Raw genomic sequence first — 144,179 nt, forward strand, 5'->3', positions numbered from 1 at the left:
CTGGACCTTTGAGGTCAGAAGACACACACTTTGAAATAGATATTGAGACTGGAAGTTATACCTTTAATCTAGGCCACACCTTCTCTAAGAAGCTTATCTAACGACAGGGAAGAAATGAAGCTTTTGCTCCTTGCCTGCTTGTGGGTTCACTTCCTTACTAGCACATCCATTCCTTCACTAGCACTGAAGCCTACTTCTTTGGGATTCCAGTATATACTGAAGATCAGCTAAGATATCCAACATTGTGGACAGAGTAATAACTGGATGTTTGGATTTTCTGTTCACTGCTAGCCATTGATGGATTAGCTGTACAGCAGCCTGTAAATTATTCCAACAAATTCCATATATATATATATATGTATATATATGTATGTATGTATATATATGTGTGTATGTATGTATATATATGTGTGTGTGTGTGTTGAGAGAGAGAGAGAGAGAGAGAGAGAGAGAGAGAGAGAGAGAGAGAGATTCATTCTATAAGTTCTGTTACTATAAAGAAACCTGACTGACTGTACAGATTTTGGAACCAGAAGTGGCTCTAGAAAAACAGAAGTATAAGGATGAATCCTTTAAGTATCTGGAATAGGCTTCTCAATTTACCAGTACATTCAGAATACTGGAGGCTCTGTAGTCACTCCCTTTTCTGTGAGCATGGTAAGTACTGCAAGCCCATGGTATGAATTATATTAGAAAGTTAAGGACATAAATGCATTTATTATCCTGATTCACCCATTGTGAGTAGTAATGTATTTGGGGACCCTGTATATGAAACTTTATGACTGGGGAGAAAATAAGGGAAATGATGCTGTTGGTTGGTTGCTCTTAGCATTTCTGGGTAAGTTAATGAAGGATAGGTATGTGTTCCATCATAAAACTAACCAACTTCTATCATTCAGAAAACTGTGAAGAACAACAAAGAACTTAGTAATAAAATTGTCTGGCTTCAGATGCAAATAAACAGTTTAAAGTTTTCTAAGTGTATCCTGGGAGAGAATCTTCTCTTCAGCAACCAACAAACTCAAGATGCAGAAAATAAGACTGAAGCCCTCATTATAAGGTGGGCTGGATTACAGCAAAAGTTCAAGTTCCATCCTCAGAGACTTTAGGCGGTTAAGTCAGGGCGTTAACTGTAACGAATGGTGTCCTATCACTTGGGGTGAGGATGTGGGGGAAGACTCCATTATGGCTGACAACTTGAATCATCAGACTGTCAAGGGTTCAATCTCACCTGAGGAAGTGGTACCATGAGCCTCATCCCTTTTCCACATTTGACTGAGGAAAATAAATCCTTCATTGTCTGCTAAACCAGAAGTGACTTTCTCTGAAGGATATTCCAGCCAAGATAATATTGATGTTCCTCAGGGACCAGCAGTAGTTGCCTGTAGACCTGTTACCAGACACAAGGCAATATAGACTCCTAGAGGAGCTGGAGAAAGTGTAGTCCATGAGGATGTGTGCTACACTACTAAGGGGCTTAATGATTTTTTCCTAATTAATTCTAGCATAAGTCTGGGGAATACGTCTGGGTGTAGCATGATCCTAATTAGTCTTAATAAAAAACCCTGAAGTCAGATATTGGTGTAAAAGCTGAAAGGTCAGAGAAGTAAAGGAACAACTACAGTCACCTCTTACCTCTCTAATTTCTTACACTGAATAGGGTCAAGCTCCTTTCTCCACCTTGCCTCATCACTTCCTCTCCACCCAGCCACATCATGTCCTGTCTGTCTGTATAGACCTCCAGAGCCCTATGGTTGACTAGTGGCTAGCTCTATCATCTAATCTCTGGGCAAGCTTTATTTGTCAGAAAACAAACAAAATATCACTACATCCCCCCCTTTTTGTATAAAATGGTAAGAGGTTATAACTAACATAGAAAAACTATATACAATGAGTACAATAACTATATAAAATATTATACAGGCAAGAATTATATTAACAATGTCTACTCCATTAGCATTTGACAAATTCAGAGAAAATACTCCATTATTTACTCTGTTTAGGTGAGTCCAAAATATTGTACTTAATTCACTTTCTATCTTAACTTGTATTACCAACCCCAAACAGTGTTTTTATGTCTATCAATCTTATATACTTTACATCCCTTATCTGAGTGTCTTATCTGAATTTGTTAACAAGGAAAACTATAACTATCAAATCCTTATCTCCCTCAGAGACCCAAGAAGGAAATAATATTACCTGAGTAAGCAGGAAGTGCAAGCAAGCGACTTCCAAAAAATGTGGGAAATGACAGAATCAGCTAGCTGCCTGGACAATCACTCAAATTTCCTCTGTAATTTTGGGGTATCATCTTTGACCTACTGGCTTAGTATATCTGACAGACTTTTCTGTGAAGCAGGATATTCTAAAGGGCTGTTCTATCTTTTCTTGGCAAAGTTTGGCAGTCACTTTCTTTTGTGTCCTCCTTGGCCAATTTGGACAGCACACTGTCAGCAGTCGAAGGAAGGACAGTTTCTTGCCCAGTGGCTAACTTTTGCCACAAAGAAAGTAAACTCCATATGGATTTTCTTCAATTCCCATCATCTTCTCTGTAGTAGATTGGTGCTGCCAGGTGCAAACATGACTCATTGTCATAAAAAAAGAACCTATGTTATTAAAACATCTTAAAGGCCATATTCTGTGGATCTCTGAAGTGTTTGAGACCATTTGTCTACCTAAAATATATTTCTGTTTGACCTTGAAAACATATCTAATATGACTACAAGTTTAATTATAATGGTAACTACTAATCTGCATTTCTTTATATCCTCAATAGTTTTTAATTTTAAATTTCAAGGACTACAAATTCGCATTACATTGTTAAATGAGCTGTATAGGTACAATATTTTGAACAAGATTAGAAATGTATGCAGTATCTTCTAACAAAAATAACCTTAAATTTGTATCAATATACAAAACTCCATATCGATGTAAAATATTTAAAATTAATAGTTCCTTTTTTGGTTTAAAAGTAGATTCAATAATCTACCTTTTTATACTATCATTTCTTTAACATATATAGTATAACAAAAATAACTTCACCTTTGTATCAATATACAAAAATCCAAGCCAACGTAAAATATTTAAACCAGTAGTGCTTTTTTGGTTTAAAAGCAGATTCAATAATTATATCCTATCATATCTATGTCTTCCCTTTTCTCTTTAGAATGAGAATCCAGAATCTAATTTCATTTTTTTCAGCTTTTTCCTGACCATTACCAATAACAACTTGTAACCAACCCTCCTAAACAATGACAAATACCCATAACACATTGAATGACCAATAACCACCCACCTCACCTCTTGGGAATGAGGGCATTGTGTTTTTAAAATTACTTCCTTCTGATTAGGGTGATAGCATCTTTAAGGGAACCTGAAAAAGTGGGTTAGTTTTCAGATCCTGGGAGAGCTGCTGTATCATTTGTCATCCAGTTCTGCGTCATGGGAAAAGTGCAAGGCTTATCTCAAGTCCTGGCTCGAGTAGTGTGAGACTGGACCATCTCAGCCAGCCACCTTGAATTTTTCCTGAGCAGTTTGGAGTCCAAAGCCAACTTTTAGGTGGTATTTTTCTGTTAGTGGCATTATCATAGTTCTGGTGGAATTGTCACTGTGGAGCCTCATCCTCCTTTTGGAGACTTCAAAGTCACTATTAGGCATGGTTGTGGTTCACTGCAGAAACTTAAACATTGTAAATGTTATATGCAGCAGATCTCAAAGAGGTTGAAGGATCAGTATTTGTTATGTACATCCAGAGCACAAAAACTTAATTCCTAGTTGCTTGATAGAAACTCAAACCTGAAATCATGTACAGGAAGCTAGATGAAGTCTTTTTCTTGAATTAGTTAGTACTCTAAATGACCTTTAATATCATGACAAAAAGTTAAAATATATATATATATATATATATATATATATATATATTAATCTTATAAATTTTGAGATAATATTCATACCTATGAAAAAGTTTCAAAGAGTCAAAATAAAAGCCAAAGGATTATGAGATTAGTGGCAAAAAATATAGTCTCTAAATTTTGGTTTTTCTTTTTACCCATACCCAGGTGGCTCTTCTGACATGAGATTGAGATTTTGCATTTTACTTTAACAAGCATGCTTGGGTTTAGAAAAGGAGAGAGCCATGCTCCAACTTCAAAGCCAGCTTTAATTTGTAATTTGACTGGGATTACAAAAGGGCCATTTGCAATGTGTCTGTAGAGACCTACAGAAACAAACATCTGGAAGATTTATGAAATTTTATCCTGTTTTAGATGTTATATACCAATAGGACAATTTACTCTTTTTCTTGGGACATATTTTGGATAATCTGTCCTTTTTCTTCACATGTCTCTGTAATGCCGGAGTGTGAGCACCCCCTCCCTCCACCTCCAACAAGACCACCAAGGAGCCAATTTCCAATGTAAGAACAAAAGGTTTCGTTTATTCCGGCCTAGGCAGGGACCTTCCAACACCATTTTATAGTAGGTGAAAAGAGGGAAGGTGCAGAGCACTCACTTTAAGGGGGTTATATAGGAAAGGTTCACATGCAGAATGTTACATATCTTGGGGGCTAGGGATGAGGTAAGCATAAGGTTGCTAATTTCTAACATGATTCAGGGTATCTATAGAGACATACATTTTTATTCCCTATGTCCTGTTTTTGTTGACACATTCAGATTTATTGTTGCAGTCCTACACTCTCTTTTGAGTTTAACTGCTGGTAAATCAAGTCCATTACTCTTTCTGTCTTGTTTTGCCAAGTCTAGGATACACAGATTTATTGTCCCAGCCTTATCTTTCCCACAGGTTCAACTTTTGGTCAGTTCAAAAAATGCTGGTCAGTAAATACCTTTGGAGGAAAAAGGGAGAAGGGGAAGGAATGTCTTTTAAGATGGCTACTAATTTCTCCCTTTCAGTCTCATTTGTCCAATGGTCTTCAGATTCCTTATCTGGAAGTCTTCATTCTCTTGAAAAGACAAAAAACAAAACCCTATCCCAAACCTAACTTTGGGAAGCTTCCCTTTTGGCAAGTTATATCTGATCAAATGAGAAGCATTTGTTATTCCTATTAGTTAGCTTAGATTGAATGGTCACGTTACAATGTTTGATAAACTATGGCCCTGGGTTTTTAATTGCTCTGGGAAGGACTTTCCTCCATGGTGACAGGAAGGGACTGAACCAAATTTCTAATGGGGGCCTCTTACATGCCCCTCAAGGCATTTCTCAATGGCAAAGAGTTACCTTCACTGTCCTTTGTTGATCTTCATTCATTGGTCCAATGCCTGCCTTTGTCATACCTTTTGCATAATACAGATATGAAAGGCATTCTGTTTTGGCTACACTTAGAAAAAGCATTGTTTCTAGGAACACACTGTTTACAATGCCTTTTTAGGTGACCTTGTTTACTGCAATTGAAACACTTAACAAATATATTTTTATTTAAAACTCTGAAAATCACCTCTCCTATATAAGAATCATCATAGTTCTGACACTCAATATTGATTGTAGGGCTGGAGAGATCGCTCAGAGGTTAAGAGTACCGACTGCTCTTCCAGAGGTCCTGAGTTCAATTCCCAGCAAACACATGGTGGCTCACAACTATCTGTAATGAGGTCTGGTGCCCTCTTCTGTATGCATAGTAAATAATTAAATCTTTTAAAAAATATTGATTGTATTTCAGATCTTGTTTAACAGCCTGATAACATTTTTGCATTGTGCATTACCATTCTTAAAAGCCAGAGATTCAATTAATATTTGAGTACCTTCTGAATTTAGTGTCATTTTACTTACTGCTGAACTCAATCTTCGTAAGAAATCAGTGTAAGTTTCCTTTGGGCCACATATAACTTCAGTAAATGTCTTAATTTTCTTTCCTACTTCAGTTTTGTCCCAAGCATTCAAAATGCTTCAGGGAATAGAGCCAAGGTATGGTCATGATATATAGACTGTCTTCGTACATCAGCATATGCTCCATCTCTAAAAAGTTAGTCTTGGGAGATTTCCACACCTCTAGCCCTACTTAATTGTTCAGTAGTATTAGCCTCATCTTTCCACCAGGTCCTCCATTGTAATTGAGGACCAGGCTCCAAGATTGCTATAACCAAGTCTGTCCAGTCTTGAGAGATAAATCTATTACAAGTTGTCAAGATGTTTAATATCTGCTTCACAAAAGGTGAATGCAGGCTGTATGAGACTATTGCTTCCTTGTATCTACTTAAATCTAACATTTCCAAAGAAGTCCAATCAGTTCTTATACTTGGGAATACCTATAATTTGACAATCTATAAGGTTACTGGATAAATTAAAGTCAGTTGTTTGAAAACCTTAGGCTGTTTCTCTATAAACTTACTATGCAATGCTGATATTCGTTCTCCTTTAAATACCTGTGTCTTGGTCTGACTATCTGTATGATCTGTTTTAATAAGTTTTTCTAAAATTTATATCCTAGCACTCATATCAACCAACATTTTAGTGATAAATCAAAAATGATAAAAATGACAATGCTTATAATTGACGTTGCACAAATCCCATCTACATTAATTATCCTCTCATTAAATTGCTCCATTTTCAACCATCCAGCACATTACCATACAGAGACCTAACTCCTTCCATCACAATAGTGTTTCCCATTTTTTAACATGGAAAAAACTCTCTCTTTCAACTAATTGCTCCCTTAAAGAACTCCCAATTGTCTCACCAAATCTGCTGAGAATGGTGATCAGATGAAGGTGAAATGTGAAGCTGACTGCTGCTGCTGTGTAGAACAGTAGACACCTGAGAAAGTTTCAAGGCAGCTAGAGGAGGGGGTTCAGGGAAAGCCCACAACCCGCCTGGAGAGAAGGCAAAGACGCAGACCTCTGCACAGGCAATGTGTGAAAGCAGCTAAGACTTGTGGCATGTGGAGCCCAAATGCCTGTGGAGTTTGCTACAGAGAGGCTCTGACAGAAAAATCCCAACCTCGCTCAGGCGGGTCCTGTGAGCCTTTCCCTTTCCTAGATTGTTTGTGGTCTAGTGTGAGGTCAATGCAGTTGCCTCCCCTTATTTCCTTTCCAACTTCCCTTCCTCAATGTTCCCAGAGCCATAGATGGGATGTTGTAACTGATGTTTTCAGGGCTGGAACCACATATCTTACTCATTTTCTACATCTGGGACAGCAAGAATCTCTGCATTCACCACTGCATTAAAAGTGTTTCTCTATATTTTATGTAAATGTACCTTTAGCATTAGTCTAAAAAAAGAACTTGTTTGAGTTAGTAAAATAACAAGGCCACCATCTAGTGGTGACAGCAGTACAGCTAGGCATGAACTCAGTCCACTGACTTCTGGAGACACCTATTTCTATTCAAAATCCAAGTTCCTGAAATGTCTCTCCCCAAGGCACAATTGCAGTATTTTGTTTTTGCTTGTCATGTTTGTGTTAGCGATGGGACGCTGGCATCTGAATTTAGCATGTTATCGTTTGTGTAGGTATGTATGTGGCCCAGGAGTCATGTAGTCAAGTTGAGGTTAGGCTGCCTGTCTTTTTCTTTTTCTTTTTTCTTTTTTCTTTTTTTTTCTTTCTTTCTTTCTTTCTTTCTTTCTTTCTTTCTTTCTTTCTTTCTTTCTTTCTTTCTCTCTCTCTCTCTCTCTCTCTCTCTCCCTCCCTCCCTCCCTCCCTCCCTCCTTCCTGTCTCTCTCTCTCTCTCTCTCTTTCTTTCTTTCTTTTTTTTTTCGTTTTTCGAGACAGGGTTTCTCTGTAGCTTTGGAGCCTGTACTGGACTAGCTCTTTAGAGATCCCTTGCCTCTGCCTCCCAAGTGCTGGGAATACAGGCGTGCGCCACCACCGCCCGGCGCTGCCTGTCTTTTTTGTCTGAAGGGTTCAGACTCACTTGGGGGTCAGATACCGAGGTACAGCCTCCTAGGTGCAGTTCTGGTCCAGGCTGGCAGCAAGCATGTGGGGAGGCTGTGCAGAGCGGGTCCAGGGCAGCTGACAGCTGGAGCTGTGTGGAAGGCAGCCTGAGACCCAGTGGGAGGGACGGTCCCCGATGGGCGGGGCCACTCACCCGGAAACAGTAGCTGAGAGGATGCAGCGCATTGGCTGGATGTAGGGGAAGAGCGGAGCGAGGGCGGGGTTAAGAAGTGACGTAAACGGAAGCTGGGACACAAAGTGAGCACAGTGGGGTAGGTGAGTACCCGATGTCAGCAGTGAAGAGTGCCCGTTCCCTGTCATTGCTCAGGGGAGGAACCGCGTGGTGCAGACCTGGGTGCGGAGGACACGGCGGGGTGTCGCGGGGACACGAAATCTCCCGGAGCCGCAGTCTCCGCGCGGGCGGCCTGGGAAAGTCACAGTCACAGCGCAGTGGCGGGAACCGCAGCCCGGCGGCCCTGGAACCTCCCAGGTCAGAGGAGCTGCGGGGCTGGGACGCGGGAGGGAAGGACGGGGTGCGAGCAGTTTCTCTGCTGTTCCTAAGGAAGCCGGCTCCGAAACTCTGCTGTGAATGTCTTTCCCTTGGTGTATGGAACAAGCCTGTTTTTTGTTTTTGTTTTTGTTTTTTGTTTTTTTTTTGTTTTTTTAATTGATCTTCTGATTACCAAAAGTCTTGTAAGAATAATATAACCGAATATTTGAATTTATCTGTTGAGATTTGAAAACACGATTCTCTTTGCTACGATGGAAATGACAAAACTGTTGAAATTTACAAATATCCATACTAACTTTCGTGTTATACCGATTCCCGATTCAAGAGCGTGAATATTTACCTGGAGACTTGGAATCTCCGAGAGCTTTTGGATAATAGTCATGAAAGGAACGCCTGCAAGTTTCATTGAATCTAAAACTGTATTTTTTTTTTTTTTTGCGAGTTCCACAGTATACTTATAAACATTTCCTTTTAAAAGTAAACCGTTGTCTACAATTAATCATCCATCTGAGACATGTGCACACTGGGATGTAAATACAGCATTCTGAAATGTGTCTGGTGGCAGAGGCCTTTAATCCCAACACTCGGAAGAGTCAGGTGGGTTGCATTTTGTTAAAGGCTGGCAAGGTGTACATGGTGAATTCAAGGACAAAAACCCTGTTTCAGGGGAAAATAGAAAATGACAAAAGACATTTAAATGCATTATAGTATAGAGTAATTTTAGAAAGCATCTTTTGAATAATTACAATAACTCATCTACATCAGAAAAATGTCTGCAATAGTCTTTTGTCTCCTTAGTCCAAGAAAAGCACTCTGACCCTGGACACATGACCAAACTGTTATTTTTGGTTCTGGTGTTTGCTGTGTTTGAGACCTGAACTCACTGTGTTGCTGTATCTGCCCCAAACTCACCATGTAAACCAACCAAGCTGGACTGGAAAACACAGAATTCCACCCACCTGTTTCTCCCAAGTGCTAGGATTATATGTGTGCACCAACAAGACGATTCAAACTGTTGTTTTTTTCTTTTGTGGTCTGTTGACAGCCAGTAGTGTGACTGTGGACGTCTCTTGGAGTGGCAATGCCTGGACTCATGCCTGAGGACTTTGTACTGGCACTGGATGTTGCAGAATTGCAGCAGAATAGTTTCTGTGGCTAAGAATTGCTTGCTTCCTGTCTTCCTTGTTCCTCCTCAGTATTTCTTGACAAACTAGTCTGCCACTGTGTGAACTTTATATGAATTAGTCGCACATCCCACAGAATAAAGTGAAATCTTCAGAGGAAAAAAGAAAATTTTCTTCATGTGTGTTCCTTAGGGAGATATAAGACTTTATCACTATTGGTCCATGATCAGTTCAGAACCTCACTAGTGTATAACATTCTCTTCCCAATCATTCAGTACAGTTTCTGCCCCTGAGCTGTGACTGGAAGTGGGATTCAAGATACAATAACTAAAAATGCTTTCTAATTATTTTCAGTTATCTGATCCTTCAGGACAGTTGGGGAATCATTTTATAATCCTGTATTTACTTTTCTCTTTATCTCCTGAGCACAATACTGTGTTAGAAATCCAGGTGTTTCCTGAACAATCTCTTTCTCATGTGCAGGGCTAACTGACCATCCAGACCTGCTCACCTGTGCAGCAGAACAAAGTGGCCTGGAAGAAGAGAGGAGACAGTAGCTAAGCGTCCAGGTATGGTGGAAACATTGGTGAAGGAGTAGAAAGGGGATCAAGAGAATGTGAAGTGGGACATGAAATCAGTTTTGCCACATTTTGTTTCACTAGAAATAATTCTGGAGACACCCACTGAGAAAAATCTCCTTAGGATTATAATGTAGTCATGAGAAGGCTTTCTTCAGAAGAATTAATAATGGAGCCGGGTGGTGGTGGCACACACCTTTAATCCCAGCACTCGGGAGGCAGAGCCAGGCAGACCTCTGTGAGTTCCAGGCCAGCCTAGTCTACAAAGCGAGTTCCAGGAAAGGCACAAAACTACACAGAGAAACCCTCTTTAAAAACCAAAAAAAAAAAAAAAAAGAATTAATAATGGAGTCAAATAAAATTCTATTTGACTATGCACATGGGTGATGCTGTCCTTATTTATTCACATCATGGATCATGTTTTCATACCATTATTAAGTCATTTACATTTCTTTGAATATAATCTGTTATAAAAATGATGAAAATTAATACATCTAGGTTTATTTATTGTTTTCAGAATTTTTGAGTTTTGATATTCTAACACATTCTCTACCTTTTAGTGTTTTTGTCTCCATTCCTGAATATAATGCCAATGAAGTTTTGAAAAGAATCAAGTATATTGACAGCCTGCTACACTCTATACTGTCTCCTATTACCTGTTAGATATTAGGATAAATATTTAGAATGCACTAGGAGTTAATGCTGATTTAGTAAAGTACTGGTTGTAGGTTCTCCTCCAAGATCCATGCCTTTACTAGCCCTGGTGATACAGGGTAGGTTTCCAGTACCAGGCATGTCTTCCCTCTTGTTGAAAGGGTCTTAATCCAGTTAGAAGCTGTTGGTTACAACCTAATTATGTGTGCCACTCTTGCACCCTTAGGGCTGTCAACAAGTGCAGATCATTGTTGTGGTTCATTAGGTGTCATAGCTAGGCAGGGCTGTTGATTGGCTCCTCCTTTGGAAGGTTGTATGTCACCTTGTGATAATATGAAAGCTAGTCCCCAGGGAGGAGGCTTTAAGGTCAGTTTCATCTTGAGTCCTCTAGGATTTGTGTCTGAAGTGTGTGGCTTCTTCAACACTAGACACTCAACTTCTGCCTCTAGGAGGGAACCATGGGCAACAGCATTACTGTGTAAAGTTTGGAAGTCACTTGAATACCTCTGAACAACAACTTTAAAGCAGGCTTCTTATACCTGGTCTTGGTCATTTTGTTAGAAATTCTGTGGCTCTTGTGAGGAGCATCATCAGTCCAGTTGGGAATTTTTCATTTACACTCTAAATGTATATGTTTACAGAGACTTAGATGTATTATAGGAGGGTTTTTTTTTTTTTTTTTTGATGGATGGATAACAGTCAAGAAATAAATGGATACCGTATGACATCCTTACTGTTATTTTATCTTTCTTCTTCTGTGTTCATATCTGTCCCTTCTCCATAGTTAAATCATTATCCCTGTGTGGTTGTATTGTGTTCCCCAAAATATTGTGCACTCCAATAAACTTGTCTGGGGTCAGAGGACAGAACAGCCACTAGATAGACACAGAGGCCAGATAATTGTGGCACACACGCCTTTAATCTTAACACTTGGGAGGCAGAGATCCATCTAGATCTCTGTGAGTTTAAAGCCACACTGGAAACAGCTAGGCATGGTGACACATGCCTTTAATCCCAAGAAGTGATGTCAGAAAGCAGAAAGGTATATAAAGTGTGAAAACCAGGAACTGGAAGCTTTTGGCTTGGTTAAGCTTTTAGGCTTTTGAGCAGCACAGTTCAGCTGAGATCCATTCTGAATGAGGATTCAGAGGCTTTCAGTGTGAGGAAACAGGATCAGCTGAGGAACTGGTGAGGTGACGTAGCTGTAGCTTGTTCTGCTTCTCTGATCATCCAATGTTCCTCCTAATACCTGGCTCCAAGTTTGAATTTTTTTTAATAAGACCTGTTAAGATTTATGCTACACCCCTGTGTTCCCATTTCCCTCTTCAGATCACTTGTTCTCTGTTACTCCATCTATTACTACCCCCACATCACACTGTAATCTCTTTTTACTTTTCTGGTTACTACAGTCACTCCAGGTTGTGTACTTATATCTGAAGATTTGGAACTAAGAACTTCCTATGAGAGAACATGCAATGTCTATCTTTCTGGATCCAGGTTACCTCACTCAGTATGATCTTTTCTAGGTCCATCCATTTACCTGCAATGCTCATTATTTCAATTTTGTTTACAAGAATAGTATTCCATAATGTTTATGTACCAAACTTTCACTATCCAATTGTCAGTTGAAGGACATTTAGGTTGTTTCCAGTTTCTGGGTAAGCAAGTGGCTGTGTAGTAGGAAGTCAAATCCCTTGAGTATATACCAAGGAAAGGAACATCTGGGTCGGTCATGTGCTGAATTTATTTAACTTGAGGGTTTGTTTGTTTAATTGAGGATTCTCTATTTTGATTTTCAGCATGGCTAGTTTTTTTTTTTTTTTTTTCCATTGAGTTTTTATTTCCTCTGCTTTGTTTTTATTGTTGCTGGTTGGATTTTTGGTAGTATTCTTCCTTCTTTTTGAGAAATAGTGGTTTGCTGTCTTGCCCATGGATGATTATTCTCCTGTTCTCCCATATTTCTCTATTCTTCACACGAAATAGGTTATTTCCCATGTTCTCATGAATGATTCCTCTGACTGTCCTATGTATGTTTTGCCTCTAATTTATTATCTGCACTGCTGCTTTAGTGAAATCAGTTGTTTTAATTGCTGACTATCTTGACATGCACTTAATTGTCTATACATTTTAAGAGAGTAGTGTAGACGACTACAGAGTATTTTTCTTTGTGCAGCAAGATACTTGATGGTAATTTTCTCTTCAAGTTTCAAATCTTTCCATGCTCTCCTGCTTTGAGATCATAGACTAGACACCTGGTAGAATTCTGTTGCTTGTGTCATTTCATGTGGTTTGACATTGTTCTCTGACAACTTTCAGTATTAATTTTCACTCTTCCTTTTTGACCCCTTGATTTAAAAGGGAAGTGACCATCTATTCATTGTTCCTGAAAGAGAAACTCAAAGAACAGAAACAGTAGGAAATGGCTGATTCTCCAGTAAACATGTCGCAGGTCAGTGGTCCTTTCCATTCTTTATCTAAATATGTTACAGTTTCATGTATTAAAAGCCTTTAATTTTCTGCTTCTGATAATTTTTTTAAAATTTTATTATGAGCTATTCTGCAAACAGGGAAACAACAAAATCACACACTTAATTTAAGTTAAGCAGACCCAAAGACTATACAACTCATTGTACTTTTATACAGTTAGAGTCATCATAGGGAAGAGAAGCTCTGGAGCCTCACATGTGATTTTATATTTTCACAATCAAATATATTTTGATTTACTTATTTACCACCAAAACCCAAAAACCTTTGACAAAGTTAGAACTAGAAAACAGTTATAGCTTTTTCATAACTGGTGTCCATTACCTCCATCAGTCCTTGATTATTTAAACTTCCCTGTTCTCTTTTCTCAATGTTATATGTACATTGCTTCTATATACATATATTATTGGGTAGGTTCTGCATATGAGGAAAAACTTTGTGTCTTCTTTCTGAATGTATGAATGAAGTGTGTGACTGCACTTAATGTTACACATTTTGAGTCCCTCCGTTTTCCTGCAAATTTTTATTTTATTTTCGCTACAGCTGAATTGTCCTCCATTTTATACAATTTTCATTATCCATTCTTCTGTTGATAGATAATTAGTTTGATTCCAGTACTTTTCCTTTGGTGATTAAAACAGTAGTAATAATGGGATATAAATATCTCTGTAGTGAAGTGTGTAGTTCTCTGGGTCTATGGCCAGGAGTGAAAGAGCTGAGTCATATTTTATTTCTCTCTTCAATTTCTTCAATAATCTCCAAACTAATTCCCACAATTGCTATATTCATTTGCAACCTCCCTTCCATCAACTGTGAATAAGGCTTCCTTTCTCTCCATATCCCCTCAAACATTTGTTGTCAGGTTAGTTGATGATAGTCATTCTGCCTGGGGTGAGACAGTATTTCCAAGTAGTTTTGACTTCTATTTCCATGGTGGCCTTTTTTGGGATCCCTCTTTTTCAATGTTTATTGGTCATTTGAGTTTCTGTCCTTGAAAAGTGTCTATTTAGTTCATTTGCCCATTTTGTGTTTATAGTTTTATTTCCTTGGTATTTAATTAACTTAATTTTTGGTATGTTCTTGCTATGAGCCTTATCCAAAGTGTCACTGGTACAGATTATCTTAGCTATACCTTAAACATTTTTTGGTGTGTTTTTGGACTTCCCTCAATTTTTAATCTCTTTGGTAGTGAAGTGAAGTATTCTTCAAAACTTCTGGAATTGCTGTTTGTCGTTTGTTGGCTTATGCATATTCTTAGGAAAATCTTGAATCATATCAATATGACTGGTGCCGATTTTTCTGTCTGTTCACAGTAGCACACATGTACTCATAAAATTAATTCCATAGACTACTGATCTCATATGTTAGTGTTAAAATTGACAGTACGTAGTGCTGTTACAATCCTTGCTACTATGGAAAAACCAAAAATCTCTCTATAAAACCAGTCGTAGATTCTGTCTTCCATACCTACCATTTTGCTATTTAGTGGTGTGGCATTGGACCTAGAGTTTAAACTTTCCACCTGAGCCTGTTACAGTAGAGTAATATAAGGCCCCATACAAACAGGATTGATCTGTGTCTGTATTTTACCATGATCTAAAGGAACAGCATTTAAAGCACATTTCCTCATCCTAAATTTTCGTTCTGAAACCTGTCTGCTGTGATCCTGTGTAACATAAACACAGAATCCATAAATGATAAACATGACTGTCCAGACCTTAATTGTATTTCTTGTTTCATATATACTGCTTTTAAGACTATTGTTTCATGATAGAATGTGACTGTATTGGAAATCTTCATTTTGAATAATTATCTTCGCTCATCTACATTCCATGTCCTTATATCTGGGAAAGCACTTCCAAGTAGCATGTGGTCAAACCATACTTTTTGTTTTCAGGGTCTGTTGACATTCAGGGATGTAGCTGTGGACTTCCCCCAGGAGGAGTGGGAATGCCTGGACTCAGCTCAGAGAGCTTTGTACATTGATGTGATGTTGGAGAATTACAACAACCTGGTCTTTGTGGGTGAGAACATTTTGCTTGTAGAATTCCTAACCTGTCATTGTTTATTCAGATATTATAGAATGTAAAATCTGTTAAGCTGTCTTGAAAAACCAACAGGAGACAAGGCAAAGTTTAGTAGTGAGAAAGAACTTTTTCATCCTATTTAGTTCTCTCTTTCCATTTTCTATTTCAGAGGTTCTTCCACCCTTCATCTTGGTTCCAGGATTCATCCATAAACTCAGTAGCATATAATATTTCCACTCATATCTTAAAGCCGCATGTTTGTTATTGCTATTGACATGGTTTTAAGTGTGAGAAAAGTTCAAGATATACAAACTGAAAATAGTAAATATAGTGAAGAATTTTACAAGAAATTCCTAGAAATCTTAAATTCCTCTGCTTTTCTAGAAATCTTAAATTCCTCTGCTTTTTCTTTTCATGTACTGAGTGTAGTACTGTGTTAGACTTCTGTATTCTTTCTAAAAGGTCTAGCATGGTTCATGGGTTACCTGAAAGAACATGTGGATTATGTATGCAATTTAGGCCTGATCACCTGTCTGGAAAGAGTGAGATTGCCCTGAAATGTGGAGAGTAGAGAAGAGCCATAACCAGGTTGGACTAGTGAATGAGCAAGAGAATACTGAAGGCTTCAAGTGAAGGAGAAACCAAGAACTGAGAATATTTTTGTGATGTGGAATTCTACTTGAAAGGATTCTTAATCTTTTAACTTAGTATAGTATTCTACCCCAGGATGCATCCTGTCTGTTGAAGTAACTGTTAGAAGGCATTGTGTCTTATTGGACCTGAATGATGGTGAATTAATACTAATACAAGATGCAGTTTTATTTGACTATTGAAATCAAATTGGAATGATTTCACAATATTTTAAGTCTAACATGAGTCCATGAAGTAGGATTATGCTGTAATTGCCTTCGTTGTATTCATATCTTCTTATTACTTCCTTCATTTTCTTCCCAGTGAGAATACATGGATACCCTTCTGGGAAATAATCTCAGAAGTCAGTGTACAGAGTGGACTTGAGAAAAACCCTATGAGAAAAGTTAAGAACCACAGCAGTGTGTAGAGCTCAGACAGTGGAGAATAGAAATAAGCAATTGGTGCCCATGAGAGCCTGCCTCAAATAATCTAGAGTCTCTGATGTCTGGCAGAATACAGTCTTTGCATCCATAACTTTGTAGAATCTAATGTGTTTTTGTATAGAGAAAAATAAACCTTGTAAGTAAGACTATAATCTTGAAATGAATTGGGTCTTCTGAACGTTATTCTTCTTTGTCTCTCACTTAGTGAGTATAAATACTGTGAGCCTGGGATTGGATTAAACTTTTCTTTGTCAATTTCCAAGAAAACATATTTAAGAATTGAAACAAGTATTCTAAATATAACCAAATAATCAGTGTGCTTGATTCCAAATCCAATTCATGGTTGTCAATTATTTTTTCCATCATTTTCCCAATTATTGCTTTTTGAAAAAGATGAGATATGTTATAAATCATTGACCTTTGAAGGCTGTTATGCTGTTTTTGTGAGAATCCATATAATTAGAGTAAATGAAAACTGTTCATTACTGAGAGGTCTAATCTAAAGAGCCCTAGGTTCACTTACCTTAAAAGAGAACTTAGGGAGACAGTCATTTATCACATGTTCGTTATTGGAACTAGCCCTATTAATCTGAATTGTACTCATTTTCAGAGAACTATTGCAAATGTGATCCTGTCGATCAACACGTGAAGACTGAAAAGGAGTCTTGTCAGTGTAATGAGCTTGGCAAAGTGCTTCATGACCCCTCCACACTTGCACTTTATAGAACAAGTGAAACTACAGAAAACTCTAATAACTACACATGCAGTAACCACAGGGATGCCTCTATTGACTCTTCAAACCTACATAGACATGAAAACATGAACACTAGAGAAGATTCTTGCAAATCTGAAGATTGTGAGAAATCTTTAAATTTGTGTCCCATCATTAATCAAGATCAGGGACTCGATACTACAAAGAAAGAGCATAGGCAGAATAAATATGATGACTATTTCCGCTCTGTATCCAGTCTTTTGCAACAATCAGTCTACATTGGAGAGAAACCACACAAGTGTGCGAAATGCGGGAAATGCTTCAGTACTGGCTCAAGCCTCACTGTACATGAGAGAATTCATACTGGAATTAAACCCTACAAGTGCAATGTTTGTGAAAAATCCTTTACCCAACTTTCAAGTCTTAAAACACATCAAAGACTTCATACTGGGGAGAAACCTTACAAATGTCAAGAATGTGAGAAGTCATTTCCTCAGTTGTCAGCATTTCGTAGCCATCAGAAAAGGCATACAGGAGAGAAACCTTACAAATGTAAGGACTGTGACAAATCCTTTGCCCACTGTTCCACTCTCAAGAGTCATCAGAAAGTGCATACTGCTGGGAAACATTATAGTTGTCCAAAATGTGGCATCATCTTTCATATGCATTCACACTTTAAAACCCATTACAGACTCCATAGAGTAGAGAAGCTCTACAAGTGCAGTGACTGTGACAGAGCCTTCCCTCACTATTCATTATTGAGTAGCCATAGGAAAACTCATTCTCTAGTGAAGGTTCACACATGCAAAGAATGTGGTAAGTCCTTCCCTAAATTATCACGTCTTAACAGGCATTACAGAATCCATACTGGTGAAAAGCCTTACAAATGTGAGGTATGTGACAAATCCTTTACCTTAAAGTCAACCCTTAGAAGACATCAGAAAATTCATACTGGGGAGAAACCTTACAAATGTAAGGAATGTGGCAAATCCTTTATCGAACACTCAGATCTTAGAATACATCAGAGTGTTCATACTGGAGAGAAACATTACAAATGTAAGGAATGTGACAAATCTTTTGCCCAATCTTGTGGTTTAAGAAATCATCTGAAATTTCATACTGGAGAGAAGAAATTTCACATATGTGAAGACTGTGACATATCCTTTGTCCGCTATTCTCATCTTAGAAGACATCAGAAAGTTCATACTGGAGATAGACCTTACAATTGTAAGGAATGTGACAAATCCTTTTCCAGTTGCTCACATCTTATAAGACATCAGAGAATTCATACTGGAGAAAGACCTTACAGTTGTAAGGAATGTGACAAATCCTTCTCCAGTTGCTCAAATCTTAGAAGACATCAGAATGTTCACACTGGGGAGAAACCCTTCAAATGTATGGAATGTGACAAGTTCTTTACCCGTGAATCACATCTTAGAACACATCAGAGAGTTCATACTAGAGAGAGACCTTACAGTTGTCAGGAATGTGACAAATCTTTTGCCTACTCTTCTAGTTTAAGGTGTCATCAGAAAATCCATAATGGAGATAAACCATACAAATGCAAAAACTGATGCATCCTTTATCCAGATTTCCAAGCTTAGGAGACATTAGAAAATTCATACTGGAGAGAAACATAGAATTTATATAATGTTATTTTCCACTATCCTCTGCTTACAAATCACAACAGTATACATAATATGAACATAAAGATCAAAAACTTGTAAGAGTCTTTAATGAAGGTTTAAATTTTAAGCAATAGCCTAGAGTTTGTATTAAAATGCTATAAATGTAACAGTGGGAAAAGCTTTTTATTTCCTTTAATGTGTATGTGTGCTTTCCCTGCAAGTATGTCTGTGTACTACATGTATGCTTGGTGCAGCTGGAGGACAGGAGTCATCAGATCCCCTGAATGTGTACTTACAGACCATTGTGAACTGCCATGCCTGTGTTGGTAATTGAACCCTGCTCCTCTACAAGAGCAACCACTGCTCTTAACAACTAAGCCATGTCTCCAGCCCCTGGTTAAAAATGTAAAAAAATATGTTTATCTTGTTCAACATCCAGAAATTCATAGTAATGCCAGGTGTGGTAATACACTCCTTTATTCCCCTCACTCAAGAGTCAGAGGACATTATCTTCTACATACTGAATTCTAGGACAGCCAGGACAATAGAAACTCTTTGTCAAAAACAAAAAAAACAACAGCAAAAATATCCTAATAGTGTAACTTCAAAAGTTTTGCAAAACCTTTACTTTTTCCTCTAATTGTGCTGTACATCACAAAATTCATACTTCTGAGGTTCCATATAAAGGTAGAGAGTATATACTCCCTATGTCTTTTTGTCCATTGGAAATTATACCTCCCCAAAAGCATTGCGTTTGTCAAACCCTTTAATTAGTGCTGAAATTGAAGAGATAATAGAAAATTTTTTCACTAAAGGAAACACTGAGACATTCTTTTATTCACCTTCAAAGTCTTCGTACTAGAGTCAAACCATACAAACAGCAACAATAGAACTGTGAAGAGATAGGCTGTGAATGTGACATTGGAATGCTGACATATAATTTTGAAATCCCCGACGTGTAGGGATGTGGTGACACACAGCTTTAAACCCAGTTCTCTGGAGGTAGAGAAAGATCTGTCCATGTGAGTTCTATTCTAGCATTATCTACATTGCATGTTCTAATGGCTATACAGGAAAACTCTCCCTGCGAAAACCAAAACAATAAGAAAAATAAGCCTTGAGGACATGCAGGAATTCATTTTGAAGTCCTTAAGGAAAATATGAAACTGTAAGAAAATGATATAGCTTTCATTAATTGCTAGTACACCTTCAGTAAGGTACACATCCCACCCTCAGTCATGATGAAATGGTAATTGCCCCAATATAACACAGTTGCTTGTTCTTAGTTTTTGAACAGTTACGAGTCTATGCATTACAAACTATCTACTATTAGGAGACTTCTTTTACCAACATGGAGAGAAGTTCAAAGTGATAATTTTAAAAATGAATATTTAGATGGCAGATTAATGTTCATGATCATTATCAAAACATCAATAGGTTTTGCCATACAACCTATAGTTCACATGTCGTGGGTTTTTTTTTGTTATTTTTGTTTTGTTTTACCATGGAATGAGTTCCTCTCTGTGGAGCATGCTTAAAATACAATGAAGAGAGTATGTTTATGTCCATAAAGTGGTGCCAGTTTTGCACCAGTACACACATCTTGACAAGCAGATTGGTAATGTAAGATGCATGGCCCAGGGGTAAGTAAGACCATTGACATCATTTCTCTGAGAACGCTGCACTGGACCTTACATTGCTACAAAAGCTGATGATCAGGAAGAGTTGCTTGATAAGTTCTACATTGCTCTCTGTATATCTTGCAACCAAAGTGGTGTCTTCAGCTACTCCATGTACATATGGTAGCCAAGCAAGAGCACTGGTAATGACTTGTTTTGCTTAGGGTGACGATGGGTTCTCTATTGCCAGTAAGTCTAGGCTGATAACCAGTACCAGGTACAAAGAGTTCAATTGTATTGCTGGGGTGCCTGGGCCATTAATTATGCAAGTGGGACACCTTTTTTTTTTTTTTCAAAGATTTTAAAGTCATATTTACTATTAATTTGTAAGATGAGATTTCATAATGCTTCTTTACAAATCTTTACTTTTGGTTGACACAACCACTCTTTATCCCTTCTCCCTGCACCATCCCCAGTTAAACATTTAGCACACATCATCCAATGCCCCATTCTCTTATAATGTGGCCTACTATCCTATATAAAATACTATATTGTATTTTTTACTTGGGTTGAAAAATGATGGGTTCCCATGATCCTTGTTCACAGACATCTTATTCATGATGATCTTTCAGCAGCCCCCTTCACTACATATTTGAACCATTCTGCCCCCAGGATTCCCACCTTCTAATTTCATATCATCTAGATTCTACTATCTAGTCTCAATTCTTCCATCTCCCCACTAATGGTCCATTTCTAGATTCCTGGCTTCTACATGTAGTCTTACTTGAACACAAAAACAAAGTTTGTAGCTTAGACATACATATGTGAGAGAACATCTGATGTTTGACTTTTGGGGCCTAGGTATCTGAACTCATTATTTCCATTAACCTACATGTACATCTAGAGCTCACACTTTCATTTTTATTTACACCTGAATAACATTATGGGTTATATAGAAAAGTATCACATTTTCATTTACTTATGTTTAAATTCATGGACATCAAGGTTGATTCCATTTCCTAGATACAGTGAGTAAAACATCAGTGAATTTGATGGGCAAGTGCTCATTGGTAAAATGGCAAGTCCTCGTTGGTAAAATGGCAAGTCTTTGGAGTTCACGCCCAGCAATGGTTATTGTGTGTCAGTTTCCTCTGAGAGTAAATCTTTCCATCGGTGGAGGAATTTCCTCAAAACACAGGGCATGAAAGGAAAGGTCAAGGAACAGGATAGTCTAAGGCAGTGGTTTTCAATCTTCCCAATGCTGCATCCATTTAATGCAGTTTCTCATGTTGTGGTGAGCCTCATCCATAAAATTATTTTGTTGTTATTTCCTAGTGGTAATTTTGCTACTATTAAGAATTGTATTTTAAATGTATCACATGCAAGATTCTTGAAATGAGATCCCAAAGGGATCATGACATGAGGGTTGAGAGATACTGCTCTAAGGTGAGGTGATGCATTCAGTCCTGCAGAGAAGCTCTTAAGCTCAGAAATTGAAATTTTCATAGCTTTGGGAAGGCACATAAACTGGCAAGTTTCACTAGTGCCCTCCTCCCTCAAGCATATATAACTGATAAGGACTGCTGATACTATCAGACAAGCTGAACTGCACAGAAGATGCTCAGACCAGCCATGAAGCAGACACAGTCCAGCTGCCTGGACCAAACAAGATAAAGCAGAAGAAGCTGACCGAGTATCTTAAAAGACAGTTCCACCCTCCCTTGAACTGCCTGCAGGCTGAGCCATGCTCCCCAGGTTTTCAGATTTATTAGCCATCACCCTCATAGGATGATGCAGCTGTCATTCAGGCCTTTGTGCTTCTATGAATAACACGTCACCCACAGTCCTACAAGTCACCCCAGTAAAACTCACTGGTCCACTAAGATTCACAGATGACTGACTGGTTTGGAGTACTGTCTGCTCTTTCAGACACTCACTTTGAATTCCCAGCACTCTTATATGGACATTCAATATGTATGCTCACTTCCGGGCATCCAGTGATCCCTGATTGCCTCATGGGGCACAAGGAACACACATTGCATGCAGACATACATACAAACAAACCCCATTGGTTCATCAAGTTAGACTTCACTGGTTTCCTAATGATGATTTGTCTGTTATAAGAAGATGTTCGTCATTGTTTCCACGGGAATAATGCCATGTTCTGTAATTGGCTCACACAGGAGTTCTGTGTTGTTTTTTTTCTTTCATTTTAATTATTCATTTATTTGAGAACATATACACTGATTTCAAAAGTTCATTTTCGGGCTGGAGAGATGGCTCAGAGGTTAAGAGCACTGACTGCTCTTCCAGAGGTCCTGAGTTCAATTCCCAGCAACCACATGGTGGTTCACAACCATCTGTAATGAGATCTGGCGCCCTCTTCTGTATGCATAATAAGTAAATAAATCTTAAAAAAAAAAAAAAAAAAAGGTTGATTCTCTACTCCTTAACCCCACAGAAGCATATGACCTTCTTTACTCATATTGATGCCAATGTTAGTTATCATTCTATTCCTGAAGATGGCCATTGTAGCTAGGGCATCATGGAAGCTTAAAGGAGTCCTAGTCTACATTTCCTTATTGGTATATGACCGTTTTGCTTGTTTTAATTTTCCTTTGAATTTGTTGTTGTTTGTTCCTTTATTTTATGTTTTGCTTTTTTTTTTAACTTTAAAATTTTTGACATTCAAGGTTGGCACCACCTCAGAGGGTGCCTGTACCAGTCTACTCTGGTGACCTGCCTATCAAATAACCTAGCTGTCATCTTAGAGCCTTTTGTCCAGTGACTGATGGAGGCAGATACAGAGATAGACAGCCAGGCACCAGGCTGAGCTCTTGGAATCCAATTGATGAGAGAGAGAGGAGAGATACTGCATACAAGGGATATCAAGATCATGATGGGAGGACGTGCAGAGATGATCGGCCACACTAATAGAAGCCCATGAACTGTGGGCTGGTGGTTGTGGAACCCCCATGGGACTGGACTAGGCCCTCTAGATATGGAAGATTGTTGTTGGGCTCGAACTGTTTGAGGGGTACCCAGGCAAGGGGATCGGGATCTGTCCCTGGTCTATGGGCAGAATTCTGGAATCCGGTGCCTGTGGTGTGACACTTTGTACAGGCTTGGTGCAGTGGAAAGGGGCTTGGACCTGCCTAGGCTCAATGTGCTGGGCTCTGCTGACTCCCCATGGGAGACCTCAATTTGGGGGATGTGGGGGTGGCTTGGTAAAGAGGGCTGGAGGTGGAAGGAGGGAGGAGGGGGAATCTGTGGATAGTATATGGAGTGAGTAGAAAATTTCTTAATAAAGAAAAATGAAAAAAAAAGTCCCCCCAAAACATTTTTTGACATTATAATTACATGTCTCCTTTCCCTTTCCACTGCCAAGTCTTCCCTTATATTCTTCCCTGCTCTCTTTTAAATTTATGCCACTTATTTCTGTAACTGTTATTGCATAAATATATGTATGTTCATGTATATATGTATTCCTGTAGGTCTGTTGTGGCACACAACTTTATCCTAGCTCTTGGGAGGAGGGAAGGTAGAAGTCTGAGTACAAGAAAAGCTTAGTCTACAGACTGAATTCTATTGTGGGATGACTAATCCTTAGCAGGCTTGAGACCCAGCCAAGTAAAAGATACTTTCTGAGAGCCAATCTGGGTCTGCCTAAGAGCCTTAGCAACAGCAGCTGAAACATGATCTGCAGATGACTTGGACCAATGAGAGATAGTTATGTCACACCAGTTGATGCATATTCATCAGACTCCCCCCAGGGAGGGCTGGAGGGTATATAAGACTTGCCTCTAACTGAATCAACTGAGCTTGTTATTTTGACATTCTCCCAGAGTCTGTGTGGTTTGACTCTAAACCTACTTGGCCCCCACACCGAAAGGGAACAACAGCAAAGGACCCTGCTATATTCTATGACAGCAAGGAATCAGTAGAATTGAACTGAAGACCCTGACATGAATCCACACACCTATGAACACACAATCTTTAACAAAAAAATAAATCAAAATTGTACAATGGGGGAAAAAAAGCATCTTCAACAAATGGTACAGGCATAACTGGATGTCAGCATGTAGAGAATGCAAATAGATCCATGTTTATCACTATGCATAAAACTCAAGTCCAAGTGGATCAAAAAACTCAACATAAACACACTGAACCTGATAGAAGAGAAAGTGGGGAGTAGTCTTGAACTTATTGGCACAGGAGACCACTTTGGAAATATAATAACAGTAGCACAGACTCTAAGATCAACAATTAATAATGGGACCTCCTGAATCTGAGAAGCTTCTGTAAGGCTCCTGTCAATAAGACAAAATGGCAGTCCACAGAATGGGGCTTCACCCACCCCACATCTGACAAAGGGCTGATCTCCAGAATATATAAAGAACTCAAGAAACTAGATATCAAAAAAACAAAACAATTCAAATTTAAAAATGACCTACAGATCTAGACAGAGATGTCTCAACAGAAGAATTACAAATGGCTGACATACACTTAAAGAATTGTTCAACATCCTTAGCGATCAGGGAAATGCAAATCAAAACAACTTTGAGATACCATGGGGTTTTTTTGTTTTTTGTTTTGTTTTTTGAGACAGGGTTTCTTTGTGTAGCTTTGCGTCTTTCCTGGAACTCACTCTGTAGTCCAGGTTGGCCTCAAACTCACAGAGATCCGCCTGGCTCTGTATCTCGAGTGCTGGGATTAAAGTCTAAAGGCGTGTGCCACCACCACCCGAGATCACATGTTACACCTGTCAGAATATGTAAGATCTAAAACACTGATGACAACTTGTGTTGGAGAAGATGTGGAGAAAGGGCAATACTCCTCCACCCCTGGTGGGAGTGCAATCTTTACAGCAACTTGGGAAATCAGTATGGCAGTTTTTCAGAAAATTAGGAATCAATATACCTCAAGACATAGCAATAACAATCTTGACCATATACCCAAAGGATGCAAATTCATACTACAAGGACATTTACTCAACTATGTTCATAGCTGGATTATTCATAATAGCCAGAACCTAGAAACAACCTAGATGTCCCTTAACTGAAGATTGGATAATGAAAATGTTGTACATTTACACAATGGAGTATTTCTCAGTGGTAAAAAATAATAACATCATGAAATTTGCAGACAAATAGAAGTAAAAAAATTTATCTTGAGTGAGGTAATCCAGGCCCAGAAAGACAAACATGGTATATGCCTACGCATAAGTGGAAATTAGATGTAAAACAAAGGACAGCCAGGCTATAATCCACAACCTCAGAGAAGCTAGTGGTACCCACTTGGAAGTTGTAGAGTTGATGAGGTAAGGTGGCTTTCCCTTTTTCCCTGATCTCTAAGGCTTTCATCTCCATATTTGGCTCTGTTTTTTCTTATTTAATAAGACCATTTAGAAATTGTCTACAAGCTAGGAAAAAAATGACTCTCAGAATGACACACATTCATTTTCCCTGGAAGTGTAAATGTTTAAGATCTCCTGGGTAAAGTGCTGTGGGATAATGCCCTTGTACACTGGTTAAATAAAACATTGATTTGCCGGTAGCCAGGCAGGAAGTATAGGTGGGGTGGAGCAGACAAGGAGAATTCTGGGAAGAGGAAGGAGTGAGTCAGAAGTCACCAAGCAGACACAGAGGAAGCAAGATGACAAGGCAGAACTGAGAAAAGGTACTAAGCCATGTGGCTAAACATAGATAAGAATTATGGGTTAATTTAAGTGTAAGAGCTAGTCAGTAATAAGCCTGAGCTAATGGCTGAGCAGTTATAATTAATATAAGTTTCTGAGTGATTATTTTATAAGTGGGCCATGGGACTGTGGAGGCCTGGCAGGACTGGACAAACCTTCTAACTACAGTAAACCAGGAGAGGGAAGTGGAAGACAGGGGATGGGAATGGGAACCTGAGAGGTTGAGATGGTCAAGTTGGGGGAAGGATGGAGAGGGAGAGCAATGAAAGAGATAACTTTTTTTTTTTGAGCTGAGGATCAAACCCAGGGCCTTGTGCTTGCTAGGCAAGCACTCTACCACTGAACTAAATCCCCAACCCCAAAAGAGATATCTTAAGAGGGTGAGCCATTATAGGATTAGGGAGAGACCCAGTGCTGGGGAAATCCCCAGGAACCTACAGGGATGTCCCCAACTAATACTCCTATCAGTGGTGGAGAGGGCGCCTGAACTAGCCTTTCCCTATAATCATATTGGTGACTACCCTATTGTCATCATAGAGCCTACATCCAATGACTGATCAAAGCAGATGCAGAGATCCACAGCCAAACACTTGGCTGAGCTCCTAGAGTTCAGTTGAAGAAAGGGAGGAGGGATTATAGGAGGAAGGGAAAGGTCAAGATCATCATGGAGTAAACCATAGAAACAAGAAGATCTGAGTTAATGGGAGCTTATGGAAGGTGGACTGACAGCTGAGGAGTCTGCATGGGACCAAATGTAGCCCTATGAATGTGGGTGACAGTTGTGTGTCTTGATCTATTAGTGGGTCCCCTAACAATGGGACCAGGACTTATCCTGTGTTCATGAGCTGGCTTTCTACAGCCCATTGTCTATGGTGGGATGCCTTATTCAGTCTTGATGGAGGAAGAAGGGGCTTGATCGTGCCCCATATTGGTATGCCAGCCTTTGTTGACTACTCAAGGGAGGCCTTACCCACTATGAGGAGTAGATGGAGATGGGGTGGGAGGAAGGTGAGCAGGAGAATGCCCCGGCCAGCGGGGTTCCAACGGGGGGGGGGGGGGGAGGCGACCCACCTGTGGGAGCGAATGAAAGGGAAGGGTGACTCGAGAGATGACAGAAAGACAGAATTCTGATCAAGCCGCCAGTCTTTATTTTTCTCCCCATGGCTTATATAGCATAAGAGGGGAAGGGGCAGGAAGGAGGGAAGGGGAAGGGATGTGGAAGGGGTGCAGAACGTGGTAGACATGCAGGTCGTGCAACTGCAAGAAGTCTGCTAAGGTCACTGGTCAAGGGCCATTTGTTCTGTTGCTAGGCTACCTGACCATGGAGTGCTCTTTATATTTGGTTGCCATGGCACCTGACTGTGGAATGTTCTTATCTTTGGGAGCCTCCGGTTAGCAAACAGGTGTTACTGCTCTGGGGAAGGGCAGTGGGCTTATGACTTGTTCTCTGGCTTAGCTAGTACTTTCCATGGTTCATGTTTGGTTCCTGAAATCTTGGTCCCTAACATCTCCCCCTTCTATACATATAGACGAAACAGTGGTTGGTATGGAAAATGAAAAAAAAAAAACTTAAATAAATATAAAAATAATATAATGCATGGCTCTTTTTTCTTTCCTACTACCAAATCATCCCCTATACCCTCCCCTGCTCTTTTTAATTCATGCCCACTTATTTCAATAACTGTTTTTGCATACACATATGTGTTTTCATATACGATATATATATATCCCGATAGGTCTGTGGTGGCACATACCTTTATTCAAGCACTTGGGAGGAGGGCAGGAAGATCTCTGAGTTCAAGACAAGCCTGGTCTACAGACCAAGTTCTATGACAGTGAGGGCAACACAGATAAACTCTGTCTCTAAAACAAAAACAAAGAATCAATGTTCCTAAATACAATCTTCTTTGTTTATATCATGTTGCTTGTATGTATGTTTCCAAGGCTATGATATAGGGTAACCAAATGATGTGCTCTTCCTGAGGGGAGATGATGTCTCCTGCTCTCAGCATTCTCCAGTTGCCTGTAGTTCTCTGTGTTGGGTTGAGCTTTGTAGGCTCTTCCCCATGCACTTTGACATGCCCATTGCACTTGTGGCTTCTTGCTCACACTATGTGTGCATGTTAGTGAGATTTTTAGAGCTTTAGTTTCTGGCATTACTAGTTGTGATGGTTATTCTTGGTTGTCAACTTGACTACATCTGTAATGAACTACAATTCAGAAATGAAGGGCATACCTGTGAGAAATTATTTCTACTTAGTTTAAAATGGGATGAATCCACTTGTACTCAAGATCTGTGAGGCTGGAGACACACATTTCTGACAATGATCTTGATGGTGGAAGTTACACCTTTCATCTATGCCACACCTTCTCCTGGGAGCTGATATATGGATAGTTAAGAATGAAGCTTTCACATTTTGCCTGCTTGTGGGCTCATTTCCTTGCTAGCATATCCATTCCTTCACTGGTTTTGAAGCCCACTTCTTTGGGATTCCAGCATATCCCAAAGACCAGTCAAGACATCCAGCATTGTGGAGGGGGCAATGACTGGATTTATGGATTTTCTGTTCAAAGCTAGTCATTGATGGATCAGCTAGACAGTGGCCTATAAATCATTTCAACCAATTACACACACACACACACACACACACACACACACACACACACACACACAGAGAGAGAGAGAGAGAGAGAGAGAGAGAGAGAGAGAGAGAGAGATTGAGATTCATTCTATTAGTTCTGTTACTTTAAAGAACCCTGTCTATACAGATTTTGGTACGGAAGTAACTCTAAAACAATGGAAGTATAAGGATGAATTCCTTAAGTATCTGGAATAGGCTTCTCCATTTACCAGCACTTTCAGGTACTGAAGCCTCTCCAGTCATTACATCTTCTGGGAGCTTGGAGAGTACTGAAAGACCATAGTGTGAACTATATTGCAAAGTTAAGGAGATAAATACATTTTATTACCCTGATTCACCAATTGTGAGTAGCAATGTACCCAGGGATCTGGTATGTGCAACTTTTGAAGATTTGAGGGAAAATGTTTTGGTAGTGCTCGTGCTACCACCACCCATTTACCATGTCCGAGCGAGGGGCTGTGGATTGAAAAACAGAGACAAAAGACAGAGGGTCATTCGTGCCAGGGGATGCTGAATGCCGTTTATTGAGGAAGGGAGGAAACCTTAAATACAGGCTTACAGCACAATGGAGGAACCCCGGAAGGCAGAAGTTCTCTACTGAAGGTTCTACATTCTTGCATCTAAGCTGTTTACACCAAATGCAGGAAACACAAACAAGGAACTTCCCTTAAGCATTCAGGAGGGTGGAGACCAGCAGGGAATCAGCATAGGGAGGACATCAAGGTCAAGGTCAGCAAGCAGGGCACAGTTACCCAACTTGGGAGTTCCAGGGCCCTACAGGAAAATAAGGGAAATGATGCCATTTCCTGGTTAATCTAAGCATCTCTGGATAAATTGATAAAGGAAAAGGATGAGCTCAGTGATAAAACTAACCAACTTCTAGCATTTCAGAATACTGTGAAGAACCACAAAGAACTATGTGATAAAACTGACTGGCTCCAGATGCAAATAAAAAGGAGTGTAAAATTTTCTAAGTGTGCCCTGGAAGAGAATCTTCTCTCCAACAGCCACAGAGCTCAAGTTTAGAAAATCAAACTGAATACTTCACAATGAGTTGAACTGAATTACAGCAAAAAATCAAGTCCCAGCCTCAGACAGTGTAGGCAGTAGAATTAAGGGAATTAAATGGTAATAGAATGGGATCCAATAACTTGGGGTGGGGATGTGTGCAAGGACCCCATACAGCTGAGAACTCAAATCCTCAGATTCTTAAGGGTTTATCTCAAATGAGGAAGTAGTACCATGAGTCCTACCCTTGAAATATTGCCTTTCCCACATTTGATAAGGTCACTAATCCTTCATTGTCTGCTAAACCAGAAGCAATTTCTCTGAAGAAAATGCCAGGTACAATAACACTAATGTTCCTCAGTGTCCACCAATAATTGCCTCTAGACCTATAAACAAATTTATATAAGAGCAGGCTCTTGGTGGGGCAGTAGAAAGTGTAGTCCATTAGGAGGTGTGCTTCACTACTAAAGGACTTAATGATTTTGCTGATTAATTCTAGCATCAGTCTGGGAATGTGTGGGAATGGGTTTTAATGGTGTGGGATAATGGAAGAAGGAACATAAAACAAGATAGGACTGAATTTATTGATGTCCCTCTAAGTGGAGATTCTTGGTTTAAAACAGAAGCTCACACAGTTAAACATTGATTGGAATGGTTGGCTGAAGCATGTGTCAACAGATGCCTTACTGAAAGGGGGTTGGAGATGCCTGACATCCCTTGGTTTAGGGTTAAAGAAGGCATTTTACGGCTCAGGGAAACTGCAGTGCTGGAGAGGGTATGCTGTGTAAAACCTAATTCTCAACAATGGGAAGGCCCAGAAGAAATGACTTCACTAATCCTTTAAGATGCAAAATGGTGAGGGGGACGCGGCACATTTGAAGTGTTTCTTTTAAAGTTTATTTAATTAGCATTTTAATTTTATTTTACATACTGACCACAGTTTCCCCTCCATTCTCTCCTCCTGTTACCACCCTCTGACTCCTAGCTACCCCCTCACCATCCACTTCTTCATCTCCATCAGAAAGAGGTAGGCCTCTCATGGACTTCAACAAAGCATGGCACATTAAGTTGAGGTAGGATCAAATTCTTCCCCCTGCATCAAGCGAGGTAATACAGCATGGGGAACAGGTTCCCCAAATCCAGCTAAACACCAGGAATGGGTCCTGATCTCCCTGCTAGGAATTGTAAAAACAGACCAAGCTACACAACTGTCACACTTGTGTAGAAGGCTTAGGTCAGTCCCATGTAGGCTCCCTAACTGTTGATTCAGAGTCCATGTACTCCCATGAGCTCAGGTCAACTGTCTCTATGTGTTTTTTCATCATGACTCTGACCATTCTGGCTCATACAATTCTTCCTTCCTTTCTTCAGCTGGCCTCACTGAGCTTGGCCCAGTACTTAGCTGTGCATCCTGGTATCTGCTTCCATCAATTCCTGGAAAATGGCTCTCTTATGACAATTAGAGTTGCCACCAATCTTATTTCAGGAGATGGCCAGTTCAAGTACCCTCTCCACTATTTCTAGGAGTCTTAGCTGGGGCCATCCTGTGAATACCTGGGAGTTTCCCTGGTACCAGGTTTCTTCCTCACCCTGAAATGCCCCCATGAAGATGCCTCTTTTATTACTCCCCCCTCCATCCATCCCCCAACTATAGTGATATTTTATTTGTACTGAAGTTGCCTCAGAGCAAGCCAGAGCAGAAGCTGGGTAGTGGTGGTGCACACCTTTAATCCCAGCACTTGGGAGGCAGAGCTAGGCGGATCTGTGCATGTTCAAGGATACAGCCAGTATGGCAACACATGCCTTTAATCTCAATACGGACCATAGAAGACCTGGAGGTCTGTACATCAGGCAGTGATGAGGAGGTCATGTGGCTGGGTTTACAACCAATGAGAAGGCAGAACAGAAAGTCTATATAAAAGACAGGACACAGGAAATAGGTCTCTTGCAGAGAGGAAAGACAGAGCAGCAGTGAAGGGTAAGGTTTTCAGCTCTCAGCTATTGCTCTGACCTCTTGGCTTTTAACTCTGCAATAGGTTCTGTGTTTCTTATTTAACAAGACAGTTACATCTACATTTGGTGCCCAACGTGGCAAGAATTAGTTAAAAAAAACCACTTGGCTTGGCAGTGAGTCCGGCTTCCCATCTGGGCAGGCCTGGCTCCCTAGCTCGGGCCTAGCTCAGGACTAGCTCAGGCCTACCTCGGGCCTAGCTCGGCTTAGGACTCAGGCCCAACCTGCCTTAGCTACAAGTGGTTACCGCCACAGCTGGCATTACTTGCTTAAAAAGCTGATGCTATGAACAACTCAGGCCTGCAGTAGTTAGCAGTAGCTACATGCAACTGCAGATAGGCTGCTTTTGGCTGAAACACCAGTGCACGTGGTCGATCGGAGCTTAAGGAAGCCAGAGCCCAGGCTCAACTCGGCTCAAGCGGGAACACGTAGTTGGATTCAAGCTTTTAGTCAGAACATGGCTACTCTTTCTTACTCTCTCTCTCGTTCTCTGGATTCCCACCTCGGATGCTAGGTAGCTGTTTTGAAATTCCCTCGGATTTCTACTGTTCTATGCAGAATTGGTAAGTCAATTATATCAGATATTTTAAAGGAAACTATTTAAAAGATAATTTTTCCCACATTTTAAAAAAATGGGTTTTATGTGTACATTGGAAGAAAATTGGGCTTTGTTTGAAATTTTAGGCAGTCTGACAATGGAACAACTATATTAGAAGATTAATGTTGATCAAATTATGTACATTATTATTCTTCTTATCCTCATTTTACAATTTAAAAAGATAGTCAATTTAAGTGCCAGGATAAAAATTTTAGAAAAACCTGTTAAAATGAATTATAGAGAAATTCAGATTCAGACAGAAGAAATTAACAGTGTAGTTGTTTCAGGATTGGATTATAAGGTTACAGAAAGAAAGCCTGTTTTCACACAATCACCCTTATTTTATCCGTTAACCATAAAACAGCTACCTGGTCAAGTGAATACACAAAATATTTGGACTCCAGTTGAAATGTTAGACTTACAAAGGTTTAAGGAGGCAATAGTATCTTATGGCATGCATTCCCTGTATGTAAAGCAAATGTTAAACTCCTGGTCAACTTATAATATGATTATACCACAGGACTGGCAGGAGCTGGCACAGGCTGTTCTGGAACCTGGACAACAGCTCCAGTGGCAAATGTGGTTCAAAGAGGAAGCTAAAAACATAGCAAAAACAATGTAGGGATAAAGGTATACAAGTCTTCCAGGATCAGCTTTTTGGAGAAGGACAACATGCTGCAGCACAAACACAATGTTTATATGATATCCAAACCCTAATTCTATGTTGAATGGCAGCCTTGAATCCATGGGACAGAGTTGAGGAACCAGGAAAGAAAACTGAGCCATTTACAAAGGTTATACAGGGCCCAAAAGAATCTTTCACAGATTTCTTACAAAGACTGACTTCAGCAATAAATAGAATGGTCCCAAATTCAGAAGCTAGCCAGATAATAATAGAACCTTTGGCTTTTGAGAAAGCAAATGCAGCATGCAAGAGAATAATCAGGCCGTTAAAGGCAAGATCTGTACCCTTGGAAGATTGGATTGGCCGTTCAGCTCTTTATTAGATCAACCAGGTATTTTCGACAGGCAATGTAACAGAGCTTCACAGAGTGAAACATATTCAACATAAAAGAATGCAACACATCATTGCATCTTTAGCCAAGTGTTCCACAGCATGAACAAATGTAACACATCTTAAAATAATAACCCATTACAATCTGTGGACTTACAGAATGCCTTATCTACTGTCAAAGTATTCCACACAGTATTGCTTCTGACCAAGGAACTCACTTCACAGCACAAAAGTGAAAAAATGTACCATGATCATGGAATCCACTGGTCTTACCATATTCACCACCATCTTGAAGTAGCTGGCCATATAGAAAGAAGGAATTGGTTTTAAAAGAAACAGTTACAGGGCCAAATAGGTGACACCTAATTGGAGGGTTATGGCAGGGTTCTCCAGAAGGCAGTATATGCTTAGAATCAGTGTCCAATATATTATATGGTTTCTCCCATATCGAGGATCCAGGTGTCCCAGGATTCAAAAGGAAGAAATGTGAATAGTTCCACTTACTATTATCCCTAATGGCCCAATGGGAAATTTTTGCTTCCCATTCCCTCAACATTAAGTTCTGCTACTCTAGAATTCTTGGATCCAAAAACGAGAGTATTCCTGCCAGGAACTGAAACAATATCCTATTAAAATGGAAGCTCAGACTCCCCTTGGTCACTTTGGGCTTCTAATGCCCTTAAACCAAAAAGCTGAGAAAGGAATAACTGTGGAATATTCCTTTACACTGAGTGAATATGTGTTACTGTGATTGGGTTAATAAACAAGCTGCCTGACCAATAGCTGAAGAGGAAGAATCTGCTGGGGCTTGCAGACAAAAAGAAAAAAGAAAAGAAAGCATGATGAAGAAGTGAATGAGTCTCTTGGAATTGCAAGGAGATGACCTTGCCATATTGAGAAAAGGTCTGAAGCCACATAGCAGAGCATAGATAAGAAATATAGGTTACTTTGAAATATAAGAGTTAACTAAGGGCTGAGGGAAAAAAAGAGTTAACTAGTAGCAAGCCTGAGGTTTTGGCCAATCATTTACAATTAATATAAGCCTCTTTATTGTTATTTGGGAGCAGCTGTTGAGACACTGTAAAACTCTGCCGACAACAACTAACAACTCTTAACAATGTTAGGAGGGGAGATTAATCCACATTACCATGGGAAAACTGGATTGCCTCTCCACAATGTAGATTAGAGGGATTACGTCTGCAGTGCAGGAGAGCCTTTAGGGTGTCTCTAAGTGCTACCAGGTCCTGTGATTAAAGTCAATAGGAAACAACAGCAGCCTAATCTAGGAAGGATGACAAAGGGCACAGACACATCAGGGATGAAGGAATTGGTCACTTTCCAGGAAAGGAGCCAAGACCTGCTGATCATGGAGGATATAGAGAGGGGGTAGTGTAGAAAGATAGTTACAAATACTTATTAAGGCCATGTGATCAGTAACAGAAGGGAAGATTATAGCTGACATCAGTGTTTCTATTGTAATTTCCTAAGAATGTTTTTGTACAGATATTTGTGTTTTCTTTCAATTTCTTTATCAAGTGATATAACATCAATTAAGAGAATATTAATGGATATCATATCTAAATTTGAGATACTAATAAAGTCTTGTCCACAAGAGACATTGACACCTATTCTAAATTTATGTGTTAGCTGTTGTTTGACAGTGGGTTATATCATGTTAGGTCTAATTATAGCATAGTTAAATACATAATTCATTTGCAATTGTATTTGTTATAATTATATTATGTTTGGCTGTTGTTATGACCTATTTATTGTCTTTAATTGGAGATTAATCATAACATAAGGAGATATGATTGTGTGTCAAGTTGACAAGGGATGATGTACTTTTGATGGCTACTCTTACTTGTCTATTTACTACATCTGGAATGAACTACAATCCAGAAACTTAGGGCACACCTGTGAGAGATTATTTTTGCTTGGTTTGAATTGTGTGAATCCACTATTAGTTCAGATCTCTGAGGTAGGAAGACAAAGCCTTTAATCCATATCTTGAGGTGCGAGGACACAGGTGTGTGAAAAGGATCATGAGGCTGGAAGATATGACTTTGTTCTAGGCCACACCTTCTGCTGGAATTCTATAAACAACATGGAAAAATGAAGCCTTTGCTCCTTGTCTACTTGCCCTAGACTTATTAGAACAAGCATTCCTTCACTGGTATTAAAGCCCACTTCTTTGGGATTCCAGCATTTACTAAAGACCAGCTGAGACACCCAGCCTTGAGGACTGACTACTAGACTCTTGTGCTTTCTGTTCACAGCTAGCCATTGTTGGATTAGCTGGACAGTAGGTTGTAAGTTAGAGAGAGAGAGAGAGAGAGAGAGAGAGAGAGAGAGAGAGAGAGAGATTCTATCAGTTCTGTTGCTCTAGAGAACTGTGACTAATACACAGGTAGGCAAAATCTCTCAGTAAACTTACTGATCCTCTTACAACCTTTATATTCCCTTCTGCAAACATTTTCCTTGAGCCCTATATTTAGGAGTGTTTTATATATGTATCCATTCGGCCTGGCAACTACAACTCTGCATTTTGATTAGTTGTGGTTTATTTGTAGTGTTCTTTGTCTGTTGCAAAGAAAAGTTTCCTTGACAACAGGCAAAGAATAGACTTATCTGTGGGTATAAGGAAAATGTTTAGATTTTTATTAAGGATTATGATGGTTTAGTAAAGTGGTGGTTGTTGATTCTCCATCAAGATTCATGACTTTACCTGAACTGAGTAGTTAACCTGATTTCCAGTACCAGTCATGGTTTCTCTTTTGTTAACAATTTCTTAAGTCCAATTTGAGAGCTGTTGGTTACCATCAAGGTATGCTTGCCCCTACTGCACTCAGGGTTACTGTACCGTGATGATCCCTGGTGTGTTTCATACAAATGTAGATGGAAGTTTCTGTTTGGCCAACAACTCCCAAATACCCAGCAGCTACTTCCCAAATTACCATACAGATGCTTATGTTAATTTTAACTGACTGGCCATTAGTTCAGGCTTATTATTGACTAGCTCTTACACTTAAATTAACCCATAATTCTAATCTAAGTTTAGCCACATGACTTAGCACCTTTTCTCAGTTTGGCATTTTCATCTTGCTTCCTCTACATCTGGCTGGTGACTTCTGACTCCACCCTTCCTCTTCCCAGCATTCTCCTAGTCTGGTCTCATCACCTATACTTTCTGCCTGGCTACTGGCCAATTAGCATTTTATTAAACCAAATTGAGTGACAAATCTTTACAGTATACAAGAACTTTATCCCACAGCATTTCCCCTTTTTCGTTTAATTACAAAGGGAAGTTTTAACATTAATATAGTAAAACAAAAACAGTTATTAAGTAAGAATTATAGCAACAATATACAATCCATTTGCATTTGCATAAGAAAATACCTAGTTATCTACCTTACCTGGGTGAATCTGAAGTTTTGTATCTAATTTTCTTTTATTATATCTAGAGAAAACTATAACTATCTAGTCTTCAACTCCACCAAAGACTCCAGAGGAATGTAATGTTACATAATGACAGAGACATCAGGCTGCCTGGACACTCACCCAAAGTTCCTCTGCAACACTGGGACATCCAACTTCAGCCTACAGGCCTAACGTATCTGACAGAATTATCTGTAAATCAGGATTTTTAAAGTTCTGTCCCAACTTCTCTTGGCAAAATTCTTCAGTCATTTTCTTCTGTGTCCTGCTTGTCCAATTTGTATAGCATGCCCCTTCTCCCTGCTCTTTTTAAGAGGTCACATGCAATGGCAGGAAGCACTGCCTCCTTTGGGGCTTATAGCCCAAGCTCATGAGTGGAGCAAATACTACCACAGGCATCATCATATCTGGATAAGACTGGCCATTGGCTTCCACTTTGGGAAGCTTGAATGGTGCTTCTGGTACTATGAAAGCTATTCTTCAGGGAGAAGTTTTCTTTGTCTTGAGACAAGGACTCTCTGTTTATTACCAGTTGTGCTAGACTCAGTATGTAGACCAGGCTGGCTGTGACCTCACACTTTGCCCTGCCCCTCCCCCTGAGTGCTGGGACTAAAGGCTTGCATAACCTTGCAAACCAGACATAACTTTTTAATACCATGTCATGACAGCCGACTTGATAGATATGAGTAAACAATGGATCTTATTTCTACTGATATTGAAGACCTCTATTCCACTGGATTGGAAACTCTAATCAAAATATAGATGAGTTCCCAGATCCACATAACATGTGAAATTGTGAAATTGTTTCTCTCTCCATTTGGTTATATATTTAAGACACAGTGTATGTAGATAAGTGTGTGTGTGTGTGTGCCTCAAATGTTGTCCATTTTCACTTCCTACCTCTTTACTATCCTGGCCCAACAAATCTCTGTTGTGTTCATCTCCAGTCACTTTGCTTGGGACCCACTGAGATTAACCAGAGCCACGTGTGGGACTGTGGGTTTGGAGCTGTGTGTTGCAGCCTGGTGGGCTCAGCAGAGGACTACAGCTAAAGGCAGTGATTCTTCTACAATCCATCCATAGTCAACACTTGAGAGGTAAAGGTGGCCCTGTGAGCCTTTCCCTTCCCTAGACTGATTGTGGTCTAGTGTGAGGTCCAGGCAGGTCAGTACAGTTGCTGTTGGTTACTGATTACAACAGCTGTGTGCAGTCTAGAGGATGGCATGTCTTAGTCCTTCCTCCTTTTTCCCTTCTTGTTCCTTTTCCTCCTCCTCTTCCTCAGTGTTCCAGGAGCTATAGATGGGAGGGTGTAACTGACGTTTTCAGGATTGCGACCATATACCTTACTCATTTTCTGCATTTGGGACAGCCAAGAGTCTCTGCATTCGCCACTGCATTAAAATTTTTTTTTTCTATATTTTATCTAAAAGCATCTTTAGCAGGAGTCACAAAACAAACACTTGTTCCATAGTAAAATGACAAGACCACCATCTAGTGGTGAGAGCGGTACAGCGCGGGATGAACTCAGCACTGGACTGTTGGGATAGGCTGACCACTGACTTCTTGAGACACCTATTTCTTTTTCAAAATACAAGTTCCTGAAATGTCTCTTCCCAAGCTACAGTTGCAGTATTTGGTTTTGGCTTATCATGTTTGTGTTAACGATGAGACGCTGGCATCTGAATTTAGCGTGTTATCATTTGGTGTAAGTATGTAGCCAGGGAGGCTGGTAATCAAGTCGAGGTTTGGCTACCTGTCTTTTATCTGAAGGTTTCAGAACCTAGGCTGGTGGTCAGATACCGGGGTGCAGCGTCCTCCTAGGTGCAGTTCTGGTCCAGGCTGGCAGCAAGCATGTGGGGAGGCTGTGCAGAGCGGGTCCAGGGCAGCCTGACAGCTGGAGCTGTGTGGAAGGCAGCCTGAGACCCAGTGGGAGGGACGGTCCCCGATGGGCGGGGCCGCCTGGCTAATCAGAGGATATTAGAGGGAAAGAATCAGTGGGGTGGTCTTGGGAAACTAATAAAAAAGAAAAAAGAAAGAAAAAAAAGAAAAGAAAGCCCGGGGTAGGTGGTTTTGCAGCAGGTCCTTGACCGGAAATGGATTTTGTAGTGGGAGGGTCCAGGAGGAGTCTGTTCAAGGAACCAGGCTGAAGTTACAGGAAATCCCACCATTCCGTGTAGGACATCAGGATCTTTGGTGTCCGGAACTGCACGAGGAAGATCCGGCCGGGTCCTCGGGACCTGAAGTCTCCCGGAGCCGCAGTCTCTGCGCGGGCGGCCTGGGAAAGTCACAGTCACAGCGCAGTGGCGGGAACCGCAGCCCGGCGGCCCTGGAACCTCCCAGGTCAGAGGAGCTGCGGGGCTGGGACGCGGGAGGGAAGGACGGGGTGCGAGCAGTTTCTCTGCTGTTCCTAAGGAAGCTGGCTCCGAAATTCTGCTGTGGATGTCTTCCCTTGGTGTATTTTAGATCATATGGAATAAGATGATTCTTTTTCAATTGCTCTTCTGATTGCCAAAATATTCTTGTAAGAATATCGGGGCTGGAGAGATGGCTCAGTGGTTAAGGGCATTGACTGCTCTTCCAGAGGACCCAGGTTCAATTCCCAGTACCCACATGGCAGATTACAAGTGTCTGTAATTCCAGTTCCAGGGGACCTGACATCCTTGGGAAAACACCAATTTAAAAAAAAAAAAAAAAAAAAAAAAAAAAAGAAGAAGAAGAAGAAGAATATCAAATACTTGAATTTACCTGTTGAGATGTGCAAACACGATTCTCTTTGCTGTGGTTGAAACGACAAAGCTCTGGAATTTACCATCAATACAAACTTCCTTATTATACCGCTTCCTTATTTAAGAGAGTGGTACATTTACCTGGAGACTTGGATTCGCCGAGAGCTTTTAGATTATAGTCATGAAAGGAACGCCTGCAGATTTCACTGAATCTGAAAGTATATTATTTTGCGAGTTCCACAGTTTACTTGTCAACATTGCCTTTTAAAAATAAACTTTTTTGTTTGTTTGTTTGTTTTTCGAGACAGGGTTTCTCTGTGTAGCTTTGAGCCTTTCCTGGAACTCACTTGGTAGCCCAGGCTGGCCTCGAACTCACAGAGATCCGCCTGGCTCTGCCTCCCAAGTGCTGGGATTAAAGGCGTGTACCACCAACGCCTGGCGAAAGTAAACTTTTATCCACCATTAATCTTCCATTTGGGACACATGCACACTGCAATATAAATACAGCATACTGAATTGTCTTTGCCAGGCCTGGTGGCACAGGCCCTTAATCCCAACACTCAGAAGGCAGAGGCAGGTGGACTGCAGATGTTGGAGGCTGGCAAGGGATACATAGTGACTTAAAGGACAACCAGAACTACACAGAAAAACTCTGCTTCAGGCAAAAACAGAAAAGGAAAAAATAAATTAAATACATTATAGTATAGAATGATATTAGAAAGCATCTTTTGAATAATTACGATAATTCACCTATATAAAAAATGTCTTTTGTCTGTTATGCCCAGATCGTGGGGACCCCCAAAAGACCACCACGGAAACCTAATCCCATAGGTAGAAGCAAAGAACCTCTATTTTAAAGCTCTGAGCTTGGTCTCTCTGTCTGTCCAATGCAGCCTGAGAGCAGAGAGCCTTGAGCCCAGGCAGGGTAGAGTTTTTAATCATAGCAGAGGTTGGGGTGAAGAGATTTCCAAAGTTCAGCACCCTGATTGGCTGACATTTGTCCAGGGGTAGCTGTAAAACAGAATACAGGTGTGTGCTAGACTCAGAGACATCTGGCCATCTTATCTAACCTATCTAAGGATTGGGATGTTTGGGATGTTCTTAGATGTAGGCCCTCCCTGGGTGGAGTATGGGGTGTTTACTCACCAACCCCGAAGTTCCCCAAAGTTTTCTTGAGTGAGAGAAGCAGGAAATATTAGATAGAAGGATTTAGAATGTGGAAATAAACAGATAGAAAATACAGGATAGCCTTGAGAGGGCCTGGAACCTATGATAGAGATTACATGTCCACACGGTTGGGCTTGCCCGGCGGACCGCCTAACTATTTCCGGTTCAGAATAGCCATCTCCGGGTCAGACATCTCACAGGACCGGGACTCTGTGGCTTTACGTGGTTGTGTAAAGTGCGCACGCAGCCATGTAATGTACGCGCATGCGTGGAGTACCCACAGGAGTCCCTGTACGCATGCGCGGCCCAACCTTTAAAAAGCTGGCGCCATCTTGCATGAGCCCCCTTATCTCCTCACCCACGTGTTTCATGCAGGCCTGTCACCTCTATCCTCTTTAATAAAACTCTTCTGTGGTTTTGTCATGTTCGGGACGTGTTCCTAGTGCCGCTTAAATACTAACAACCTATTCCAAAGGGCCCTGGCTGTCGTTGCCTTAAGGTATTTATAGAAAAGCCAAGGGGTGGAGCAAAAGACCTCTCCTCAGCACAGCCAAGTGCAGAACTTCTCAGGTACCTGCACTGAGGCCCAGTGGTCCAATCATCCTCTCTGTGTGGACCTGCTGGGTAAAGCCAAGAGGAACTTGAAAACCGGCTCCCACAGTAGGGTCAGTTTATGGCTTTTCCTGGGTCTGGGTGTTGCCTGCCAGTAAGCCTATACAAAAGCTGTGTCTGAACCACTAAGCCTGTCATGGCAGCTGTGTGGTCAAGCTGTTTTAGGCCCCCTACAGGCTCCTTGGACCAAGAAAACACCCTGTCCATGGACACATGACCAAACTGTTAATTTTTTTTGGTTCTGCTGTTTGCTGTGTTTGAGACCTGAACTCACACAGTGTTGCTCTATCTGGCCCAGAACTCAGGCTAGATTGAAAAACACAGAGTTCTAATCTCCCAAGTGCTAGGATTAAAGGTGTGCATCAGCAGGGCAATTCAAACTTATTTTTCACTTTGTGGTCTGTTGCCTGGACCCTGCTCTGGAGGGCTTTGTGCTGGGACTATGTTGTAGTGTGGTAGGAATTTAGCAGAGTCACTGTTTTCTTGGGTAAACATTAAATTGAACAACCATTGACCTTTGAAGAATCCTTGTGGAAACAGTGAATGTATCACGTGATCTGTAGAATTGTTTCTGTTGAGGGGGCATTGTAGCCATCCTGAGACTTTGGTCACAAGATGCCACACCTGAGGCTTTTGTTTTGTTGTATATTGCAAAGGATACATAATAAAGGACTAAAGTCATGGGGGCATGTGGTGCTTTCCTCTAGTAAAACATGTAAATTAGATTAGGAAGCTTGGTTTGAAGAAATACTTTGTATAACTTTCAATAAATACACCTTTGTATGGGTGTTCCGGATTCAGTTCATCAGACTTTGGACCTTCTTGATGTCACATAGACCTTAAAACTTCATCTTGGAGTGCCCTCTTTCTTCAAGCAACCCCTGCTACACTGTACACCCTGACATTACAGAATTACAGCAGTATACCTGGACAGTGGTGGTGTATGACTTTAATTCCAGCACAGGGGAGGTAGAGACAAGTGGATCTCTGTGAGTTAAAGTCCTGCCTAGTCCACTGAGCTACTTCCAGGACAACTAGGGCTGATACACACACAACAACAACAAAGAAAAAAGAAAGGAAAAAAATGCAGCTGTCTGGTTTCTGTGGCTGAGAATTGTTCGCTTGCAGTCTCCCTTTTTCCTCAGTATTTCTTGACGAACTACTCTGCCAGTGTGTGTGGTTTCCGTGAGTGAGTCTCAGTCCCACAGAATAAAATGAAATCCACAAAGGAAAAAAGGAAATTTTTATGAAATGTTCTCTCTTCTTCCTGTGTGTCCCTTTGGGAGGTTTAGGACTTCATCATTATTGGTCCATGATCAATTCAGAACCTCACTAGTGTATAATATTCTCTCCCCAAATCATTCAGTTCCATTTCTGCCCCTGAGTTTTGACTGAGCTGTGATTGGAAGTGGTATTCCAGTTACCATAACTAAAAATGCTTTCTAATTGTTTTCAGGATTCTGACCCTGCAGGACAGTTGGGAATCATTTTATAATCCTGTATTTACTTTTCTCTTCATCTCTTGAGCACAGTCCTGTGTTAGATATACCCATGTTTACTGAACAATCTCTTTCTCATGTGCAGGGCTCACTGACCACCCAGACCTGCTCACTTGTGCAGCAGAACAAAGTGGCCTGGAAGGAGAGAGGAGACAGGAGCTAAGGGTCCAGGTATGGTGGAGACATTGGTGAAGGAGTGGAAAGGGGATCAAGAGAATGTGGAGTGGGACATGAAATCAGTTTTACCACATTCTGTTTCACTAGAAATAATTCTGGAGACTCCCATTGAGAAACATCTCAGGATAATCCTAATGTAGATGTGAGAAGACTTTCTACAGAAGAATTGATAATGGAGTCAAATAAAATTTTATTTGACTCTGCATGTGAGTGCTGCTGTCCTTATTTAGTCACATCATGTTTTCAAACCATTATTAAGTCATTTTCATTTCTTTGATTTTAATGTATTATGAAAATGATTAAGGTTAATATCTCTAGGTTTACTTATTTTCAAAATTTTGGAGCATTGGCATTCTAGCACATTCGCTACCTTTTTTTTAAATGTCTCTGTATTTGATAATAATGCCAACAGAGTTTTCATAAGGAACTATATTTACACCTTGCTACACTCTATCTATACTGTCTCCCATTGCCTGTTGGAAATTAGGATAAATATTTAGAATGTACTAGGAATTAATGCTGATTTAGTAAAGTACTGGTTGTAGGTTCTCCTCCAAGATCCATGCCTTTACTAGTCCTGGGGAAACAGGCAAAGTTTCCAGTACCAGGCATGCCTTCCCTCTTGTTAAGAGGGTCTTAATCCAATTAGAAGCTGTTATTACAACCTAATTATGTATGACACTCTTGCACCCTTAGGGCTATCATGCAGTGCAGATCATTGTTGTGGTTCATAGGTGTCATAGCTGGGTATCATTGTTGATTGGCTCCCTCCTTGGGAAGGTTACATGTTGCCTTCTGATACCATGAAAGCTAGTCCCCAGGGAGGAGGCTTTAAGGTCAGTTCCATCTGGAGCCCTCTAGGATTGGTGTCTGAAGTGTGTGGCTTCTTCAACACTCAACTTCTGTCTCTAGTAGGCAACCGTAGGTAACAGCAGTACCTTGAAATGTTTGGGAGTCTCTTGGACAACTCTGACCAACAACTTCAAAGCAGTCTTCTTACACCTGGTGTCGCTCATTTTGTTAGAAATTTTGTGGCTTTTGTGAGGAGCATCATCGGGGCAGTTGGGAAATTATCATTTACACTCGACCTTTATGTAGTATAGGAGTTTTTTGATGGATGGGTAATAGTCAAGGAATAGTTGGATTTCTTATGAATTTTCCAGACAGCCTTACAGTTCTTTTGCCCTCCTTCTTCTCTTTATTTCTGTCCCTTCTCCATAGTTAAATCCTCACACACCCTTTTTTCCCCTTCCCCCTTCAGACACTTGTTCCCTGTTACTCCATCTCTGTTACGTCCCCACAGCCCACAGTGATCTCTACTTTCCTGGTTACTGCAGTCACTCCAGGTTGTGGACTCACATCTGAAGATTTGGAACTAAGAACTTCCTATGAGAGAGAACATGCAGTATCTATCTTTCTAGGTCCAGGTTACCTCACTTAATATGACTTTTTTCTAAGTCCATCCATTTAGCTGCAAAGCTTATTATTTCAATTTTCTTTACATGAATAGTATTCCATAATGTATATGTATCACAGTTTCATTATCCAATGAAGGACATTTAGGTTGTTTCCATTTTGTAAATGTTGTGAGTAGAACAGCAATGAAATTGGGTGAGCAAGTGTCTATGGAGTAGGATGTTGAGAGTCCCTTGAGCTTATACCAAGGAAAGGAACAGCAGTCATGCGCTGAATTTATTTAACTTCAGGATTTGTCTATTTAGTTGAGGATTCTCTATTTTTATTTTTAGTGTGGCTAGGTTTTTTTTTTAATGGCATTTTTATTTCCTATGGTCTTGTTTATGTTGTTACATTATTGGTAGTATTCTTCCTCCTTTTTGAGAAATAGTAGTTTGCTGTCTTGCTCAAGGATGATTACTTCCCAGTTCTCCTGTATTTTTCTATTCTTCACATGAAATTTATTATTGCTCTTGTTCTCATGGATGATTCTCTGACTCTCCTGTGTATATTTTGCCTCGAATTTATTATCTGCAGTGCTGCTTTATGAAATCTATTGTGTTAATTGCTGACTATCTTGAAATGCACTTACATCTCCATCAATTTTAAGAGAGTAGTTTTCTTTGTGCAACATGGTACTTGATGATGATTTTTCTCTTCAAGCTTCAAATGTCTTTCCATGCTCTCCTGTCTTTGAGATCGTTGACTAGACACCTGGTAGAATTCTATTGCTTGGGTCTTTCCATGTGGTTTGACATTGTTCTCTAACAGCTTTTAGTATTAATTTTAACTCTTCCATTTTGACCCCTTGATTTGAAAGGGAAGCAACCATGTATTCATTGTTCCTGAAAGAGAAATTCAAAGAAGAGAAACAGTAGGAAATGGCTGATTCTCCAGTAAATATGTCGCAGGTCAGTAGTCTTTCCTACTCTTTATCCTAAAATGTTATACCTTGATGTATTAAACCCTTTAATTATCTGCTTCTGATAATTTTTGGAAATTTTATTATGAGCAATTCTTCAAACAGAGAAACAACAAAATCACATGTTGAAATTAAGCAGATCCAAAGACTGTACAACTTTTATCAGTTAGAGTCATCATAGGGAAGAGACTCTCTGGAGCCTCATATGAGATTTTTATATTTTTCACAATCATATATATATATATATATATATAATTTTTTTGTTTTGTTTTGTTTTTCGAGACAGGGTTTCTCTGTAGCTTTGAGCCTGTCCTGGAACTTGCTTTGTAGACCAGGCTGGCCTCGAACTCACAGAGATCCACCTGCTTCTGCCTCCCAAGTGCTGGGATTACAGGTATGCACCACCACCGCCTGGCACAATCAAATATATTTTGATTTCCTTATCTTCCACCAAAACCCCAAAAACCTTTGACAGAATTAGAACTTGAGAAGCCCTTAGCTTTGTATCCTTTTTCATAACTGGTGTCCATTACCTGCATTCAATCCCTCATAATTTAACTTTTCCTATTCTCTTCTCCATGTTAAATTGTGCCCACATATACATTGTTTCTGTATACATATATTACTGGGTAGATTCTGCATATGAGCAAAAACATTGTGTCTTTTTTAAAAGTGTGTGACTGCACTTAATATTACATATTTTACATATTTTGTGTCCCTTCATTTTCCTGCAAATGTTTATTTTATTTTTCTCTATGGCTGAGTTGTCTTCCATCTTATACAATTTTAATTATCCATTCATCTGTTGATGGATAATAAGTTAATTCCAATACCATTCCTTTGGTGATCAAAACAACAGTAAGCACGAGGTATAAATATCTCTGTAGTGGGGTGTGTTGTTCTCTGGGTATATGGCCACGAGTGAAAGATCTGGGTCATATGTAACTTTTCTCTTCAGTTTTTTTCAATAATCTCCAAACTGATTCCCACTATGGCTGTATTAATTTGCACCCTCCCTTCCATCAACAGTGAGTAAGGCTTCCTTTCTCTCCATATTCCCTCAAACATTTGTTGTGAGCTTAGTTGATGGCAGCCATTCTCCTGGGGTGAGGCAGTATTTCTAAGAAGTTTTCATTTGTTCTCCCATGGTGGCCTTTTTGAAATCCTGAATGCTTTTACAATGTTTATTGGCCATTTGAGTTTCTGTCTTTGAAAGTGTCTATTTAGTTCATTGCCATTTGTTGATCTGCAACTTTATTTCCTTGGTATTTATTTTTTGTAAATTCTTGCAATATGCCTTATCTAAAATGTCACCGGTACAAATTCTTTTAGCTATACCTTCTACATTTTTTTGTGTTTTTGGACTTCTCTCAATTTTTATTACTATTTGGGTGTGAAGTAAAATACCCTTCCAAACTTCTGAAATTGTTATTTGTCTCTGTTGGCTTATGTATTATCTTAGGGAAAATTTTGAATTATATCAAATATGACTGATGCATATTTTTCTGTCTGTTCATAGTGACCCACATATTCTCATAAAATTAATCGCTATACTTCTTATCTTAGGTGTTAATGTTAAAATGACAGTATGTAATGCTGTTACAATCCTTGCTACTGTGGAAAAAAAAAAACACCAAAACTCTTTATCTACAAAATCATTCATACATTGTATCTTCTGTACCTACCTCTTTGTTGTTTAATGGTGTGGAATTGTACCTACAATTTAAACATCCTGACTAAGCCTGTTAGAATAGAGTTATGTAAGGCCCCGGTTCACAAAGGATTGATTTACATCAGTGTTTTAGCATGATATATAGCATTTAAAGCTCATTCTGTATCATGAATTTTCCTTCTGAGACATGTGTTAATATGTTTAACATTAACCATAATGTGTTTCTTGTTTCATGTATACTGAATATAAGACTGTTGTTGTTTAATCCTGTTTTCACAGAGTTAGAATATTCATGAGAGAATGTGACCGTATTAGAAATCTTCTCTTTGAGTAATTATCTTTGCTCATCTACATTCTTCTCATTATATCCAGGAAAGCACTTCCAGGTAGCACGAGCTGAAACCATATGCTTTTGTTTCAGGGTCCTTTGACATTCAGGGATGTAGCGGTGGACTTTCCCCAGGAGGAGTGGGAATGCCTGGACTCTGCTCAGAGGGCTTTGCACATTGATGTGATGTTGGAGAATTACAACAACCTGGTCTTTGTGGGTGAGAACATTTTGCTTGTAGAATTCCTAACTCTTTTTTTTTTTGTTCTGTTTTCATAGGATGTAAAATCTGTTAGGCTGTCCTGAAAAAAATCAATGGAAGACAAGGCAAAGTTTAGTAATAGGAAAGAACTTTTTCATGCTATTTAGCTTTCTCTTTCCATTTTCCACTTCAGAGATGTCATCTACCCTTCATTTTGCTTCCAAGATTCATCCATAAACTCAGTAGCATATAATATTTCCACTCATATCTTAAACCTCCATGTCCATTATTGCAATGATATGGTTTTATTTGTGAGACAAATTCAAGATATACAGACTGAAAATGCTAAATATACTTTGGTATTTGATTACAAATATCAATCAAGAATTCTTGCCTAAATTCCTCTGCTTTGTGTTTTTAATTACTGAGTTCAGTGCTGTCTTAGACTCCTGTACTCTTTCTGAAAGTTCTAGCATGGGTCTTGGGCTGCCTCAAAAGAACATGTGGATTATGTATGCAAAGTAGCTGTGATCACCTGTACAGAAAGAATGAGATTGCCCTTGAGTGTAGGAGTAGAGATTAGTTTCTACTAGGGTGGGCTAATGAATGAGCAAGAAAATAGTAAATACTTCAAGTGAAGGAGAAAGCAAGAATTGAGAATGTTTTTGCCATGTTCTATTTCACTTGAAAGTATTTGTGATCATTTAACTTAGTGTAGTATGCTGCCCCAGGATGCATCCTATCTGTTGAAATATCTGTTAGAAGGCATTGTGTCTTATTAGTCCTGAATGATGATGACTTAATACTGGTACAAAATAAAATTTTATTTAACTATGCTGAAATCAGATTGGAATAATTTTACAAATTTTAAGTCTAATGTGAGTCCATGTAGTAGGACTTATTCTGTAATTGCCATCCTTGTATGTATATCTTCATATTACATCCTTCATTTTCTTCCCAGTGGAGAATACACAGACACCCTTCTGGGAAATAATCCCAGGAGTCTGTGTACACAGTGGACTTGAGAATAACCCTGTGAGGAAAGTTAAGAAACACAGCAGTGTGTGGAGCTCAGACAGTGGAGGATAGAAATAAGCAATAGCTGCCCATGAGAGTCCTGCCTCAAATAATCTAGAGCCTCTGATGCCTAGCAGAATACTGTCTTTGCATCCATTACTTTTGAAGAATCTACCCTGTGATGCTTTTAAGGAATTCTTTAATCTTAAAGGAATGGGTCTTTGAATAGTCTTCTTCATTGCCTATCACTTAGTGTAAATACTGGGACTTAGTGTAAAGAACTTGGGATTGGATTAAATTCATCTTCATCGATTTCTGAGAGGACATATTTAAGATAGAGACATATATTCTAAATATAACCACTCAGTTAGCTCTATCCCAAAGCTAATTCATGGCCGTAATTATTTTTCTATCTTTTTCCCACTTAGATAATTTTGACAAAGATGAGATATCTGTTAAAATCTTTGACCCTTGAAGGCTTTCATGCTATTTTTGTGGGTATCCATACAATTACAGTGAATGAAAAATGTGCGTTACTGGAAGTTCTAATCTAAGTATTTCTGGGTTCACTTATCTTAAAAGAGAACTTGGGGAGACAGTCATTTATCACATGCTTATCATTGGAACAAGCCCTATTAATCTGAATTGTGCTCATTTTCAGAGAACTATCAACATCTGAAGACTGCAAAGGAATCTTGTCAGTGTACTGACCTTGGGAAAGTGCTTCATGGCCACTCCAGATATGCACTCTATAGAACAAGTGAAACTACAGAAAACTCTAATAAACATACATGTGGTAACCACAGGGATGCCTCTACTGACTCATCAAACCTAGATAGACATGAAAGCATGCCCAGAAGAGAAGAACCTTGCATATCTGAAGACCATGAGAAATCTTTAAATTTGTGTTACATCATTACTCAAGATCAAAGATTCTACACTGCAAAGAAAGAGCATAGGCAGGAAGAATATCATGACCATTTTGCCTCTGCATATAGTCTTTTGCAACAAGCAATTCGAGAGACACCACACCAATGTGGGAAATGCAGGAAATGCTTCAAGGCTGCCTCATACCTCACTGAACATGAGAGAATTCATACTGGAATTAAACCCCATAAGTGCAATGTTTGTGAAACATCCTTTACCCAGCTTTCAAGTCTTGATATACATCTAAGACTTCATACTGGGGAGAATCCTTACAGATGCAAAGAATGTGGAAAGTCATTTCGTCAGTTGTCAGCACTTCATAGCCATCAGAAGTTGCATAATGGAGAGAAACCTTACAAATATAAGGAATATGACAAATCCCTTTCCCACTCTTCCACTCTCAAGAAACATCAGAAAATGCATGTTGTTGAGAGACATTATATTTGTCAAGAATGTGGCAAAGTCTCTCATCATCCTTCACACTTTAAAGATCATTCCAGAGTCCATACTGGAGAGAAGCCTTTCAAATGCAATGAGTGTGGCAGATCCTTTCCCCACTATTCATCATTGAGTAGGCATAGGAAAACTCATTATCCAGAGCAATTAGACAAATGTAAAGAATGTGGTAAGTCCTTTCTTGAATTATCACATCTTAAAACTCATTACAGAATCCATACTGGTGAAAAGCCTTTCAAATGTAAGGTATGTGACAAATCCTTTACCCAGCACTCAACCCTTAAAACACACCAGAGTGTTCACACTGGGGAGAAGCCTTACAAATGTAAGGAATGTGACAAGTCTTATACTAGATACTCATCTCTTAGGGCACATCAGAAAATTCATACTGTAGAGAAACCTCACAAATGCAAAAACTGTGAAATATCCTTTATTGATCTAACAAGTCTTATAAAACATCTAGGAGTTCATACTGGAGAGAGACCATACAGATGTAAGGAATGTGGCAAATCCTTTACCAGTTTCACAGTTCTTAAAAGACATCAGATAGTTCATACTGGGGAGAAACCTTACAAATGTATGGAATGTGACAAGTCCTTTACCCAGGAGTCAAATCTTAGAAGACATCAGAGAGTTCATACTGGAGAGAGACCTTTAAGTTGTAAAGAATGTAACAAATCTTTTACTAGGTGGTCCTACCTCAGAGCACATCAGAAAATTCATAATGGAGAGAAACCATACAAATGCAAAGACTGACACATCCTTTATCCTGATTTTGAGTTTTAGAAGACTTTAGAAAATTCATACTGGATAGAAACATACCATTGTAAATAATGTGTCATAGCATTTTCCAGTATTATCTGCTTTCAAATCACAACAGTATATAAAATAGAAACATTAAGTTCACAAACTTGTAAAAGTCTTTAATGAAGGTTTACCTCTTAAACAATATCTTAGAGTTTATATTAAAATTAAATTCTGCAAATGTAACAGTGGGAAAAGCTTTCTATTTCTTTTAATGTGTATGCGTGCTTTGCCTGCAAGTGTGACTAACAAATATAGAATAGACAGGATATCTTTTTTAATTTTACAAAATACAAATAGGCTAGATATAAATAGACTAGACATTTTAACTATAATTCTTGCTTGATAATTGTTTTGTTATATGTAATTTTACTATGTTAAAAGTAAAACCTTCCTTTTTGATAAAAAGAAAAGGGGAAGTGCTGGGGATGTCTTTCTGTATGCTGTGAATGTGTTGCTCTGATTGATTAATAAATAAAATGCTGATTGGACAGTAGCCAGGCAGGAAGTATAATATAGGCAGGATAAGCAGAGAGGAGAATTCTGGGAGAAGGAAGGCTAAGTCAGGAGATGCTGCCAGCTGCCGCCATGTGAAGCAAGTAAACCACAATCCACGTGGCAACTTATAGATTAATAAAAATGGGTTAAATTAAGATATAAGAACTAGATAGCAAGAAGCCTGCTATGGCTGTACAGTTTATAAGTAATATAAGTTTCTGTGTGTTTACTTGGGTCTGAGTGACTGTAAGCCTGGGCAGGACTGGAGAAAACTCCAGCTACAAATGGCGCCAGAATGTGCAGTAAAAGTTTCCACCTAAACCTGAGAAAGAAGATTCCAAAACAGAGCTAAAAACAGCTTCCTAGTTGTCTCTGTCAAGTTAGTGGCAGCCTGCAGGCTTGAGCTACTGTATGGTGGGTTCGTATGTATGGGCTTCACCTATAGCATGGTGGGTATGAGGTGTCTGCAAGCCACACTTTACATTGCATGATGGATTTAGCATTTGCTAGTACAGGATTACCCCCCCCCCCCCCCCCCACCAAAAAAAAAGTTTCTGGACTACATGTTCCTTTGATAGAGGTATAGACCCACTGCTTCTCAGAATGATGGTACACATGGATTCAGACCCAGAGCTGGTGGTAAATATACACCACCATGTTGGGAAGCTGAGATGGGCAGAAAATGCTGCAGTTTAAAGCAATAGATTGACTATAAGACAGATTCAGATGGCATAAACCTCTAAACAGTTTACAATGTGTGTAAAATGTACATAGGCTTGAAAGAGAGAGATTTTTCCTGTCTAAACTGAGCTTTTATTGTCTGCCTTCTAATTGACTCTAAGCCCTGCCACATGACTTCCTCATCACTGCCTGTCTATACAGACCTCCAGGTCTCTATGTTTGGTACTAGGATTAAATGCATTTGGCTGTATTCTTGACCACACAGAGACTCTGCCTGCCATGTGATTGGATTAAGGGCATGTGCTACTACTGCCTGACTTGTTTATGGCTTGCTATAACCTCTGATCTCCAGGCAAACTTAATTAACATACAAATAAAATATCACCACATAAAAGAGACCCAATTTCAGCATTTCATTATAATGTTACAGAATAACAGCCTAAGACTTTCAAACAGCCAACCTTAATTTATCCTGTAACCTTATAGGAACTTCCAAATGATAGATATCCCCAAGTCTGTATAAGAGCTGAATGGATACCTATGGAAATGTTAGATTTGAGGAGATTCAAGAAAGCAATAGTCTCTTATGGTACTCACTCACTATTTGTGAAGCAGATTTTAAACTCATAGACAACTTGTAATAGAACTATCCCTGAACACTCGAGAGATTGATTTATTACAGCACAGGAATACCCATATTAACATTCCTCCAATCTCGAAACAAACATGTTTCTGGGGAAAATTTTAGAATTGATTATAAAGAAGAGTCACTGATCATTCAGGTTGTACAAGAAAAGGGAACGATAGCTGCTGGTATTTCAAGGACACCAATAGCCCTACCTTTAAAGCAGTTAACAGTTAAGCCTGTGTGGGTTGAGCAATGGCCTTTAACAACAGAGAAACTGCAGGCCTTAGAAGAGGTGGGACAGGAGCAGTTGAATGCTCAGCATATTGAAGAATCAACCAGCCTTAGGAATTCTGTATTTGTTATTAAAAAGAAATCTGGAAAATGGGGAATGGTAATAGATCTAAGACCTGTTATCAAGGTGATACAGCCAATTGGCTCTCTACAATCTAGAATTCCTTTACTTTCTCTGTTATCTAAAGAATGGTGTCTTATAGTTATTGGTTTAAAAGAGTGTTTTATTATCTTCACAAGGAAAAGACAGAAAAATTAGCTTTCATGGTACCTACTTATACTAATTCTAAGCTCATTAAGAGATATCAATGGAAGGCTCTCTCAAAGGAAAAGTTTAATAGCCCAACCCTGTGCCAACATTTTGTATGACATCCATTGGAAGTACTATATAGGCAATTTCCTCAATCTATAGTTTACCATTACATGGATGACATTTTATTAACTGATTCAAATATAGGTACTTTAGAAAAATGTTTGAAGAAGCAAAGCAAAATATGCCTTGTTGAGGATTACAAATTGCTCCTAAAAAGAATAAAAAAAGGATAATTAATTCTATTAATTATCTTGGATATAAAATAGGTCTACAAAAAATTAGACCCCAAAAGGTACAAATTAGTAGGGATTGATTGTGGACACTAGATGACTTTCAAACAGCTAGGACACATTTCCTATGGCCCACTATTGGGGTAAAAAAATGATGAACTGAGTAATTTGTTCAAAACTTTAGATAGTGACAAAGACTTCAACAGTCCAAGAAATTATCAGCTGAAGCTGAGAGAGAATTGGCTTTGGTTTATAAGAAAATACAAGATGCATATTTGAGTTGTTTAGATCCAAAGCTTGATTTTGTTTTGATTATTCTGACATCTAAGCATTCCCCTACAGGAATATTAATGCGGAGTGAAGATATTATTTTAGAATATATGTTTTTACCACACAAACAGAGTGAAATATTAAAAAATTACATGGAAAATGTTTCTGAATTGATTCTAAATGAAAAATTGAGACTTCATTAGCCAGCAGAAATTATAGTATCTCTTACCAATGATGAAATTGACAAGTTATGGGCAGAAAGTGAATCTTGGCAAGGAGCTTGCAGTAATTTTGGGTGGGGGGAGAAATTAACAACAAATATCCCAAAAGCAATAGAATTCAATTGATAGAGAACTAACTGGATCCTGCCTCACACAGTACAGGGAACATGAATATCTGGAGACTCTACATTTTATACTGATGCAAACAAATCAGGCAAGGCAGGTTACAAATTAGAAAATTTAAGCAAAGTGCTCAAAGTCCTTATAATTCTTTCCAAAAGTCAGAATTAGATGCCATTCTGATGGTATTAATGGATTTTATGGAATCTCTTAACATAGTTACTGAATCTCAGTGTGCAGAAAGAGTTGTTTTCTATATTGAAACTGCTGAATGTATTCCTGATGAGTCAGAATTAACTTCATTATTTATTCAATTACAAGAAATAATCAGAAATAGGAATCAACCCTTACATATAAAACACATATCAGATGTGCTGATCTCAGAATGGAAACTAGGAAATGTGTCACATTGGTGACAAGGTTTTGCTTTTGTTTCCACAGGAGAGGAAAAGGTATGGAAACCATCAAAATTGATAAAGGTTCAATTTGAAAAAGGGAGACATTTTAATTAGAAGAGGTTCATCAAACAGCATGACCATTCAATTTAAATGAACTTATATGACTAACAAATGCTTTTCATTTGATCTTCTGTAACTTGCCAAAAAGGAACATCCCCAAAGTTAGGGTTAGGACAGGGTTTTGTTTTTGTCTTTCAGGAGAATTAAGGCTAAAGAATCTGAAGAACACTGCACAAATGAGACATCTGAAGAAAAAAGACAAATCATCCAGAAAAAAAAAAATGTCCAAAGAAAGAGAGTAAATTTGTTTATTGGTATATTATATCTAAAACTGGATAAAATTTCATAAATCTTTCTAAATGTTTATTTCTGCTGTTCTCTATAGACACATAACATAAATGGTCTTTATGTAGTTCCAGTTCAATTAAAATCAAAGCTGGATTGGGAGTTGGAGTATAGCTCTCTCCTCTAAAACCAAGCATGCTTGTTAAAGTAAAATGCAAAATCTCTGTGTTTTGTCAGGAGAGCCACCTGATAGTGTAGTGGGTAGCCATCTTAGCATTGGCCTGGAAGTTCCAACCCCCATTGAGGCTTTGGTAATGGTCACGCCCACAAGGCGGGGTGGAGGAGGAAGCGGAAGACCCAGGATGGAGAGGAGGTCTCTCTTGGTTCTGGGACCCTGGATGCTGGAGGTAGAACGAGCAGAGTTCTCCAGAGAACACCGCCAGACTGTGCCATACCTTTGCCAGACCCTACAACCTATCCCTTCATTTGTAAGTTATCCCACAAAATAAACCTCCCTTCTAACTACATGGAATGGCCTTAATAATTACACCAATATGATAGGGAACAGAAGGAAAAACAAAATTAAGGGACTGACTAGTCTATTGCTACTAATCTCATGGTCCTTTGGTTTTATTTTGACACTTTAAACTTTTCTTAAAGTATAAGTTTTAAATCAAAATTTATAAGGTTATTATATTTGTATATATTAAACTTTTGTCATGATATTAATGATCATATAGAGTACCAATTCTAGAAAAAAAGTCTTCATCTAGCTTCCTGTACATGATTTTGGGTTTGATTCTTTATCAGTTTTCTGCAATGAGCCATGACCATACCTAAAAGTGACCTTGGAAGTCTCCAAAAAGATGATGGAGCCCCACAATGTCAATTCCACCAGGACTGTGATAATGCCATCAAGCTGAAAAACACTACCTGAATATCAATTTTGGACAATTTTGAGATGGCTAGCGGAGTCAATCTAGCCTCACAGACTACTCTAGCCAGGACTTAAGACAAGCTCTGTATTTTCCCATTATGCAGAGACTGGACAACAATGATACAGCTCCCAGAATCCCCTAAAGATGCTTCCCCCAGACAGCAGGAAGTAAATTTAAGAACACAATGCCCACATTCCCAAGAGGTGGGGTAGTGGTTTTTGGTAATTTAATGGGTTATGGATAATTGTCCTTGTTTAGGATGTTTGGTTACAAGTTGTTATTGTTTATGGTCAGGAAAAAAGCTAAAAAAGGAGATTAGATTTTTGTTTTGAAAAAAAAAAAAGGGGGGGATACAGATATGACAGGATAAAAGGGTAGATTATTGAATCCACCCTGAAAAGAAGAAAAAGGAAAATAGATATAAGATAAAGTTAGATTATTGAATCTACTTTTAAAAAGGCAATAGCTAATTTTAATTATTTTAGATTGGATTGGATTTTTGTATATTGTATACAAATTGTGTACATTGATACAAAATTGAGATTATTTTTGTGGGAACATACTGTATGTACATTTCTACTCATGTTCAAGGTATTGAATCTACACAGTTCATCTAACAATGTAATGCATGTTACTAGACATGAGGGGACAGGAACTAGCACTCTCTCTAGCTGTAGAGTTGGTGAGGTAAGAGGTGGTCGCTGTGGTTTGCTTTGCTTCTCTGATCTTAAGCTCTCACCTTGATATCTGGCTCCAGGTTTTTATTATAAGACCAATAAGGATTCTTGCAAGTATACGGGGATTTTATGAGGCTTCTTCACAAATCTTTACTCTTGGTTTACACACACACTCTTCATCCCTTCTCCTTGCCTTATTCCCAGTTAAACATTTGGCACACATGATCCAATGCCCAATTCTTTTACAACGTATGTTCTACTATGCTTTAATTGTATTTTTTACTTGAGTTGCAAAATGATACTTTCCCATGTATGTTCTTCACAGACATCTCATTTGAGTTGATCTTTCAGCAGCCTTCTCTCCACTGCATACTTCAAAATTCTGCCTCTAGGATTCCTACTCACTAATTTCATATCACCTGTATTCTACTATCTATCCTCTCTGCCTCCATTGCCCCACTAATGGTCTATTTCTAGATCTTCTACATGTAGTCTTACTTGAACACACAAAACAAAGTTTGTAGCTTACACACACAGATGTGAGAGAACATCTGATGTTCTATTTTTGAGGCCTAGGTATCTGAATTCATCATAATTTCCATTTTCCTACATGTATATCTAGATTTCACACTTTCATTTCATTTACACCTTAATAATATTCTTTGTTATGTAGAAAAGTATCATGTTTTCATTTACCCATGTTTCAGTTCATGGACTTCCAGGTTGATTCCATTTCCTAGATACAGTGAGTAAAGCATCAATGAACTTGATGGGCAAGTGTTCATTGGTAATATGGCAAGTCTTTGGAATTCATGCTCAGGAATGGTTATTGTGTATCAGTTTCATCTGAGAGTAAATCCTTCCTTCTTGGAGGAATCCCCTCAAAATACAGGGCTTGAAAAGAGAGGTAAAATAATGGGATGCTCAAAGGCTGTGGTTCTCCAGCTTGCCAAGCTGTAACACTTGAAACCAGTTTGTTATGTTGTGGTGAGCCCCATTCATATAATTATTTTGTTGTTATTTCATAGTGGTAATTTTGTTACTTTTATAAATGATAATGTAAACATCTCATATGCAGGATACCTGATATGAGGCCTGAATGGATTGTGACACGAGGGTTGAGAGACACTGCTCTAAGGAGAGGTGACACATTCAGTTTTGCAGAGAATATCTTAAAGCTCAGGAATAGAAATCTTAATAGTTTTGGGAAGTCACAGAAACTGGCAAGATTCACTAGTGCCCTCCTGCCTCAAGCATATTCAGTCAGTAAAGACTGCTGACACTGTCAGACAGCCAAGCTGAACAGAAGCTGAACAGACCAGCCATCAGGCAGTCACCAGTCAAGTTGCATGTGAAAGACCCCCAAGGGAGATCCTTCCTCAGGAGAGACCCCAAACCCAAGGAACACGCCGAAACCACGGATCAGATGCAAACAGCAAGAGGGTTTATTCAAATGCACAGGTACCTGGGGCGACAAAGTCTCTGGGAAGACTTGCGCACCTCCTTAGGGTAAAGGGGACTTTTTTATAGGATCCCAGGGGCAGAAGCGCAGTTACAGAAGCGAGAAGCATAGTTACAGGGTTCCCATTGGTTGATTCAAATAAGGTCAGGGTGAACTTAGGGACTATCTTTAATTTTCAGAAATGTGCAGCTGTTTGTTCTCCAAGGCCAGGTGGCCAATTATAGATATCTTGTTCTGACTCAAGGTTTTTCTCCCAAGGCCGGGTGTTTGACATCTCCTGCTTTGACTCAAGGTTACTCTCCCAAGGCCGGGTGTTCGACCATAGTTATCTCTCTCAAGGCCGTTTCTTAGGCTAAGTTACTGAGACGGGGGGGGGGGGGGGGGGCATTTCACATGGACCAGATATGACAAGCTGACTGGAGTAGTAGTGGCTTGAAAGACACCTCCAACCTCCCTTGAGCTGCCTGCAAGCTGTGAAGTGATCTCCAGGTTCCTGGATTCATTAGCCAATATATTACCTTTTCTACATTTGACTGAGGAAAATAATCCTTCACTGTCTGCTAAACCAGAAGTGACTTTCTCTGAAGGACATTCCAGCCAAGATACTATTGATGTTCCTCGGGGACCAGCAATAGTTGCCTGTAGACCTGTTACCAGACACAAGGCAAAACATCTTCCCAGAGGAGCAAGAGAAAGTGTACTACATGAGGATGTGTGCTATACTACTAAAAGTCTTAAGGATTTTTCTAATTAATTCTATCATAAATCTGGGGAATGTTGTGGGTGTAGCATGATCCTAATTAGTCTTAATAATAAAACCCTGAAGTCAGATATCGGAGTAAAAGCTGAAAGATCAGAGAAGTAAAGGAGCAACTACAGTCACTTCTTACCTCTCTAATTTCTTAGACTGAAAAGGGCCGAGCTCCTTTCTTCACCCTGCCTCATCATTTCCTCTCTCTTCCCAGCCATGTCACTTTCTGTCTGTTTGTACAGATCTCCAGACATCTATGGTTAACTAGTGACTAACTCTACCATTTGATCCCCAGGCAAGTGTTATTTGTCAGAAAATAAAGAAAATATCACTACATTTCCCCACTTTTGTCTAAAGTAGTAAGGGAAGGTTATAACTAACATAGAAAAAGTATATACAATGAGTACAATAACTATATACAGATATTATACAGGCAAGAATTATATTAATAATGTCTACTCCATTAGCATTTGACAAATTCAGAGAAAATAATCCATTATCTACCCAGTTTTGGTAAGTCCAAAATGTTGTACCTAATTCACTTTCATTATGTTTTTTTCTTTGTTTGTTTTTTGTTTTTTTGAGACAGGGTTTATCAGTGTAATTTTGGCGCCTGTCCTGAATCTTGCTATGTAGACCAGGCTGGCCTCCAACTCACAGAGATCCACCTGTCTGTGCCTCCTGAGTGCTGGGATTAAAGGCATGCACCACCACCACCTGGCCCTAATTCACTTTCTATCCTAATTTGTATTACCAACCCCAAACTATCTTTTTATGTCTATCAACCTTATACACTTTATACCTCCTACATGCGTGTCTTATCTGAATTTGTTAACAAGGAAAACTATAACTATAACTATCAAATCCTTATCTCCCTCAGAGACCTGAGAAGGAAATATTACCTGAGTAAGCAGGAAGTGCAAAAAGGCAAATTCAAAAAAATGTAAGAAATGACAGCAACAGTTGGCTGCCTGGACAATCATCCAAGTTTCATCTGAAAAGATGGAGCACCCATTTTGGCCTACAGGCCTAGCATATCTGACAAACTTTTCTGTGAAGTAGAATATTCTAAAGGGCTGTCCTACCATGTCTTGACAAAGTTTGGCTATCACTTTCCTTTGTGTCCTGCTTGTACAGTTTGGACCACACTGTCAGCAGTGTTTTATTTATTTCCCAGTGGCCAATTTTTGCCAAAAAGAAAGTAAACTCCATATGGAGTTTCCTCAATGCCCTTCATCTTCTCTGTAGTAGATTGGTGCTGTCAGGAGCAAACATGACTCACTGTAGTAAAAGAAAGTACCTATGTTATTATACATCTTAAATGCCATATTCTGTAGATCTCTGAAGTGTTTGAAGACCATCTGTCTACCTAAAATGTAGTTCTGTTTGACCTAATATGACTACAAGTTTACTTAAAATAGGTGACTAACTACTAATCTGCATTTCTTTATTATGCTAAAGGTTTTATTATAATAACTTTCAAGGACTAGAAGTTTGCATTACATTGTTAAAGGTACTATATAAGTACAAAACCTGGAACAAAATTAGAAATGTATGTGCAGTATGTTTTAACCAAAATAACCTTAAATTTGTATCAATATACAAAAATCCACATCAGTGTAAAATATTTATAACTATTGCTTGCTTTTTTGGTTTAAGAGTAGATTCAGTAATCTTTTGTCCCTATCATTTCTTTCACATACATATAATATTAGAAAAATAACCACACTTTTGTATCAATATACAAAAATCCAAGCCAAGGTAAAATATTTAAAACTAGTAGCTGCATATAAAGACAGATCTATCAAAACTTCATCTGACTTCTCAATGGAAACTCTGAAAGCCAGAAGGTCCTGGAATGATGTTCTGTATATACTAAGAAATCATGGATGCCAGCCCAGATTACCATACCCAGCAAAGCTTTCAATCACTGTAGACGGAGAAAACAAGATATTTCATACAAAACCAGATTTAAACATTACATATCTACAAATGCAGCCCTACAGAAAGTACTAGAAGGATAATTCCAACCCAATGAAGCTTGCTGCAACCACCAAAACACAGGCAACAGATAGCCTGGCACCAACAAATCCCCCCCCCCCCCACACACACTACCACCAAAAGATAACAGGAATTAATAATCACTGGTCATTAATATCTGTTAATATCAATGCACTCAATTTGCCTATAAAAAGACACAGGCTAACAGAATGGATATGAAAACACGATCCATCCATTTGCTGCATACAAGAAACACACCTTAACCTCAAAGACAGACATTACCTCAAGTAAAGGATTGGGAAGAGATTTTCCAATCAAATGGACATAAGAATCTAGCTGGTGTCACTATCTATTTTCTAACAAAATAGTCTTCCAATTAAAATCAATCAAAAGAGATCAAGAAGGGCATTTCATATTAACACAGGAAAAATCCATCAAGATGAATTCTCAATTCTGAACATCTATGCCCAAATACAAGGGCACCCACATTTATAAAAGAAACATTAATAAAGCTCAAATCACATATCAAACCCCACAAATAATAGTGGGAGACTTCAATGCCCCTCTTTCACCAATGCACAGGTCTGCCTGACAGAAACTTAACAGAGAAATAAGGTAACTAACAGATGTTATGACTCAAATGGACCTAACAGATATCTATACAACATTTCACCTAGACACAAAATAATATATGTAGTTGGAAGTTTTCCTGTGTCCCACCTGGCCCACAATTGGGATAAATCTCTCACCCACAGTCCTGCAGCCTTTTATAAAATAATTACTCAGAACTTATATTAATTATAACTGTTTGGCCATTAGCTCAGGCTTATTACTGATTAGCTCTTACACTTAAATTAACCCATAATTCTTATTTATGTTTAGCCACATGGCTTGATACCTTTTCTCAGTTCTGCCTGAACATTTGCTTCCTCTGTGTCTGGCTCATGACCTATACTCAGCCTTTGTCTTCTCAGAATTCTCCTTGTTGGTTTTTCCCATCTATACTTCCTGCCTGGATACTGGCCAATCAGCATTTTATTTATCAACCAATCCGAGCAACACATATTCACAACATACAAAACATCCCACAGCAAATATACATTCTTTTCAGCAACCCCATGGAACTTTCTCTAAAATTGACCACATACTCAAAACAAATCTCAAGAGAAAAAAAAATTGAATAACTCCCTGTATCTTATCAGACCACTATGGCTTAAAGCTAGAATTCAACAACAATACAAAATGTGGAAATCCTGAAAACTCATGGAAACTGAACAATGCTCAACTGAATAGCTACTGGGTCAAGGCAGAAATAAAGAAATTAAAAACCTAGAATTAAACCAACATGAAGGCACAACATATGCAAACTTATGGGACACCATGAAAGCAGTGTTAAGAGGAAAATTCACAGCACTAAATGCCTACACAAGAAGTTGGAGAAATCTCACACTAGTGACTTAACAGCTCTCTAGAACAAAAAGAAGTAAACTCACCCAGGAAGAGTAGATGACAGGAAATAATTAAATTGAGGGTTGAAATCAATAAAATAGAAACAAAGAGAACAATACAAAGAATCAATGACACAGAGTTGGTATCAACAAGATAGACAAACCCTTATCCAAACTAACCAAAAGGCAGAGAGAGAATATCCAAATTAACAGAATCAGAAATGAAAATGAGGATATAATAACAGACACTAAGGAAATCCAGAGAATCATATCGGTCATACTTCAAAATCCTATACTCCACAAAATTGGAAAATGTAGAAAAAAAGGATAATTTTTTGGATAGTAGAAGAAAAGGATAATTTTTTTGGGTAGGTACCATAAACCAAAATTAAATTATAATCAGATAAACAATTTAAATAGACCTATAATCCATAAGGAAATAGAAAAAGACATCAAAAGTCTCCCAACCAAATAAAGCCCAGGGCCAGATGGTTTCAGCACAGAATTCTACCAGAATTTCAAAGAAGAGCTAATACCAATACTCCTGAAATTGTTCCAAACAATAGAAACAAAAGGAACATCGCCAAACTCTTTTTATGAGGCTACACTTATCCTGATACTCTAACCACATAAATATGCAACTAGGAAAGAGAATTACAAACCAATCTCCCTCATGAACATTGATGCAAAAATTCTCAGTAAATTACTAGCAAACCGATTACAAGGACACATAAAAAAAAAATCATCCACCATGATCAAGTAGGCTTCATACCAGAGATTCAGGAATGGTTCAATATGAAAATCTGGCAATATAATCCACCATATAAACAAACTGAAAGAAAAAAACCACATGATTATCTTATGAGATGCTGGAAAAGCCTTCGCAAAATCCAGCACCCCTTCATGATAAATGTCTTGGAGAGATCACAGATAAAAGGAACCTACCTAAACATAATAAAGGCAATATACAGCAAGCCAACAGTCAACATCAAACTAAATGGCAACAAACTCAAAGCAATTACACCAAAATCAGGAACAAGACAAGGCTGTCCACTCTCTCCATACCTATTCAATATAATACTCAAAGTTCCATCTAGAGCAATAAGATAACAAAAGGAGATAAAGGAGAGACATATTGGAAAGGAGGAAGTCAACCTTTCACTATTCACAGATGATATGATAGTATACATAAGTGACCCAAAAAATTCTACCAAGGAATTCCTACATCCATTAAACACCTTCAGTAATATGGCAGGATATAAGATTAACTTAACCAGTAGCCCTCCTATATACAAATGATAAGTGGGCTGAGAAAGAAATTAGAGAAACATCACCCTTTACAATAGCCACAAATAACAAAATATCTTGGGGTAACTCTAACCAAACAAGTGAAAAACATGTATGACAGAACATTAAATCTTAGAAGAAAGAAACTGAAGAAAATATGAGAAAAATGAAAAATCTCCCATGTTCTTGGATAGGTAGGATCAACATAGTAAAAATGGCAATCTTATGAAAAGCAATATACAGATTCAATACAATTACCATCAAAGTGCCAATGCAGTTCTTCACAGACCTTGAAAGAGCAATATTCAACTTCATATGGAAAAATTAAAAACCCAAGATAGCCAAAACAATCCTATACAAGGAAGGAACTTCCAGAGGCTGACTTCACCATCCCTGACTTCAAGCTCTACTATAGATCTGTAATAATAAAAACAGCTTGGTATTTGCATAAGAACAGAAATGTTGATGAATGGAATCATATCAGACTGGCATTAATCCATACACCTAAGATTACCTGATTTTTGACACGGAAGCCAGAATTATACAATGAAAAGAAAGCACCTTTAATAAATGGTGCTGGCATAATGGGATGACTACATGCAGAAGAATGCAAATTACTACATATCTGTCCCCATGCACAAAACTCAAGTCCAAATGGATCAAAGACACCAACATAAATCCAGTCACACTGAACCTCATAGAGAGAAAGTGGAAAGTAGCCTTGAACGCACTGGCACCGGTACCACAGACACTGAGAGAAACAGTTAATAAATGGCACCCCCTGAAACTGAGAAGCTTCTGTAAAGAAAAGGACACTGTCAATAAGACAAAAAGACAGCCCACAGAATGGGCAAAGATCTTTACCAACCCCACCTCTGATCAAGTGCTGATCTCAAAAATATATAAAGAACTCAAGAAACTAGAAAGCAAAATATCAAATAATCCAATTAAAAATGGGCTACAGAGCTAAACAGAGAATTCTCAACTGAAGAATCTCAAATGCCCAAAGACATTTTGTAAAATCCAGACATTAAGATGGCTGGTAAAAGGAAACTGTGATCTTCTATTTTCCTCCTTTTGTTTAACTCGTTACCCAGTCTCAGATATAACAGAAGCCAGAAGTCCACTGAGTCATACTGGGACCATGGAGCAAAGTGTTCTTAAATCTTATGGTACAACTCTCTAATAAAATTTTAAGCCTGAACTCCATGCATGTGAAACCACTGTAGGTGTCTACAACATTCTTTGCTCAAATTTGGGATCACATAAATTCAATCTTTGACCCTTCAAAACTTTTAGCATGGGGAATGATACTCTTAACAATTCTGTATTTTAAGTGTTTCCTACAGCACGTTTCCTGGCAGGGCCACATCAACAAAATGACCGTGCAACTGCTAATGGCTGAAGAATGCCCTGATCATCACCCGCCTAAGGAAGTAATAAGAGCCTAGTTCAGAGAAATCATGATGCCTTTGTCTGATGTCTCTGTCTAATGCTCTGGCACCTTAGGCTCTTTCCAGGGGGACCACCTTCTGAGGGCTGGTAGCCAGAGATGGTTAAGAGTCTGTTATACCAACAGTCGCCATGGAAGGGGACCCCTGAGGTGGGGACAAGATTAGAGCAAAGAATTCTAATTCCCACTAGCAGCCACAAAATAAAACAAAAGGGGTGACATGAGGCAGGTAAGGCCAAAATCACTGGGCCACGCCTCAAGCAAACAAAGAGCTGTGACATGGGCAGAGAGCACTCTGGCCAGGGAAAAACCTGACCCACAAACTCCAGACCAAAATATGATGATATGCATCCCAAAGCCAACCAATAAACACCATGGCAACTGGAAGCAGAGCCCTCCAAAAAGTACACATAAATACCTGAGCTCATTGTTTAACAAACAAGATTGCTTGCATACCTCCCAGAATTTGTGCGGTGGATTCTGTGTCTGCCCAACCTCTACACCCTGTGATCAGAGACAGCAAGATCCCTGCTTCAAAGCCAGTAACAGTTGTTGGGCTTTTGCTCTTTCTGGGGCCAGCCACCAGCTCCCAAATAAATCAAACATTGAGGATTATTCTTAATTATAAATACACAGCCTTAGCTAGGCTTGTTTCTTGCCAGCTTTTCTTGAGTTAAAATTATCCCATCTCCCTTTTCCCTCTGGGCTTTTTTCCTTTTCTTACTTTTGTATATCTAACTTTCACTCTTACTCCATGGATAGCTGTGTGACTGGGTGGCTAGTCCCTACCATCCTCCTCCTTCTCCGGCTCCTTCTTTCTTTTTGCTCCTCCCAGATTTCTCCTTCTATTTATTCTCTCTGCCTGCCAGCTCCACCAGTCCTTTCTTCTACCTTGCTATTGGCCATTCAGCTCTTTATTAGACCATCAGGTGTTTTAAACAGGTAAAGCAACACAGCTTGACAGAGTTAAACAAATGCAGCATAAACAAATGTAACATACTTTAAAATATTATTCTACGCCAGGCATTGGTGGCACATGCTTTTAATCCCAGCACTTGGGAGGCAGAGGCAGGCAGATCTTTGTGAGTTTGAGGCCAGCCTGGTCTCCAAAGTGAGTTCCAGGAAAGGCGCAAAGCTACATAGAGAAACCCTGTCTCGAAAAACCACAAAAAAAAAAAAAAAGAAAAGTATTCTTCAATATTTCCCTCTTTTGTCTAAATAAAATGAAAGGTTTTAACTTTAACATAGTAAAACTATACCCAACAAAAACAGTTATCAAGTAAAAATTTTTACAATATTCTATCTGTTTGCAATTAGCATATTCAGAGAAAATAATCCATCCTGTCTTAGTGAATCCAAAGTATTACACCCAACTTACATTCTATCATAACAAAGGAAAACTGTAACTCTAGTCTTCAACTCCATCAAAGACCCAGAAAATGTAATATTATCTAATAACAGAGACATTTGGCTGCTTCAATAGTCACCCAAAGTTCCTCTGCAAATTTAGAACATCCATCTTCAGCCTATAGGCCCAGAATATCTTGCAAACTTTTCAGTAAAGTAGGAAATTTGAAGTACCATCCTGCCTTGTTTTGGCAACATTCAACAGTCTTTTTCCTGTGTGTTCTGTATGTCTAGTCTGCACAGCACACTGTCAGCAGTCAAAGGCAAGAGCCTTTGTCCAGTGGCTAACCTTGCCACAATGAAAGCAAAATCAATAAGAACTTTCTTAGATGCCCATAGCCTCTGAAGTAAAATGGTGCTGCCAGGAGTGGATGTGTCTCATTGTCATGAAAAAACTTAAATTAACTAAAAATTTTAAATATCATATTCTGTACGTCTTTGAAGTCATTGAAGATCATTTATCTAAAATATACCCATTTAACCTAGAAAACATACCTAATGTGACTACAAGTTTGCTTGTTATCATTAACTACTAACCTCATTTCTTATTTATACATTGCATTTCTAAATGAATTGTATAAATACAATAATCCAAATGAGTAGAAATATATATGCACAATGTAACAAAATTAACTTTAAATTTGTATCAATATACCAAAATCCATGCCAATGCAAAATATCTGAGGTTAATAGTTGTTCTTTATCCTATATTCCACTAAGTTATAACAAACTTCAATTAACTCACCAAATAACCAAAAGACTACCACACCATCCAACTCCTGGAAATGTGGGTGTTGTTTTCTCTAGACTACTTCCTGCTATCTGTGAATGAATTATCTTTAGGAAACCAGAGAGAAAAATTGAGATTATCTCCAAGTCCTGGGAATTCTAGCAATAATTTTTGTTAATAGATCTCACCTGTCAAGATTCAGGAGGTCTCCCTTGATCAAACCTGATCTATATTATTCCTGAAGGAATACCCAACCTGTCATCCTCTATGGGAACAACACTCCAAACATTTTTTATTTTCATTTAACAAAAATATTTTTTACTTTTTTAAAAGTTGAAACAGCCCTAAAGTATCTAGGTTAATTGAGTTTTGCAGTCCTGTTCACAAGCCCATGTCTGTCAGCAGTGTTTTTTCTTGTTTATTAACAATCTAAAAATTGAATATCAATACAATAACATACAGGATCCAAATTCTGTATATTTCCCATCTCTACATGGCTTATTCTTTTTTATATTATTTTTACTCTCTCTTTAAAGACTTTATTTCTTTAAGCTATTTCTTTTTGTGACTGTTTATATACATTATCTTTTCTTTCTTAGGCCTACACACATAATAAAATGCATGGGAACCTGATTAGAGTAATCCCCCCCCCAATCTGGACCTCTTTTACTTTGTATTTCTAGTCTTTTTTATGGCATGACAAAACCTTAGATTGCCAAGCTACACCTGGATTCTCCACACAGCTTTATCTGCTAAATCCACTTGCTCCCTGAGAAGAAAATAATATTACCTCAGTAAGGAGTAAGTGCAAACAAGTGACTTCCAAAAAAATGTGAGAAATGACAGCAACAGCTGACTGCCTGGACAGTTGGTCACTCAAGATTTCTCTGCAATGTTGGGGCATCCATTTTCAGCCTACAGGCCTAGCATATCTGACAGACTCATCTGTGAAGCAGGACTTTCTAAAGGGTCTTCCTATCTTAACTTGCTAGGAGGGAGGGTTCAGCAGTCCTTTCTTTTGTGTCCTGCTTGTCATCATAGACAGCATACTCTCAGCAGTCAAGGCAAGGGCATTTTTTTTGTCCACTGGCTAACTTGCCACAGAGAAATAAACTACATAAGGAGATTCTTTGATGTCCATAATCTTCTCTGAAATAGATTGGTGCTTCCAGGAGCAGACATGTCTCATTGTCTTAAAAAAAGAATCTATGTTATTAAAACATCTTAAATGCCATATTATATAGATCTCTGAAGTGTTTGAAGATTACCTGTTTATCTAAAATATATTTGCTTGACCTTGAAAATATACCTAATATGATTAAAAGTTCGATTTTTATAGGTGACTAAATACTAACTTGCATTTCTTTCTATCCTTATTAGTCAGTATTAATAACTTTCAAGGACTAGCTATTGGTATTACATTGTTAAGTGAGCTGTATAAGTACAATACCTTGAACAAGGTTAGAAATATGCTTATAGTATTTTGTTACAAAATCAATCTCAAGTTGGTATCAATATACATAATTTGTATACAATATCCTAAAATCCAATCCAATGTAAAATATTTATAACTAGTAGTTGCTTTTTAAAAGTAGATTCAATAATCTACCTTTTAATCTTATCATTTCCATAATCTCTCTTTTTCTTTTCAGAGTAGATTTCAATAATCTACCCTTTATCCATTATTTCTCTATCTTTTTTTTTTCCAGAGTGGATTCAATAATGTATCTTTTAGCTTATCATATCTCTATCCTCTTTTTTTCTTTTCTTTTTTTTTTTCAAAGTTCTGCTCCTTGTGAGCTGCCTGTTTTTTCTTTATGGTTCTTAGTTGTTCTTTTGCAGAGCTGCAAGCTTAACTCATGCTGGGATCAAGAAAATGGGCCTTGGAGGTTCGTGTTCCTGGAGTTGTGTCAATGCCAGTGGATGCCCACATGCTCCAGAAGAGAATTTGACATCACTGCTGCCATTGTTGCTGTTATAACAGTGACAACCACCACTACTACTGTTTCTGGGATTGCCATTTCATAATTGGTTACTACAGCTAGCAAAGTGGAGACCCAGGCAGCAAAAGTAGCTATCACAGTTAGTTAATTTTTCATTCTATTGGGCATGACAAATTTAAATCAATAGTTATATACATTTCAATTGGCTTTGAAAGTTATAAATTTACAAACTCAAGTTCCATTTGCTTTTGGAATACCATCTTACAAGGACTTCAATTTGCAGCAAGGCTTGTTAAGGAAGGGAATGGCTCAGTTGCCTTTAGCCTACTGGCTATGGGTGGATTAAGGTTTATGTTGGTCTTTTCTGTGTTGAACACACAGATTGCAAGCCCAGTGCCACTTTGGGATGTTTGGCAACAGTTAACTCTGCAGCTCTCCCACAATTGAGCCTGTATAGTAATGAGTATTCAGAGACGGGTAATACCTGGGGGGCTCTCACCAACCTAAGACAGAATGCCTGTGTGGCCTGACAGGTAAAATGACTGATGTCCCATGCAACCTAAGTCAGAAGCTCATTTTTTAGTTAAACAGGGGTACCTGTAGGGCCCTGGCCCCTGTTTTGGGTAACTGTTGCCTTGCTTGCTGACTTTGACCTTGATATCCTCCCTATGCTAATTCCCTGCGAGATTCCACCCTCCTGAATGCTTAAGGGAAGTTCCTTGTCTGTGTATCCTGCATATTGGGCATTAGCAGCTTAGATGCAAGACTGTAAAATATCGGTAGCGAACTTCTGCCCTCTAGGGTTCTCCCATTGTGCTGTAAGCCTGTATTTAAGACCTCCTCCTTCCTTCAATAAATGGCATTCAGCATTCAAAAAAAAGGAAAGAAAGAAATTGAAGACAGTGATGTTCTAAAACAGGAAGTGGTGATGGTGTCATGGGTCTATGAGAATGCTGGACTAAAGTCTATCAAATTGTGCAAACAGGAAAACTGTATACTATGTGAATTATCTGTCAATAAAAATCTTATTTATTTTTTTTTAAAAAGAATGTCCTATTTTCAGTCCCTTTTTAGGTGACCTTGTTTACCACAATTGAAACATCTGACATGACTACTTTTCTTCAAACCTCTGAGAATCACTTCCCATATCCAAGTATCATCATGGACATGAGATTCAATATTTATTGTACCTCATATCCATTCCTCCGAGGATGCTGGCCTTGCCTTTAATGGCGTAATTACCCTTTTGCATTGTACATTAGCATTTTCAAAAGCCAGAGATTCAATTATTATTTGTCTAACTTCTGAATTTGTTATCATTCTATTTCCTGCTGAAGACAGCCTTTGTAAGAAATCAGTGAAGGTTTCTAATGAACCCTGTATAACTTTTATAAATGAATCTACTTTCTTTCCTACTTCTTCAATTCTATCCCAAGCATTCAAGGCTGCCATCCAGCATAAAGCCAGGGTGTGTTCATCATATAGAGATTGGCCTTATACATTAGCATAATCTCCCTCTCCAAGAAGTTGATCTTGGGAGATTTCCATACCTCTATCCTCATTTTGTTGTTCAATGGTTTTAGTCTCATCCTTCCATCAGGTCCTCCATTGTAATTGGGGACCAGATTCTAAGACAGCTGTAACCAAATCTCTCCTGTCTTGAGGGATAATTCTATTACAAGTTCACCACGAGTTTAACATCTGCTTCACAAATGGGAAATGCATACCATAAGACACTATAGCTTCTTTGAATCTCCTCAAATCTAACATTTGCACAGGAGTCCGTCAACTCATACACAGACTTGAGGATTTGACAGTTCCTGTAGGATTGCTGGATAGATTAAGGTTAGCTGTTTGAAAGCCTTAGACTGTTTCTCTTTAACCATAAAATGCAATGCTAAGATTGGTTCATCTTTAAATTCCTCTGTCTGGTCTGAAATTCTATATGATCTGTTTTAACAAGGTTTTCTAAAATTTTTATCTTGGCAGTCACATAAACCAACTTATTTAATGATAAAACAGAAATGATCAAATAATATTTATAATTGACATTACATAAATTCCATCTACATTAATTATCTTTCATTTAATGGTTCAATTTTCAGACTGTCCATTGTATTATCAAACAGAGACCAAATTCCCTCTCTTGTAAGAATGTTTCCCATTTTTTAATGTTTGAAAAAAAATATTTTCAAACTAATTTCTCCCTTTAAGAAATCCCAATTTTCTCATCAAATCTGCCAACATTGACAATTCAGATGTGAGGTTGACTGCTTCTACATAGAGCATAGAAGCCTGAGTAGATTTCAAGGAAGCTTTCTAGTGTGATAGTAGCCCAACATGGGCATTCAGGAAGAGCCTACAACCCACTGGGAGAAAAGAAGCCAAAGAGCCAGCCATCTGCACTAGGTAATTCAAGAAAGTGGCTAACTCCTATGGTTTTTTGGAGCCCCCCTCCCAAAAAACACCATGGAGTTTCCAGCAGTGTGGCTGCAACAATCTTAGCCAGTGGGTTAAGGATTCCAGCCCACATGGGGTGGAGACTCCAGCACATGTAGCTAGGACCTGAGCTGGGGACTGCAAGGCCACTAGCAAGGGGCTTTGTCATGAATTCCTGCCCTACAAGGTGGGTGCCAGATGTTGTTCAAATCTTAGATGGTCTTTTAATTAAAAAAAGAAAAAAAGCCCAGAGCCAGATATCAGGGTGAAAGCTAAAAGATCAGAGAAGCAGAATAGCTATTTTCTAAATCTTACCTATATGAAATCCTCAGCCTTAAGAGAGAGAATTCTTTTTTTTTCTTGCACCTTATATACCTTTCTCTGCCCTGCCATATTACTTCCTGAGATTAAAGGTGTGAATGCTTTCCAAGCAAAGGCATGAAATCTCAAGTGCTGGAATTAAAGGTGTGTGCCACCATGGCCTGGCTCTGTTTCTAATCTAGTGGCTGGCTTTGTCCTCTGTACCCCAGAGAAGTTTATTAGGGTATATAATATATCACTTTATGACAATATATCTCCCTTTTGGGGACTTTTATGTAGTTAAAGACTAAAGAATTATAATTACAATTATAATTTTCCTTGGATATGATAAAAGATAAATTAGATATAAAACGGTAGACTCACAAATAAGGATAGATAGAATATTTTCTTGAATATTACCAAATACATATAGACTAGTTATTATAACTGTATTTCCTGCTTGACAACTGTTCTTTTATATGCTATTTTATTATGTTAAATTTAAAATGGTCCTTTTTGATTAGACAGAAAAGAGGAAGAGCTGTGGGATGTTTTTCTACATACTGTTAATATGTATTGCTCTGATTGGTTGATAAATAAAAACTGCCTTGACCTATGGCAAGGCAGCTTAGATGTAGGTAGGAAATCCAAGCAGATATACAGGGAAAATAAATAAGATTAGGAAAGATGAATAGCCAATTCCCAACAAAAATCAAGATGCCAGCAAACCAGTGTGTTTGATATATTGTGCACCCCAATAAACTTATCTGGGGGTCAGAGAACAGAACAGCCACAATATTAAACATAGAGGTTAGGAGCACACCTCTAATCCTAGGGTTCTGAAGGCAGAGATCCATCTGGATTTCGGTGCGTTCAAGGTCACACTGGAAACAGCCAGGCCTGGTGACCCATGCCTTTAATCCCAGGAAGTGATGGAAGAAAGCAGAAAGGTATTTAAGGCGTCAGGACCAAGCTGACAAAGTTATAAGCTACGCTAACCATCAGTACTATCAGAGATCTGAGAAGGATAAATTATATCTGAGTGCAGACCAAGCAGCTTCCAATTCTATAAATGACAGGGACCAGTCCATACTCAGGTCTCCATAGTGTGGGAGGCATCAGTCAGAACAGCATAATCTTCTTTGGCCATCAGGCCAATAAGGCAGGGTTATTTCTGTGGAAGAAGGAAATAGGAAGATGGACCTTACTTTATCCAGGCAAAAGGGGTGCAGTCAATTCCAGTGTTTTGCAGCTTGTCCACAATCTGGGCTGGGTCCTGGCAGCAGACATTCCATTGGGGCATCTTGCCCTATGATTGGCATTTTCATAATCCAGATGGCAGAGACTTTGTGGTGCCCCATAGGTAATCTTTTTTGGCGAGCTTGAGTCACTGCTAGGATCTGGGCGTCTGTCTGATATAATCTTTTAGATAAACATTTTAAATGCCATATTCTGCAGATCTCTGAAGTATGAGGGCTGTCCAGGTATATCTGAATAAACAAACTTTCTTTTGAGTTACTTGTTTTAAGCTCAACCCCAAAAACATACGCAGGGGGCTGAGTAAAGCTTGTCCCTGTAATTAATTATCAGTCCTTAGCCTGACTACAAAACTTGATTATTTATGACTGACTATTTACTCATGTTCTTTAATAAGTAGCCTTAAAAACAATGATTTTAAATGGAAGCTCTTCTAGTATCAAATATGGGTTCAGGAAAGAAACAAAATCAAAATATCAATATAAAACATTTATATGATCCAGTTTATCCAAATAGCTTAAGCTTAACAAATTTAGCAAACACAAGGATGCTAGACAACATTCCTAAGACCGCATGGACATTGGGTAAGGAGAAATATTCTCCATGTCTCTGGTTCTCAACTTTCCCAATGCTTTGACTTTTCAATATAGTTCCACATGTTGTGGTGACCCCCATTACAAAATTGTTCCCATTGCTATTCCATAGCTGCAGTTTCACCATTGTTATGACTCTCAATTGCAAACATCTGACATACAGGTGATCCTAGGCTACCCTTGTAGAAAGGCTTTTTCAACCCCCAAAGGTCAAGATTCATGGAGTCAGAAGCTGTTCCAAGCCTTAGCCAAACTGCTTAGGTCATTGTCTTGCTGCATCACAAGAAATGAACATCCCAGTTTCTGGTTAGCATTCTGGCTGGGACCCTAATTTTTGGCCTTTTATTTTAAGTCCAAATATTAACAATATAGAACATTTTATAAACTTAAAGTGCCCCACAGCCTTCTAGATTTAAATATTTTTTAAAAATTGTTCTTAAAAATGTTAAGGACTCTCAAATGTCTTTCTGCAATATCAACAATAAAGCACCGTCTTTCACTTTAAGAGGGAGAAAACATGCCATAACCACAATCTGTATAAAGTAAAGCCAAGCTCCAGAGTGCAAACAATCCCAAAGTTCAATATCTGGGATTTATTCACAGTCCTTTTGGTTCTTTTACTTAGAGACTTGGATCATTTCTTTGACCCTACCCTTGGCAGCATACACATAGCCTGTCTTCTAGATCTCAGCCTGTTCTACTTACTTCATTGTGGCTGGTGCTTCTAGTGATCATTACCTGCCACTGGCATTTCTAAAACTGCTAAGGTCCACCATTGCAACGAGACTGTCTTTGGAACTCTATGCTTTCCATACATTTGCAAACATCAGCTATTCCCCATGACCCTTCATGTCTTTAAAACCATTATCATCTCATTACATTGGTAAATCTTAAGTTGTAATGTTTAGCTGCCAGAGCAAGGTATATTGTTGTGTACAAAAGCATTGGGGTACAACTTTAATGTTTATCAAATACTTTGTTTATTAAACATATGTAGCCATCTATTTAAATTCTTTTGCTGTTGAATACTTGGTAAAGACATGAGTACTTAGGTGTAAATCTCTTAAGTTAGTTTTTGTTAATGTGAATAGATCTTTATAATCTTAGTAAAAGATGGTTGACAGCCATGTGGCTGTCCATGAGGTCACCAGCTAAGATGGAGGAAAGCTACATGGTTGCTACTTAAAAAATGTTTTTTTTAACAATAATTACTTGCACACATACACATAGTTGGATCCAAGTTATGTACATGTACATACAGTTAAAGCTAGCTTATATTCATACATATAGTTAAATCCAAGTCACACATGTGTCCATATATGTACATATATATCTGTGGTAATACTGTGTTCTCCAATATATTGTGAACACTAATATACTTATTTTATCTGGGGTTCAGAGAACAGAACAGCCACTAGATATAGAGGCCAGAAAATGGTGGCACACACACATTTCATCCTAACATTCCAAAGGCAGAGATCTCTGTGAGATAAAGCCACACTGGAAACAGCAAGGCATAGTGACACATGCCTTTAATCTCAGGAAGTGATGGCAAGAAGGACAAAGATATATAAGGCATGAGGTCCAAGAACTAAAGCCTGGTTAAGCTTTTAGGCTTTTGAGCAGAAGTTCAGCTGAGATCCATTCAGATGAGGACTCAGAGGCTTCCAGTCTGAAAAAACAAGATCAGATGAGGAATTGGCGAGATGAGGTGGCTGTGGCTTGTTCACCTTCTCTGGTCTTCCAGTATTCACCCCAATACCCTGGCCTCAGGTTTGATTTTATTAATAAGACCATTTAAGATTCATGCTACCTATATTGCTATTTCTAACATAAACAGTTTGCAGAATCATCAGCTAATTTTAAAATGAAAATCAACCAAAATTAACTTTTAAATTCAGTATTTGCAGGTATAAGAAACCATAACAAACAGTTCATATCACATCCCCTCTGACCTATAACCTTACAAATTTCTCTCTTCCTTTTTTTAACACAAAAACTCTTACCAAAGTCTTTCTTGTGATTCCCTTCAGTAGTATAGTGTCCCGGCCAGCGGGGTTTCAACAGGGGTGACCCACCTGTGGGAGTGAATGAAAGGAACAGGGGTCATGAGAGATGACAGCAAGACAGGATTCTGATCAAGCTGCAAATTTTATTTTCCTCTGCAAGGCTTATATAGCATAGGAGGGGAGGGGGCAGGAAGGAGGGAAGGGACATGGAAGGGGTGTAGAATGTGGGAGACGTGCAGATCGTGCAACTGCAAGATGTCGGCTAAGGTCACTGGTCAGGGGCCATTTATTCTGTTGCTAGGCTACCTGACCATGGAATGCTCTTTATGTTTGGTTGTCATGGCACCTGACTGTGGAATGTCTTCTTATCTTTGGGAGCCTCTGGTTAGTAAACAGGTGTTACTGCTCTGGGGAAGTGGTCTTATAATTTGTCCCATAACTTGGGAGAGTGTAAGGCGAGATTTGGGTGGCTGTTGCCAGTAACAATCATGTGGGTCAGTGGTTAGAGAGAAATCTAAATTACAGCCACTCCTTCATAAAATGGTGGGGCAGAATGATAGCAAATCCAGCAGGAGTCAACCAAATCAGGTTTGGAGGTATGAAGTACCTGGTAGGTTTTTGCGATAAGGGTGGTAATCATATCTTTGGTAGTTGGTGGGGAAGGTGGGAATGTGGGAGAAAAACCCGTGGATGTCTGAGATATATTGGTTGTAAGAAAATCATTGTTGCTGAGAAGAGGGTTGGGACCGATGGCAACAGGGTTAAGGGAATTAACAGGCTGTTTTAAAAGTTTGATGATAAAAGTGACGCCTATATCTCTTCCTTCCTGATATAGGCAAAGGCCCCAAATGAGGCCCACCTCCCAGGCCGAATGAGCCTTCCCAGCCTCAGTGAAGGTAACTTTTAAGGGGTGGCACCAGGAGGAACAATCAGGGGTGCTATGATAGGTATTACTATGTCCAGTGGAATAATTACTGGTAACAGTAATAAAATCCCAAGAAGAAGAGGGGTGCCAATAGGTATTACCCATAGTTTCACATCCTCAGGACTTGCAAAAAAAGATCTCTGGTTCCCCCACATTTGTGTAGAAACTTATGAGGCTGATGATGACCAGGGCAGACATAAAAATGGAGGGTGGTGAGTTTCTTTGGGCCTGATTTGCCGACAGGATGGGTTCCTGTAGAACTGGAAAAACCTGGCGAGTGGCTTTATGGGCCAAAGCATTTCCCTCTGTGAGGGGTCCAGGAAGCTCCCCATGAGCACGAATGTTGCCAATGAAAACAGCATGGGAGCATTCTCTAATTTTTTGTTGAATTTGAGCGAAAAGGGGAGTAGCATTAGAGGTGGGCTTAATGAAAGGGGCTGTATCAAGAAGGGGTATCAAATGAGTGATATATGCACTATCTGTGTAAATGTTAAGGGGGGAATCATGGTAATCCTGAAAATCTGTAAAACAGAGAAAAGTTCAACCAGCTGAGCTGAACAAAAGGGCGAAGGGAAGGGAAACAAGTAACCTTGAAAGGCATAAGCCACAGTGCCACTGGTTGACCCATCAGTAAAAAAATGGTCACGGCCTCAGGCAAGGGGCTGGAGGAAATGACTTTTGGGAAAATAAAGGGATGAGTGGATGCAAAATGGACTGGGTCGTTGAGGAGGTGATTTTCAAGAAGGTCCAGGAACCCCAAAAAGGCAACACCCCAACAATCCAGTATCTGAAACAAAAATTGAGTTTGTTCGCGGGTGTAGGGGGTTAAGATGGAATTGGGGTCCTTACCAAGAATCTGACACGAGGTCTGGCAGTTGCACATGATTAGGGAAGAAACAAGTTGGGGATAGGTGTGAATGACCTTAGTATGACTGGCAGACATGAATCCAGAAGAGGGAATGACCCATAAGTTTATCCTGGGCCCTTAAGGTAGAAGGGGATCTCTGCCAAAGGACCCCTGTGGGCACATGGGGAGTGGATAAGACAACCAAAACCAGCGGGAAAAGAGACTTGGGAGGAAATGGCTTTGGTGATTAAAGATAGAGCCTGTGGGCAGCCGGGGTCAATTGAGGGGGGGAGTCACTGGGGCCTGAAGAATGTCATTGAGGGGTAGAAGATCAGTGGTAGGGAGTTTTAGGTATGGCCAAAGCCATTGAATGTCCCCAAGAAGTTTTTGAAAATCATTAAGGGTGGTAAAGTTATCTGTGCACAGCTGGATGCGTGGGACCAAGACTCGATTGGTATATAATTCAGGGCCCAGATAATTATAGGGTGCAGAGCGCTGGATCTTATTGGGGCGAGCTGTAAGCCAGCAGCACAAAGAGCCTGTGACAGATCTTGGAAAGTAGCTTCTAGGAGCTAGGGGCGGCCAAAAGAAGGTCATCCATGTAATGCAAGATATAAGTAGAGGGCCATTTTTGGCATATGGGATCGACTGCCTGGGACACGAACTTTTGGCAGAGAGTCAGGCTATTTGCCATTCCCTGGGGTAAGACGCACCAATGAAAACGGAGCATGGGGCCCTGAAAATTAACCCAAGGGAGGCTAAAGGCAAAATAAGCTCGATCATCAGGGTGTAGGGAAATGGTAAAGAAGTAATCTTTTAAATCAATAACCATTTTATGATAGACCTCAGGGATGGTGATGGGTGAGGGCATGCCTGGTTGGAGGTTGCCCATGGGCTGCATAACCTTATTAATGGCTCGCAGGTCTTGGAGGAGTCTCCATTTCCCAGATTTTTTCTTTATGACAAAGATGGGCGTATTCCAGGGGGAATTGGATGGTTCAATATGACCGGCAGCGAGCTGTTCCTGTACCAACATCTCTGCCGCCTGTAGTTTTTCTTGTGGCAGAGGCCACTGGTCTACCCACACAGGTTCTTGGGTAAGCCAAGTGATTTTATCTGCATGGTGTACAGGGGGAGCAGTGGCCTCAATTAAAAACCCTCAAAGCCAAGACCGAGCCTGTTTTATTAGTGGTAGCGATGGGTTGGGTTCGGCCCTGTTGAAGCTTACTGAGACCCTTTCCTGGGATGAAGCCCATGTGTAACATTTGTTGGGTAACCGCCTCCTTTGGGCTACAGAGGATGACCTTCATTTGGGAGAGAATATCTCGACCCCAAAGGTTGACAGGGAGTCCAAGGACCACAAAGGGGGTGACAGTACCCTGGTTATCCTCCTCATCTGCCCAGGCCAGAACTTTAGAGGATTGGAGGGTATTATTGGATTGACCTATGCCCTTGAGGTCAGTGAGGGAGAGGGTAAGAGGCCAGGATGCAGGCCAATGGTCTTGGGAGATTACAGTGGCATCAGTGCCAGTATCCAAAATCCCCTGAAATTTTTTTGCCATCTAATTTAAGGGTAAGTGTGGGTCGAGAGTGAGAAATAGGCTGAACCCAATAAGCCTCTGATAAGCCAATCTGAGAAGCTCCTCGGACTGAACGGGGTTATCAGAGGAAAGCGCAGGGCAAGGCGGGTGCCTCAGGAGACGGCAACAAGACCCTGGAGTGCCGAGGCCAAAATCTTAATCTCTCCTGTATAGTCATTATCAATAATTCCGGGGTAGATCTGGACACCTTTTAAAGTGGATGAGGCACGGCCTAGGATAAGGGCATGGGTGTCTGGGGGCAGGAGGCCCCAAATCCCATTAGGGATGACTTGGGGGTCCTGGGATGGATCTAGTATCATGTAGGTGGCGGCACAGAGGTCCAATCCTGCGCTGCCTGGGGTTGCCCGTTGGAGGGAACAGACAGTTGGGGAGCAGCCTGTGAGGCCTCATGAGGCACTCCCTGGAGCAGAGGGGCCAGGGGCTGGCTCCGAAGAAAGTTTCCCGACCGGTGGGGAAGGAGCTGGCAACCATGAGCATTGTTTTTAGATTTACATTCTCTTGCCCAATGAAGGCCATGGCCACATCTAGGACATGGGGTGGTTGGTAGTGGCTGAGTGGTGACCCCAAGCTGGGACATTGAGGACGTGCCCCCCAAGGGGGCAGGGATCCGCTTGGGGCATTCCTGTGCAAAATGTCCTGGTTGTTTACAGGAGAAGCAAAGGCGACTTTGTTGGGATTTCAATTCTTGGGCACCCACCGACTTCAGGGCTGCACCAATAGCCAGACCTATGGTGTGGGTGGAGCCAACTCCTGAACAAAGGCAGACGTACTCAGAAAGGGGGGCCCTATCTGTGTGGGGGCGGAGAACCTCCTGACAGGCTGGGTTTGCATTTTCAAAGGGAGGTGTTTAACAAATATACTCTCACTTTCTCCCAAGCCCAGGAGGCACTCAGCAGCATCATTGAGAGGGATATAAAAGCACTATAGGGATCATCTGGTCCCTGATGCACTTTGGCCAATGAGGTGGTAGCGACGCCTTTTTGGGGAAGCTGCTTCCAGGCTCGAATCTGGGCCAATAAGCCGGGTGTTAAGGTGGCCTGAACCTCATTTTTGTCATAAGGAGTTTTGCCAAGAAGTTTATTAATGGTCCAATGTTTTGAGGAAGGGTTGTCAGCATTGCGCTGGGCCGTCTCGTGGCAGTTTTCTGAAAAGTCAGTTTTCCATAAGACGAAATCTCCCCCAGACAGGGCAGCACGGGCCAAAACATACCAATCATTTGGCGTAAGCCAAGCCTCGCTCTGGTTTTCAAGTAATGCAAGGGTAAAGGGAGTGGTGGGGCCATACTGGGCGCAGGCTGATTTAAGGTGCTCAACAAAGCAAAAGCTAAGTTTTTGGTAAGACTGACTGGGTGCAGGGCCCTAATCAGCCCCGGAGCCTGTAACCAGGGGCTGCTCCTCATGGGGAGGGGGGGTCTCTCCCTCCTCCTCTTCAAGGGGAGGCAACTGCTCCGTCTCGGGCAGATTTGGTGGATCTGATCCACTCGCCTGGCTTTGGGTAACGGGAAAAGCCAAGACTGGCTGTGGCCGAGGTTTTTTGAGTGAGGGGATGGGCGGTGGCCTAGTCTTTGGGGCACCCAGGGCGAGGTCAGAGAGCTCCTGATCAAGGGAGCATGATTCCTTTAGAAGGCCCAAAGTGTGCCCTGCAGGTGCTGTAATTTTGCTACAAGAGTAGGGGGGATTTCTGGATCATCGGGGTCAGCATTGGGAGTGCTGGCAGTGAACCCACAAGACCCTCAACGACTGCAGCACAGAAGGGGGCAGTGAGGGGAGCATCATAAGGAGGGGGCTGAGTAAGATTATCTTTGTTGGGGGTGGCTTTTGTGAGAGGGAGGTTAAGGGGGCCAAGTTGGCGGCCTCCCTTTTTAGACCGGCCTCATCACCAGGGTTAAGGGGGACCAGGTCAAGACCCTGGAGGGAGGGGTAGATAGACTGAGGTGGGGGTGATTGGACTCCTTCTTCCATATTTTTAATCTCCTGTATAGAGGGTGCTCATGAAGGGGGTCGGGGGGAGTGGGGAGGATGTGAATCAGCGCAAGATGGGGGACGAGACTGTTATTTCATGACTTTTTCTCCCTGAGAAATAACTGACTCAATGTCGGGCGGGGGCTCCTTTGGATCCCAAGAATATCATTAACAAGGTTCCAATAGGAAAAGATTATGACAGGGACTTTATCTGGGCCAAAAACTTGGTAGTGGTCCCTAAGGCAGTCGCCCACCTTTTTCTAACGGTTTTCATCAATTGTTCCTTCTTGGGGGAACCAAGGACAACAGTCCTCTAAGTGACTAAAGAATTTGTTGAGGTCTTTTTTATGAACCCTTATCCCTCGTGTCTGGAGGGCTTCTTTAATGCCCTTTACGAACAAGTCAGGAGAAGAAGTTCCCTGTCCGATGGTGAAGTCTATAGTTTTAGACTCACCTCGTCCTTCCCGCTCTCCTCTGGATCACCGGGACACGAAGTTGGGTGGTCTTGATGGGCTATTGCTTCAAATCTCCACCAGACATCTGGGCTTTCATGGAGAAGGACGTTCAACTCCCAACAAGGCAAGGGTCGAGACCCAACGTTGGGTGCCAGTAGCCCTGGCCAGTGGGGTTTCAACAGGGGCGACCCACCTGTGGGAATAAAAGGAACAGGGGACAGGAGAGATGACAGCAAGACAGGATTCTGATCAAGCAGCAAATTTTATTTTCCTTTGCAAGGCTTATATAGCATAGGAGGGGAGGGGGCAGGAAAGAGGGAAGGGGAAGGGTCATGGAAGGGGTGCAGAATGTGGAAGACGTGCAGATCATGCAACTGCAAGATGTTGGCTAAGGTCAGGGGCCATTTATTCTGTTGCTAGGCTACCTGACCATGGAATGCTCTTTATGTTTGGTTGTCATGGCACCTGACTGTGGAATGTCTTCTTATCTTTGGGAGCCTCTGGTTAGTAAACAGGTGTTACTGCTCTGGGGAAGGGCAGTGGTCTTATAATTTGTTCTCTGGCCTAACTAGTACTTTTCCATGGTTCATGTTTGGTTCATGACATCTTGGTCTTTGACAGTCTAGAATATATTGTAAAGCTACATTATTTTAAACAAGAACAGAAATACATGCATATATCATAACAAGGATAACTCTAAATTTGCATCAACATTGTACCAGTATGAAGCATCTGAAACTAGCAGTAGGTTTTTGTTTTGTTGGGTTTTTTTGTTTGTTTGTTTGTTTTTTAAGACAGGGTTTCTCTGTGTAGTTTTGGTGCCTGTTCTGGATCTCACTCTGTAGACCCAGCTGGGCTTGAACTTACAGAGATCCACCTGGCTCTGCCTATTGAATGCTGCATATTGAATGCACGTGCCACCACTGCCTGGCTGTTTCTCTTCTCTTTCTTTTCTTTTTAACCAATAACCTATTGAATCTGAATGACCAAAGCAGCCCTGGCTACAACATTATAAAACTGCCACTGTAGCTTAACAACCATAGGCAGTGACACTCCATTCCACCCTAGGAGCCAATCCTCCCTCAGGTTTGGTGTGCAGCCCCCAGGGCAGGTAGTGGGAGTGCCACTCATTAGTGTCGAACAGGAAGGGAATGGCATGTAGCATGTGGACAAAAGTCTGTTATTAAACTTAGCAGACTGAAAGTGACTCCATGTCCAGCTTGGCCACCAGACCTGTAGGCCATTCCAGGGTTGTGATTCTAGAGGGGCAGTTCTCTACCAGCTGCTGCCCAGTTCAGGCATGCTCTCAGAGGCTCCCCACAGGCTCCTGCCAGCTCGACCCTGTGGCTCTCCATGAGGAGCTAGCCCAAACCTACTAGCCATGTCTGGGCTCTACAATGCTCATGGCCCCTCCAGCCATGCCTAGTTACCTGGGCAGCCTCTGGGCTAACTTGCTTACCACCTACTCCATGCAAGGGCTGATCTCAAAACTGCTGAGCATGGGACAGGGGTTCCAGGGGACTGGCCATGCCGAGTCCCCATGGCTGCTGACCCTGCCCGCTGCCTGGGCTCCCGGCCAAAGAGCAATAAGGCAATGGGGCAGGAGCATTCTTAGACTGTCCCAGGCCAACCAAAAGGACCCTCCATCCCATTCTACTGGCCATCCAGCCCCAAAGACTATCCATGCACAGCTTCTATCAGGAGTCATAAAGCACATACACGCTCAGACATAAAACATGCATTCCTGTGGCCACTTTCTCACACACTAACACATTCATATAGGTAGGATACTCCAGCAGAAAGGCAAACAAAACATTGTACATCATACAAGAAAAGAAAACGGCTCTCCTGGCACCTGGAGATAAACCCAAAAGGAAGACTATAACCTCATGTTGGTCCATGGGAGTGACCCATGTCATCTACACAAATCAAATTCAAATATAAATCATCCAAAATGATCCAAACTTGTCTGCACATATTTAGAAATTTTGGGTTCAATTACAAAAGAATATCCAAATGGCCAAAAAGACCACTTACAAAAGAATATCCAAGCTAAAGTTAACACAAGTAAACACAGAAAACACAAAAGTAAGCATAGACACACAGACACACAAAGAAAACTTACAGGTTGGCTTCAGGCTCTATGGGCAGTAGTACTGGTAGGCTTGGGGGATTTAGTATGAGCCCCCAAATATTAAGCACAGATCATGGGGACCCCAAAAGACACCCTGGAGACCGAATCCCACATGTAAAATCAAAGAGCCTTTATTCTCTTCAAGCTCCAAGCTTGGTCTTTCTGTCCATCTGATACAGTGGTGTATTGGTGAAATTATTAAGGCCACTCCACGTAGTTAAATGGGAGGTTTATTTTGTGGTGTAACTTACAAATGAAGGGATAGGTAGGAAGTAGGGTCTGGGAAAGGTATGGCGCAGTCTGGCGGTGTCCTCTAGAGAACTTTGCTCAGTCTACCTCCAGCATCCAGGGTCCAGGCACCAAGAGATCCCTCATATCTCGATCCTGGGTCTTCAGCGTCCTCTCTCAGCCCCACCTTGTAGGCATGACCATTACCAAAGCCTCAATGGGGGTTGGAATTTCCAGGCCAAGGTTGGAATGGCTACCCACTACATCTCCCCCTTTTGTCTAAATAAGGAGGTTCTAACCTAACATAAGACTATCTACAAAGAAATGGTTATCAAATATTGTCCAGGAGTAATGAGGGATAATGACCTAGATAAGATGGAACTACAATCAATGCAAACAATATCAAGCAAGAAACACATACTAAAATCCAGGGAAGTCTAGAGCATGGATAGGTGGCAAGTTACAAAGATCATTCCAAAAGGTGTCTTGTGGTGGTATTGTGTTCCCTAAAATAATGTGCACCCTAATAAATTTATCTGGGGTCAGAGAACAGACAGTCACTAGATACAGAGCCAAAAATGGTGGCTAGAAAATGGGTCAGAGCAAGCCATAGCAGAAGCTGGGTGGTGGTGGTTCATGCCTTTAATCCCAAGGAGTGATGGCCAAAAGCAGAAAGATATATAAGGCGTGCAGACAAGAAACTAGAAGCATTTGGCTAGATAAGCCTTTAGGCTTTAAGCAGCAATTCAGCTGAGACCTATTCGGATGAGGACTCAGAAGCTTGCAGTCTGAGGAAACAAGACCACCTGAGGAACTAGCAAGGTGAGGTAGCTGTGGCTTATTGTGTCTCTCTGATCTTCCAGCAGTCACCCCAATAACTGGCCTCAGGTTTGATTTTATTAATAAGACCTTTTAAGATTCCTGCTACAGTGTCCTATCCTAAAGAACCAGAATCTAATACTTAATATATTCTACCTAAGATATTATATATATACTAAGTTGTAACTATAACTGTTAGTCTTTCATCTTATCAAAGACCTGAGAAGGAATATAATGGTACCTGAGAAATGGAAGATGGATGCAAGCAACTTTCGGGAATCTTGCAAGAGTAGACAGAGACAGTCACCTAATGTTTCTCAGCATTGTTGATGCATTCAAATTGGCTACACGCCTAGAGTATCTGACAGACCATTTTCAGAAGCAGGAATTCTGAAAGACCATCTTACCCTGTCTTGGCAGAGTTCAGAAGTCACTTTTCTTTGTGTCCCGCTTGTCCAGAAGGACAGCACTCACATTGTCAGCAGTTGAGGCAAGGGCCGTTCTTTGCCCAGTAGGCCATTTTGTGCCAAGAAGAAAAACTTCCAAATGGAAATGTCTTAGAAGCCCAACGTTCTCTCGAGATCAAATTGGTGCTGCCAGGAGCAATTGTGTCTCACGTCAACAAGATTCTAATTTATTTAAATGCCATATTCTCTATGTCTATGAAGTGTTTGAAGATTACCTGTCCATCTGACCTATGTATCTGTAAATCTGGATAAGCTAACTAGTATAACTATAGAAATGACAAGCTTAGGTGACTATAAATCTATAAGTCTTATCTACCTGGATATCCTAAGGACTGTGATGGTATTGTGTTCCCCAAAATATTGTGCACCCTAATAAACTTATCTGGGGTTAGAGACAGAACAGCCACAATATTAAACATGAGGATAGGCAGTGGTAGCACATGCCTTTAATCCTAGCACTCGGGAGGCAGAGCCAGGCAGATCTCTGTGAGTCCAAGGCCAAATTGGAAACAGCCAGGCATGGTGACTCACACATTTAATCCCAGAAAGAGAGCCTTTAATCCTAGGGAGTTATGGCAGAAAACAGAAAGATATATAAGGCATGAAAACCAGGAACCAGAGTTAGTTAAGCATTTGGCTGGTTAAGCTTTTAGGCTTCTAGCAGCAGTTCAGCTGAGATTCATTCTGGATGAGGACTCAGAGGGTTTCAGTCTGAAGAAACAGGATCAGCTGAGGAACTGGCAAGGTGAGGAAGCTGTGGCTTTTTCTGTCTCTGATCTTCCAGCATTTACCCCAATAACCGGCCTGAGTTTAATTTTATTACTAAGACTCTTTATGATTAATGCTACAAAGGACTAAGGCTTCATGTAAACAAGGTAAATAGACTATAAGCGAATGTATGGTAAAGGACAATGACTTCAAAATTGTGACAATACACAAGATATTTATAAAAGAGGTAGGAATGTATAGTGCAATATGACAATAATCTTATATATCAGTTAAACAGAAGTAGAACACACATACAGTATGACAGATATAAATTTACATTTGTATCAATATACAAATATTTCAAATAAGAGTAAAAATATGTGTACATTATAACAAGTATAGTTCTGTATTTTTATCAATATACAAAATATCTTAAACAGAAATATAAAAATAGTTTATATTTGTATCTACATATAAGAATTCATAACAGTGCAAATTATCTAAGGCTGCTATTTTACTAAATTTGTTTACTAGTGTATATATACAATAGTCTATCATAATATCTTATACCTATCCATTCCATTTCTTCTTTTTGCTTTTTTTCTGAGACATTTTTTTATTTCCGTAAGGAGAATACTGAGTTAGGGTCTGGCAAAGGTATGGTGCAGTCTGGCGGTGTTCTCTAGAGAACTCTGCTCAGTCTACCTCCAGCATCCAGGGTCCAGGCACCAAGAGATCCCTCACATCTCAATCCTCAGTCTTCAGGTCCTCTCTCAGCCCCGCCTTGTAGGTGTGACCATTACTGAAGCCTCAATGGGGGTTGGAACTTCCAGGCCAAGGCTGGAATGGCTACCCACTGCAGTGGTGAGATCAGAGAGCCCTGCGCCCAAGAAAGGCAGGGTTTTTATCAAAGCAGAAGTTGGGGTGAGGGCATTTTCAGGGTTCAGGAACCTGATTGGCTGACATTTGTCTAGAGGTATCTGTAAATGAAAAAAAAAAAGGTGTGTGCTAGATTCAGGGACATCTGGCCCCTTATCTAATGGTTGGAATGTTTGAGCTGTTAGGTACATCTCCTTCCATGGGTGGATCCCTGGGTGATTTCAACCTATGGCTTTTCCTGTATCTGGGTGTTGCCTGCTAGTAAGCCTGTCACAGAGGCTGTGCCTGGGCCTCTATGCCTGTCATGGAAGCTGTGTGGTTCAAGCTGTTTTGGGACCCCTCCACAGTTTTAAGTGTATGAATACACTATTATTCCAGACCTTTGATGTAGGAAGACAAAATGCCTTTAATCCCTATTTCTAGGTGTGAGGACACATGCCTTTGAAAAGCATCAAGAGGCTGGAAGATATGCCTTTAATTTGAGGCACACCTTCTGTTGGAAGTCTGTAAAATGACATGGAACAATGAAGCTTTTTCTCCTCATCTGCTTACCCTAGCTAGCCTTGTTAGCACATTCATTCCTTCACTGGTATTGGAGCCAACTTCTTCATATATTCCAGCATATATTAAAGATCAGCTAAGACATCTAGCCTTGTGGAATGACTTTGAGATTCTTGGACTTTCTCTTCACAACTAAACATTGTTGGATTAGCTGGACAGCAGACTGTCAGTCATTCATATAAAGCCTCTTTACTCACACACATAGATAGATAGATATAGATAGATAGATAGATAGATAGATAGATAGATATTCATTCTGTTACTCCAGAGAACCCTGACTAATACAAAAGGGGTCACAATCTCACAGCAAACTCCCTGATCCTCTGGATCTTAGAACCTTTATACACTCTTCAAAAGTTTTCCTTGAGCCTCTTATATTCAGGAGTGTTTTATATATCTATCCATTCATTGGGCCTGGCATCCACAACACTGCATTTTCATTAGATGTGGTTTATTTCTAGTGGTATCTGTCTGTTGCAAAGAGAGTGTGTGGGTATAAGGAAAATGTTTACATTTTTGTAAAGTTTGCTGGTTTAGTAAAGGGGTGGTTCTTGGTTCTCCTCCAAGGTTCATGACTTGAACTTCACTGAGCAGTCAGCTAGGTTTCCAGTACCAGTCATAGTTTCTCTTTTGTTAAGAATTTCTTAAGTCCATATCACCAAGGTATGCTTGCCACTACTGCCCTCAGGGTTATTGTACCATGACCATCATTAATGTGGTTCATAGGCACCAAAGCTGGATAAGACTGGTCATTGGCTTCCACTTTTGGAAGCTTGCATAGTTCTTCTGGTACCATGAAAACTATTCTTCAGGGAGGAGTTTTTGTTGTTTTCAGACAGGGATTCTGTGCATATTTCCAGTTGTTCTAGACTCACTGTGTAGAGTAAGCTAGCATTGAACTGGGTCTAAAGGTGGCATATCTGTGCAAACTAGCCATTACTTTCATTATTATGTCATGACATCCTACTTCATAGACATAAGTAAACAATGGATCTTATTTCTACTGATTGCAGGGCGTTTACCCACGAACCCCACAGTTCCCCAGAGATTACTTGAGTGCAAGCAGCAGGAAATATTAGATAGAAGGACTTAGATTGTGGAGATAAACAGATAGAAAATACAGGATAGCCTGGAGAGGGCCTAGAACCTTTTCCAATGGGCCCTGATTGTCTCTGCCGCAGGGTATTTATAGAGATGCAAAGAGGTGGGGCAAAAGACCTCCTCCCCCAGCACAGCCAAGTGCAGACCATCTCAGACACCTGCACTCAGGCCTGTGGTCCTAATCATCCTCTATGTGGACCTGCTGGGTAAAGCCACGACGAACCTGAAAACCGGCTCCCACAACTGATATTAAAGACCTCTATTCTACTGAATTGGAATCTCTAATTGAAACATATATGAGTTCCCAGATGCACTTAATATATTAAATTTAAACATCATGAAATGAATATGTAAACACAAGTAGCCCTGAGACTGAAGCAATAATAAAATGCTCCCCATGCAACACAATGACCCGATTGACAGGATCCTATCAAAACTTCAAAGGACAGCAAATCTACATAAATACTTGAAACAAAAATGAAGAGTTCCTGATATAAAACCAAGTACTGAAACAATCAAAGAGAAATTACAGATTTGCTTATTTACAAAATTGTCTCTCTCTAATCTCTCTCACACATACAATACAAACTCTCTCACACACATACATACACACACACAAATACACATATGATGCAGATGTGTGTATGTGTGAGTGTGTGTGTGCTTCAAATACTGTCCATTTTCACTTCCTACCTCTATACTATCCAGGTTCACAATTCCAACAAATCTCTGCTGTGTTTAAATCCATTCATTTTGCTGTTATTAACCAGGGGCACATGTGAGACTGTGGGTTTGGAGCTATGTGTTGGAGCCTGGTGGGCTCAGCAGAGGACTATATTAAAGGTAGTGATTCTGCTTCTACAATGCATCCACTGCCAACATTTGAGGTATAAAGGGTCGGCCCTGTGGGACTTTCCCTTTCCTAGACTGCTTGTGGTCTAGTGTGAGGTCCAGGCAGGTCAGTACAGTTGCTGTTTGTTACTGATTACAACAGCTGTGTGAGTCTAGAGACTGGCATGTCTTAGCCCTTCCTCCTCTTTCCCTTCTTATTCTCTTTCCTCCTCCTCTTCCTCAATGTTCCCAGGGCCATAGGTGGGATGCTGTAACTGCATATCTTGCTCATTTTTTGCATCTGGAACAGCAAGAGTCTCTGCATTCACCACTGCATTAAAAAATTTCCCCTAGGGCTGGAGAGATAGCTCAGAGGTTAAAAGCACTGACTGCTCTTCCAGAGGTCCTGAGTTCAATTCCCAGAAACCACATGGTGGCTCACAACCATCTATAAGGAGATCTGGAGCCCTCTTCTGTACACAAGATGAATTTAAAAAATGGAACCTTAAAAAAAAATTTCCCCTATATTTTATGTAAATGTACCTTTAGCATTAGTCTACAAAGAACTTGTTTGAGTTAGTAAAATAACAAGGCCACCGTCTCATGGTGACAGCAGTACAGCTAGGCATGAACTCTGCTCACTGACTTCTGGAGACACCTATTTCTGTTCATAATCCAAGTTCCTGAAATGTCTCTCGCCAAGGCACAAGTGCAGTATTTTATTTTTACTTGTCATGTTTGTGTTGTGGATGGGATGCTGTAATCTGAATTTAGCAGGTTATCATTTGGTGTAAGCATGTAGCCCAGGAGTGGAGTCCACAAGTTGAGGTTAGGTTGTCAGACTGTCTTTTATCTGAAGGGCTCGGAACTCACTGTGGGGCTCAGATGCCAGGGTGCAGCGTCCTCCTAGATGTAGTTCTGGTCCAGGCTGGCAGCAAGCATGTGAGGAGGCTGTGCAGAGCGGGTCCAGGGCAGCTGACAGCTGGAGCTGTGTGGAAGGCAGCCTGAGACCCAGTGGGAGGGACGGGTCTAGAAGGGCGGGGACTCACCCGGAAACAGCAGCTGGGAGGATGTGGCACATTGGCTGGATGTAGGGGAAGAGCGGAGTGTGGGCGGGGTTAAAGAAGTGACGTAAACGGAAGCTGGGACACAAAGTGAGCGCGGGGAAGTCGGAGAGTAACCGAGGTCAGCAGTGCAGATTGCCAGTTCCCTGTCATTGCTCCGGGTCCTGCACGGTGGAGAACCACGGGGTGCAGGCCTGGGTGCGGAGGACACGGCGGGGTGTCGCGGGAACTGAAACCTCCCGGAGCCGCAGTCTCCGCGCGGGCGGCCTGGGAAAGTCACAGTCACAGCGCAGTGGCGGGAACCGCAGCCCGGCGGCCCTGGAACCTCCCAGGTCAGAGGAGCTGCGGGGCTGGGACGCGGGAGGGAAAGACCGGGGTGCGAGCAGTTTCTCTGCTGTTCCTAAGGAAGACGGCTTTGAAGTTCTGCTGTGGATGTCTTCCCTTGGTGTATTTAGGTCATATGCAATAAGCCTGCTTTTGTTTTTGTTTTTGTTTTTTATCCAATTGATCTGATTGCCAAAACATTCTTGTAAGAATAATATAATTGAATATTTGTATTTATCTGTTGAGATTTGCAAACACGATTGTCTTTGCTACGGTGGAAACGACAAAGCTCCTGAAATTTACAAATATCCATACTAACTTACGTGTTATACCGCTTCCCTATTAGAGAGAGTGAACATTTATTTACCTGGAGACTTGGATTCGCCAAGAGCTTTTAGATAATAGTCATGAAAGGAACGCCTGCAAATTTCATTGAATCTGAACATATATATATATATTCGTCTACCACACTTTACTTGCAAACATTAACTTTTAAAAGTAAATTTTTATCAACCATTAATTTTCCATGAGACATGTGCACACTGTCTTTGCCAGGCCTGGTGCAATAGGGCTTTAATCCCAACACTCAGAAGTCAGAAGCAGTTGGATCGCAATCAGTTGGAGGCTGGTAAGGTGTACATAGTGACTTCAAGGACAGCCAGAACTACATAGAAAAACCCTGCTTTGAAAATGGAAAAGATAAAATAAATAAATTTAAATGCATTATAGTACAGAATGATAATAAAAAAACATCTTGAATAATTATAACACCCATATCAGAAAAATATCTCTTCAATAGTTCTTTTTCTCCTTGGTCCAAGAAAGCACTGTCCATGGATACATGACCAAACTTATTATTTATTTATTTATTTTTGGTTCTAGTGTTTGCTGTGTTTGAGACCTGAACTCACAGTGTTGCTCTGTCTGGCCCAGAATTCACCATGTAGACCAGGCTAGCCTGGAAAACACAAGAGTTCCACTCACATGTTTCTCCCAAATGCTAGGATTAAAGGTGTGCACCAACAGGGCAATTCAAACTGTTGTTTTTTTTTATTTTGTGGTCTGTTGACAGCCAGTAGTGTGGTTTTTGATTACTCCCAGGTGGAGAGGCAATGCCTTGACCCTGCCCTGAGGGCTTTGTGCTGGGACTATGTTGTAGTGTTGTAGGAATTTAGCAGAGTCACTGTTTCTTGGGTAAACATCAAATTGAACAACTAATTTTTGGAAGTACTTTGACCTTGAAGAATCCTTGTGGAAACAGTAAATGTATCATGTGATCTGTAGAATTGGTTTTGCTGAAGGGGCATTGTAGCCATCCTGAGACTTTGGTCACAAGATGCCACAGGCACACCTGAGGCTTTTGTTTTGTTGTGTATTGCAAAAGATACAAAATAAAGGACTAAAGTCATGGGAGCATGTGATACTTTCCTTTAGTAAGACATGTAAAGCTTGGTTTGAGGAAATACTTTGTGTAACTTTCAATAAATACACCTTTGTATGAGTATTCTGGATTAAGTTCATCAGAGTTTGGACCTTCTTGACCTTAAAACTTCATCTAGGAGTGCCCTCTTTTTTCAAGCAACCCCTGCTACACTGTACACCCTGACATTACAGAATTACAGCAGTATACCTGGACAGTGGCGGTGTGTGACTTTAATTCCAGCACAGGGGAGGCAGAGACAAATGGATCTCTGTGAGTTAAAGTCCCGCCTGGTCTACTGAGCTACTTCCAGGACAGCTAGGGCTGATCCACACAGAAACCCTGTCTTAAAAAACATAAACAACAACAACATTAACAAAAGAGAAAAAGGAAAATTGCAGCAGTATCGTTTTTGTGGCTGAGAATTGTTTGCTTGCAGTCTCCCTTTCTCTTCCTCAGTATTTGTGGACAAATTAATCTGCAAGTGAGTGAGCTTTGTGTGAGTGAATCTCAATCACACGGAATAAAGTGAAATCCATAGAGGAAAAAAGAAATGTTGTCCCTTCTTCATGTGTGTCTTTTTGGGAGTGTAAGGTTTCATCATTATTGATCCATGATTAATTCAGAACCTCACTATTGTACAATATTCTCTTCATAATCATTCAGTACCATATCTGCCACTGAGTTTTGACTGAGCTGTGATTGGAAGTGCAATTCAATTTAGAATAAATAAAATGCTTTCAGAATATTTTCAGTATTCTGTCACTGTAGGAGTTGGGAAATCATTTGTATAATCCTGTATTTACTTTTCTCTTTTCTCTTGAGCACAGTACTATGTTAGAAATTCAGGTTATTCCTCACATTCTGTTTCCCATGTGTAGGCTAAATGATCACCCAGACCTGCTCACTTGTGCAGCAGAACAAAATGGCCTGGAAGGAGAGAGGAGACAGGAGCTAAGGGTCCAGGTATGGTGGAGACATTGGTGGAGGAGTGGAAAGGGGATCAAGTGAATGTGGAAATGGGACATGAAATCAGTTTTGCCACATTTTGTTTTACTAGAAATAATTCTGGAGACTCCCACTGAGAAAAATCTCCTCAGGATTATCCTAATGTGGGCATGAGAAGGCTTTCTTCAGAAGAATTGATAATGGAGTCAAATAAAGTTTTATTTGACTGTGCATCTGAGTGATGCTGTCCTTATACACATCAGAGACCATGTTTTCATGCCATTATTAAATAATTTTCACTCATTGTTTTAATGTATTATAAAAATGATGAAAACTAATACCTCCTGGTTTATTTGTTGTTTTCAGAATTTTGGAGCTTTGGTATTCTAGCACATTCTCTACCTTTTAGTGTTTTTGTCTCTGTTACTGAAAATAATGCCAACAGAGTTTTGATAAGAATCCGGAACTATATTTACACCCTACTTCACTGCATCTGTACTATCTCCTATTGTTTCCCATTGCTTGTTGGAAATTAGGATAAATATTTAGAATGCACTAGGAGTTATGCTGATTCAGTAAAGTACTGGTTGTAGGTTCTCCTCCAAGATCCATGCCTTTACTATTCCTGGTGATACAGGGTAGGTTTCCAGTACCAGGCATGCCTTCCCTCTTGTTGAAAGGGTCTTAATCCAGTTAGAAGCTATTGGTTACCACCTAATTATGTGTGCCACTCTTGCACCCTTAGGGCTATCATGCCGTGCAGATCATTGGTGTGTTTCATAGGTGTCATAGCTGGGTAGGACAGTTGTTTGACTTCCTCCTTTAGAAGGTTGTATGTCACCTTGTGATACCATGAAAGCTAGTCCTCAGGGAGGGGGCTTTAAGGTCAGTTCCATCTGGAGCCCTCTAGGATTGGTGTCTGAAGTGTGTGGCTTCTTCAACACTAGGAACTCAACTTCTGTCTCTAGGAGGCAACCGTGGGCAACAGCAGTACCTTGCAATGTTTGGAAGTCTCTAGGACAACTGAGACCTACAACTTCAAAACTAGGCTTCTGCTTTTTTTTTTTTTTTTTTTTTTTTTTTTTTTTTTTTTTTTTAAATTTTACTTTTCTATCATCAGCTTGGTACAGTACAAATTCTTATCCTAATAGTGAAATGTTTCATTGAAGCTTGCCCATTGATTGAGTAAAACCAAAACTTATTATAAGCCACAGTCATCCTAGGGTCCCCTCTGCTATGTAGCCTCCCTGGTTCTGTGTGTTGCAGTCTGATTATCCTTTGCTTTATATCTGGTGACCACTTATGAGTGAATACATTCCATGTTTATCCTACTGAGTCTGGTTTACCTCACTCAGGATGATATTTCTAGCTCCATCCATTTGCTTGCAAATTTCATGCTGCCATTGTTTTTCTCTGCTAAGTAGTACTCCATTGTGTATATGTACCACATTTTCTTTACCCATTCTTCAGTTGATGGGCATCTAGGTTCTTTCCATGTTCTGGCTATTACAAATAATGCTGCTATGAACATAGTTGAGCATATATCTTTGCGATCATTGAGCATTCCTTGAGTATATGCCCAAGAGTGGTATGGCTGGATCTTGCAATAAATAAATTCCCAATTTTCTGGGAAAACACCATACTGATTTCCACAGTGGTTGTACAAGTTTGCATTCCCACCAACAGTGGAGGAGTGTTCCCTTTGCTCCACATCCTCTCTAACATAGACTGTCATTAGCATTTTTGATCATAGCCATTCTGACAGGTGTAAGGTGCAAACCAGGCTTCTTACACCTGGTGGTGGTCATTTTGTTAGAAATTCTATGGCTCTTGTGAGGACTATCATCAGTCCATTTGGGAGATTTTCATTTACACTCCAAATGTATAAGCTTACAGAGACTTAGATATATTATAGATGGGTTTTTGTTTGTTTGTTTGTTTATGGATGGATGGATAACAGTCAAAGAATAGATGGTTACTATAGTCATCCAGGTTGTGGACTCACATCTGAAGGTTTAGAGCTAAGCACTTCCTATGAGAGAACATGCAATATCTGTCTTTCTGGGTCCCGGTTACCTCATTCAATATGGTGTTTTTTCTAGGTCCCTCCATTTACCTGGAAAGCTCATTATTTCAATTTCTTTACATGAATAGTATTCCATAATGTATATGTAGCACATTTTTACTATCTGGTTGTCAGATGAAGAACATTTAGGTTGTTTCCATTTTGTAGGTGTTGTTAGTAGAGCAGCAATGAACTTTGGTGAGCAAGTATCTGTGGAGTAGGATGTCGAGTCCTTTGGGCACATACCAAGGAAAGGAACAGATGAGTCATGTGCTGAATTTATTTAATTTCAGGGTTTGTTTATTTAAATGAGGATTCTATCTCTCTCTTTTTTTTAGTGTGGCTAGATATTTTTTGGCATTTTTATTTGATATGGTTTCATTTTTATGTTGTTGCTGGTTGAATTTTTGGTACTATTCTTCCCTCTTTTTGAGAAATAGTGGTTTGCTGTCTTGCTCATAGATGATTACATCACAGTTCTCCTGTATTTCTCTGTTCTTCATTTGAAATTTATTAGTTCCCAAATTCTCGTGAATGATTCCTCTGACTGTCCTGTGTATGTTTTGCCTCTAATTTATTATCTGCAGTGCTGCTTTAGTGAAATCAACTGTGTTAATTTGTGACTATCTTGAAACGCACTTACATCTCCTTCAATTTTAAGAGAACAGTTTTCTTTGTGCAACAAGTTCCTTGATGGTGATTTTCTCTTCAAGCTTCAGAAGTCTTTCCATGCTCTCCTGTCTTTGTGACCATTGACAGGACCCCAGATAGAATTGTGTTTTTGGGGTCTTTTCATGTGGTTTGACATTATTCTCTAACAGCTTACTGTATTAACTTTTCCGTTTTGACCCCTTGATTTGAGAGGGAAGCAACCATCTATTCATTGTTCCTGAAAGAGAAAGCCAAAGAAGAGAAACAGTTAGAAATGGTTGATTCTCCAGTAATCATGTCTCAGGTCAGTGGTCCTTTTCACTCTTTATCTAAAAGGGTTATACATTGATGTATTAAAAGTCTTTAATTTTCTGCTTCTGATACTTTTAAAATTTTTGTTATGAGCAATTCTGCAAACAGAACCAACAAAATCACACACTCATATCAAGCAGACCCAAAGACTATACTAGTCATCGTACTAATTAATTATTTATTTATTCATTCATTCATTTATTTATTTGGTTTTTCGAGACAGGGTTTCTCTGTAGCTTTGGTGCCTGTCCAGGCTCTCGCTCTGTAGACCAGGCTGGCCTCAAACTCACAGAGATCCACTTGCCTCTGCCTCCCGAGTGCTGAGATTAAAAGTGTGCACCACCAGCGCCCAGCCTCATTGTACTTTTATACAGTTAGAGTCATCATAAGGAACAGAAGTTCTGGAGCCTCACATGGGATTTTATATTTTTCACAATCAAATATATTTTGATTTTTGTTATCCACTGCCAAAACCCCAAAAACTTTTCATAGAATTAGAACCTGAAAAGCACTTAACTTTATATACTTCACAACTGGTATTCATTACCTTCATTCAGTCCCCTATATACATTGTTTCTGTATACATACATTATTGGATAAATTCTGCGTATGAGCGAAAATGTGGTGTCTTCTTTATAAAATGTATGACCACACTTTGGTCAATTCATTTTCCTGCAAATTTTTTATTTTAATTTTTTTCTACAGCTGAATTTTCCTCCATTTTATATCATTTTCATTATCCATTCATCTGTTTATAGATAATTAGTTTGATTCCAATAGCTTTCCTTTGGTGATTAAAACAGCAGTAAGTATGAGGTATAAATATCTCTGTAGTGGGGGGTGTTGTTCTCTGGGTCTATGGCCAGGAGTGAAAGAGAGTCAGTCATATGTAACTTCTCTCTTCAATGTTTTCGATAATCTCCAAATGGATTCCCACTATGGCTGTATTAATTTGCATCCTCCCCTTCAAAGCATCAACAGTGCATAAGTTTTCCTTTGTCTCCATATCCCCTCAAACATTTGTTGTCCGATTAGTTGATAACAGCCATTCTGCCTGGGGTGAGGCAGTATTTCTAAGATGTTTTCATTTGTGTTTCCATGGTGGTCTTTTGGGGATCCTGAATGCTTTTGCAATGTTTGTTGGTCATTTGAGTTTCTGTCTTTGAAAAGCATGTATTTGGTTCATTTGCCCATTTGTTGATTTGCAGTTTTTTATTTCCTCGGTATTTAATTTAATTTTGGTAAATTCTTGCTATGAGCCTTATCTAGGATGTCACTGTTACAGATTTCCTTAGCTATACTTTAATATTTTTTTTATTTGTTTTTGGGCTTCCCTCAAATTTTTTTTAAAGGATTTGTTTATTTATTATGTATACACCATGTTTGCCTGCAGGCCAGAAGAGGGCACCAGATCTCATTACAGATGGTTGTGAGCCACCATGTGGTTGCTGGGAATTGAACTCAGGACTTCTGGAAGAGCAGTCAGTGCTCTTAACCTCTGAGCGACCTCTCCAGCCAATCCCTCAATTTTTATTACTCTTTGGGAGCGAAGTGAAATATTCTTCCAAACTTCTGAAATTGTTATATGTCTCTGTTGGCTTATGCATATTCCTAGGGAAAATTTGGATTATATCACATATGGCTGGAACAGATTTTTCTGTCTTCATAGTGGCCCAAAAATTTCCTTAAAATTATTCCATAGACTACTTACCTTAGATGATAATGTTTAAATGTGGTGCTGTTACAATCCTTGCTACTGTGGAAAAAACCAAAACTCTTTGTCTACACCTTTAGTCATATAGTCTGTCTTCTAAACCTATGCCTTTGCTGTTTAGTCGATGGCATTGTACCAAGAGTTTAAACATCCCAATTGACTCTGTTAGAATAGAGTCATGTAAGGCCCAGTTCACAAAGGATTGATTTGTGTCAACATTTTTAGCATGATCTACAGGTACAACATTTAAAGCACATTTTCTCATCATGAATTTTCCTTCTGAGACATGTCTGCTGTGATCCTGTGTAACATAAACACAGAATCCATAACAGATGGATAATCATGTCCAGACCTTAAATGTATTTCTTGTTTCATGTATACTGCTTGTAAGACTATTGTCTCATCGTGTTTTCACAGAATTAGAACATTCATGATAGAAAGTGACTATATTGGAAATCATTTTTTGAGTAATTATCTTCCCTCATCTATATTCCATATCCTTATGTCCAGGAAAGCACTTCCAGGTAGCACGAGCTGAAACCATATGCTTTTGTTTCAGGGTCCTTTGACATTCAGGGATGTAGCTGTGGACTTTCCCCAGCAGGAGTGGGAATGCCTGGACTCTGCTCAGAGATCTTTGTACATTGATGTGATGTTGGAGAATTACAACAACCTGGTCTTTGTGGGTGAGAACATTTTGCTTATAGAATTCCTAACCCATCTTTTTTTTTTTTTGTTCTGCCTTCATAGTATGTAAAATCTGTTAGGCTGTCCTGAAAAAACAACAGGAGACAAGGCAAAGTTTAGTAGTAGGAAAGAACTTTTTCATGCTGTTTACTTTTCTCTTTCCATTTTTCCATTTCAGGGGTGTCATCCACCCTCCATTTTGGTTCCAATTTTCATCCAAACTCAGTAGCATGTAATATTTCCACTCATATCTTAAATCTCCATAGCCATTATTGCAATGATATGGTTTTATTTGTGAGACAAATTCAAGATATACAAACTGAAAATGCTAAATATACTGAAATATGTGACTACAAATATCTATCAAGAATTCTTGCCTAAATTCCTCAGCTTTATGTTTTCAATTACTGAATGCAGTGCTGTCTTAGACTTCTGTCATCTTTCTGAAAGTTCTAGCATGGGTCATGGCCTGCCTCAAAGAATATGTAGATTATGTTTGCAAGGTAGATGTGATCACCTACGAGAAAGAATGAAATTGCCCTGAAAAGTGGGGAGGAGACAGTAGCCTTAACTAGGGTCAGCTAGTGAATGAACAATAGAATAGTAAAGACTTCAAGTGAAGGAGAAAGCAAGAACTGAGAAAGTTTCCCATATTCAATTCCACTTGAAAATATGCCTGATCATTTAACTTAGTGTAGTGTGTTGCCCCAGGATGCATCCTGTCTGTTGAAATATCTGTTAGAAGGCATTGTGCCTTATTAGTCCTGAATGATGGTGACTTAATACTAGTACAAAATGAAATTTTATTTAACTATGCTGAAATCAGATTGGAATAATTTTACAAATTTTAAGTCTAATATGAGTCCATGAAGTAGGATTATTCTATAATTGCCATCCTTGTATGCATATCTTCATATTACATCCTTCATTTTCTTCCCAGTGGAGAATACACAGACACCCTTCTGGGAAATAATCTCAGGAGTCATTCAGAATACAGAGTAGACTCGAGAATAACTCTGTGAGGAATGTTAAGAAACACAACAGTGTGTGGAGCTCATACAGTGGAGGATAGAAATAAACAATAGGTGCCCATTACAGCCCTGCCTCAAACCATCTAGAGCCTCAGATGTCTGGCAGAATATGTCTTTGCATCCATTACTTTTGAAGTATCTAATGTGTTTTCTAGAGAAAAAAAATAACCCTGTGATGCTTTTCAGTAAGATTTTAATCTTAAAAGGAATTGGGTCTTCTGAATAGTACTTATCATTGCCTATCACTTAGTAAATGTATATACTGTGAACCAGGGATTAGATTAAATTCCTCTTCATCAATTTCCAAGAAGACATATTTAAAGATAAAGACATGTATCTAAATATAATCACTCAGTGAGCTCTCTCACAAAGCTAATTCATGGCTGTCAATTATTTTTCCATCTTATTTCCAGTTAGAGTCCATTACTGGGAGCTCTAATCTTAAGTAGTTCCAGGATCCCTTATTTTAAAAGAGAATTTAGGGAGACAGTCGTTTATCTCATGTTTATCATTGGAACAAGCCCTATTAATCTAAATTTTGGTCATTTTCAGAGAATTATTACAGATGTGATCCTGTCCATCAACTTGTGAAGACTGAAAAGGAGTCTTGTCAGTGTACTGAACTTGGCAAAGTGCCTCACGACCCCTCCACACTTGCACTTTATACAACAAGTGAAACTACAGAAAACTCTAATAACTACACATACAGTAACAACAAGGATGCCTCTACTGACTCATCACACCTAGATAGACATGAAAGCATGCACACTGGAGAAGAACTTTGCAAATCTAAAGACCATGAGAAATCTTTAAATTTGTGTTCCAACATTACTCAAGATCAGAGACTCTACACTGCAAAGAAGGAGCATAGGCAGGGAGAATATCATGACCATTTTGCCTCTGCATATAGTCTTTTGCAACAAGCAATTCGAGAGACACCACACCAATGTGGGAAATGCGGGAAATGCTTCAAGGCTGCCTTATACCTCACTGAACATGAGAGAATTCATGCTGGAATTAAACCCTACAAGTGCAATGTTTGTGAAACATCCTTTACCCAGCTTTCAAGTCTTGATATACATCTAAGACTTCATACTGGGGAGAATCCTTACAGATGCAAAGAATGTGGAGAGTCATTTCGTCAGTTGTCAGCACTTCATAGCCATCAGAAGTTGCATAATGGAGAGAAACCTTACAAATATAAGGAATGTGGCAAATCCCTTGCCCACTCTTCCACTCCTAAGAAACATCAGAAAAAGCATGTTGTTAAGAGACATTATATTTGTCAAGAATGTGGCAAAGTCTCTCATAGTCCTTCACACTTTAAGGATCATTCCAGAGTCCATACTGGAGAGAAGCCTTTCAAATGCAATGAGTGTGACAGATCCTTTCCCCACTATTCATCATTGAGTAGGCATAGGAAAACTCATAATCCAGAGCAAATGCACAAATGTAAAGAATGTGGTAAGTCCTTTCTTGAATTATCATATCTTAAAACTCATTACAGAATCCATACTGGTGAAAAGCCTTTCAAATGTAAAGTATGTGACAAATCCTTTACCTACCACTCAGCCCTTAAAACACACCAGAAAGTTCACACTGGGGAGAAGCCTTACAAATGTAAGGAATGTGACAAGTCTTATACTAGATTCTCATCTCTTAGATCACATCAGAAAATTCATACTGTAGAGAAACCTCACAAATGCAAAGACTGTGACATGTCCTTTATTGATCTTGCAAGTCTTATAAAACATCAAGGAGTTCATACTGGAGAGAGGCCATACAAATGTAAGGAATGTGACAAATCCTTTACCAGTTTCACAGTTCTTAAAAGACATCAGATAGTTCATACTGGGGAGAAACCTTACAAATGTATGGAATGTGACAAGTCCTTTACGCAGGAGTCAAATCTTAGAAGACATCAGAGAGTTCATACTGGAGAGAGACCTTTAAGTTGTGAAGAATGTGACAAATCTTTTACAAGGTGCTCCTACCTCAGAGCACATCAGAAAATCCATACTGGGGAGAAACCATACAAGTGCAACAACTGATATATCCTTTATCCTGATTTTGAGCCTTAGAAGACATTAGAAAATTCATACCGGGCAGAAACATACCATTGTAAATCGTGTGACAGCATTTTCCAGTATTCTGTGCTTTCAGATCACAACACTACACAAAAGTAGAAACATAAACTTGTGAAAGTCTTTAATGAAGGTTTACATTTTAAAAGATATCCTAGAGTTTATATTAAATAAAATTCTGCAAATTTAACAGTGGGAAAAGCTTTTTTATTTCTCTCAATGTATATATGTGCCCTGCCTGTAAGTATATCCGTGCATGCCAGGCGGTGGTGGTGCACACCTGTAATCCCAGCACTTGGGAGGCAGAGGCAGGTGAATCTCTGTGAGTTCAAGGCCAGCCTGGTCTCTATAGCGGGAGTTCCAGGAAAGGTGCAAAGCTACACAGAGAAACCCTGTCTCGAAAAAAAAAAAAAAAAAAAAAAAAAAAGTGTGTCCGTGCACTACATGTTTTCCTAGTGTGGGCCGAGGACAGAAGGGGTCATGAGATCCTCTGTTGTGTAGTTACAGACCATTGTTAACTGCTGCACTTGAGTTGGGAATTGAACCTTGGTCTTCTGGAAGAGCAACCAGCAGTCTTACACATTAAACCATGTCTTCACCCCTGGTTAAAAATGTAGTAAAAACATTTGTCTTGTTCAACATCCCAAAATTCATATTAATGGCAGGTGTGGTGGTGCACTCCTTTATTCCAAGCACTCACGGTGCAGAGGCAAGAAGATGTCTGTGAATTGGAGGACATTATCATCTCCATACTGAGTTCTAAGACAGCAGAACTACATAAACTCTGTCAAAAACAAAACAAGTCCTAATAGAGTCACATAAAAACTATGACAAAACCTTTAGTTTTCTCTTTAATTGTGCTGTATATCACAAAATTCATACATCTGAGAAACCATATGTTAGAGAGTATATACTCCCCATGTCTTTCTGTCCATTGGAAATTACACCTCCCCAACTGCATTGAATTTGACAAACCCTTTATATGGTGATCTAATTGCAGAGAAAAAAGTAAATTCATCAAAGAAAACACTTTGATAAATTCTCTTATTCATCTTCTAAATCATACTAGATTCAAACCAAATAGCAAGAAAATAAATAATTGACTGTGAGGAGATAGGCTATGAATGTGACATCACTTGAATGCTGACATACAACTTAGAAATCCCCAAACACTAAGGATGTGGTGACACAGACCTTAAATCCTGGCTCTCTGGAGGCAGGGGAAGGTGTATCCTCATGAGTTCTAGGGCAGTCTTGTCTACTTTGCAAATTCCATGTTAGCCAGAGCTACTCAGGGAAATCCTATCTGTAGAAACAAATCTCCAAGGGTGTATAGGAATTCATTTTTAAATAGTTAAGCAAAATTGTGGAGGATTTACTTGAAACTCTATTATAAAATGATAAAACTTGCATTAACTGTTAGTATACTTTCACTGATATAAAGGAGAGATGTAACACCCACCCTCAGCCATAAAACAATGGTAATTTCCCCAGGCTTACACAGCTGCTTTTTCTTAGTAGTTTTTGAAGTGTTATAATCTACTGCAAGAGGAGACTTCTTTCTCAAATGTTGAGAGTAATACAAACATAATTTTAAACATGAATATTTAGATTTTAATGTTCATGATTATTATCAAAACACCAATAGCTTCTGCTCTACAACCTATAGTTCCCAAGTAATTTTTTTTTTGTTTTGTTTTTTTAACATGGCATGAATTCCTCTCTGTGGTGATGGCTTGAAATCCAATCATGAGAGAGTTTATTTATGTCCATAAACAGTGGTACAAGTTTTGCACCAATACTCACATGTTGTCTAACAGGTTATTGTAAGATGCATGGCCCAGTGGTTAACTAGACTATTGACATAATTTCTCTGCCAACAGTCTGCACAGAATCTTACAGTGCTACAAAAGCTAGCCAGCAGGGAGAGTCACCTGGTAAGTTCAATACTGCTCTGTATCTTGCAACCAAACGGTTTGGTGTCTTCAGCTTCAACATGTACTTATGGTCCCAAGCAAGAGCACTGGGAATGACCTTGTTTAGGGTGACAATGGGGCCTCCCTGATTAGTAATTGCTGTAGCATAAATCTTAAAAGGTCTTATTAATAAAAACAAACCTGAAGCCAGGTATTGGTGTGAACGCAGGAAGATCAGAGAAGCAGAACAAGCCACAGCCACCTCACCTCACCAATTCCTCAGCCTGATCTCATTTCCTCAGACTGGAAGCCTCTGTGTCGTCCGTCATCCAAATGGATCTCAGCTGAACTGCTGCTAAAAGCCTAAAAGCTTAACTAGGCTCTAGTTCCTGGTCCTCACACCTTATATGTACCTTTATGCTTCATGCCATTACTTCCTGAGATTATGCCTGGCTGTTTCCAGTGTGGCTTTGAACTCACAGAGATCCAGATGGATCTCTGCCTTTGGAATGCTAGGATTAAAGGTGTGTGCCACCATTTTCTGGCCTCTGTATCTAGTGGCTGTTCTGTTCTCTGACCTCAGATAAATTTATTAGGTTGCACAATATTTTGGGGAACACAATACCACCACAAAGTCCTAGGCAGAAAACTAGTACCTGGTACAGAGAATTCAATTATATAGCCTCTGACTGGGAGCAGTATTATTTACCCATGTGAGACACCTTTGTTCAAAGTTTACTGTTAATTTGTAAGATACAGTGGGGAGATACATTTTAATCTAGGGAAAAAAGCTTGCCTGAAGATCAGAGGTCAGAGCTAGCCACAGGGTTAGCCATAGAGGTCAGACAGTGGTGGCACACATCTTTAATCCTAGCTCTCTGGAGGTGGAGGCAAAGATCCATCTGGATTTCTATGAGTACAAAGCCACATGGGCTACATATGATTATTCTAGTCTAAAAGAGAAACAGAACTGGGCAGTGATGTTATATCCCTTTAATTCCAGCACTTGGGATCACACACCTTTAATCCCAGCACTAGGAAGGTTGAAACAGGAAGTGATATGCCTGGAAGACAAAGGAATCTAAGGAGTGAAGAGACAAGAACTAGCTCTCTTTCAGCTTGAGGAGTAGGTGAGATAAGAGATGCTAGCTTTGGTTTGCTGTGCTTCTCTGATCTTTCAGTTTTCACCCTGATATCTGGCTCGAGGTTTTTATAAGACCAATTAGGATTCATAAAACATCAGGTGTCCAACTTTTGGGGCATGAATTCACAAAAAAAGCTGCTTGCCTTTGGCTTTGCAGCCACTGACTCAGACCAGAGAGAGCTACATGCAGCTGGAGTCTTCACCCTGCTTAGGCCAGAGTCCCTACCCTGCTGGCTAAGTTTCTGTTGCAGCCTATCTGCAGCAAACTTCTGAGTTCCAAGTGCCACAGGAGTTAGCTGCTTTTGCACATTGCCCTGTGCAGACAGCTGTCCCTTTTGCTTCTTTCCTTTCCTGGTGGGTTATGGCTTTCTCTGTATGTTCCTCATTGGTTTGTTGCCACACCATCATTGAATAATCATTGTAAGTTGGTTTCGTAAGTCAATTGGGATTTCTTAAAGAAGGAATTAAAGAGAGAGAATTTTTTTCCCACATTAAAAAGTAGGAAACACTATTACAATGGAAAGTGTTTGGTCTCTGTTTGCTAATATACTAGATGGTTTGAAAATGGAACAATTAAATGAGAGGATAACTAACATATGGGATTATGTAATGTCAATTATAAACATTATTGGTTTGATCATTCTTTTTTAATCCCTAAAAATTGTTGGTTTATACTAGTGACAAGATACAAGTCTTAGAAAAACTTATTAAAACAGGTCACAGAAATATACAGACCCAGAGAGAGGAATTTAAAGGAGAACCAATTTCAGCATTTCATTATAAGTTTACATAGAAACTGCCTACAGCTTTCAAACAGCTAGCCTGAATTTATCCAGTAACCTTACAAGAACTGCCAAATGATAGATATCCCCAAGAATATGTAAGAGTTGAATGGACTCCTGTGGAAATGTTAGATTTAAGTAGATTCAAGAAAGCAATTGTCTCATATTGCAAGCACTCACCTTTTATGAAGCAGATGTTAAACTTTTGGTCAATTTGTAATAGAATTATCCCTCAAGACTGGAGAGATTTGGTTACAGCAGTCTTGAAGCCTGGTCCCTAATTAGAATGGAGGACCTGGTGGAAGGATGAAGCTAAGGCCATTGAATAATGGAGTAGGGCTAGAGGTATTGAAATTTCCCAAAATCAACTTCTGGGAGAAGGCACTTATGCTGATGCACAAAGATAATCTTTATATGATGTGCACACCAGGGCTTTATGCCACACAGCAGCCTTGAATGCTTGGAACAGAATTGAAGTAGAAAAGAAAATTGAGTCATTTAAAAAAGTTATACAGGGCCCCAAAGAAATCTTCATTGATTTTTTTTTACAAAGATTGACTTCATGAGTAAGTAGAATGATACCAAATTCAGAAGCTAGACAAATAATAATTGAATCTCTGGCTTTTGAAAATGATAATGCACAATGCAAAATGGTAATTAGGCTATAAAAGGCAAGATCAGCCTCCTTGGAGGAATGGATCCAAGATAAAATAAATATTGAATCTCATGACCATGATGGTGCTTAGATAGAAGAGGTGATTTCCAGAGGTTTGAAAAAAATAGTAATGTCAAATGTTTCAATTGTAGTTAACAAGGTCACCTAACAGGGTAAATAGTGAATTCCAAGAAACAACATTTTTTTTCAAGGAATAATCCCAACAGAATGCCTCTCCCTTTTAGATTATGCAAAAGGTGTGGCAAATGAAGAAATGGACTAAGGAACATAGATCAACAAGGTTCAGACAAGGAAATCACTTGCCTTTGCTATCAGGAAATGCCCTGAGGGGCCTCTTGCTGGTCTTCATGTCAAATTCTTCTCAGTCCTTTCCAATTCATCATGGAAGAAACTTCTTCCCAGAGCAATTAAAAACCTAATGATTATTGTTAAAAAACATACTATTCTGGATGAAAGAACAGCTATAGAAAAGTGAACAAAATATTCAGGAGAAACCATAAAGCAATTTTTTGGGCAGACTTCTATAAATAAACAAAGACCAAACTTAAAAATATGAATAAATGATGTTGCAATTGAAGGTCTTTTAGACACAGGTGTGGATGTGACAATAGCCCCAGAATCTTGGCATCCAAATTGGCCTGTTCAAGAGATAAATGTTCAGCTTTTAGGGGTAGAAACATTATAAGTGAATCAGAGTGTGAGATTGGTTGAATCTATAGGGCCAGAATGACAGAGAGGAAAATTAAAGCCATATGTGGATAATATATATATAGCCAAGAATTTATAGGGATATGATTTGTTACAGCAGTGGAATACCCAGATTAACATTCCTCCAATTTCTGAAACAAACCATAAACTAACATATGTTTCTGGGGAAAATATTAAGAAGTCACCAATCATTCAGATTGTACAAGAAAAAGGCACAACAGCTGCTAGTCTTTCAAAGTCACCAACAGCCCTACTTTTAAGGTGGTTAATAGATAAGCCTGTAAGGGTTGAGCAATGGCCTTTAACAAAAAAGAAACTGCAGGCCTTAAAATAGGTGGTATAGGAACAGTAAATATTCAGCATATTGAAGAATCCATCAGCACTTGGAAATCTCCTATATTTGTTATTTTAAAAAATCTGGAAAATGGAGAGTTGTAACAGATCTAAGAGCTGTTAACAAAGTGATTCAGCCAATGGGCTTTCTATAGTCTGGAATTCCGTTGCCTTCTCTGCTATCTAAAGAATGGCATCTTGGGGTTGGGGGTTTAGCTCAATGGTAGAGTGCTTGCCTAGCAAGCACAAGACCCTGGGTTTGGTCCTCAGCTCCAGGAAAAAAAAAGAATGGCATCTTATAATTATGTATTTAAAAGACTGCTTCTTTACTATATTTTTACAAGAAAAAGACAGAAAAAAATTGCCTTCACAGTGAGTACTTATAATAATTCTCAGCCCATTAAGTGATATCAATAGAAGGCTCTCACAGGAAATGTTAAATAACCCAACCCTGTGCCAATACTTCATATGACATCCATTGGAAGTAATATGTAAACAATTTCCTCAATATATAGTTTACCATTAAATGGATACATTTTACTAGCTGATTCAAAGTAGATACCTTAGAAAGAATGTTTAAAAAAGTAAAAAAAGTTTGCCTCATTGGGGATTACAAATTGCTCCTGAAAAAAATACAAAGTGGAGATTCTATTAAGCATTTAGGATATAAAATAGGTCTACAAAAAATTAGACCCCAAAACGTGCAAATTAGGTGAGATCGATTGCAGGCTCTTGATGACTTTCAAAGATTGCTAGGAGACATTTCCTATTGATGGCTCACTATTGGGGTAAAAAATGATGAACTGAGTAATTTGTTCAAAACTTTAGATGGTGACAAGGACTTAAATAGTCCAAGAGAATTATCCACTGAAGCTGGGGGAGAATTGGCTTTGGTGGAAAAAAAGTACAGGGAGCACATTTGTATTGTTTGGTTCCAAAGCTTGATTGCATTTTGGTTATTTTACCCACTAAGCATTCTCCTTCAGGAATATTAATGCAGAGGGAAGATATTATCTTACAATGGATATTTTTTTACCAGATAAACAGAGCAAAAAATTAAAACATTACATGGAAAAGGTTTTTGAGTTGAATATAAAAGGAAAATTGAGACTTTGTCAGTTAGCAGAAATAGACCCAGCAGAAATTATAGTACCTTTTACTAATGATGAAATTGGCAAATTAAGGGTAGAAAGTGAACCTTGGCAAAGAGCTTGCAGTAAATTTTTTGGAGAGATTAACAGCAAACATCCCAAAAACAATAGAATTTAACTTATAAAGAGAGCAGATTGGATTCTGCCTGGTATTGCATGGGAAACACCCATATCTGGAGTTCATACATTTTATACAGATGCAGACAAACAAGGAAAGGCAGGTTACAAATCAGAAAATTTAAGTAAAGTGGTTCAAAGTCCTTATTGTTTAGTTCAAAAATTGGAATTATATGCCATTCTGATGGTATTAATAGATTTTTTTTTTTGGAATCTCTCAACATAGTTACTGACTTTCAGTATGCTGAAAGAGTGGTCTAATATTTTGAGACTTCAGAATTTATCCCTGATGAGTCAGAATTAACTTTGTTATTTATTCAGTTACAAGATATAATCAGGAACAGGAAACATTCCTTATATATAACTCACATTCAATCCCATACAGGTCTGCCAGGCCCTGTACCACAAAGTAATGATAAGATTGATAAACTATTGATAGGAAATGTGGTGGAGGCCTCAGAATTTCATTAAAAACATCATGTCAATAGTAAGGGTTTAAAAAAGGATTTTTCCATAACCTAGCAACAAGCCAAGGAAATTGTAAGGAAATGTCATTTTACATTTTACAACCAGACTAATATAATAAAGGCATTAGGTTTTAATTAGAAGAGGTGATAGTTCATCAACTGGCATGACAATTCAATTTAAACTAACTCATATGACTAATAAATGCTTTTCATTTTACCACATATTACTTGCCAAAAAGGAACCTCCCCAAAGTTAGGGTTAGGGAAGGGATTTATTTTTGTCTTTCAGGAGATTGAAGGCAAAGGAATCAGAAGAACACTGGACAAATAAGACATCTGAAGAAAAAGGACAAATCATTCAGAAAAAAAAAATGTCCCAAGAAAAAGAGTAAATTGGCCTATTGGTATATCACATATAAATTTTTATAAGTCTTCCTAAATGTTTGTTTCTGCTGTTCTCTACAGACACATAATGCAAATGGTTTTCATGTAGTCCCAGTTCAATTAAAATGAACTGGCTTGGGAGTTGGAGTGTGGCTCTCTCCTTCTCTAACTCCCGAATGTTTGTTGAAGTAAAATGCAAAATCTCTGTATTATGTCAGAAGAGCCACCTGATATGGAACACAAGAAAAAACAAAATAAAGGACTATCCTATTGCTACTAATTGTAGTTAGAGTTTTCCTGCCTGGCCCAGTCAGGACAAATCTCTCTTACCCACCAGTCCCACAGTCGCTCAGACCCAACCAAGAAAGCACACAGAAACTTACATTGTTTAGAAACTGTATGGCCATGGCAGGCTTCTTGTTGTCTGCTTCTTCTATCTTAAATTAACCCATTTCTGTTAGTCTATACTTTGCCACATGGCTTGTGGCTTACCAGTGTCTTTACATGTCGCTTTTCATGGCGGCGGCTGGCGGTGTCTCCCCCCAGCCTTCTACTTCCCAGAATTCTCTTCTCTCTTGTCCCGCCTATACTTCCTGCCTGGCCACTGGCCAATCAGAACTTTATTTACACAGAGCATTATCCACAGCAACTAATCTCACGATCCTTTGGTTTTATTTTAACTCTGTAAAACTTTTCTTAAGATATGAGTTTTATATCAAAATTTATAAGGTTATTATATATGTGTATATTAAATTTTTGTCATGATATTAATGATCATATAGAGTACCAATTCTAGAAAAAATTCTTCATCCAGCTTTCTGTACATGATTTTGGGTTTGACTCTCTATCAGTTTTCTGCAATGAGCTATGACCATGCCTAATAGTGACCATTAAAGTCTCCAAAAGGATGATGGTGCCCCACAATGACATTCCACCAATGATAATGCCACCAAGCTGACAAACACTATCCAAATATCTCCTCTGGACCAGAAACCACACCGGATAAATTTGAGATGGCTAGCTGAGATGATCCAGTCTTACAGACTACTCTAGCTAGGACTTGAGACATGCCCTGTACTTTCCCATTATGCAGAGACTAGACAACATATGATACAGCTACTTCTCTACAGACTTGACAGTTAACCCAAATTTTTCTTTTTAGGATCCCATAAAGATACCATCACCCCCAGATAGGAGGAAGTAAATTTAAGAACATGATATCCACATTCCTAAGAGGTTGGGTAGGTGGTTTTTGGTCATTTAATGGGTTATGGATGATTGTCATTGTTTAGGATGGTTGCTTACAAGTTGTTATTGGTAATGGTCAGGACAAAAGCTAAACAAAGGAGATTATATCCAGGCTTCTTGTTATGAAAAGAAAAAAAGGGGGGCATATAGATAGGATAAAAGGATAGATTATTGAATCTACTCTGAAAAGAAAAAAATGAATATAGATATGAGATAAAGTTAGATTATTGAATCTACTTTTAAAATGCAGCAGCTAGTTTTAATTATTTTAGATTGGATTGGATTTTTGTATATTATATGCAAATTGTGTACATTGATACAAAATTGAGATTATTTTTGTTGGAACACACTGTATGTACATTTCTACTCTTGTTCAATGTATTGTACCTATATAGTTCATTTAACAATATGATGCAAATTGCTAGTATTTGAAAGTTATTATTACAAACTAATTAGGATATAAATAAATGCAAATTACTAGTTAGTCATAACAATCAAACTTATACTCATGATAGGCATCTTTTCAAGCTCAAACAGAGATCTATTTTAAATAAACATATCATTTTCAAATACTTCAGCAATCTATAGAATATGTCATTAAAGATGTTTTAATAACAGATTTGTTGTTTTTTTTAATGACAATGAAACATGTCTGCTCCTGGCAGATTGAATCTACTTCAGAGAAGCTGATGGGCATCAAAGAGACTCCTTATGGAGTTTACTTTCTTTTTGGCAAAAGTTAGACACTGGGCAAGAAACTGCCCTTGCTTCGACTGCTGACATATGCTGTCCAAATGGACCAGCAGGACACGCAAAAAAAGAAAAAAAAGAAAGAAAAAAAGACTGCTGAAATTTGCCAAGACAAGGTAGGAAGGGCCTTCAGAATATTGTGTATAAGATATGCTAGGCCTGTAGGCTGAAGATGGATGTCCCAATGTTGGAGAGGAACCTTGGGTGATGCTGCTGTCATTGAGTCATTTGTACTTCTATAAATAAACCCTTTCCCACGCTCTTGTAAGATACACCAGTAAAATCATTGGTCCACATGACTTTAGAGATAAGTCAGTGGTTAAGAGCACTTGTCTGCTCTTTCTAAAGACTCATTTTGAAATCCCAGCACCCTTACATAGGCAGTCAATAAGTAACCTCACTCCAGGGCATCCTTTTCTCTCTTCTCACTTCATGGGACTGAAGGAACACACTTTGCATGCACTCATACATGCAGAAATAAACTCCCCTTAAAAAAATCCTCACTGGTTGATCAAGTTAGACTTCCTTGGTTTCCTAATGTTAATTTGTCATTGCTTCCTTATCTGTGGTAAGTAGATGTTTGTCATTGTTTCTACAAAAATAGTGTCATGGATCAGTTCTCTAATTGGCTCACACAGGAGTTAGGTGTTGTGTTTTTCTTCTTTCATTTTAATTATTCATTTATTTGAGAACATATACACTGATTTCAAAAGTTGATTCTCTACTTCTTACTCACTCAGCAATGTATGACCTCCTTCCCTCACATTGATGCCAACCTTGATCTATGCCTGTTGATGGCTTTGTAGCTAGGGTAACATGGAGGTTTAAAGGAGTCCTTGTCTGCATTTTCCTGCTAGATATGTGATCTTTTTTGTTTGTTTTCGTGTCACCTTGGGTTTGCTGCTGTTTGCTTTTTTGTTTTATTTTGTTTTGCTTTTTTATTTTAAATTTCTTAAGATTATAATATAATTACAACATTTTTCCTTTTCCTTTCCTACTGCCAAATCCTCGCCTATGCCCTTCCCTGCTCTCTTTTAAATTCAGGGCCATTTATTTCAGTAACTATTACTGCATATGTATATTCCTGTTGGGCTGTCATGGCATACTCCTTTATACCAGTACTTGGGAGGAGGGCAGGCAGATCTCTCTGTCTTTGATAAGCCTCAAGTACAGGCTGTGTTCCACGACAGCAAGTTCAACACAGAGAAACTCTACTTGTAAAACAAAACAAAAAAAAAAAAAAAAAAAAAAAAAACGGGGCTGGAGAGGTGGCTCAGAGGTTAAGAGCACCGACTGCTCTTCCAGAGGTCCTGAGTTCAATTCCCAGCAACCACATGGTGGCTCACAACCATCTGTAATGAGATCTGGTGCCCTCTTCTGTATTAATAATAAAAAATAAATAAAAAGTAAAGAAGCAAAGAAAAATACATATTCCTAAATATAAACTTCAATGTCCATATCATGTTACTTACATGTATGATTTCAATGTTGACCATGTGATATTGGATAACCAATTGCCCTACTCTTCCTGTGGGGAGACCATGTCTCCTGCTCCCAGCATCTTCCAGTTGCCTGTAGTTCTATGTGTAGGGTTGAGACCTTGTAGGCTTTCCCCCATCCACATTTGCATGTCCATTGTACTTGTTGCTTTGCTCACATTATATGGGCATATTGGTGGGCTGGTAGAGGTGTAGGTGTGATGGATACTTTTGCTTGTCAACATGATTACACCTGGAATGCACTACAATTCAGAAATTGAGGGCAACCTGTGAGAGATTATTTTTGCTTGGTTGAAAGAGGATAAATCCACTTGTAGTCTGGACCTTTGCGGTCAGAAGACACACACTTTGAAAATACTTGTTGCTGAAAGTTATACCTTTAATGTAGGCCACACCTTCTCCTGGAAGCCTATATAAGGAGAGGGAAGAATGAAGCTTTTGCTCCTTGCCTGCTTGTGGGTTCACTTTCTTACTAGCACATCCATTCCCTCACACGCACTGAAGCCTACTTCTTTGGGATTGCAGTATATACTGAAGATCAGCTAAAATAGCCAGCATTGCGGGTGGAGTAACAACAGGATGTTTGGATTTTCTGTTCACAGTTAGCCACTGATGGATTAGCTGGACAGAAGCCTGGAAGCAATTTCAATAAATTCCATATATATATATATTCCATGTAATATATGTATGGAGAGGGAGGGAGAGAGAGAGAGAGAGAGAGAGAGAGAGAGAGAGAGAGAGAGAGAGAATTCATTCTATTTGTTCTGTTACTGTAAAGCAACCTAACTATAAAGATTTTGGTACCAAAGTGGCTCTAGAAAAACAGAAGTATAAGGATGAATCCTTCAAGTATCTGGAATAGGATTTTCAATTTACCAGTACCATCAGGTACCGGAGCCTCTCCAGTTACTTCCTCTTCTGGGAGCATGGTGTGAACTATATTACAAAGTTAAGGACATAAATGCATTTGATTATCCTGATTTACCAGTTGTGAGTAGCAATATATTTGCAGACCCTGTATATGAACCTTTTGATGATTTGGGAGAAAATAAGGGAAGTGACATGGGTAGTTGCTCTCAGCATCTCTGAATAAATTATGAAGGACAGGGATGTGTTCTGATAAAAGTAACCAACTCCTAGCATTACAGAATACTGTGAAGGACAACAAAGAACTTAGTGATAAAATTGGCTTGCTCCAGATGCAAGTAAACAGTCTAAAGGTTTCTAAGTGTGCCCTGAAAGAGGATCTCTCCAGCAGCCACAGAAGCCAAGTTGCAGAAAATTAAACAGAAGCCCTCATTATAAGGTGGGCTTAACTACAGCAAAAATTAAAATCCCAGCTTCAAACAGTGTCGGTAAGGACAGTTGAAGTAAGAGCATTAATTGGTAAAGAATAGGATCCTACAACTTGGGGTGGGGATGTGTGGGAGGACCCTATTACAGTAGAGAACTTGAGTCTTCAGATTCTTAAGGGTTTAATCTCACCTGAGGAAGTAGTACCATGATCCCCATCCCTTGAAATATTGCCTTTTCCACATTTACTGAGGAAAATAATCCTTCATTGTCTGCTAAACCAGGAGTAACTTTCTCTGAAGGCAATGCCAGGCAAGATAATATTGCTGTTTCACAGGACCAGCAATAGTTGTTGCCTGTCGACCTGTTCAAGGCAATGCAGAATCCTGGAGTAGTGGTAGAAAGTGTAGTCCTTGAGGAGGCATGCGAAACTACTAAAAAGCTTAATAATTTTGCTAATTAATTCTACCATAAGTCTTGGGAATATGTGTGGGTATAGCATGATCCTAACTAGTCTTAATTAAAAAAAACCTGAAGTCACATATTTGTTTGTAATGTAAATAATAATAGGTCCAGCCTATATTGTTTAATTCACAGGGTCCATGGAAGAGTCTAACAACCAGCTGAGGATTCTAATCTTAGGAATATTGAATGAATCTAAGCACTATGAGTTCTTTAGTCCACTCACTTTATTCTCCTGCACAGTCTCTTTTCTGTTCTTATACTTAGCTTCTCTCAGTCCCACATGCTCTCAGTTTCTTCTACTCTTTTCTCATTATCCTACCTAGTTCTTTCCATCTTCATCCTCATCTTTGTTCTTCTAAATCAATTCTCCAAGTGCTCTCAGAGAACCAGTATATATGCCCACGCAGTAATTCTTTGGTAAAGCAATGTGAGGCTTGAAGTTTTCAGGGTCACAGAGAGAGGTGATAAGGATCCACACATAAAGCAATAATTCTCAGCTTCCAATTACAACCCCAAAGCAGAGTGACTAAAGGAATAGGGTCAACTAAAGGCATTAGATCAGTTAGGGAATTTATGTATTCAAACTGTAATCTAGAAATGGGTAGGTAAAACGTTCGGGGTCAATAAGTCACAAGAATGTAAACTATCTTTGATGCCACTATTCCCGCTCCTCCTGGCTGCAGCTGCTTTCTGATGGGGAGGGGACATATGCTAGGTGGGTAAGCCCCCATGTCAGAGCATGTAGCATTTGGTTGGTAAAAGCACTTTCGCTCAGAGTAATTACTGAGGAGAAAATCTGGCAGTAATTCCATAACGCCTTGCATGATGGTTTCCTCCAACAGAACCCTTAGTTCTGATAGGTTGACCTTCTGAACACCAGTTGTCACCTGCTGTATACTCCCAAGGTCTTTTGCTACCAGTGGCTCTCAATACGTGTAAAAGCTGAAAGATCAGAGAAGTAAAGGAGCAACTACAGTCACCTCTTACCTCTCCAATTCCTTAGACTGAAAATTCCTTTCTCCTTGCCTTATTACTTCCTCTCTTCACCCAACCATATCACTTCCTGTCTATCTGTACAGACCTACAGACCTCTATGGTTAACTAGTGGCTAACTCCACCCTCTTATCTCCAGATAAGCTTTATTTGTCAGAAAACAAACAAAATAGCACTACATTTCTCCCTTTTTGTCTAAAATAAAAAGAGAAGGTTATAACTAACATAGAAAAACTATACACTAACTATATACAAATATCATACAGGCAAGATTATATTAACAATGTCTAGTCCATTATCACCTGACAAATTCAGAGAAAATACTCCATTATCTATCCAGTTTTTTGGGACCTAATTCACTTTCTTTCCTAATTTGTATTATCAACCCCAAACTATCTTTTTACGTCTATGAACCTTATACACTTTACACCTCTTACATAAATGTCTTTTCTGAATTTGTTAATGAGGAAAACTATAACTATAAAGTCTTCAACTCCATCAGAGACCCAACAAGGAAATAATATTACCTGAGTGAGCAGAAAGTGCAAGCAAGCAACTTCCAAAAAAATGTGAGAAATTACAGAAACAACCAGCTGCCAGGATAGTCACCCAAGGTTCCTCTGTAATATTGGGGCATCCAACTTTGGCCTACCAGCCTTGCATACCTGACAGATTTTTCTGTGAAACAAGATATTCTAAAGGGCTGTCCTGCCTTATCTTGGCAAAGTTTGACAGTCACTTGTGTGTGTGTGTGTGTGTGTGTGTGTGTGTGTGGCCTACTTCTCCAATATGGACAGCACACTGTCAGTAGTCAAGGCAAGGGCACTTTCTTACCTAGTGGCTAACTTTTGCCACACAGAATGTAAACTCCATATGGAGTTTCTTCAGTGTTCATCATCTTCTCTGAAGAAGATTGGTGCTGCCAGGAGCAAACATGTTCCATTGTCATAAAAAAAGATCCTATGTTATTAAAACATTTTAAATGCCATATTCTGTAGATCTCTGAATTGTTTGATGATAATGACTATCTAAAACACATCTGTTTTACCTTGAAAACATACTTAATATAACTACAAGTTCAATTATAATATGTGACTAATTAATAATCTGCATTTCATTATTATCCTAAATAGTTTGTAACAATAACTTTCAAGGACTAGAAATTTACATTACATTGTTAGATGAGCTGTATAGGTGCAATACCTTGAACAAGAGTAGAAATGTATGCACAGGGTTGGGGATTTAGCTCAGTGGTAGAGCTCTTGCCTAGCAAGCGCAAAGCCCTGGGTTCGATCCTCAGCTCCACATACAAAAAAAAAAAGAAAAAGAAATGTATGTACACTATGTTCTAAAAAAATAGTCTCAAATTTGTATCAATATAGAAAGATCCTTATCAATATTAAATATTAAAATAGTTGCTTTCTTGGCTTAAAAGTAGATCCAATAATATACTCTTTTATCCTATTTCTCTATCTCCATTTTTTCTTTTCAGAGTAGATTCAATAATCTACCATTATATCCTATCATATCTATATCCTCCTTTTTTCTTTTCAAAACAAGAATTCTGAATCTAATCTCCTTTGTTCAGCTTTCTTCCTGACATTTACCAATAACAACATGTAACAAACCACCCTAAACAATGGCAAATATCCACAACCCAATGAAAGACCAAAAACCACCCACCCCACCTCTTGGGAATGTAGGCATTGCGTTCTTAAATTTATTTCACGCTGTTTGAGGGCAAGAGCATCTATAGGGGATCCTGAAAAAAAATTGTGTTAATTTCAAGTCCTGGGAGGGGTATCTATATCACTTGTTGCCCAGTCTCTTTGTAATGGGAACGTACAGTGCTTGTCTTAAGTCCTGGCTAGAGTAGTCTGTGAGGCTGGTCATCTCAGCTAGCCAACTAGAAATGGTCCTGAGAAGTTTGTAGTCCAAAGCCTATTTTAGGTGGTATTTGTTAGATAGTGGTGTTATCATAGTCCTGGTGGAATCATCATTTTGGAGACTTCAAAGGTTGCTGTTAGGCATAGTCATGTTTCACTTCAGAAAACTTCAACATTTTAAATGTCATAGGCAGCAGATCTCAAAGAGGTTAAAGAATCAATATTTGTTATGTACATCCAGAGTTTAAATACTTAATCCCTAGTTACCTGATAGAGGTGCAAAGCTGAAATCATGCACAGGAAGCTAGATGAAGCCTTTTTCTAGAATTAGCTAGTATTTTATATGACCATTTATACCATGACAAGAAGTTTAAAATACATACATATGTAAACATATACATATATATAAATCTTATCATTTTAAGATAATATTTATGCCTTAAGAAAAGCAGCTAAAGAGTCAAAATAAAACCAAAGGATTATAAGATTAGTGACAATAAAATAGTCCCTAAATTTTGGTTTATCTTTGGTCCCATACCAGGTTGCTTTTCTTACAAGAGACCGAGATTTTGGATTTTACTTTAATAAGCATTCTTGGGTTTAGAAGATAGACCCACACTCCAGCTCCAAAGCCAGTTTTAATTTTCAATTGAACTGGGACTACAAAAAGATCATTTGTGGGGTTGGGGATTTAGCTCAGTGGCAGAGCAAGTGGTAGATCATCTGCGTTATGTGTCTGCAGAGAACAGCAGAAACAAACATTTGGGAGGGTTTATGAGATTTTATCTTGTTGAAAATGTGATATATCAATAGCCAATTTATTCTTTTTCTTTGAACTTGTTTTCTGGATGACTTGTCCTTTTTCTTAAGATGTCTCATTTGTTCAGTGGTCTTTGGATTCCTTAGCTGAATGCCTTCATTCTCCTGAAGAGACAAAAAGAAAGCCCCATCCCAATCTTAACTTCGGGGAAGTTCCCTTTTGGCAAGTTATATCTGATCAAATGAGAAGCATTTGATAGTCGTAGAAGTTAGTTTAGATTGAATGGTCATTCTGTTTGATAAACTATGACCTTAGATCTTCCCTTTCTCTGGGAAGGAGTTTCCTCCATGGTGATAGGAAACTACTGAACTGAATTTGGAATGAGGGTTTCTGGCATCAATGTGTTTCTCAGTGGTAAAGGGTTACCTTGACACTTCTTTTTTGATCTACATTCATTTGTCCAGTGCTTGCCCTTACCACACCTTCTGCATCATATAGATAGGGGAGTTCTGTTTGAATTATGCTTAGAAAAAACTTTTTTTTTTTTGAGCTGAGGATCGAACCCAGGGTCTTGCACTTGCTAGGCAAGCGCTATCTATACCACTGAGCTAAATCCCCAACCCCAAAAAAACTTTTTTTGAGGAACACTCTGCTTACAATCCCTTTTTAGGTGACCTGTTTACTGCAATTGAGACACGTGACATATTTTTCTTCAAACCTCTGGAAATCCGCTCTTGATACAAGAATCACCATGGTTATGAGAATCAATATTGATTGTATCCTAGATCCATTCCTCCAAGGGTGCTGATGTTGCTTTAATGGCCTAATAACCCTTTTGCATTAGCATTTTCAAGTGCCAGAGATTCAATTAATATTTGTGTAGCTTCTCAATTTGGTGTCATTCTATTTACTGCTGAAGTCCATCTTTGTAAGAAATCAGTGTAGGTTTCTCTTGATGTATATATATCTTTAGTAAATGACTCTTTTTTAGTTTGTTTGTTTTGTTTTTGTTTTTTGAGACAGGGTTTCTCTGTGTAGCTTTGCGCCTTTCCTGGAACTCACTTTGGAGACCAGGCTGGCCTAGAACTCACAGAGATCCACCTGCCACTGCCTCCCAAGTGCTGGGATTACAGGCGTGCGCCACCACCGCCTGGCTAAATGACTCAATTTTCTTTCCTACTTCCTCAATTCTGTCCCAAGCATTCAGAGTTCCTGCAATGCATAGAGCCAAAGTGTGGTCATCATATATAGACTGTCTTCATACATCAACATAATATTCCTCTCCAAGAAGTTAGTCTTAGGAAATTTCCATACCTCGAGCCCTATTTCATTGTTCAATGGTCTTAGCTTCATCTTTCTACTAGGTCCCCCATTGTAAGAGGACCAGGCTCCAAGACTGCTATAACCAAATCTCCCAGTCTTGAGGGATAATCCTATTACAAGTTGACCATGAGTTTAACATCTGCTTCACAAAAGGTGAATGCATGCCATATGAGACTATTCCAATAAACCCCTGTTGTGTTCATCACCATTCATTTTGCTTGGGACCTACTGAGACTACCCAGGGCCACATGTGAGACTGCGGGTTTGGAGCTGTGTGTTGGAGCCTGGTGGGCTCATCAGAGGGCTACAGCTAAAGGCAGTGATTCTCCTACAATCCATCCATACTCAACATTTGAGAGGTAAAGGTAGGCCCTGTGGGACTTTCCCTTTCCTAGACTGCTTGTGGTCTAATGTGAGGTCCATGCAGGTCAGCACAACTGCTGTTAATTACTGATTACAACAGCTGTGTGGAGTCTAGAGAATGGGATGTCTTAGTTCTTCCTCCTCTTTCCCTTCTTGTTCCTTTTCCTTGTCCCCACTCAGTGTTCCCATAGCCATAGACAGGATGCTGTAACTGATGTTTTCACAGCTGGAACCACATACCTTACTTCTTTTCTGCATCTGGGACAGCAAGAGTCTACATTCACCACTACACACACACACACACACACACACACACACACACACACACACCCCAAATCTATGTTTTATTTAACAGCATGTTTAGCAAGAGTCAGGAAACACTTGTTTTATAGTAAAATGATAAGACCACCATCTAGTGGTGAGAGCAGTACATCGCCAGATGAACTCAGCCCTGGGCTGTTAGCAAATAACATGTCTTAGTCCTTCTTCCTCTTTCCCTTCTTATTCTCTTTCTTCCTCCTCTTCCTCAGTGTTCCCAGAGCCATAGATGGGATGCTGTAACTGATGTTTTTAGGGCTGGAACCACATACCTTACTCATTTTCTGCATATGGGACAGCAAGGGTCTCTGCATTCACCACTGCATTAAAAAATTTCCCCTATATTTTATGTAAATGTACCTTTAGCATTAGTCTACAAAGAACTTGTTTGAGTTAGTAAAATAACAAGGCACCGTCTCATGGTGACAGCAGTACAGCTAGGCATGAACTCTGCTCACTGACTTCTGGAGACACCTATTTCTGTTCATAATCCAAGTTCCTGAAATGTCTCTCCCCAAGGCACAAGTGCAGTATTTTATTTTTACTTGTCATGTTTGTGTTGTGGATGGGACGCTGTAATCTGAATTTAGCAGGTTGTCATTTGGTGTAAGCATGTAGCCCAGGAGTGGAGTCCACAAGTTGAAGTTAGGTTGTCAGACTGTCTTTTATCTGAAGGGCTCGGAACTCACTGTGGGGCTCAGATGCCAGGGTGCAGCGTCCTCCTAGATGTAGTTCTGGTCCAGGCTGGCAGCAAGCATGTGGGGAGGCTGTGCAGAGCGGGTCCAGGGCAGCTGACAGCTGGAGCTGTGTGGAAGGCAGCCTGAGACCCAGTGGGAGGGACGGGTCTAGAAGGGCGGGGACTCACCCGGAAACAGCAGCTGGGAGGATGTGGCACATTGGCTGGATGTAGGGGAAGAGCGGAGTGTGGGCGGGGTTAAAGAAGTGACGTAAACGGAAGCTGGGACACAAAGTGAGCGCGGGGAAGTCGGAGAGTAACCGAGGTCAGCAGTGCAGATTGCCAGTTCCCTGTCATTGCTCCGGGTCCTGCCCGGTGGGGAACCGCGTGGTGCAGGCCTGGGTGCGGAGGACACGGCGGGGTGTCGCGGGGACCTGAAACCTCCCGGAGCCGCAGTCTCCGCGCGGGCGGCCTGGGAAAGTCACAGTCACAGCGCAGTGGCGGGAACCGCAGCCCGGCGGCCCTGGAACCTCCCAGGTCAGAGGAGCTGCGGGGCTGGGACGCGGGAGGGAAGGACCGGGGTGCGAGCAGTTTCTCTGCTGTTCCTAAGGAAGCCGGCTCCGAAACTCTGCTGTGAATGTCTTCCCTTGGTGTATTTAGGTCATATGCAATAAGCCTGCTTTTGTTTTTGTTTTTGTTTTTTATCCAATTGATCTTCTGATTGCCAAAACATTCTTGTAAGAATAATATAATCGAATATTTGTATTTATCTGTTGAGATTTGCAAACACGATTGTCTTTGCTACGGTGGAAACGACAAAGCTCCTGAAATTTACAAATATCCATACTAACTTACGTGTTATACCGCTTCCCTATTAGAGAGAGTGAACATTTATTTACCTGGAGACTTGGATTCGCCAAGAGCTTTTAGATAATAGTCATGAAAGGAACGCCTGCAAATTTCATTGAACTGACACACACACACACACACACACACACACACACACAAATATATTTATTTGCACCTTCCACAGCGTATTTGTAAACATTAACTTTTTTTTGTCTGATACTGGGTTTCTCTCTGTAGCATTTGGAGCCAATCCTGGAACTCACTTTGTAGACCAGGCTGGCCTTGAACTCAAAGAGATTTGCCCGGCTCTCTCGCCGGAATGCTAGGATTAAAGTCATGCACAACCACTGCCCGGAAAACATTAACTTTTTATAAGTAAATTTTTATCCATCATTAGTCTTCCATCCGAGACATATGCACACTGGGATGTAAATGCAGCATTCTGAAAAGTGTTTTTGCCAGGCCTGGTGACACAGGCCTTTGATCCCAACAGGCAGAAGGCAGAGGCAGGTGGATCTCAGTCAGTTGAAGGCTGGTAATGTGTACATAGTGACTTCAAGGACAGTCAGCACTACACAGAAAAACCCTTGTTTCAGGAGAAAATAGAAAAGGAAAAAATAAATTTAAATGCATTATAATATAGAATGATATTAGAAAGCATCTTTTGAATAAATATAATAAATCACCTCTGGTGATATTTTATCTGTGTCCCCAATAAAGTTTATCTGAGGATCAGAGGAAAATGCCAGCTATTAGACATAGAAGTCAGGCAATGGTAGCACATGCCTTTAATCCTGTCACTTTGGGAGGCAAGGATCTGTCTGCATCTCTGGGAGTTTAAGGCCACACTGGGAACAGAGCCAGGTATGGTAGCACATGCCTTAAATTCCAACATTAGTTAACCATAAAGGTCAGGAGGTATGTACAGACAGACAGTAAGTAACAGAGCTGGGCAGGAAGAGGAAGTAATGTAGCTAGGAGGGGAGGAACACAAAGGAATATAGGCATGGGTATACAGGAAGTAGGTCTCTTTTGAAGCTTAGGGTTGGTAAGGTGAGGTTCGCTTTGGTTTGTCCTATTCCTCTGATCTTTCAATATTTACCCCAATATCTGTCTGCGGGTTTTTATTAATAAGACCATTTAGCAATTCGTCTTAAACTCACCTATATCAGAAAAATGTCTCCAATAGTCTTTTGTCTCCTTGGTCCAAGAAAGCATTCTGTCCATGGACACATAACCAAAAATTTTTTTTGGTTCTGGTGTTTGCTGTGTTTGAGACCTGAACTCATAGTGTTGCTCTGTCTGGCCTAGAACTCACCATGTAGACCAGGCTAGACTGGAAAACACAAGGGTTCCACTCACATGTTTCTTCCAAGTGTTAGGATTAAATGTGTGTACCAACAGGATGATTCAAACTGTTGTTTTTTATTTTGTGGTGTGTTGACGGCCAGTGGTGTGGCTTCTGACTACTCGCAGGTGGAGAGGCAATGCCTGGACCCTGCCCTGAGGCGTTTGTACTGGGACTATGTTGTAAGAATTTAGCAGAGTCACTGTTTCTGGGATAAACATCAGACTGAACAACCGTTTTTTTTTTGTTTGTTTGTTTTTGTTTTTGTTTTTAAAGTACTTTGACCTTGAAGAGTCCTTGTGGAAAACTGAATATATCCCATGATCTGTAGAATCATTTTGTTGAAGGGGCATTGTAGCCATCCCAAGACTTGTCACAAGATGCCTCAGGCACACCTATTGCAAAGGATACATAATAAAGGACTAAAGTCATAGGGGCATGTGATGCTTTCCTCTAGTAAAACATGTAAATTAGATTAGGAAGCTTGGTTTGAAGAAATACTGTGTGTAACTTTCAATAAATACACCTTTATATGGGTGTTTTGGATTCAGTTCATCAAAGAGGCTGGACCTTCCTGCTGCCACCTAGGCCTTAAAACTTCATCTTGGAGTGCCCTCTTTCTTCAACCAACCCCTGCTACTCTGTACACCCTGACATTGCAGAATTACAGCAATATACCTGGGCAGTGGTCGTCCAGGCCTTTAGTCCAGCTCTCAGGAGGCAGGGGCAAGTGGATCTCTGAGTTCAAAGCTAGCCTGTTCCACAGACCTAGTTTAAGGAAATTAGGGTTGTTACACACAGAAACCTTGGAGAGAGAGAGGGAGGGGAGGAGGGAGGGAGGGAGGGAGGGAGGGAGGGAGGGAGGGAGGGAGGGAGGGAGGGAGGGAGGGAGGGAGAGCGCTTGCAAGGGAGTCTCCCTTGCTCCTCAGTATTTCTTGACAAACTAATCTGCAAGCAAGTGTGTGAGCTTTGTGTGAGTGAGTCTAAAATCCTGCTAAATAAAGTGAAATCCTAACAGGAATAAAGAAAATTTTCATGAAATCTTGTCTTCTTCATGTGTGTCCCTTTGGGAAATATAAGGCTTCATCATTATTGGTCCATGATCAATTCAGAACCTCGCTTCTGTATAATATTATCTTTCCAATCATTCAGTTCCATTTCTGCCCCTGAGTTTTGACTGAGCTGTGACTGGAAGTGTGATTCAATTTACAATAAATAATAATGCTTTGTACTTGTTTTCAGGATTCTCACACTGCAGGACAGTTGGGGAATCATTTTATAATCCTGTATTTGCTTTTCTCTTCATCTCCTGAGCACAGTACTGTGGTAGAAATCAAGGTTCTTCCTGAGCAATCTCTTTCCCATGTTCAGGGCTAACTGACCATCCAGACCTGCTCACCTGTGCAGTAGAACACAGGGTCTGGAAGGGAAGAGGAGATAGTGGCTAAAGATCAATATATGGTGTAGAGATTGGTGAAGGAGTGGAAAGGGGATCAAGAGAATGTGAAGTGGAACATTAAATCAGTTTTGCCACATTCTGTTTCACGAGAAATAATTCTGGAAACTCCCACTGAGAAAAATCTCCTTAGAATTATCCAAATGTAGGCATGAGAAGACTTTCTACAGAATAATTGATAATGGAATTTGACTATGCATGTGAGTGATGCTGTCCTTACTCATTCACATAACAAATCATGTTTTTATACTACTATTGAGTCATTTTCATATCTTTGATTTTACAATATTATAAAATGATGAAAATTAATACCTCTAGGTTTATTTATTATTTTCAGAATTTTGGAGCTTTGGTATTCTAGCACATTCTCTGCCTTTTAATGGTTTTGTCTTCCTTCCGGAAAATAATGCCAATGGAGTTTTGATTAGAATTAGAAAGTATATTTACAGCCTGCTACACTCCATCTATACTGTCTCCTACTCACTGTTAGAAATTAGGAGAAATATTTAGAAAGCTCTAGGAGTTACACTGATTTAGTAAAGTCTGGTTGTAGGTTCTCTTTCAAGATCTGCCCTGGGGAAACAGGCTAGGTTTCCAGTACCAGGGATGACTTCCCTCTTGTTGAGAGGGTCTTAATCCAAGTAGAAGCCATTGGTTACCACCTAATTATGTGTACCACTCTTGGATTCTTTGGGCTGTCATGCAGTGCAGATCATTGTTGTAGTTCATAGGTGTCATAACTGGGCAGGACTGTTGTTTAGCTAACTCCCTTGGAAGCTTGCATGTCACCTTCTAATACCATGACAGCTAATCCCCAGGGAGGAGGCTTTAAGGTCAGTTCCATCTCCAGCCCTCTAGGATTTCTGTCTGAAGTGTGTGGCTTCTTAAACACTAGGGACTCAACTTCTGCCCCTAGGAGGCAACCACGGGCAACAGCAATGTCTTGCAATGTTTGGAAGTCTCTTGGACAACTGTGACCAATAACTTCAAAGCAGGTGTTGGTCGTTTTGTTAGAAAATCGTTGGCTCTTGTGAGGAGCATCATCAGCCCAGTTGGGAAATTTTCATTTACACACTAAATGCATATGCTTACAGAGATTTAGATGTATTGTAGGAATTTTTTGATGGATGGATGAGTCAAGGAATAGATGGATTCCTTATATTTTCCAGACATCCTTCTTGTTATTTTACCATCCTTCTTTGTTCATATCTGTCCCTTTTCCATAGTTAAATCTATAATTAAATCCTCACCCCTGTTTTCTCATTTCCCCTTTCAGACACTTGTTCCCTGTTACTCCATCTCTATTACGCCCCACACCCCACAGTGATCTCTTCTTACTTTTCTGGTTACTGCAGTCACTCCAGGTTGTGGACACACATCTGAAGATTTGGAGCTAGAAACTTCCTATGAGAGAACATGCAATGTCTGTCTTTCTGCGTCCAGGTTACCTCACTCAATATGATTTTTTGTAAGTAAATCTATTTACCTGCAGAGCTCAGGATTTTAATTTTCTTTACAGCTGAATAGTATTCTATAGCGTATATGTACCACACTTTCATTATCCAATTGTCAGTTGAAGGACATTTAAGTTGTTTCCATTTTGCAGATGTTGTGAGTAGAGCGGCAATGAACATGGCTGAGCAAGTATCTGTGGAGTAGGATATCAAGTCCTTTGGGCATATACCAAGGAATGGAACAGCTGGATTTCTTTTGTGCTGAATTTAACTTCAGGGTTTGTTTATTTACTTGAGGATTCTCTATTTTTATTTTCAATATGGCTAGGTTTTTTTTTTTTTATGGCATTCTTATTTCCTATGGTTTTGTTTTTATGTTGTTGCTGGTTGGATTATTGGTAGTATTCTTCCTCCTTTTTGAGAAATAATGGTTTGCTGTCTTGCTCATGGATGATTACTCTCCAGGTCTCCTGTATGTTCTCATGGATGATTCTCTGACTCTCCTGTATATGTTTTGCCTCTAATTCATTATCTGCAGTGCTGCTTTAGTGAAATCAATTGTACTAATTGGTGACTATCATGAAATGCACTTATGTCTCCATCAATTTTAAAAGAGTAGTTTTCTTTGTGTTTCAAAGTACTTAATGATGATTTTCTCTTCAAGCTTCAAATGTCTTTCCATGCTCTCCTGTCTTTGAGATCATTGAGTAGACACCTGGTAGAATTCTGTTGCTTGGGTCTTTTCATATGGTTTGATATAGTTCTCTAACCCTTCCATTTTGACCTCTTGATTTGAAAGGGAAGCAACCATGTATTCATTGTTCCTGAAAGAGAAACTCAAAGAAGAGAAACAGTAAGAAATGGCTGATTCCCCAGTAAACATGTCGCAGGTCAGTGGTCCTTTCCATTCTTTATCTAAATATGTTACACTTTCATGTATTAAAAGCCTTTAATTTTCTGCTTCTGATAATTTTTTGAAATTTTATTATGAGCAATTCTGCAAACAGATGAAAAACAAAATCACACACTGAAATTAAGCAGACCCAAAGACTATACAACTCAATGTTCTTGTATACAGTTAGAATTATCATAGAGAACAGAAACTCTGGAACCTCACATGAGATTTTATATTTTCACAATTGAATATATTTTGATTTTCTTATCCACCACCAAAGCACTAAAAACCTTTGACAGAATTAGAACTAGAAAAGCACTTTGCTTTATAGCCTTTTTCATAATGGGCATTCATTACCTGCATTCAGACTGTTATAATTTAATCTTTCCTGTTCTCTTTTCTTTATGTTATTCTGTGCCCCCGTATACATTGTTTTTATATACATATATTATTGGGTAGATTCTGCATATGAGTGAAAACGTGGTGTCTTCTTTCTAAAATTTTATGAGTGTACTTAATATTACACATTTTGTGTCTCTCCATTTTCCTGCAAATTTTTATTTTATTTTTCCTATTGCTGAATTGTCCTCAATTTTATACAATTTTCATTATCCATTCGTCTGTTGATAATTAGTTTGATTCCAGTACTTTTCCTTTGGTGATTAAAACAGCAGCAATCATGTGGTATAAATATCTCTGTAGTGAAGTGTGTTGTTCTCTGGGTCGATGGCCAGAAGTGAAAGTACTAGGTCACACGTAAATGGGATTATATCGCTAGCAAATTCATAGAGCATGCTTAATGATAAAAGGAATTTATTTGGGCTAACTCACAAGACAGAATGAAGGAATTTATTGCAGGATCCTGCAAGGGTGAGGCACAATCCAAAGTGGCTCTCTGGTGAGATTTGCCCTGTCCATACCAGCATCCCAAACCACTTGGTAGTCAAGAGAGAGAGCGTATGTGCATCCTAGGTCTTTAGGGTCCTTCACTAGCCATGTCCCAGGGGAATGTACCTCAAGGTCATAGGCAGGTGTAACAGCTACCTGCTACCTCACTAGGGGTGGTGCTTTAGTACATGGCACAAATATCAACTCACCACTAAATGTTACTTTTCTCTTCAGTTTTTTTCAATATCTCCAAACTGATTCCCACTATGGCTCTATTAATTTGTACTCTCCCCTCCGTCATCAGTGAATAAGGCCTCCTTTCTCTCCATATCCCCTCAAACATTTGTTGTCAGGTTAGTTGATGGCAGCCATTCTGCCTGGGGTGAGGCAGTATTTCTAAGTTTTAATTTCTGTTTCCATGGTAGTTTTTTGGGGATCCTGAATGCTTTTGCAGTGTTTATTGGCCATTTGAGTTTCTGTTTTTGAAAAGTGTGTATGTAGTTGATTGCCCATTTATTGATTTGCAGTTTTGTTTCCTCAGTATTTAATTAATTTAATTTTTGGTAAAATTCTTGTTATGAGCCTAATCTAATATACCACTGGTATAGATTCTTCTACCTATACCTTAAACATTTATTTGTTTTTGAACTTTCCTCAATTTTTCCTAGTCTTTGGGAGTGAAGTGAAATACTCTTTGGTTTTTTTTGAGACAGGGTTTCTCTGTAGTGTTTTGGTACCTGTCCTGGATCTCGCTTAATAGACCAGGCTGGCCTCAAGCTCACAGAGATATGCCTGGCTCTGCCTCCCAGGTGCTGGAATTAAAGGCATGCGCCACCACTGCCCGGGCAAAGTGAAATACTCTTGCCAACTTCTGAAATTGTTATTTGTCTCTGTTGGCTTATGCATATTCTTAGAAAATTTTGGATTATATCAAGTATGGCTGATGCAGATTTTTCTGTCTGTTCATAGTGGCGAAAATGTTCTCATAAAATTAATTCCATAGACTACTTATCTTAGGTATTAATGTTAAAATGACAGTATGTGGTGCTGTTAAAATCCTTGCCACTGTGAAAAGAAACAAAACTCTTTGTCTACAAAATCAGTCATATATGGGGCTGGAGAGATGGCTCAGAGGTTAAGAACACTGACTGTTCTTCCAGAGGTCCTGAGTTCAATTCCCAGCACCCATATGGTGGCTCACAACCATCTGTAATGAGATCTGGCTCCCTCTTCTGGCCTGCAGGCATACATGTAAACAGAACACTGTATACATAATAAATAAATAAATCTTTTTAAAAAAAATCAGTCATATATTCTGTCTTCTATACCTTCACCTTCACTGTTTAACTTACGTCATTGTACTTAGAATTTAAGCATTCCAACTGAGTCTGTTAGAGTCATATAAGGCCCCAGTTCACAAAGGATTTCTTTTCATCAGTATTTTAGCATGATCTACAACATTTAAAGCACATTCCATATCATGAATTTTCCTTCTGAGACATGTCTGCTGTGATCCTGTGTAACATAAACACATAATCCATAAGAGATAGACAAGCATGTCCAGCCCTTAAATATATTTCCTGTTTCATGTATACTGCTTGTAAGACTATTGTCTCATCCTGTTTTCACAGAGTTAGAACATTCATGATAGAATGTGACTGTATTGGAAATCATCTTTTTGAGTAATTATCTTTGCTCATCTACATTCCATCCCCCTTATATCCAGGAAAGCAATTATAAGTAGCATGTGCTGAAACAACAATTTTTGTTTCAGGATCTGTTGACATTCAGGGATATAGCTGTGGACTTTCCCCAAGAGGAGTGGGAATGCCTGGACTCTGCTCAGAGGGCTTTGTACATTGATGTGATGTTGGAGAATTACAACAACCTGATCTTTGTGGGTGAGAACATTTTGCTTGTAGAATTCCTAACCCATCTTTTGTTTGTTCTGCCTTAATAGGATGTAAAATCCGTTAAGCTGTCCTGAAAAAACCAACAGGAGACAAGGCAAAGTTTAGTAGTAGGAAAGAACTTTTCCATGCTATTTAGTTTGAGGTGTCATCTTCATTTTGGTTCCAAGATTCATCCATAAACTCAGTAGCATATAATATTTCCACTCATATCTTAAACCTCCATGGCCATTATTGCAATGATATGGTTTTATTTGTGAGACAAATTCAAGATATAAAATCTGAAAATGCCAAATATACTGAAGTATTTGACTGCAAATATCAATCAAGAAATCTTGCCTAAATTCCTATGCTTTGTGTTTTCAATTACTGAGTGCAGTACTGTCTTAGACTTCTGTACTCTATTTTTTTTTCTTCTTTTCTTTTTCTGTACTCTTTCTAAAAGTTCTAGCATGGGCTGCCTCAAGAACATTCGGATTATATATGCAAGGCAGGTATGATTGCCTGTACAGAAAGAATGAGATTGCCCTTGAATGTGGGAGTAGTCACAGCTAGGGTCAGCTAGTGAATGAACAAGAGAATAGTAAAGACTTCAAGTGAAGGAGAAAGCAAGAACTGAGAATGTTGCCCATATTCAATTCCACTTGAAAGGATTTGTGATCATTTAACTTAGTGTAGTATTCTGGCCCAGGATGTATCAGACTGTTGTAATAGCTGTTAGAAGGCATTGTGTCTTATTACATTTGAATGATGATGACTTAATACCACTATGAAATGCAGTTTTATTTCACTATAATGAAATCAGATTAGAATAATATTACAAAATTTTAAGTCTAACGTGAGCCCATGAAGTAGGATATTCTGTAATTGCTTTCCTTGTATGCATATCTTCATATTACAGCCTTCATTTTCTTCCCAGTGGAGAATACACAGACACCCTTCTGGAAAATAATCTCAGGAGTCTGTGTACACAGTGGACTTGAGAATAACTCTGTGAGGAAAGTTAAGAACCACAGCAGTGTGTGGAGCTCAGACAGTGGAGGATAGAAATGTGCAATAGATGCCCATGACAGCCCTGCCTCAAACCATCTAGAGCCTCTGATGTCTGGCACAATACTGTCTTTGCATCCATTATTTTGAAGAATCTAATTTGTTTTCTAGGGAGAAAAATAAACCCTGTGATTTTTTAAATAAGACTTTAATCTTAAAGGAATTGGGTCTTCTGAATTTTCCTTGTCATTACCTATCACTTAGTAAATGTAAATACTGTGAAACTGGGATTGGATTAAATTCCTCTTCATCAATTTCCGAGAAGACATATTTAAAAATAGAGACAAGTATTCTAAATATAATCACTCAGTGATATAAATCTATCACAAAGCTAATTGACAATTGTCAACTATATTTCCATCATTTTTTGAGTTATAGATTTCTGGTAAAGATGAGATATCTGTTATAGATTACTGACCTTTGAAGCTTTCATGCTGTTTTTGTGAGTATCCATATAATTACAGTGAATGAAAAATGTCCATTACTGGGAGCTCTAATCTAAGTAGTTCCAGGCTCCCTTATGTTAAAAGAGAACTTAGGGAGACAGTCATTTATCACATGTTTATCATTGGAACAAGCCCTGTTAATCTAAACTGTACTCATTTTCAGAGAACTATTGCAAACGTGATCCTGTCCATCAACATGTGAAGACTGAAAAGGAGTCTTGTCAGTGTACTGAGCATGGCAAAGTGCTTCATGACCCCTCCACATGTGCACTTTATAGAACAAGTGAAACCACAGAAAACTCTAATAACTACAGGTGCAGTAATCCCAGGGATGCTGCTACTGACTCATCATACTTAAATAGAGATGAAAGCATGCACACTGAAGAAGAACTTTGCAAATCTAAAGACTGTGAGAAACCTTTAAATTTGTGTTCCAACATTACTCAAGATCAGAGATACTACACTGAAAAGAAGGAGCATAGGCAGGGAGAATATGATGACCATTTTGCCTCTGCATATAGTCTTTTGCAACAAGCAATTCGAGAGACACCACACCAATGTGGAAAATGCAGGAAATGCTTCAGGACTGCCTCATACCTCACTGAACATGAGAGAATTCATACTGGAATTAAACCCCACAAGTGCAATGTTTGTGAAACATCCTTTACCCAGCTTTCAAGTCTTGATATACATCTAAGACTTCATACTGGGGAGAATCCTTACAGATGCAAAGAATGTGGAGAGTCATTTCATCACTTGTTAGCATTTTATAGCCATCACAAATTTCATAGTGGAGACAAAACTTACAAATATAAGAAATGTGACAAATCCCTTGCCCAATCTTCTACTCTCAAGAAACATCAGAAAATGCATATTACTGGGAGACATTATATTTGTCAAGAATGTGGCAAAGTCTCTCATAGTTCTTCACACTTTAAAGATCATTCCAGAGTCCATACTGGAGAGAAGCCTTTCAAATGCAATGAGTGTGGCAAATCCTATCCCCACTATTCATCATTGAGTAGGCATAGGAAAACTCATTATCCAGAGCAATTAGACAAATGTAAAGAATGTGGTAAGTCCTTTCTTGAATTATCACATCTTAAAACTCATTACAGAATCCATACTGGTGAAAAGCCTTTCAAATGTAAAGTATGTAACAAATCCTTTACCCACCACTCAACCCTTAAAAAACACCAGAGTGTTCACACTGGGGAGAAGCCTTACAAATGTAAGGAATGTGACAAGTCTTATACTAGATACTCATCTCTTAGAGCACATCAGAAAATTCATACTGTAGAGAAACCTCACAAATGCAAAGACTGTGACATTTCCTTTATCAATCTTAAAAGTCTTACAAAACACCAGGGAGTTCATACTGGAGAGAGACCTTACAGATGTGAGGAATGTGACAATTCCTTTACCAGTTGCACAGATCTTAGAAGACATCAGATAGTTCATACTGGGGAGAAACCGTACAAATGTATGGAATGTGACAAGTCCTTTACTCAGGAGTCAAATCTTAGAAGACACCAGAGGGTTCATACTGGAGAGAAACCTTACAGTTGTAAGGAATGTGACAAATCTTTTACTAGGTGCTCCCACCTCAGAGCACATCAGAAAATTCATAATGGAGAGAAACCATACAAATGTGAAGACTGACACATCTTTTATCCAGATTTTGAGTTTTGGAAGACATTAGAAAATTCATACTGGAGAGAAACATACCATTGTAAATAATACGACATACCATTTTGCAGTATTCTCTGCTTACAAATCAACAGTATAGAACATTGAAACATAAAGATCACAAACTTGTGAGAGTCTGTAATGAAGATTTAAATTTTAAAAATTATCCTAAAGTTTATATTAAAATACTGCAAATATAACAATGGGAAACACTTTTTATTTCTTTTAATGTATATTAATGCTTTGCCTGCAAATGTGTCTGTGTACTACATGTATGTTTGGTGCACACAGGACAGAAGGGGCCATCAGATCCCCTGAAGCTGGAGTTAAAGACCATTGTGAACTACCATTCATGTGGTGGGAACTGAACCTTGGTCTTCTCGAAGTAAAGTCTCTAGCCCCTGGTTTAAAAAAATGTAATAAACAATTTATCTTGTTCAACATCCAAAAATTTATAATAATTCCAGGTGTAGTGGTGCACTCCTTTATTTCCAGCACTCGAGAGCAGAGGCAGGAATATCTGTGAGTTGGAGGACATCATCATCTATAAGTATGTTTACAACTTGAGTTACAACAAAAGTATGTTACAACAAGAGTTCTGGTACAGCTAGGACTATATAAACTGTCAAAAAATTTATAATATAGTCAGATTTAAAAAAAAATATGACAAAAACTTTAGTTTTCTCTCTAATTGTGCTGTACATCACAGAATTCATACTTCTGAGAATCCATATAAAAGTCGAGAGTATATACTGTTTCTGTCCATTGGAAATTACACCTCCCCAAATGCATTGAATTAGACAAACCCTTTATATAGTGCTGAAATTGCAGTGATAAAATTCTTCATTAAAGGAAATACTGATAAAATCTTTTATTCACCTTCAAAATCTTCATGTTAGAGTCAAACCATACAAGTAGCAAGAAGGCAACTGACTGTGAAGAGATATGCTGTGAATGTGACATCACTGGAATGCTGACATACAACTTAGAAATCCCCAAAGTCTAAGGATATGATGACACACACCTTAAGTCCCAGCTTCTTGAGGCAGAGGAAGGTGTACCTGTTCTAGGCCAGCATTGCCTACTTTGCAAATTCCAAATCAGCCATGGCTACACAGGGAAACCCAATCTGAAAAATCCAAAACAATAACAAAAATAAAAATCCCTGACAACATGCAGGTATTCATTTTGAAGTCCTTAACAAAAATAGGGAAGAATTTACTTGAAACTAATAAAATGATATAGCTTCCATTAACTACCAGTACACCTTCACTGAGGTAAAGGAAACACATAGGACCCACCCTCCATCATGGTGAAATGGTAATTGCCCCAATCTTACTGAGTTGCTTGTGCTTAGTTTTAGAACAGTTAAGAGTCTATGCATTACCAAGATGCTACTATAAGAGGAAACTTCTTTCACCAATGTGGAGAGTAGTACAAAGTGATCATTTTAAACATGAATATTTAGATGGCAGATAATGCTCATGATCATTATCATAGCATCAAGAGGTTCTGCCCTACAACCTATCGGTCATAAGTCATGTTTTTTGTTCTTGTATTTTATTGTTGTTTTTACCATGGAGTCAATTCCTCTCTGATGCAGGCTTGAAATCCAATCAAGACAGCGTTTATGTCCATAAATCTTGGTGCCAATTTTGCACCAGTACACACGTCTTAACTAGCAGGGTGGTATTTTAAGATGCATGGCCCAGGGGTAAGTAATCACTTCTCTGCAAACAGCCTGCACAGGACCTTACATTGCTACAATAGCTGATCATCAGGGAGAGTTGCCTGGTACTTTCTACATTGATTTCTCTATATCTTGCAACCAAAGTGGTGTCTTCAGCTATACCATGTACTTATGTTGGCCAAGCAAGAACACTGGTAATAACTTGTTTTATTTAGGGTGACAATGGTTCACCCTTACCAGTAAGTCCTAGGCTGACAACCAGTACCTGGTACAAAGAGTATGATTATATAGCCCTGGTGTCTGGGAACAACATTAATTATCTAAGTGGGATACTCTTTTCAAAATTTTTAAAATCATATTTACTATTAATTTGTAAGATGGGGATTTCATAAGGCTTCTTCACAAATCATTACTTTTGGTTGACCCACACACTCTTCATACCTTCTCCCTGCCCCATCCCCAATTAAACATTTAGCACACATTATCCAATGCCCCATTCTCTTATAACATGTGTTCCACTATCGTCTCTTGCAAAATGATAGATTCTCATATACCTTCTACACAGACATCCCATTTGAGTTGATCTTTCAGCAGCCCCCTCTCCACTACATATTTGAACCATCCTGCCCCCAAGATTGCCACTCTCTAATTTCATAGCTCCTGTATTCTACTATCTATCCTCTCTGCCTCCATCTCCCCACTAATGGTCTATTTCTAGATCCCTGGCTTCTACATGTAGTCTTACTTGAGCACACAAAACCAAGTTTGTAGCTTAGACACACAGATGTGAGAGAACATGTGCTGTTTGACTTTTGTGGCCTAGGTGTCTGAACTCATCATAATTTACAGTAATCTACATGTGCATCTAGAGGTCATGATTTAATTTTTATTCATACCTGACTAATATGCTTGGTTGTATAGAAAACTATGTTTTTCATTTACCCATGTTTCAATCTTTGTTGATTCCAATTCCTAGATACAGTGAGTAAAGCATCAATGAACTTGATGGGCAAGTACTCATTGGTAAAATGGCAAGTCTTTGGAGTTCATGCCCAAGAATGGTTATTGTGTATCAGTTTCCTCTGAGAGTAAATTCTTCCATCTTGGAAGAATTTCCTCAAAACACAAGGCATGAAAAGAAAGGTAAAGAAGGGCTGGAGAGATGGCTCAGTGGTTAAGAGCACCGACTGCTCTCCCAGAGGTCCTGAGTTCAATTCCCAGCAACCACATGGTGGCTCACAACCACTTGTAATGAGATCTGGTGACCTCTTCTGTCCTGTAGGGACATATGCAGGCAGAATACTGTGTATATAATAAATAAATAAATCTTAAAAAAAAAAAAAGATAAAGAAAAGAAAGGTAAAGGAACAGCATACTCTAAGGCAGTGGTTCTCAATCATCCTGATACTGCAACCGTTTAATACAGTTCATCATATTGTGAGCCCCATCCATAAAATTATTTTGTTGTTATTTTCTAGTGGTAATTTTGCTACTATTGTGAATTGTAATGTAAATATCTCACATGCAAGATGCTTGATATGAGACCATAAAAGGATTGTGACAGGAGGGTTGAGAGACACTGCTCTAAGGGGAAGTAATGCTTTCAGTCCTGCAGAGAAGCCCTTAAACTCAGAAGTAAAAAACTTCATAGCTTAGGGCAGTCACATAAACTGGCAAGTTTCACTAGCACCCTCCTCCCACAAGCATATATAATCAGTAAGAACTTCTGACACTATGAGATAGCTGAGCTGCACAGATGCTCAGACCAGCCGTGGAGCAGATAGAGGTCAAGTTGACTGGACCAGACAAGACAATCTGACTGGAGGAGGTAGTGAGTGGCTTGAAAGACACTTCCAACCTCCCTTGAACTGCCTGCAAGCTGTGCAGTGATCCCCAGGTTTCAAGATTCATTAGCCATCACCCTCACAGGATAATGCACCTGTCTTGAGTTCTTTGTGCTTCTATGAGTAACCCCTCCCCCACAGTCATGTAAGTCACCCCAGTAAAATTCACTGGTCCACTTAACTTTAGAGATGACTCAGTGGTTAAGAGCACTGTCTTTCAGAAGACTCACTTTGAATTCCCATCACCCTTACATGGGCACTCAATATGTAACCTCACTTTTGGGCATCTAATGCCCTCTGCTCACCTCATGGGGCAGAAGGAACATAGATTGCATGCATACATACATGCAGACAAAACACACTTAAAAAAAAAAAAGCCCTCACTCGTTCATCAAGTTAGACTTTATTGGTTTTCTAATCTTGTTTTGTCATAGCTTCCTTATCTGTGGTAAGAGATGTTCGTCATAGTTTCCACAAAAATAGTGCCATGGATCAGTTCTGTTTGTTTTAATTTTACTTTGTGTTTGTTGTCTGTTCCTTTATTTTACTTTTGTTTTGCTTTTGTTACTTTAAAATTTTTGAGATTGCCAGGCGGTGGTAGCGCACACCTGTAATCCCAGCACTTGGGAGGCAGAGGCAGGCGGATCTCTGTGAGTTCGAGGCCAGCCTGGGCTACCAAGCAAGATCCAGGAAAGGCGCAAAGCTACACAGAGAAACCCTGTCTCGAAACCCCCCCCCAAAATTGAGATTATAATATAATTACAACATATCTCCTTTCTCTTTCCACTGCCAAATCTTCCCATATACCCTTCCCTGCTCTCTTTTAAATTTATGGCCACTTAATTCAGTAAATGTGTTATATAAATATATATATATATATATAAATATATATATATATATAATCCATCCTGTATATCTTATACATATATATTCCTGTAGGTCTGTCGTGGCACACACCTTTATCGCAGCACTTGGGAAGAAGGCATGCAGATTTCTGAGTCCAACACAAGCCTGATCTATAGACTGAGACCCATGACAGCAAAGAATCAATAGAATCAATTTGAAGACCCTAACATGAATCCAGACATCTATGAACAACTGATCTTTGACAAAGAAACCAAATTGTACAATGTGGGGGGTGGGGGGAAGCATCTTCAACAAATGGTGCTGGTATAACTAGATATTGGCATGTAGAAGAATGCAAATAGATCCGTATCTATCACCATGTACAAAACTCAAGTCCAAGTGGATCAAAGACCTCAACATAAATCCAGTTACACTGAACCTAATAGAAGAGAAAGTACAAAGTAGTCTTGAATGCATTGGCACAAGAAACCACTTCATGAATATAACACCATTAGCACAGACACTAAGACTGACAATTAACGGACCTCCTGAATCTGAGAAGCTTCTGTAAGGCAAAAGACACTGTCAGTAAAACAAAACAGCAGCCTAAAGAATGAGAAAAGATCTTCACCAACCCTACATCTGAGAGAGGGCTTATCTCCAGAATATAGAACTCAAGAAAAGAGATATCAAAAAACCAGATAATTCAATTAAAAAATGGGGGCTGGGTGGTGGTGGCACATACCTGTAATCCCAGCACTTGGGAGGCAGAGGCAGGTGGATCTCTGTGAATTCGAGGCCAGCCTGGTCTACAGAGCTAGTCCAGAACAGGCTCCAAAGCTACAGAGAACCCCTGTTTTGAAAAAAAAAAAAAATTAAAGAATGGGATACAGATCTAAACAGAATTCTCAACAGAAGAATTGTAGATGGCTGACAATACAATTAAAGAGTTGTTCAACATCCTTAGTGATCATGGAAATGAAAATGGTTTTGAGATACTATCTTACACCTATCAGAATGACTAAGATCTAAAACACTGATGACAGTTTATGTTGAGAGGATGTGAAGAAAGGGGAAGATTCCTCCACTGCTAGTGGGAGTTCAATCTTGTACAGGCACTCTGGAAATCAGTATATCAGTTTCTCAGAAAATTAGGAATCAATCTACCTCAAGGCATTCTGTAGGGCCCTGGTCCCCCAATTTGGGTAGATGTTGCCTTTTTGCCAACCTTGACCAGATCTCCCTATGCTGATTCCCTTCTTCCTGAACGCTCACTGGAGGTTCTTTGTGTATCCTGCATTTGGTGTAAACAGCTTAGATGCAAGAATGTAGAACACTGGGTAGCGAACTTCTGCCCTCCGGGGTTCTCCCATTGTGCTGTAAGCCTGTATTTACAGCCTCCTCCCTCCTTAAATAAATGGCATTCGGCATTTGCTGGGGTAAATGGCCCACTGTTTCTTGTCTCTGTTTTTTAATCCACAACCCCTCTCTCAGACATGGTGAATAGGTGGTGGTAGTGTGGTTGTTACCGCAACACCATTGTAGGGCATAGAACCAAAGGATGCACATTCATACCATGAGGACATTTACTCAACTATGTTCATAGCAGCATTATTCATAACAGCCAGAACCTGGAAACAACCTGGATAGTCCTCAACCGAAGAATGAATAAAGAAAATATGGCACATTTACACAGTGGAGTATTAATCCATAGTTTAAAATAAAATGACATGATGTTTGTAGGCAAATGGATGGAACTATAAAAAAATTATCCTGAGTGAGGTAACCCAGACCCAGAAAGACAAAAATGGTATCTACTCACTCATAAGTAGATATTAGATACAAAGCAAAAGATAACCAGGCTACAATACACAACTCTAGAGAAGCTAGGAAATGAGAAAGAAACTCAGAGGGGCATACATAGATTTCCCCAGGAAGGGTAAAGAGTTAAGATCTCCTGGGTTAACTGGGAGCAGGAAGTAGAGGGGAGGGGATGGTAGTGGGAACATGAGGGTTTGAGATGGACAAGTTGGGGGAGGAATGAAGAGGTAGAGCAATGAAAGAGATATCTTGACAGGGTGAGCCAATATGGGGTTAGGGAGAAACATGCTAGGGAAATCGCCAGAAACCGACAAGGATGTCCCCAGCTAATACTCCCCGCAATGACAGAAAGGGTGCCTGAACTAGCCTTTCTCTGTAGTGACTACCCTAATTGTCATCATAGAACTTACATCCAATGACGGATGGAAGCAGATGCAGAGACCCACAGCCAAGGACTTGACTGAGCTCCTAGAGTTCAGTTGAAGAGAGGGGGGAGGGGTGATATAGGAGTTGGAGCGGTCAATATCATCACGGAGTAAATCACAGAGAGAGCTGACCTGAGTTAATGGGAGTTCATATACTCTGGACTGACAGCTGAGGAGTCTTCATGGGACCACATGAAGCCCTCTGAATGTGGGGGACAGTTGTATGACTTGTTCTGTTTGTGGGTCCCCCGACAATGGGACCAGGACTTATCCTGTGAACATGAGCTGGCTTTCTAGAGCCCATTTCCTATGGTGAGAGGCCTTACTCAGCCTTGATGCAGGGGGGAGGGGCTTGATCCTGCCCCAAATTGTTATGCCAGCCTTTGTTGACTACTCAAGGCAGGCCTTACCCCCTATGAAGAGTAGATGAAGATGAGATGGGAGGGATGGGGGAGCAGAAGAAAGGGAGAAGGAACAGTGTATGTTATGGAAGATAAAAAAATGCTTAAATAAATTAAAAAAATAATATAACGTCTTTTTCCCTTTCCTACTGCCAAATCATACCCTGTACCATTCCCTGCTCTTTTTAATTTTTTGCCACTTTTTTCAGTAACTTATTGCATACACATATGTGTATTCATATACATACATATTACTGTAGGTCTGTCATGGCACACACATTTATCCCAGCACTTGGGAGGGAGGTATGTCCAAGACATACCTGGTCTGTAGACTGAGTGGGCAATGTGGGCAACACAGATAAACTCTGTCTCTAAAACAGAAACTAGCAAAGAAGCAAAGAAAGAAAAGAAAAATTCATGTTCCTAAGTATAACCTTCTTTGTCCATATCATGTTATTTATATGTATTTTTCCAAGGCTGTGATACAGGATAACCAGTTGATGTGCTCTTCCTGAGGGGAGACCATGTCTCCTGCTCCCAGCATTCTCCAGTTGGCTGTAGTTCTCTGTGTAGAGTTGAGGCCTTCTGTGCTTTCCCCCATCCACTTTGGCATTTCCGTTGTATTTGTCATTGCTTTGCTTACATTACGTGGGCCTGTTAAAAAGATGTAGTTTCTGGCATTACTAGGTGTGATGGCTACTCTTGGTTTTCAACTTGACTACATCTGGAATGAACTACAATTCAGAAATGGAGGACAAACCTGTGAGAAATTATTTCTGCTTAGTTTAAAGGGGGTGAATCCACATGTACTTAAGACCTTTGAGGCTGGAGACACATACCTTTGACAACAATCTTGATGCTGGAAGTTATGCCTTTAATCTAGGCCACACCTTCTCCTGGAAGCCTATATAAGGACAGGGAAGAATGAAGCTTTTGCTCTTTATCTTACCTGAGGAAGTGCCCCGGCCAGCGGGGTTTCAAAGGGGGCGACCCACCTGTGGGAGCGAATGAAAGGGAAGGGCGACACGAGAAACGACAGCAATACAGAATTCTGATCAAGCCACCAATCTTTATTTTTCTCCACATGGCTTATATAGCATAAGAGGGGAAGGGGCAAGAAGGAGGGAAGGGGAAGGGACGTGGAAGGTGTGCAGAACGTGGGAGACATGCAGGTTGTGCAACTGCAAGATGTCAGCTAAGGTCACTGGTCAGGGGCCATTTGTTCTGTTGCTAGGCTACCTGACCATGGAATGCTCTTTACATTCGATTGCCATGGCACCTGACTGTGGAATGGTCTTATCTTTGGGAGCCTCCAGTTAGTAAACAGGTGTTACTGCTCTGGGGAAGGGCGGTGGGTTTATTACTTGTTCTCTGGCTTAGCTACTACTTTCCATGGTTCATGTTTGGTTCCTGAAATCTTGGTCCCTAACAAGGAAGTAGTATCAAGAACCCCACCCTATGAAATATTGCCTTTTCCGAATTTCATGAAAAAACTAATCCTTCATTGTCTGCTAAGCCAGAATTGATTTCTCTGAAAGAAATTCCAGGCAAGATAATACTGATATTCGTCAGGGTCTACCATAATTGCATCTAAATCTATAAATAAACTTACACCAAAGCAGGCTCATGGTGGGGCAGTAGAATGTGTAGTCCATGAGGAGGTGTGCTACACTACTAAAGGACTTAATGATTTTGCTAATTGATTCTAGCATCATTCTGGGAAATGGGTTTTAATAGCGTGGGAAAATGGTGGGAGGAACATAAAACTAGATCGAACTGAATTTATTGATATCCCTCTGAGTGGAGATTTTTGGTTTAATATGCAAGCTCACACAGTTAAACATTTATTGGAATGGTTGGCTGAAGCATGTGTCAACAGATGCCTTACTGAAAGGGGGTTGGAGATGCCTGACATCCCTTGGTTTAGGGTTAAAGAAGGCATTTTACAGCTCAGGGAAACTGCAGTGATAGAGAGGGTATGCTGTGTAAAACCTAATTCTCAACAATGGGAAGGCCCAGAAGAAATGACTTCACTAATCCTATAAAATGCAAAATTGTGAAAGGGGCACATTTGAAGTGTTTTTTAAAGTTTACATAATTAAAATTTTTTAAATTTATTTTACATATTGACCACAGTTTTCCATCCCTCCTCTCCTCCTGTTACTTTTCCCTGAATCTTACATACTCCCTCCCCATTCACTCTTTCTCCATCCCCATTCAGAAAGGGGCAGGCCTCCCATGGGCTTGAACAAAGCATGGCACATCAACTTGAGGTAGGACTGAGTTCCTCCCCATGTATCAAAGCTGGAAGAAATAATACAGCATGGAAACAGGTTCCCCAAACCCAGTTAAGTACCAGGGACAAGTCCTGATCTCACTGCTAGGAGCCTTAAAAAGAAACCAAACCACAACTGTCACACATTTGTTTTACATATATTGAGTGTATACCATAAGTGACCACTGTTTCCTTAATGTTTTTTAAATCTCTCATAAGAATCGGTTGCAAAATATATTGCTCAGGATGTTTATCATCTGCTGGCTTTTCATGGATGGTGACAGGAGAGCCAAATGGTGATGGTATGATGTATATGCCCTTGGCATTCTACTTATTAGTTTTTTGTCATTTTTACAGAGATTCTTCCAGAGCTTGAAAGCAAGCATCTATAGTCTGTTACAACATTTGAATCAACTCTGTTATACAGGATTCTAGAGATTTCAATGAATCATGCAACTTTTTATGTTCTTTTGAAACATATATTTCCATAGACTTTGTTTTACCAATTAATAATAAACTTTCCTCCTTACAAATTATTTGAATAGCATTAACATTGCTCTGAATAGTTATTGTTTTATCCATTAAGTATTCATATTTATTATCAATAGAATTAAACCTAGTTGTACAGTCATTATTAATGGACTGAAGTTCTTGTGGTAAGTTAGTAGATTCCAAAGAAAGAATCCTTTTATTTAATTCTGCATTACTATTTTGTAAACCCTGTATCAATCCCATTAATGCCTCACTTTTGGTGTTATTATTAAGCCAAGTTTTCAATGATATGATGTGAATTATTATACTAAATGCCATAATGATGAATATTGTACACATTCCAGGAAGGTCATATATGTCCTGTAAAAAAATTAAATTCTTGAGATGTAATGTTTTATGCCATTTTTTACAAATATTCAAAATTCTTTAAGAAACTTTTATTAATATACTTATTAATCAGTTTTTTTAATACATAATTTTTTTCTTTACTATTATGTGTTTTAAATTTTATACATCAGCCATGGGTTCCCCTGTCCTCCCCCCTCCTGCCCCCACCACCGCCTTCCCCCCAGCCCCTCCCCTCCATTCCCATGTCCTCCAGGATCAAGGCACCACTGGGGATTAATTTAATCCTGGTAGATTCAGTACAGGCAGGTCCTGTCACCTCTTTCCAGACTGTGCAAAGTGTCCATATGTAAGCCCAAGGTTTCAAACAGCCAGCTCATGCACTAAGGATAGATCCTGGTCCCACAGACTGGATGCCGCCCAAACAGATCAAGCTATTCAATAGTCTCACTTATCCAGAGGGCATGATCCAGCTGGGGGCTCCACAGCCTTTGGTTCATAATTCATGTGCTTCCATTCATTTGGCTATTTGTCCCTGTGCGTTTTGCAATCTTGGATACAACAATTCATGCTCTTGCATACCCTCCTCTTTCTTGACAGTTGGACACTTGGAGCTCCATCTGGTGTCTGGCTGAGGATCTCTGCGTCCACTTCCATCAGTTATTGGATGAGAGTTCCAAGACGACTGTTAGGTTGTTTGGCCATCTGATCACCAGACTAGATCAGATCAGGCTTTCTCTCGACCATTGCCAGCAGACTACAGAGGATATATCATTGTGGATTTCTGGGGACATCTCAAGCACTCTGCCTATTCCTGGTCTCATGTGGTCTTCATTTACCATGGTCTGTTATTCCTCATTCTCCATTTCTGTTCTTGATCCAGCTGGGATCTCCTGCTCCCCTAAGCTTTTTTTTCCTCAAACCTTGCCCTTCATTACTCCCACTGTCGTCCAGGTTGTTCATGTAGATCTCATCCATTTCTCTGTCATTGGGTGATCCTTGGGTCTTTCCTAGGGTCCCGTTTTCTAGGTAGCCTTCCTGGAGTTGTGTAGCAGTCTAGTCATCTTTGTTTTACATCTAGTATCCTCCTATGAGTGAGTACATACCATGTTTGTCCTTCTGAGTCTGGGTTACCTCACTCAGGATGATTTTTTCTAGATCCATCCATTTGCCTGCAAACCTCATGATGTCATTGTTTTTCTCTGCTGAGTAGTACTCCATTGTGTGTATATACCATACTTTCTTTATCCATTCTTCAGTTGAAGGGCATCTAGGTTGTTTCCAGGTTCTGGCTATTACAAACAAAGCTGATACAAACATAGCTGAGCAAATGCCCATGTGGTATGATTGAGCATTCCTTGGGTATATGCCCAAGAGTGCTATAGCTGGGTCTTGGGGGAGATGGATTCCCAATTTTCTAAGGAAGCGCCATGTTGATTTCCAAAGTGGCTGTACATGCTTGCATTCCCACCAGCAGTGGAGGAGAGTTCCCTTTGCTCCACATCCTCTCCAGCATAAGCTGTCTTCTGTGCTTTTGATCTTAGCCATTCTGACAGGTGTAAGTTGGTATCTCAGAGTCGTTTTGATTTGCATTTCCTGGATAATTAGGGATGTTGAGCAATTCCTTAAA

The 144,179-nt window shown here is 39.6% G+C and overlaps 4 protein-coding genes and 1 long non-coding RNA gene across 7 annotated transcripts; 4 read left to right on the forward strand and 1 right to left on the reverse strand.

The window, feature by feature from the left end:
- The first annotated feature begins 8,339 nt into the window (after nt 1–8,339).
- LOC118576657 (zinc finger protein 54-like) lies at nt 8,340–18,868 on the forward strand. The gene is made up of 5 exons (XM_036176856.1): nt 8,340–8,372; nt 10,001–10,086; nt 13,108–13,198; nt 15,131–15,257; nt 16,947–18,868. Exons 3-5 carry the CDS (start codon nt 13,169–13,171, stop codon nt 18,620–18,622), a joined length of 1,833 nt encoding a protein of 610 aa, XP_036032749.1. The 5' UTR covers nt 8,340–8,372; nt 10,001–10,086; nt 13,108–13,168; the 3' UTR covers nt 18,623–18,868.
- A 19,894-nt stretch (nt 18,869–38,762) lies between these two features.
- Nucleotides 38,763–50,973, forward strand: LOC118576644 (zinc finger protein 54-like). Of its 2 annotated transcripts, XM_036176833.1 has the most exons (5): nt 38,778–39,042; nt 42,792–43,089; nt 45,159–45,249; nt 47,354–47,480; nt 49,141–50,973. In XM_036176833.1, the coding sequence occupies exons 3-5, from the start codon at nt 45,220–45,222 to the stop codon at nt 50,616–50,618; spliced, it is 1,635 nt and encodes a 544-aa protein (XP_036032726.1). In that variant the 5' UTR covers nt 38,778–39,042; nt 42,792–43,089; nt 45,159–45,219; the 3' UTR covers nt 50,619–50,973. The 2 variants fall into 2 exon arrangements, 1 of the variants encoding a protein (XP_036032726.1); XR_004943966.1 differs by lacking the exon at nt 49,141–50,973 and having other exon boundaries at nt 38,763–39,042; nt 42,792–42,877; nt 47,354–47,505.
- On the reverse strand, nt 45,966–89,836 carry LOC118576646. Of its 2 annotated transcripts, none has more exons than XR_004943967.1 (4): nt 89,747–89,836; nt 81,145–81,338; nt 75,354–75,425; nt 45,966–47,562 (listed from the first exon to the last, which is right to left on the reverse strand). It is a non-coding gene; the product is annotated as an uncharacterized LOC118576646 (long non-coding RNA). The 2 variants fall into 2 exon arrangements; XR_004943968.1 differs by lacking the exon at nt 45,966–47,562 and adding an exon at nt 74,991–75,019.
- Nucleotides 89,837–95,056: 5,220 nt separating this feature from the next.
- On the forward strand, nt 95,057–101,349 carry LOC118576645 (zinc finger protein 54-like). Its single transcript, XM_036176834.1, has 3 exons — nt 95,057–95,649; nt 97,931–98,057; nt 99,642–101,349. Exons 1-3 carry the CDS (start codon nt 95,620–95,622, stop codon nt 101,138–101,140), a joined length of 1,656 nt encoding a protein of 551 aa, XP_036032727.1. The 5' UTR covers nt 95,057–95,619; the 3' UTR covers nt 101,141–101,349.
- Nucleotides 101,350–120,933: 19,584 nt separating this feature from the next.
- LOC118576679 (zinc finger protein 54-like) lies at nt 120,934–135,268 on the forward strand. The gene is made up of 5 exons (XM_036176891.1): nt 120,934–120,962; nt 125,434–125,546; nt 126,332–126,422; nt 129,090–129,216; nt 130,885–135,268. The coding sequence occupies exons 3-5, from the start codon at nt 126,393–126,395 to the stop codon at nt 132,381–132,383; spliced, it is 1,656 nt and encodes a 551-aa protein (XP_036032784.1). The 5' UTR covers nt 120,934–120,962; nt 125,434–125,546; nt 126,332–126,392; the 3' UTR covers nt 132,384–135,268.
- Nucleotides 135,269–144,179: the final 8,911 nt, after the last annotated feature.

The sequence above is a fragment of the Onychomys torridus genome, unplaced genomic scaffold (assembly GCF_903995425.1).
Source record: "Onychomys torridus unplaced genomic scaffold, mOncTor1.1, whole genome shotgun sequence".
NCBI classification, from domain to species: Eukaryota; Metazoa; Chordata; class Mammalia; order Rodentia; family Cricetidae; genus Onychomys; species Onychomys torridus.

Bases quoted from the DNA above. Each gene is read 5' to 3' on its own strand.
- LOC118576657 (XM_036176856.1), top strand. From the start codon at position 13,169: ATGGCTGATTCTCCAGTAAACATGTCGCAG. The intron at 13,199-15,130 runs GTCAGTGGTCCT...TTTTGTTTTCAG, and splicing joins CTCCAGTAAACATGTCGCAG to GGTCTGTTGACATTCAGGGA. The intron at 15,258-16,946 runs GTGAGAACATTT...ACTCATTTTCAG, and splicing joins CAACAACCTGGTCTTTGTGG to AGAACTATTGCAAATGTGAT.
- LOC118576644 (XM_036176833.1), top strand. From the start codon at position 45,220: ATGGCTGATTCTCCAGTAAATATGTCGCAG. The intron at 45,250-47,353 runs GTCAGTAGTCTT...CTTTTGTTTCAG, and splicing joins CTCCAGTAAATATGTCGCAG to GGTCCTTTGACATTCAGGGA. The intron at 47,481-49,140 runs GTGAGAACATTT...GCTCATTTTCAG, and splicing joins CAACAACCTGGTCTTTGTGG to AGAACTATCAACATCTGAAG.
- LOC118576645 (XM_036176834.1), top strand. From the start codon at position 95,620: ATGGTTGATTCTCCAGTAATCATGTCTCAG. The intron at 95,650-97,930 runs GTCAGTGGTCCT...CTTTTGTTTCAG, and splicing joins CTCCAGTAATCATGTCTCAG to GGTCCTTTGACATTCAGGGA. The intron at 98,058-99,641 runs GTGAGAACATTT...GGTCATTTTCAG, and splicing joins CAACAACCTGGTCTTTGTGG to AGAATTATTACAGATGTGAT.
- LOC118576679 (XM_036176891.1), top strand. From the start codon at position 126,393: ATGGCTGATTCCCCAGTAAACATGTCGCAG. The intron at 126,423-129,089 runs GTCAGTGGTCCT...TTTTTGTTTCAG, and splicing joins CCCCAGTAAACATGTCGCAG to GATCTGTTGACATTCAGGGA. The intron at 129,217-130,884 runs GTGAGAACATTT...ACTCATTTTCAG, and splicing joins CAACAACCTGATCTTTGTGG to AGAACTATTGCAAACGTGAT.